A 132,640-nucleotide genomic window follows, 5' to 3' on the forward strand; every position below is an offset into this window, starting at 1 on the left:
TGGGGATCGGGGATGGGGATGGGTAATGTAAAAACCACCCCGTTGCCATTCCTATAATTGCCCCATCTGGTTTATGCTTTACCAAGAACATCCACACATACTATATCAATTACTAGGAGACATTTGCACCAATTGCCAAAATAAACTCCATTTGGGTTGTTTTGTCACTTGTAACTAATAGGTCTGCCACTTCATTAGATGGATGTTAAAATGGGCCTTCTTACATGGAGAGCTTAAGGGAAAAAGTTGTATATGACTATTCCACTTATACCTCATAATTACCCCATTTGGTTTATGCTTTACTAGGAACATCCACTTACACTATTAATTTCGTTCTTGCTATAAGACCAACCAAGATGTTTATTGATTAGGGATTTCATCTTCTCATCAATTGTTGGCCTATATGGACATTCTCTATAATACGGATATCAAAAATGGGATAAAAGGCCCAAAAAGGAGGGACATAAGGCACTATAGGACACATACTTGTCAATAGGATGACAAGTACAAGTACTTTTTTCATATGGAGGGCAACATCCAACCAAGAGTAGATAGAGACCATGTGTTACCTAAATCTAACAAGTCAAACTAAAGTGGTGCTTCAGCTACTGACTTTTTATTCTTTATATATTACTCTAGCTTTATCTTCTTTCTAAAGACTGTTTGAAGTAGCCACAAATAAAGAGGCTCTTGTATTAGATTATTTGCAAGTGCATAATGGAAGTCTAGTATGGGAACCTCGTTTTAGGAGAAATTTGAATGATTAGGAAGTGGATTTGTTGCATAAACTGTATAATACTCAAATAGATGCATGGAGAGAGGATAGAAGAACTTGGAAGTGGGAGAAGTATGGGGTTTTCTCTATCAAATCATTTTATAACTAGGTCAGAGGATGAGCCCATCCCAATTAACATTGTGTGGTGTAAGAGTGTGGCCACAAAGGTTTTTTTTTTGGCTTGCCTATCTTAGCAACATTTTTAACCAGGGATAAACCATTTGTGTTCTTGAATGACTGGTCAACAATGAGCATGGATTTCTATATGGGGGAAAACCTTGCCATTTATAGGGCCATAAACCGGGGAAGCCCACTAGTGAAAGGGTTCGGGCTTTTTTTGAAATTGTGCAGCACTAAGGCCCATTATATCTTGCTCAAATTGGACCCACAAATCATAAATCCCATTATTATAGTAATTTATGAAATTATTACTTATAGTAAAACCCATATCTAATATATAAACCCAAATAAAAGAAGCATTTATAATAGGAAAATCAAACTAACAAATCTAACAATCATCATCATCATCATCATCCATTCCTTATCCTAACTATACGGGGTCAGCAACATGGATCCTATTTAGTCAATCCATTCTATTTAAAGCCATATCCACTATTATAGTGCTAGTTCTTAACTCATTTCTCACTACTTCTACCCATGTCCTTTTTAGTTTACTCTAAGCTCTTTTATCCCCCCTCCATGTGTAACAAACCAGTTCTTCTAACTAGTGCAATTTGTGGTCTTCTATGCACATGCCAAAACCATCTTAGTCTATTCTCTCTCATTTTATCACTTATTGGAGCTACTTCTAGGTTCCTACAGATAACTTCATTCCTAATCATATCCTTTCTAGCTTTTTTGCTCATCCATCTTAGCATTCGCATTTCTACCAAATTCATTTTCTAGACAATGTTGTCGTTTGACTGCCCAACACTCTACTCCATACAACATACCAAGAGATTGATATGCTACAACATCTCATCAAAGAGTCAAGATTTATACATCAAGTTGCATTTATCTTGATGTAAATCATTTGTATGATACACCTCATAGATGCTCAATAAAACTGGACTCAGTCAACCTTAGAAAGCATAATCCTTTTGGGTTTGGTTCCTTGGCTTTCCTGAGCTTGAACATGCTATAAAAATTAATAAAATAACTTTGAAAGACAATGGAGAAGTTTCCAAACCTCTGGGAAAAATTTTCCAAGATATCTAAGTGTTTGGATTGTCTGCCATGCAAATTGGACCTGATTGTGAGTAGTAGTAACTATCTAGATTTGTGTGTCAACTAACTGTGATAATTGAAGCATGCATAGTCAGGACTATGAGAAGTAGTTGATTATCCAAATAGATTTGACTAACTATGATAGTCAAGGCTTGCAAAATGCCCAATCTGAGAAGATGTGTCGATTAGTCAATAAACATGAGTCAACTACTCAGATTGACTAAGATCACAAGCTTACTAGTAAATTATTAAGGAGGAACTAACCTACTGAAGTTAAAAATTCCTCCATCTATGTTGTAATCGACTATCAAAACAATGCAACTATCTACCATAAATAAATTTGATTGTTTGAAGGCTCCAACAGCTACTACTAAATCTGGAAAGCCTTCTAACATGTTAGGAGATATTTGAATCATTTCCTATAAGAGTAAAAGCCCTCCAATGGCAAGAAAACAATCATTAATAGAGGGTTTCAGCTTGATAAAAAAAAAAGCAAGAACTAAGTTTTCAATCAGAGCTTGTGAAAAACATGTGCTTTTACTTGAACATATTGTATATAGACGTTTTTCAGAGAGAGCAAGCTAGGAGCTAAAGTCTTTTAGAGAAGACCCCTAAGATTCATTAGTTTCAAAGGTGAACTTCGTTGAAGCCATTGAGCTTATTCTCACCCATCAACTAGGATCCTCCTCCCTAAGATGAGCATTTGTGAATACTCTAGCAATTGATTAGTTCGAGATATAATTGTTTATATCTAGCTATTGAGATGCTGCTCTTGTGTTATATTAGTGAAGGTTATTTTGAGCGGGAAGGTGTTCAACAAGTTAAGGTCTTGTTGGCACCTCTGTTAAGACCAACTTCAAGGTCTTGCAAGCATCGTGAAACACTACCAGTTTGGGTCGTGTTGGCACCTATGTAAGTCCAACTAGGGATGGTAATTTTCCCCATTTCCCCAAATCCCGCGATGACCCACCCCAAGTAGGGCAACAATGGGGATGATTTTCCCTCCACATGGATAGGGATTAAGAAATTTTCCTCCCCATTAGCAAGGATGGGGAGAGCATTCCCTGCCCCATGGGGATCCCCACTTATATGTATGCATGTTCTATATATGTATGTATATTAATATTTTAAAAATATGGTTGAATATGTTTAAAAATATTTGGATACTCTTAATATATTGCAAATTCTAACTATTTTATTTTTATTTTTAGACAAAATAAAAAACAAAAACAAAATGATTGATATCATAAAAAATTGTGAGTAGGGATCCCTACAGGAATGTGGATGGGGATAACCTTGTCCGCGAGGTTGGGGACGGGGATAGGGATTTTTGAAAGGACAGGGATGAGGAGTGGCTCCCCATCCTCGCTTTGCCCCGTTACCATTCCTATGTCCAACTAGGGAAGGTACTATAGGCACCATAAAGTCTTGTTGGTTATAAAGGCTTGGCTGGCACCTGTTAAGTCTTGTCAGTTAATGGAAATCCTTAGTAGTGGTCTAAGGTAGAGGACATAAAAAAGGTTGGCAGAACCTCTATAAAAATCTTGACATCTTGTGTGTCTTTTATTTTGTTTCTTTTTTATGTTTGTAGTTTATTTTTATTTGTGCAAATTTACTCAATTGCAATACTCGAAACCTCTTTTTATAAATAAAATTCATTAATTTTCATTAGAAGCAAAGGATGACATTTGTTACAAGCATCCCAGTGGGAGGTGTGTGGTGTAACCTCACTCTTCAACAAAGAAACAGAACAGATCTATAAATGGGCCCAATACATTTGATCCCTTGTTACCTCTTGCTTAGCTATAGAACCAGTCAATGCATTGGCCTCCCTTCCCAATCCATCTATTGTGTTAGCCATTTGAGCTTCTTCATTTCATTTTCGTAACACCAAATCACTAAATCTGGGCCTTTTAGCTAACCCGCCACCATCTTGGATTCTCTTTATCACCAATTTCTCCATGCCTAACTCTTTCGCAATCTAGGTGCCTTGTAGGGCTGCATAAAGTGCTGCTCTTAATGAGTCTCCATTTCCCATTGGTCCTAAAAAGATGACACTTAAATTTCCTTCCTTGTCTGTCACACCTGTGCCAGATAGACCTGGGTTACCTTGACTGCTCCCATCAAAGTTAGGTTTCAACCAATCCTCAATGGAAGTTGTCCAAACCATCCTTGCTAGCCTTTTGTACTGCACTAAAGGCTACCAAGCTCCAATTCCTCCAAATATCATCAAAGGAGAAAGATTTGAACAAGTCCAATGTTTGTGGACAATGTATAACTTTGGTCATTACACACTCCAAAATTTGTTGTTTACTTACTTCTTTCTCTTGGAAGATTCTTGCATTTCTTTCTTCTCATAATTTCCAAATCATTGCTACTCTAGTGTGCCTTCTCTTGGAAGATTGTTCCCTACTTTACCCTTGCTTGGCCAAGTTGTCAGCCATAGCATTAGATTATCTCCCCACCCATTGTATCCTTACACATATATTCCACATTATTCTTTCCCTTCTCTTTAGTAAACCAAAGGTAGATGGATCAAACAGCATTCTAATCTCTGTTGGCATATTCCACTTACACCTAGACAAAGAAAAAAACCAATCCCAAATTTCTTTAGCAAATGAGCAAGAAACTAGTAAGTAAAATAAGATTCACCATTGGATTTACATAGTGCACCAACTTGGTGAAATACATAGAGAAGGTCTTTTCTGTTGCAATGAATCCAAAGTGTTAATTTTCCCAAGAGTCATCACTTCCCAATAAAAAGCCTTACTTTTTGGAGGAATCAGCTGAAATCAAATTTTTTTCCAAGGAAAGAACAAAGATAATGGGACTATCAAAGAGCTTTAAAAAGGATTCAAAAGAAAAGTGACTTTTAAGACTTAGGCACCAAATTCTTCTATCTGCATTAGAAAGCTCTAAGCAAACTTTATCAAAGAGAAGTAGAAGTTTTGACAAACAAGTAGCTTCCTCATCTCTCAACCCCCACCAAAACCCAAGATCCCAGTTAAGACTAGGCAAAGAAGGACAAGAAAATTGGAAATCACCTCATTTTTATATAAAGAGATGGAATACAAAGAGGGGAACAACTCCTTTAAAGGCCAATTACCAAACCAAATGTCTTCCCAAAAATGAATTAAATTCCCTGAGCAAACATCATACTTGACTTAACTAAGGAATTGAGGGAGGAGGTTGTGGATTACCTTCCAAGGTGCTGCCAATGTAGCCCTTCGTGGTAAAACAACAATCTAGCCATTCCCCGATCTCCCATGTATGCTAGCCACTATCTCAACCCACAAATTTTCCCTCTCTAAAGGCCATATCCATAGCTATTTCCCTAAGAGCACTATATTCTTCTTTCTTACATTCCCAAGACCTAACCCGCCCTCTTCCTTGCTTCTACACATCACCTCCCAACTTACTAAGTGATTTTCTTCTTGGTCTCTCATGGCTCCCAAAGAAAATCTCGCATGGTTTTTTCCAATTTCTTTTCTTTCCTTGGTGGAACCTTAAAAACATAGAGGAAATAGATGGGTAGGCTAGCTAATGTTGATCTTATCAGAGTAATTCTACCTCCCAAAGAGAATTTCTCTTCCAAGCAGCCAGTTTCTTTTTATATCTTTCTACAACTGGGTTCCAAAAGTTGTTTTCCTTTGGGTTTGCACCTGGAGGTAGCCCTAGATAGGTCAAAGGCCAAGGGCTGATATGACATTCTAAGCAATTCGCTACCAAGTTCAGGTCATTCTCCTCCATATTAACCCTTGCAAGGCCAAGGGGTAGATTTTCGTATTTGATACTTTTTCAAACTGATTAATCAGGTCTTACAATCTCCTCACTATCCTAATGCCCCCCCCCCTTCCATAGAATATTATGATATTGTTTGCAAACCGGAGATGAGTAATTGGAACATTATATTTGCCCACTCTCCACCCCCCAAACTCATCTTCCATTTCTGCCTTAGAGAGGAGTCTACTAAAGACTTCCGCCACTAAAGTAAAAAGGAAAGGTGAGAGGGCATCGCCTTGTCTTAGCCCTCTACAAGCTAGGAAAAAGTCTTTCACCACTCCATTAACAGGGATAGAGAAACAACAAGACCATACATGACCAAACATTCAATTGCACCATCTTTATTTTATTTCTTTTGTTTTACATCTACAAGAAACAAGGAAGGCTAGTGTAGTTTTAGCTCTAATAATATTAACATTCTATTAGTTGCACTAACATGACAAATACTCTACATTTATTGTTATTGTTGTTTACATTAACTATTTATTTACATCCCAGCAATATTTACATTTTTGCACTTAGTTTTGTTTATTGGATAGTTGGTCCATATCTCAACTATCAATGTGTAGCAAGTCCATTTCTTTACTACTTGTTTGTGGTTCTCTCTCTCTCTCTCTCTCTTTCTCTCTCTAGCCATTAAGGCATACACCAGTAGGTGTGTTTAATTTATTTATCAACTGCTATCATCTTGTTAGTAGTCTTACTATTACTTTTGTGCTTGACTATTGACTACTAATCCTTATAGCTCCTGCTATTATATTTGTCTATTTGTTTTGTAGTTGCAAGTTATCTTATTCAACAATTTATTTAATTTAAGGGGAAGGGTCATGAGCTAGATTGTCGAGAGTGTAAGAATTCAAATTGAATTCCAAGACAATCAAAGTTTTTAAAGCTCTAATTAATTCACCCCCTAGGTAAGGCCATTGGTCCCAACAATGTTCTCAATATGAGCTTCTCTTGATTAACTTTTCCGCCTAAAATTATGGCATTTTGTGCAGAAAGGAGAAGTCATAATCAAACAAGCCTTTTGCATCCAAATGAGGGTCCACTTACAACCAAATAGAGAAAATAAGTTTCAATACCAGATAGAAAAGGACAGGAGAATAGTAGATTGTAAATAGATTTACAAGTTGCTCAAGGAAGAAAACAAGGGGAGATAAACACACACACACACACAAACTTTTTCTTTTGAATATATTGCTTATAGATATTTAATGTCACAGGAACCACCTTCCAGGAAAAAAAAGGCTTATACATTTAGAGAATGCCACAACCAATAGGGAATCTACTCCATAAAATAAGAGGAGAATGTCACAGCCAAGAAGCTTATTATTAGTTTTTAAATTAGAGATGAATAATAATAGAGAATAAGAAGATGAGAGGAATGGAGTGGCAACACTGTTCATAGTCCCTAATCTTATCATTTATATTAGGGTTACAATAAAGAGTACAAAAACAAATCTGCCCCTGATTATTAAGAAGGAAGAAATAAATAAAATACATGTTAGTGCAATAAGGGGCCATGCCCATTAAGTTCAAGAAAGAAACAAAACATAAAACATAACATAACATAACAAATATGGCCCAAGCCCACAAACTAGGTCTTACAACACTCCCCTCAAGTTAAGCATATATATCTTCCATGCCCAGCTTGCATAATAGTTTCATAAATCTTGTTTTGGTGAACCCCTTGGTAAGAACATCAACTAATAATTGTCTTGTAAGGGATGCAAAGGTCCCCATAAACAATTCTTTTTTGTATAAAGTGTCTATCAATCTCATTATGCTTTGTTTTACCGTGTTGGATTAGGTTGTTAGCAATGTTGATTGCAACCTGATTATTGCAATCAAACTTTAGAGATCTGATTACTTCTATCCCCAACCCATTTAAAAGAGTTTGAAGCCAAAGTAGTTTAGGAACTCTATGGACCATAGCCCTATATTTAGCCTCGACACTTGAAGGTACAATATCTAGATGTAGACCTTATAAATCATGGATGCTTTTGATAACAAGGTGTCATAGTCTGTTATAATCTAGGGGAAATATTAATAATCATTTATCCAATAAAGAGGTATTCCTAAGAAGTAGTTCATAGCTTTTCCAAACCTAGACATCCTTCCTTTTTTACTTTTATACACTATCACCCAACTAATCAAATGGTCTTTCCTAGATATATCCAATTCCCTCCCTTATGATCATTTCTACTTTTTTAGAAACTATGGTGGGGATTTTAAAAACAAATAGGTGATATATAGGCAGGCTATTAAGCATTTATCAAATCAATGTAATTCTTCTACCTAATTATATAACTTTTCTTCTAAGTTGCAAGTTGTATAGAGAATATATCCAAGACTAGATTCCAAAAAGCAAAACACTCAGGGTTCCTCCTAGAGGTAGATTTAGGTAATTAAGAGGTAAATGGCAATAAAGACTAAACACTTGAGCACTAACAACCCATTCAACGGATTTACCTTGCTGACCACATGAATTGCATATGCAATAGCATGTCTTGTGAGGGATAAGTAAAGGAATTTGTAGAGAAGATGGGCCGAATGACCCATAGGCAGTTTATACTTTCTTACTGTTTATGTTCCTTTCTGTAATGGGCATTATTCTGGGCCCATCCTTTCTATGTTATGATCTTTGTAATTTCTTGCCCAACTAAGGGCTTCCTTGTAATTATTCAAATTTAACTTAATAAAATAGTGTTAGGGTGTTAGAGAGGGAGAAACGGTTCGAAACTCTCATACTCTAAACCCTTATTGCCACCATCTCCTTCTTCACCTTCTACTCCATAGAAGAAGTATTTTCTGCTTTTTTTTATTTCTTTTGATTTCTACATCTATTCTAAACAGTCTCACACTCTCAAGGACTGTTTTTCTTCTTGGTATCAGAGCAGGCCTGAACTTGGTTTGGGCTCTCATGTGGGTGTAGTCTAGCCGACTACATAAGAGTGTTCAAGGACTAGAAGCTTCAGCTTGTGTCGCCCGATTCTTGGAGGTCATTGGAGGGTGCCCAAGACTCAAATCTCTTGGAGAGTGGTTCGGTGACCAGGAAGAATCAGAGAAAAAGAACAATTCGGTTTCTGATTTGGAGCTTAAGTCAAAGATTGTAAGTTGTGCTCAGTTATTTATGGGTTATTTTTCTGTTTTTTGGACTGTTGAAGTGTCCGAAGTTTCTTTGAAAACTGTACAACTATTCGACTGTTTTTAATCCGGTTTAACCCAGAGATTTCTAGGTTGTTTTCATTCCTTTTCTAGACTGTCAAACTGTCGAAACATCTTTGGATTCAGTGTTGCGAGTTATTGCTTCTATTTGGTTGTTTTCGGGCCTTGTACGGACTATTCCTGAGGTGTTTCTCACATTTGATAGTGGGGTCTTCTCTGCTGCCCACACTGTGTTTGTAAAAAGGCATATTCATCAATATAGACTGGTCTTTGCTCTTTTTGGGGTACTTTTTGGTGAGTACCTAGAATTTCTGATTAGAAAAGGAGCTTCAACTGGGTGCACAGTGCTTGGAGGTTTTCTGATTACTTCTTGAAGGCCAAATCAAGCTGTTTAGTGTCTCATGTAGACAACAAGGTGTTGCTTCAGACGTGGTTCTCACAGCTTCCAGGTGTGGTTTGGCTTTGTGTATTGCTGTTTTGAGGCTGGTTTAACACAGTCTTTGCTCCATCCTCATTCAGTACACTTGTAGAAGTTGGCTAAAATCCTATTTGAAGTGTTTAGATGATGGAATACTCTGAGATTGAAAACAAGAATGTTGCTGAATTTGGACAAGTTCAGGGGACTCCAGTTGATTTCTTTATTGACTGTACCACAGTCAAGCTAGATGGAACTAATTATTTGGCATGGTCACAATCGGTAAATATTTATATATGTAGTAGAGGAAAGTGGGCTTTATCTCCAGGAGCAAGAAGACTCCCCCTGATTAGCCAATGTTATTGGGTGGCTTGTGAACTCAATGCAGCCACAGATTAGCCGACACTATCTATGGATGAATTCTGCAAAGGAAATCTAGGACAGTGTTGCAGAAACCTATTCCCAAAAATTAAATGTGGCTAGAGCCTATAAATTGAGAAGTGATGTAAAGAATTTAAGGTAGGGGGAGAAACCTTTAGTTGTATACTTCTCAACCCTGAAGTCTTTGTGGCAAGAAATAGACCTAATAGAAGCTGTAACTTGAGACACCACCAATGATGCAGAGACCAACAGGAAACTGGTTGAAAGAAACAGTGTGCTTGAGTTGTTAACCGGACTAAACCCAGAATATGATATCACAAAACAGAATATTTTATCCAAGGAGAGTGTCTCATTATCACAAGCATATGCATTGGTGAGCAGTGAAGAGAGCAGAAGGATTGTCCAGGTTCAAGGGGCTGGTATTAGTGATCATTTTGCGAATATGGGGGTTAAACCCAAAGGAGTTGCACGGACTTCTAGTGGCTCTGGAAAGAAAGAGGTTGTATGTGAGTACTGCAAGAAGCCAAAGCACACCAAAAACAAGTGCTGGAAATTACATCCTAATCTTGGCATGATTGACATCTATGCTCAGCTTGAGGGGGAGTGTAGAGAAGATGGGCCGAATGGCCCATAGGCTGTTTATCCTTTCTTACTGTTTATGTTCATTTCTGTAATGGGCCTTCTTATTCTGGGCCCATCCTTTCTATGTTATGATCTTTGTAATTTCTTGCCCAACTAAGGGTCTCCTTGTAATTATTCAAATTTAACTTAATAAAATAGTGTTAGGGTGTTAGAGAGAGATAAAAGGTTTGAAACTCTCATACTCTAAACCCTTATTGCCACCATCTCCTTCTTCACCTTCTACTCCATAGAAAAAGTATTTTCTGTTTTTTTTTTCGATTTTTTTTATTTTTGCATCTATTCTAAACAGTCCCACACTCTCAAGGATTGTTTTTCTTCTGAATTTTTAACTAATTTTTGATATCTCTCTTTTTCAGGATACAATTCTCCATCATCTTCCTACAACCTATGATTTTGCTCTATAAAAGTGTTTGTTGGTTTAGCTCCTAGTTTCATTGTCTCTTTAGAAGGTTCAATGCATATTTCATTTGGCAAAAGTATATTCCCTCTCTAGATCTATCCACCACTATTCCCAAAAAAATATTTCAAAGGTCTCTGATCTCTGATTTCAAACACCAAGGCTAAAAAGTCTTTCATCTTTCGAATCTCATTCGAACCATTTTCTGTAACAACCATATCATCAATATAAACAAATCAATGTTGTTAGTTTTCTTTCATTTCTTTTATAGAACAATGTGTAATCAGCATTGTTCTGCTTATATACAACATTCATTTCCTTGCATAATCTTTCAAACCAAGCCATTAGAAATTGTTTGAGGCCATATAAGTTTCTCCTTAACTTGCATACATTTTCACTCATGTCATACCCTAGAAGAGGGTTCATGTAGATTTGTTCTTATAGATCTCCATTTAAGAAAGCATTCTTAACATCTAACTAATGTAATTCCTAGGAAAAAAATTGTTGCAAGAGAATGTAATACCCATATAGTATTCAATTTAGCAATTGGAGTAATCCCTTCCTTTTGGGTTAATCCTTTTGCAACTAATCTTACTTTATACCTCTTGATGAAGCCATCGGCCTTGTATTTGATTGTATATACCCACTTGCACCCTACAATGCTTTTCCTAGTCGATAGATCCAATAGCTCCCAAGTATTAGCTTTCAGGTAGGAGTAAATATTATTCGATTAAAACCAGAAATTTCAATTTTGTTTTTTCGATTTTTGTAAATTTTGGTTTTTTTGTTCCAGTTTTCAAAATAAAAAATTCGATTAAATGAACAAAACAAATTAACCAAAATTCATTTTATAATATATAATAAATAATATGCTATATATCTATATATATAAAAATATTATATATAGTATATTATAATGAAATTCGGTTTCATAATATATATTATATATTATACGTTATAATATACACTATTTTATGTATGATAGTGAACTTCGGTTTTAACCGAAATAACTAAAAACTGAATTGGAAATTTCGATTTTGGTTATTTCGGTTTTCTTGTAATTCGGTTTTGGTTTGGTTTTTATTTTTTATTTTGGTTTTTAAAATTTTTGTTTATTCGGTTTGGTTTTAAACTGAATGCTCACCCCTACTTTCAGCAAGGCTTTCATTTCCTTATCTATACCTTCCTTCCATTTGGGATCAACAATAGCCTATGAGTACTTGGAAAATGTAGAAGCGGAGGACAAGGCCAACACAAAAGAGTGATGGGCAAGAGACAAGTAAGAATATGAAACAAATATATTGATAGGATTAAGAATGCATAAACAAACCAGATTTCGGAAGGCAATAGGAAGATGTAAATCAGGACTAAAGGAAGTAATAGGAGGAGCAATACCTTGGCCGGAATCTAAAGTTCCCGATTGGGCGTAGTCATTCATAGGTAGGCTTATTTTTATCTTTCTTCAAAAAATACTTAGCTGCCTTTCATCATTAATGTCATCATCAAGGTTAGGACCAGTTGCCTCAGGGCAAGGAGTAGTACAACGATGAGGGTTTTCATCACTTGTAGTCTCCACTTGACAAGAGGAAAATCTTTAGCATGAAGAGGGTCTGAGGAAGAAGTAGGAGTTGAGACAAAAAGGGTTAGCCTTTGAGGAACTCTCTTCCCCTCACAAAAGGTGATATCCTTGATGATGAACTTCCTTCTAGTAGTTAGATCAAGACATATATATCCTTTTTGTAGGAAGTGGGGACCACAACACTCTTGTTGGGTCCCTTTTGAGCAGTTATTTTAATTGTTTTATGCTTTTTTATGTGTTAGTCGCCCTATAAAGGCATATTGTTCTTTGTATTCTGTATTATTTTAGACTATAAATAATAGTGAAGAGGGCGGCCAGCATGATTGCTCTCTTTTCTCTCTCAAATCTCTTCTCCTCCTCTTCTCCTTTCTTATCTTCTTCTTCTTCAAGAAATATTCTTTTCTTTTATAGATCTTTATTTCAACACCTTTCTACTTGGTATCAGAGCGCAGCTAGGGTTTCTTAAAGCTTTTTCCATGCAGTCCTAGATCAGCCAATTTCATGATGAGATAAAGGGTTGATCGATCTACTTTAGATTGCCTAATTCTTGGATTTTTTGGTGTGATCTAGTCATCATGAGGGTGATCTATGTTTTGGCATCAAAATCAGGAAGAACCAGAGTGTAGGGGTGTCCACGGATCGAGTTGGGTCGGTTTGATTCATTTTTTTCAACCAATCCGACCTAGTTGGTTTACTCATTGGCTAAACTGAAACCGACTAACCTTGAAGCAAAACCGACCCAAACATGAAGGGTCGGTTTGGGTCGATTTATCAGTTTAATCGGTTTTTATGTATATTTTAAACTAAAATATCTATATCTAAATATCTATTTATATTTAAGTTTATTTCTTTTTTGTTTTTATGCAAAACCAAAATATATATTTAAATCGATTAATATTTATACAAAATTGAATTAAACATTGTACCATTATATTATATTTGTATTGGTTTTACGTTTTTAGTTTTTATCATAAATAACCATTTTTTTAAGTTCAAACAAAACAAAAATAAAATATATCAACATTTAACATATAGGGTAGGGATTAATTAATAATTACTTGAAAATTGAAACTAAACCAACTTGTCGGTTTATTTTTTCATACAAACCGAAACCAACCAGTGATTTTGAAAAACTGACCAACTCGGGTTGGGTTGGGCCGATTTGATCGGATTGACATTTAATGTGAACACCCCTACTGGAGTGCGTGGAAAAGTCCTAGTCAAGTTGGACTCTTTAATTTTGATATGATCTTGGGTGCCCAGGTATTGTTATACTTCTCTAGGTATTCTATAGGGGGTGGTTAGGTTTTTGGAATTTTCTAGGCCTTTTGGACTAGCCGATCCATTTCTCTCCGATGGGAGATAGTGGGAGGATAGAGATTTCTATCCGAATAGGGTTTTCTTCTTTTGGAAAGGTTTGTTACCTTTGTGTATAAGATCGATTTGATCTTGGAGGCTTTATACCTAATTATTTTATACTTTTGAACTGTTTGAAGTAAAATGGAGAGTTGGAGTACCGAGAAGAAGTCTACCAGTAACATAGGTCTGGGTGTTCGAGGTAGTAGTGATATTTTTTGTTCTGGAATTAATACTACAGTGAAGTTTGATGATAGCAATTATCTATAATGGTCATAATCATCCAAGATGGCCATTGGTGCTCGTGGGAAACTAGGGTACATCATCGAGGAGGAGAAGAAACCTGACACATATCCCTCCTCCCAGTGGGTACATGAGAATTGCATGGTGATGACCTGGCTATGTAACTCTATGTTACCTCACATTGGTAAAATTTTTTGTAGGCTAATTTTGCAAAGGAGATTTAGGATTGAGTGATTGAAACCTATTCCTAGAAACAAAATGTAGCTAGAGCCTATCAATTAATGAATTAGGTGATTAGTACAAAACCAAGAGATAAGCCTCTTGCCACCTATTTTTGCATGCTAAAAACTCTTTGACAGGAGATCGACCCTTAGAAATTGTGGTTTGGGAGAATATGAAGGATGCAACAACCTATTAAGGGTTGGTAGAAAAAATATGACTTTTGGGTTCTTGGCTAAGCTAAACCCTATTTTCGACATTGCTAGACAACATCTCTTTTCTAGAGAAAGTGTGACTCTTTCTCAAGTTTATGCCTTTGTCTCTGGGGAGGAGAGCAAGATGAATGTCATGTTGAGACAACCTAGGATTGATTAGTCAATTATGGTTAGTACAGTTAAATCTAAGTCAAATGGAGATAGGGGGAGTAGTGAGGATAGGAAGGAGGACAAGAAGGACTTAGTGTGCGACTATTGCAAGAAGACTAGACTCTAGATTTCTTGCCCACAAGAACTCTACTCGCGTGTACCCACAACACACTACCTCCGTGTACCGAGAACATCTCCAAGTGCATAATAATATGTAGGAGGATGAGATGTTCCCATATGTGATTATAATATTATATGGGTAGACATGGGAAAAGTTCTTGTGGGCAGGAGATCCAGGCTCAGAAGACTAAACATACCAGAGACGTCTTCACCAAAGGGTGACAACTAGAGAAGTCTAGTTGCCTTATGTCTCCTTTGAACTACAATTGGTTGATGTCTTCACCAAAGGGGTTGCAAGAACAAGCTTGAATACAATCTACATAGGTTGGGAATGTGTAACATCCCAACTCCCAACTTGAGGGGGAGTGTTGAGGTTTTAGACAATTTGTGTAGTCTATAGTGAGAATTTTTTATTATTTATTGTTTAGATAGGAAGTGGGGACCACAACACTCTTGTTGGGTCCTTTTTGAACAATTAATTTTAATTGTTTTATGCTATTATGTGTTAGCTGCCCTATAAGGGCATATTGGTCTTTGTACTATTTATTATTTTAACTATAAATAATAGTGAAGGAGGCAAGCATGATTGCTCTCTTTTCTCTCTCAAATCTCTTCTCTTCCTTTTCTTTTTTCTTCTCTTCTTCTTCGATAAATATTTTTCCTTTTAAAGATCTTTATTTCAACTAGAGGAATCAAATTGGGTTCGGTTGTTAACAAATAAATACTTTAAATCCCAAAATTTCTTGGATTCTTCAATCGAGAGTAATGCCTCTTATGTGTGGAAAGGAGTTTGTAAGGTGAGAGGTTTATTGAAGTTAGGGTGCTGTTGAAAAGTGGGGGATGGTTGCAATATACGAGTATGGGACGACCTATGGGTTCCAGATATTAGTGGTTTTAAATTAGATAAACCACAAAATGGTGATGTACAAGGGGTGGAGATAGTTAAAGATTTGATAGGGGCAAATCACGATTGGAATACAAATTTGCTTTTGACACTATTTCTACAAGAAATTCAAAACACCATTTTGCACATTAGATTATCTTGGGCACATGTACAAGAAGATAGCTGAACGTGGGTTAAGGAACAAGTGGGAAGTTTTTGTGAAGTTTGTTTATGCTGGCCAAATAATGCAATATGTATATGGGGGAGTGACAAAAACAATATGGATTAAATTTTGGAAGTTGAGACTCTACCCATGAGTTCACCTCTTCTTGTGGAAGCTCTTGAATGGTTTTATTTTTACAAAAAAATTGTTGGTGGGGAGAAGGAGTTGATGGGAGCTCTGTGTTCTGTAACAATGATGTGGAGACGGTAGACCATTTGTTCTTGCAGTGTGAATTTGCATAGGCTTATGATTCGATGTTTTGGGGTGGAGAACGGAGGACATTCAAATTCATTCACTAAAATCTTGGCTTACAGGCTTACTTGACTCCATTAATTAAAAAAAAAAACTTGGTGAGCTTCAACTGTTGCAAATGCAGGTATTTGTGCTTTGATTCTTATGGATGTAACAGAATGCTTGCATTTTTCGAGGACAAAAACTAGATGTTATGAATACAGATAGTGGCATCCGAGTTTCGGCTAAGGAATTGTGTGACACAATTAGTTATCTAGAGCAACCCAATTTGGTGTTACATAACCAAATGAAATCACTAATGGTGATGCAGATGTTCTCATATTTTTTGATGGTGCATTCAAACAATGATCTAGTGTGGCAGTGGATTGGCAAGGACATTTCCTAATGGCAAAATCCAAATCAGTAGTGATGATGGATGTTGAGACAGTGGAGATGCAGGCATTACTTCGGGCTGTTGAGATTGCAAATTCGTTCCAAGGTAAATTAGTTTACATCAAGGGCGATTGTTAGGTGGTTATCTCTTGCAACAATAATCGGAATATGGTTGTGCCCTAGAGATGGATTGTTTATCTAATGGATGCCCAAATTTTAGCTCAAACACATGGGCATATGCTTTTTTTCCTTTATTAGGCAACAAGCAAGTGCCTCACATACATAGCAAGTTTGTTTAGCTCAAACACATGGGCATATGGTTTTTTTCCTTTATATAGTGTTCATATGCATTCACTCTTGCACACATACATAGCAAGTGCCTCACACTAATATGATATCGAGGAAAGAGGGAGGCCAAGAGTCCTCTCACCTCTTCATGTAGACCTCACCATTGTGTCTTAAATTAAATTACTAGAAATATAAGAAGTAAAAATAAAAACCTTATTGTGGCTTATAGAGAGAGAGAGAGAAAGAGAAGGAAGTCTAAGAATTTCCCCTTTCTTTAATTTTTTATTGATTTATTTCATGTCATTTTTTAATCAACCAATGAGATGCTCTCCTTCCCCATAAAAAAATATCTAAAATCTCTCCCTCTCTCTTTCTCTCTCCCTCTCATTGACACGTTCACAATAACCTAAATAATCTTCTCTCCTAAAATTTCTCCTAAACTGTCTCCTCACTACCCACACTTTCTCCTAATTTATCTCTAATTCATATTTATTTATCTTTATTTTACTAGAGAGTTTCTTTCCTAAATTATCTCTAATTCTTATTTATCTTTTCCTCCAATTTTTATCTATATCTATATCTATATATATATATATATATATATATATATATATCTAAAGCAAGTGTGAATTAAAAAAATTTAAGAATTATTTAAATATTCTAAGGCAGTTATATAATAACTTTAAAATATTTATTAAAAACACAAAAAAATAATTATAATAGATTTAATAATATTCATATTATTAAATATTTCAATAACCAAATATCTTAAATAACAAATACTAAAATAGCTAAATAATTATATAACAAAATATTTAATATTACTTTAAAATAAATAAAATTCAAATAATGAAAACTTTAAATATTTTATATATTATTTAAATAACTAAATATTCTAAATAATGAAATATTTAACATATCTATATTTTAAATAGTTAAAATAATGAAGTTATGTAATAAATTTAAAAATTTCTTAAAAGTAGAAAAATAATTCTAACATAATATTCAAAATTTAATATTTTATAAAATTAATAACGAAATTATGTAATTATAATCTTATGGATTATTAAATTCAATAAATAATTAAAATTTGAAAATTTAAATAATATAGTATAAATTATAATCTTATGGATTATCAAATTCAATAAATAATTAAAATTTTAAAATTTAAATAATATTATTATTTAAATAACTAAATAATATTGTAAATAACTAATTTCACTTATAACAAATAATAATTATAGAAGATCACTTTTAAAAGTTAATATTTATTAATAATAATTTTAAATATTAATTTATATTTATATATACTATAATTAATATTTATTGTATTTTCAATAATTATTGGATATTAAAATACTAGTATTTAACTTTTTTAGTCTAGTTGATTATGCTATTATTGCATTTTTTATATAATTTATTGATTAGTATTTGTTAGAGATTTAAGTATTATTTGATATTAACTATTTATTGACTAATTTAATATTTTTTAGTATTTATTGATTTTTTGTAATTATTGTATTTTCGTTATCAACATAATTTCAATAATTGTGTATTTTTCTATAAATTATCAATAACTATTGGAGATTAAACTATTGTTATTTATTAGAGATTAGACTATTAATTTAGATAAAATTATGAGTGTTCATGGGTTGGTTTGGTTCGGTTGTAGGCTGTTTAGTTAACCAAATCGACATGGTCAAATTGGGGAGTTGGTCACATGAAACCGAGTGACCATTAATAAAAACCAGCTAACTTAGGTTGTATAATTTTAGGTCGATTTTCAGTTTGGTGGGTCAAATCAAAAGATGTAAACTTAAAAAGTTAAATTTATAACATAAGTTTAAATTTTAAAAATTTATAGTGGCATTATCAAAAAATAAAGTTTAAAAATTAAATTAATGATATAATATTTTTGACTAAGAAATATGGGGATTTTCCCACTCAATTATATATATATATATATATATATATATATTTGTGGTCGAGTTGTTTGATTTTGGTCGGTTTACAAATGGACAAAGTGAAACTCACCAGAAGCCAACCGGAAATACTAGAAAACCGATCAATTTGGGTCGAGTTGGTTGGGTTCATCAATTTGACGAACAACCCTAGCTGAAATAAATTGTTGTTATTTTTGTAATGTAAAAAAATATTAAAAGTAGTATATAAAATATAAATAATTATTAGTAATTTAAAAAGTTAATAATATAAAACAATTATATATGCTTATGTGTTTTTATTTTTTAGCTTTCACTTGACAAAATGCATGGATCCCCTCTATTGTCTTGATAATATCCATCATTACTCTCTCCCCAAAGAAATCATTCATAGAATTCCCTCTTTCTTGCTCACTCATTGCCTCTATAATCATTTGTAGTATCATCTCCCTTCCCCATTAAATCCCTCTTTGTTTTTTCTTTATTTCTCCTGAACCCCTAACTCCTTTTGGTTCGTTCTAATAAAGTAGGGGTTATAAATTAAATGGATTCAGTTAGTTTTGAAGACCAACCCTATGTTAAACCCCAAAATATGCCTTTTGAACTCAATTGGATTTATATTTAATGCCATGCATGTCATATGTTTACTTTGCTATCATTCTATCATGTTTAATTTGTATCTAAGGCTCAGTTTGGAAGGAGTACAAATACAAATATGTACCATGCAAATGCATACAAAATAATACAAAATACAAAGATTTGCACTCTACATATTTGTATTTGTACTCCTTCCTAAGGCTTAGTTTGTAAGGAGTACAAATACAAATATGTAGAGTGCAAAACTTGGTATTTTGTATTATTTTATATGTATTTGTAATGTACATATTTGTATTTGCACTCTTTCCTAACTAAGCCTAAACAACCTACCGTATCCCTAATAATGGAACCAACACCCTTAACATCATGAATGCCTTCATGTTGTATTTTTTTCCACTCAAGAAACTAAATGTGATTGGATGCAAACATAATGAATTTTGGTGGGGTATATCTGAACTTGTTCTAACAAGAATATAAGAAATGTACATTCTGCTTATTTTGGAAAGAGTACAATGCAAATACATATACAATAATACAAAATATAAGTTTTTGCACTATATATACTTGTACTAGTAGGGGGCCGTGCGATGCACAAGATGGGGCACCCCTCATTTTCCCTTGCCCCCTTAAGTCAAGACACTCTACTCCATCCCCGTCCTAACCCCAGTGGCGGGGCGGGTTTAGGGTGAGGCACCCAATCTTTGTTGGGTTGGGGAATCCCTAAGTTTTCCCCACCTTGAGGCAACCACTTAAAAAATATAATTTATGGATATTTTATAAATAAGATTATAGGAATTTGGGAGAATTTTAAGAATTAGACTATGACAATTTGAGGGTACTTTATAAATGAAATTTTGAGATCCTAGGATTATAAGAATATGAGGAAAACTTAGAGATACTTTAAAAAGTAATATTAAATATATGGATATTTTACTAATTTACCATTGGGTTTGGGGATTTATATGCAAACCCCATCCCTAATTTGGAACAAAATTATTTTCCTTGTCCCCACCCCGTCTTTGCCCTGTTCCCATTTAAGATTTGAGAAAACTTGTCTCATTCGGAATGGGGTAGGGTAGGGCTCTGGTTTTACAAGAAAAATTGCCATCCCTCCAATTCTAATAATTTTCTATAACTAATTAACTACCAATAAATTAAATAGCAATATTTATGATAATTTCCAAAAAAATAATTGAAATTGCTATTGATTATGTATTTGTACTCCTTCCAAATTGAGCCTTCGGTTTATAACACAAATTCAAATTAGATCCATTCATATTCTCAAATACCATGCTGAATTTGATTCCATTCAAAGCTTAATAAACATGCATAAAACCAGCACAAATATTCAAAACCAAATATAAAATGAATGCATGTAAGTATGCATATTAAAAAGATTGTCTATCAAAATCATAAATCTATGCTATATTCTAAAATACACCCATTTACTACTCTCTTTTGCTTTTCAACCCTCTTCAAATTTTTAGTTCCCTTTATTTTTTTTTAAAATATATATTTCCATTTAAGCTCAATGAACTTAAAACCAAAATCTGGATTGGATGACAGTGAAGTAGCTCAATCAATATCCAAACTCAACACGATTAATACAGAGCACACCGTTTAAACGGTTTCGATCCGATTATGGCTAAATGGGTATACAACCAACGCAATCAAAATGGGTTTGAATTCAAATTGGATCATATCGGATCCATCTACAACCCCAATAAAAAAACATGGTCGAATCCCTTCTTTTAGATAAAAGTATAGGATATCAAATAATTTTGTTTTATAGTCAAAAATAGGAATGCCATTATCAACGAGGGAAAGAGTTCATCCCGAACCTAAGTAGTCGATTAAGGTTGATCCGATACTAACCGATAGAGTCGGCTCAATGCAGGTTTATCACTTTAACCCGACCCATAAAATAGCTGCATCAATCCATACATACGACCCTAGTTAGGGGTGCTTACGGTTGGGTTAACTGAATCATGATTTTTTTTTTTTTTTTTTTTGTAATTAGATAGATACTACTGGTTTTTTGAAAATTCAGTAATCAAAATTGAATTGAAGCCAATAACCGATTGATCGGTCATCGGTTTTTTAATTTTTACAATATATAATAAAAAATTATAAATATATGAAATATTGTATTTTAAACAATAAATAATATATCATATATTATAAATATATATATATATATATATAATATTTATTAATTTATAATATATAAAAATATAAAATATATATATATATATATCGATTGATTCAATTAATCGCCAGTTTTTTATATTAATTAACCAAAATCAAATTATTACATTCGATTTTTTAAAAACACCGAACCAAAACTAAACCGAATGATTCAATTAATCAATTTTTCGATTCGATTTTGATCAAATTTTAGGTCGGTTCGATTTTTCGATTTTTTTCTCACCCTAAGTCCCTAACTTGTTAAATGTTAAATATTAACCAAGCCCAAATCCATCAAACCCATCTGAAAGCATTATGGGCTCGAAGGTCCGGTTGCTGGAATCTACTCGGGTTGCAGCTTTGCTGAATGCTGGCTGACTCGTGCATCCTCGCTTAGGGCGGTGAGAGTGTTGTGTTGGTATCCCTCCAACTCTCCAAATTCATCCTCTTCCCTCCTTTCATTTTATTCTCCCTCTCTCTCTCTCATCTCTATTAAATCACTCTCTGCATCCATTTCCAAACGCTTCATTTGCTCGTCGGACAACCCAGGCCACTTCCTTGCGTTGGTTTTTCTCGGCGTTGTCCTTTTCTCCTGATCAGACCTCTAGGGTACACGATGCCGCTGTTCCTCTCGGAGGAGGAGTTCCAGCGATGTTCTCATGATGCTTCTCTCGTTGCTGAGAAGGCCGATTCCTTCATTAGAGATCTCCATCGCCAGCTGGAGACCGTAAAAGCTCAGGCAGACGCCGCTTCGATCACCGCCGAGCAGACCTGCGCCCTCCTCGAACAGAAATACATTTCTCTCTCTTCAGAGTTTGCTAAGCTTGAGTCCCAAAATGCCCAGCTCAATGCTACTCTCGAACAAAAGGTCTCAGAGCTTGCCGAAGTTCAGGCCGATAAACACCAGCTTCACCTGAAAGCTGTAAGAGCATATTTTACCATCACTTTTTTTGTTGGATAATAAGAATAAGAATTAAATTCTTTAAAAGAAAATAGGTGTTTATAATAATCACCTTTCATCTTTCCAAAATTTCTCCAATGTTGTTTTACTGCTTCATTTTCAGATTAGCAAAGATGCAGAGATTGAGAAGTTGTCCATTGAAGCTTCCGAGCTTCATAAGTCCAAGCGTCAGTTGCTTGAATTGCTGGAGCAGAAGGATTTAGAGATCGGCGAGAAAAATGCTACCATTAAGAGTTACCTGGACAAGATTGTAAGTTGGCGACTTGGCGTTGCTTATCCCTCTAATCATGAATTTTCTTTCTTCTTTATTTCTTTATAACCTGAGAAGCACAATGAACGTAAGCACGATAGCATCCTATAACAAGGATTGACTAAAATTTGTCCGTGTTGCTGGCATTTGATGAAACCAGTCCTTAAAAACATTTAACTTATCTTGGACAATCGAAAAATATTCAATAGTATCACTCTGTGTAACATTTTTATTGGAGGTGAGGGTGCACGGATACTTCATCAATGGATTTGGGCTCCAAATATATCCACAAAGACATTCTTATTCATGCGGTCGTTGATATTAAATGAGATAATCAGGATTGCTAGGGGACTGGATATCCACAATTAATCCGTCCATCCTCACTTGGCCGAGGAATTTGCAATTCATGCTTTATTTGCCCAATTTTTCATGAAGATATGGAATCATCTTGCAATGTGTGTGTTTTTGAAAAGGAATGGATTATCGTAGCTGTCATGGTGCTCCTCATTCAGTCATGGCCAATGAAAAAAAAGACGCCCATTACCCAATGTTGGTTCCAACTATCTGGGTCTGGGGAGGGGACTGGATAAAGACATAACTTTCAGTGTTTTTTTTTTTGGGCACAAGGTGTCTGTTTGGAACTTGAAATCTCCTTCCCATGCTTGTTAGTCTGAGATTTTAACATTATATCAACCATCATGGTTTCTAAAGGAGGCTTCTTATATGAACCTCTTGTTTGTAAGGGTGCACAAAGCAGCCAATGCATTACAATTCACAGGTTAGGGAAACAGCAACTGGATATGCTTTGTATTGGGGCATAAACCACAGTTTTTAAGGGTCACTTATCTCTTTCTTGTATCTGGGCTTCAGGTATCTTTGGGGGAAGAGTGTCAAGGTGGAGCTAACTTTTTCCCTCCTAATTGGGTTGCTTTTGTATGTTAACCTTTATACTCCTTTTCACTTTTTCATGATCCATAAAGGTTCTCTGATCAGTTACTGAACAAAAAAAGGGTGGCATCCTATGGAGCCTTGTGCTTTATACCATAAAAAGTAAGGGGTACAGAACAAGAAAAGGTAAATTGGCACCTCCAAGGAAGATAAAAGCTAGCTCCAAACCTCCCTCCTTTTTTTTGTAACTCCAAAAGAGTAATCCTGGTTTTACTCTTGGTGTCAGTCATGCTTTTTGCTGATCTTAGAACCCACTGAGGTGAGAATTGAGAGCTCTCGCCAAAGATTCAACCTCTTTGATTGTATATATATGTTGTCATGGACCCCGAATTGATACCATGCTGCCTGCCTACTACCACTTGTGGATCTCCTTGGAGATTAAGATCTTTAACCTAAGAGAGAATCCTGGACTTCCAGTCTCAACCATCCTCTAAGCAGGGAAGTAATTCAGTCTGAACGGAGTCCTCGTGCCCAATTGGTTTTGAGTTCTGAGAGCTAAATCATGTGGGGACACAAAGATCATGGTGTTCCAATTAATATAGAAATTGTTGAAACTCAAATCCCAAACAATGTTGTCAAGATCTTAAGATTTAGGATATGATTCACAATTTGAATTGTGAATCTCAAGGGTTTCAATTTGAATCTTATGTCTGGATAATTTTCTAGATTTTTATTTGAATCCTATGATTTGATTCATAAATTTTGTCATTTGCACGATTCTTGTGGTTCACTGTGATTCGAATAAATTCAATTAAGAATTAGTTCTTTACTTTGTCATTTTTTTGTTTATATTATAATTGGTTTTGTCAAAGGAGACTGTTTTAAAGCCCTTACTTGAAAATGATTTATTTATGCTATTTACGACCAAACATTAAGTTCCTTTTCCATCATTTGCAGGTTAAAGAGCAATTGTATATTTGTATATGAATTATGTGACTTTCAAGTTAGATTTGCTTGTATCGCCTTAGACTTCTATTGCAAGAGTGGTAAATTCTATTTTTTTTTTTGAGAAAAAGGTAAAGTATTTCATTAAAAGGAGAAAATAGGTAAATTCCATTGTTTTAGGTACATATATGGTAGATATAGATAAAAATAGGGTAAAATCACTTTATCCCAAAGCTCCTCTAAATGGAAAACAAAAAATGGGCATATCAACAACTTTGTGAACTGGATTTGCCTCCATTAATGATAATGCTGAGTTTCAATTGCATCAGCTTGAGAAGTCCCAGAAATTCAGGAATTGGAATATACAGAAATAATGAAGAAGACATTAGCATTTATTACTATTGTAGAGAGAGAGAGAGTGAAATGCAACATTTCAGTCTCACTATCAAATTGACTATTTCATTCTAAAACTCTGATTGTGTGTTATTCAATTGGTTCTATTTTTCCTTATTCTTTTTGGTCTCTTGTTGTGAAGGTTGGCATGACAGAGAATTCTTCCCAAAGAGAGGCTAGGTTGCAGGATAGTATGGCAGAGTTGGCACATTCTCGTGATGTGTGTTCTCGTCTCTCACAGGTTAATTGAGTGTCCTTCCACTTTTATGGTGTCACTTCTTAAATTTCTGTTTTACATTGAATGCTGATTTTAATTTTTTTTTTAAATGATGACAGATCTTTGATTTAGTTCACATTTGCGGGGTTCTGTTTTAGCATGTTGTTTGGGTGTATTTTGCTGAAGAATGCTTAGTTAGAAAAGTAAAAAGGCATATTTTGGTGATCCTACAATTTTCTAATACTGGAATTTTCTGTTACCTTGAAAGAGTTTCCATCACCATGTTTCTCTAAAGGTTTGCATGGGCTATGGATCATATTGCAATTGGGATTGTCAGGTTTAGCACTTAGCCAAATGTCATAGACACTTGAATAAGAAGCAATTCAGGTAATTGTAATCCCTTATTGTAGTTCCATTAATTGGTGTTGCTAACTGGATGCAAATTATGCCTACTAGATAAAAGGTCATTATCCAATGTTGGTCTCAGCTATCTGGGGTCTTGGGAGGGATTGACTGGATATTGTCCTAACCTTGGCCTTTTTCAAAAAAGTTTCTGCCCTCAGACTCGAACTCACATTCTCACATTTTATGCCTACAAGATGATTCTCATAAAATGTAGCTGATCCGAAATAGTTGGGACAATGCTTAGATGATGATGATCCAAGGGTAGCCCTGTAAAATTTTGGGCTGGGTTGATCTGGGCTTAGGTTGGGCCCACCCAAGTTGTGCCCCTATATTTTCCCTTGTCATCCAAACAAAAGAAAGCCGCTTTTCTTAATGATTTTCTCGTGTTTACTAGATAAAAGGTCATTACCCAATATTGGTCCCAGCTATCTGGGGTCTTGGGAGGGGTAGACTGGATATGGTCTTAGCCTTGGCCTTTTTCAGATGAAGCTGCTGCTCTCAGACTTGACCCTATGTTTCTCATAAATTATGCCTACTAGATGATGCTCAAAAAATGTAGCCAACCCCATATAGTTAGGACAATGCTTAGATGATGATGATCCAAGGATAGCCCTGTAAAATTTTGGGCTGGGTTGATCTGGGCTTAGGGCCCACTCAAGTTGCATCCCTATATTATTTTCCCTTGTAATCCAAACAAAGGAGAGTCACTTTTTTTAATGATTTTATTTTCCTTTCTTCTATTTTCTTTGCAACCAAATGCATTGTAATATGACTTCTGTTGTTGAGAAATAGAAGATAAAATAAGGCCATTACCAATTATTGTCCAACTATCTGGGGTCTTGGGTGGGTGCACTGGATACAGATTTAACATTTGGCGTTTTACTTATTATGCACAAAGTGGCCACTCTCGTACATGAACCGGCATTATGACATGTGTCAGCCCAAGAATTTACCATTACACCGGGCAATGACCCCTATGATACGAATATCTCCAATTCATTTTATATTTACTATTGAAACCAAACCCATCTGTCTTTTAAAATTTATAGTTTTTCTCAGTGAAATATTCATTTGGATGATCATGGCTAATGTCATAGTGTTTTTTTTTTTTTTTAATGTGACAGTACTGAATTTTATTAATTGATGTAAAAGTGAGTACAACATAGGGAACCCAAATAGGTAGACTAGCCTCGGATAAACTCCTTACAAAATGACAATAACCCCTAACTTAGTTGGCCACCGCATTGAGGGTGGCACATCGGGTAAAAAGCTTGAAGTTGATTTCAGCTTTTAAGGTCGAAGTCTTTTTTAGGGTTTGGGGACTTATTGCTGCCTCTTCATCTACGTGACAACAGTTTTTTGAGGCATGGTCTCCTCCAACAGATGGTTGGAAGAAGCTGAACTTTGATGGGAGTTGTGTGGGTAATCCAGGCCCTTCAGGCATTGGGGGGGGGGCATTAGAGATGAAAATGGAAACATTATTTCTTTGTACTCCGGTCCTGTGGAGCAGGGTGATGTGGCAAGGGCAGAGTTTCTAGCTGCAGCATATGGGGTTGAGAAGGCTAAAGAGTTGGGTATTAATAGACTGATCATCGAGGGAGACTCAAAAACTGTGATAAAATGGTTGCAGAAAGGGGAAGGGGTGACATGGCGGTTGAAGAATGATTTCCGAAGACTTAAATTGATGTCAAGGAACATGCCAATCCAGGTGGGATGGGTTAGGAAATCTGCCAACAGTTTGGCAGATAGTTTAGCAAAGCAAGGGGTTCAAAGAACACATATGTTTTGGGCACATTTGTAATTCTGTCCTGGGTCAGCTTACTAAAGCTGATTTCTTTCACAACTTCTTGTTGTATCCTAAAAGTTTTCTAATTAATGAAATCTTTTCAGAGTTATTGATAAAAAAAACAAAAAGCTTAGTTGGCTCCAATACAACTATTCCCTTGATATCCCTTGCTTTGTTAACTCATCTGCTCCCATTGGCAGCCCTTGGAACCCAATTCACTTTTCTTGCAGCTCCTATGCCATTCTTTGTAGTTCCCTGAAGATATATCTATGATGCCAAGTTATCTTCTGTTCATTCTTTAACCACCCAATGATTGTTTTTGAATTCCCTTCAATGTCAACTTCTTTCATATTCCTTGTATCCGCTCTTCTTAGGCCTGTAAGTGCTGCCCAAGTCTCTGCCTAAATTGAGGTTCCTGTTCCTGGAGGTCCAGAAAATAACTCTTATGTTTCCATTTTCATCCTTGAAAACTCCACCTATACCAGAAGGCCCAGGATTATCCATGCAAGAGCCATAAGAGTTTGCCACTTGCCCCCAATTTCTAAGGATGTCATCCACTGTGAAATCAGAGAATAAATCCAAGTTCTTCACCAAATGCACCACTTTGGTTGAGATGTTGTCAATGACTTCTTCTATACTTCTCTCCTTGTCTTTGAAGAGACTGGGCATTCCCTTCTTCCCTCAAACACTGAAGTGTAGCATCCCTAGTCCATCTCCAAAGCACCTTCTCTTTGTTTTCCTCGATTACCAAAAGAAGCACCTTCCCTTTTCTCTGAAGGAGAGGAAAATGAGTTGAGGAATAAGCTCTTCACATCTGCCGGAGGTTTCCACCTATTCGAAAAAAGGGATAGGAAAAAGCTCCAAATAGTGTCATTTTGCTTGTTCTTAGACTAATACTACTTAAAATGCATTTTTTGTCTTCTGATCTTTGTTTGTGCATTTTGAGTTTCTCCTTTATGTTCTATATATTTTTTTTTGGTTTTAATGTTGACTGTTTAAATTTTGGATGGGAGTAGGAGAAAGAACTCATTGAGAAGCATAATGCTTGGCTAAATGAGGAATTAACTGCCAAAGTTGGCAGTCTCATTGAGCTTCGTAAAACACATGCCGAGTATGAAGCAGATATGTCAGCTAAGCTGGCTGATGTAAGTTGGTATTTATAATTTCCTTCCAATACCAGCTTTGATGCAAGTGTCTAATTTATAATTCCCATTCCATCACCAGCTTTTTATGTGTTCCATTGTTTTTGTATCCATTTTCAGGTTGAGAGACAATTGAATGAATCTTCAAGCTCTTTAAAGTGGAATAAAGAAAGAGTGAGAGAGCTGGAAGCAAAACTGAAGTCTACACAGGAGGTATTATTTGCTTAATCAGTTTTTTTTTTTTTATGTAATTTCATTCTCTTTTATTCTTAAATGCTTTCTTACTTATTTATATTATGTAAATTTTTTGCATTTCTTATGAAGGAGTTGTGCTCAATCAAAGATGCTGCTGCAACAGATGAAGAGCGCTTGTCTGCTGAAATTTCAACTGTAAGCTCAGCATGATATTGAATGTATCAATATTGCATACATAAGTGGTGGTTTTTTTGACCCAATTATTTGAGAGATAGATAAGCATTTTTCTGTTTCATGCTTTGAAATTGGTAATGCTATACTGATGGTTTCTAGAAAGAACATAACTGGTTATGATGAAGCCTTTTATTTTTTCAAATTCCTTGGCATTAATTAAGGTGCATATTTGATTTGATGCATTATCTCTCTAACCCATTTTATATATTGCCTTTTAACTGTTTCTTTTGTTTTGACAGCTATAAATTATTGGCATTTTAGTTAAGTGGAATCTTTGAGTTTTACAACAACTATTTTTGTCTTTAGATTGGATTAGTGTTGATCTTCTCATTGTTATGTGGAATTCTGTCTTGTGAATGTGATTAGCATGTTGGTGTTCCTTTTCTGCTTTAAAATGGATGGTTGTTGCATTGCAGCTTGGTTACACACTTACACTGCATTTTTCTTGATAGTAAAATGGAAATGTATTATACAGGAAAAAGATGTTTACATGAAGTATATGGATCTAAGTCTTCAAAAGGAAAACTCAGAAAACGGTGATATATAAGGTCAGCCCTGCCCAAAAAGCACCGATGAACCAGTCACTATACCAAAACGACTCAATACTAGCCTGCCTAAGCAACTTCCAGTTAGCTTCAATACGTATGCTAATCCAAACAGAAGACCTACTCAAAGGCAGAGCACCACCTTTCCAAGGAAAGGCCACCACCTCTTCAATACAGATGCTATAAATTATTGAACATTAGCCAAATCTTCTACCCTGCATACACCGTTACGAAGGCTCAACCTGCTCGTTTTTCCTCTACTCTATCTTTTCTCTTCTCATTACTCTTCAGAAGGACTCTCACCACTTTCCTTTTGCCAGACTTTCTCAGTGCTAGGTTTTGCTACATTGTAATTGGCCTTCTGTTGACTTTACCTCTTTTGGTGGCTCAGTGCTAAGCTTCATTATGCAACTGGTGAGACTGGGCCATCTATAGCCCAAGGTTCAAAGTATTGATACGTATCGGCCGATACGTATCGTGCCGGTGGCTTCCCGATACGCCCCTACAGGGAGTGTATCGAGGTTCTGACCGGTTCAGGGGGTGGAGGAGCCTTAAACCGGCCCCCCTGAACCGGCTTTGAAAGAATAATAAAAAAAGGCAAAAAAACACTATTGATATTGCCCGATACGCCCCTACCGGCGTATTGGTTGTATCGATATTTTGAACCTTGCTATAGCCATCATAGAATATTATTGAACTTTATGTATCATGCATGTGTTGGAATGCATTACGTAAAAAAGCATATATTAGTGTGGTGTTAGCTGTAGATAATTGCTTCTTCTCTCATTGTTTCTCTTTTTCTAGGCTGTTGATGGTCTTGATAACAGAAGGGAAAGGAGAGTGGAAGGGTTACTTCTGATTCTTTGGTGGCTGACCTTTTTGTCCCCTCGGTTTAGAATGGGGTTTAGTGGTGGAGGCAGAAAGTGATGTGGAACATTTTGGATAGGATGGTGAAAATAAGGTTTTCCTCAAAACACCGACAGTTGTTCTTACCTGTGTGTCCTTATTTTTGCCCTGATTGTTTATCATATCAAGAAGAATAGAGGACAATTATTTTGGGTGGCTTAGTAAGATATTTTTTGTTTGTGGGCATTAGTTTTGGGATGATTGGTGTATTGTAATCTCCTTTAATTGTCACTGCTTCCGATTAAAAAAGCCATATCAAGAAGAATTTATCAATAGTGATGATGATGGAAATTGGAAATGCTATAATGTTTAATCCTGTTACAAGAGAGAGAGGATTTAAGAGAACTTGCCCTAGGGGAGGCAAACAAAAACAAGAGGTACGTTAAACATATAGTGGGTCACAATAAAACAAGCTATCTTGAGAGGGATGCTTCACAACACCTTAGGTAGGATAGCTACCTGTGCAAGGGTGATGGATTATTTTGGATACTTCAATTTTAGTATAAGTTTTGCATCTGATGCAATGCCCAGGTTTGTCCTTGACATATCTGGGTAACATATCACCTTAGATCTCTCTATACGGAACGGACCATACCAGCTAAATGATATGTTCACTCTGTTAGTTAGAGTTTTAGCCTCTTTGTTGAGATGATGATACTCCCATTAGCCTTTCTTTTTCTCACCATTGAAATAATATGTTCACTGTCCAAGATTCTGTTATGGTTCTTTGGTACAAGTTTCTTCCTTATGTTGAAATGCAGTGAGATGCTGCATTCTTGTTGGCCTCACCCAGTGTGCTGAGGATTGTAATCGTTTGTATGTTGTAGAGAAGGTTGAATTGTGAATTTTATTGTAAATTGTAAGATTTTTTTTTTGTTTCATAAAAAATTGTCAAAAAAGCTAAAAACATATATACTGTGTATGCAGGAAAGCAACAAAATACAAAGAAATGAATTTTTATATTTACCATTTATCAAAAAAACTTTCATATATATGCTAGAAAATGATATACATACATATATATATATATATATTAATTTAGGAGAGAGTGGGAGAAGAGAGAGTGATATTAGGATTAATTGAGGAGCTATGGTACAGGCGAGATTTTCATTGTCAAATTTCCAAGTGAACCCTATTTATTTGAAACTGGATATATTTTTCTTATCAGTTGATTGGGAGGGACATTAAGATGGGTTGACTAATAGAACTTTACTTAGATTCACATTTGACCATTTGCCAATTTGCCTTAGCCAAGAGTTTGCATGAGATGTCCTATACCTTTTAAATTTGAGATTATGTGGCTTACTCATTTAGGATTTGTTAATAAGGTGGGGGAGTCGTGGATGGTAGAATGTGGTAATGGTAAGTGGGAAGGGTTCATGTTTTGGGAGGTTAGAGGAAGAAAAGGAGGAACTAACCAACAAAACAGATGAATTAGATGAGAAAGAGGGTCAAGCTTTGGGAGGTTGAGATTGAATGAGGAAGGAATTTTAGTCAAGGAAGAGATTTCATGGAGACAAAAATCCAAATTCAAGTGAACTGACATAAATGTATACCTTTATTTCTGTTTTTAATGTAATTACGTTATCTCTTAAAAAAAAGGATTCAAGTGGATTAAGGAAGGAGATGGTAATGCAAATTTTTTTTTTGATCAGTAACAGAAAACTTTAGTAATTAATTTAAAAGTGGATAGGTACATCAAGGGTAGCCTCAGTTACCCCCTGTAAACAAAGGTTTGTGATCCCCATAACACTTTGCCCAATCTTCCGATTTACTTGTTGGTTTCTAGAGCCCCAGGGAAGGTAGTGCGAAGACAAGAGAAGTGAATGTGAAATTTCTTGTGGGATGTGGGGGGAGATAATGGGCATCTTATGAATTATGAGGATACATGTAGGCCTAAGTGGGCTGGAGGGTTGGGATTAGGGAGGTTGCAGGAGAAAAACAAGGCGTTGTTAGGAAAATGGCTTTGGTGGTTCTCTAAGGAGAGGGAGGTTTTGTTGCACTTGGTGATCGAGAGTATCTATGGGCTGCATCAAAATTGGTGGGACTCAGGCCCAGCCAGAAATCAGTCTTCAAGAAGCACATGGTCAATTTTGATTTTACTCCCCACCTTTCTGCAACACTTAAGATATGGTGTCAGATTAGGTCACAGGGTAAAATTCTGGGAAGACATTTGGTGGGGAGATCTTCCTTTGTCCTAACCCTTTCCTAGAATTTACCATTTGTCCAACTTAAGAAATAAATCAATTGCTGAACTTGCTACAATGGGTGTCTCGGGTGTGGATGGGATTTAGGCTTGAAGAGAGTTGTAAGGGATCATGAATTGGGTGAGTTAATTTCTTTACTTGGAACCCTTCAAGATGTGAGACTGCTACCCTCAGGTGGAGATGAGAGAGTTTGAGTTTCTGCTGTTAATGGAACCCTTTCCTAGAATTTACAATTTGTATCCTCTGCTTAAAGAATGGGGAGAGCACCAACCACCTCTTGCTCCACTGTCCCTTTGTTTCTCTTGTATGGCAGCTTTTTTTGTCCTTGGATGGTAGAACTTGGGTGTCCCTGGCTGCTGTTGTAGATCTCTTCAACCCAAGGTGGATGAGGTGTACTACTAGAAGGCAAAAGATTTTATGGCAATGTGTAAGAGGAGCTGTACTCTGGGGTTTGTGGAGTTAGAGGAATGCAAGAATTTTTGAAGAAAACTACAAGACAGTGGAGGATGTGTGTGAGCTTCTAACGGTAAGGGTGACCCATTGGATTTTAGTTTGTGAAGAATTCAGAGATCAGAGGTGTTTCAGTGAATTAAGAGAATGGCAGGTAGTTGCTAGCTTTCAAAGCATGAGATCACCGAGGCTTGCCGAGTGGTCCCCATCAGTGGCTGGAAGGCTTAAATCTAACTTTGATGGCTGTTGTTTGGGAAATCTAGGGGAATCAGGAGTTGGGGGTGTAGGGAGAGATGAAGCTGGTAATATTCTTCTTAGGGCTGAACTGTTGGCAGTTGTTCAAGGGTTAAAGTTGCTGTCATTAAAAGGGTGGAAAGAAGTGGATGTTGAAGGAGATTGCCAAACAGTTATCTTTTGGTTGAAGAACAGAGAAGAAATTCCTTGGGGAATGAGGCCTATGGTATGATAGTCACTCTTCCGAGATACCTAGAAGTGGCAATTCGATGGCTGACGCATTGGCTAGAGCGGGAGTGTTAAGGATCGGTTAGCGTGGGGTTGTCCAGGACTGAGCTGTAATTTGTAACTTGTTAGTCTTTCTTTTTGTTTAGATTTAGCATGAACTTTATATTTGGCCTCTTATTCCTTGGGGGCTTTTCTGTTGTATTATGGGATTTTTTTTCAGTTTCTTAATGAATGATTTTTACTTGGTACTTGTCAAAAAAAAAAAAAAAGGCTACCATGTTGCAAAACAGAATGGAATGGCGAAACAGGATTCATGTAGCCAATACCATATAGTTGGAACAAGGCTTAGATGATGCTGATGATGATCAACCAAGTATGTACTTAATATGGTTTGCCACTTTTATGCCAGAAGTCTTAGATGACATAGCCAAGTTTGACTTCAAAGACAATTATCCCATATATAGTGGCTCACTGGCTCTCACACATGATCGATAATGAACTAAACACAGTTGCTAAATAAGTCTTGAATAACCTACATGCGTTTGTTCTACAAAGGTTTTAAAAGAAGAGCCTATTGAAAAAATTTAAAGAAGAAAAGAAATTGGATCACAGTTGAATTGATTCAAATTGCCTGAATTGTATAAACCTTAGGGAGAATGACGGTTCAGCCCCGAGTCAGAATTTTTTAGGCCCAAAGTACAGTTGGGGTGAGTGCCAGCTCGGAATTGATGCCAATTCACGGGTGGGCATTGATGTGTAGAGTGGGGGTTTTTGACATTTTGAATGTTTATAGCTCTGCAGTGGATATCAGAAATCTGCATTGGGCCTGTCCGTACTTCTCCGTAAACCTTAAGATTCACGAATTGAACTATAAGCTGCCAATGGTAATATATTATAAATGATTCCGGTGTAAGGTTTGATTACAAATCTTGGGATTCACTATTTGGATTTTGCATTTGGATTGACATTAGTATTGATGATTTGAATTGTGAGCTGTGTAACAAATCATAGGATTTTCAAAACTATGCATCCATCTTATATAGACCTTTGAGTCGTCATATTACTTTTTCTTTGAAGTTTTGCTTGCATTTTTAGGTTGCACCATCTCTTTCTCTGTTTCATAACAGTTATGGAACATTATGCACATTATTATGCTATTAGCATAATGGTTGATTAATTGCATGTGGTTGCATACATTATTATTTATTATGAAGCATTATCTTATGTTTTCACAACATTACTATGCATCCATCTTATATTTTTATGAAACATTATCATAATATGCTAAACCATTATTAAACATTTATAAAAAAACTTGCATGTGGTTGCGTGCTAAACCATTATGTACATTACTATTGCTAAACCTTAAAGAAAAAACTGCACCATTTCCCCCACATGCTGTTAGCATCTGCAAATATTTCAATTTAACTTTGTGTATGCTGTTGAAGGTTACTAAGCTAGTTGAGCTCTACAAAGAGAGCTCTGAGGAGTGGTCTAGGAAGGCTGGTGAACTTGAGGGTGTGATCAAGGCACTGGAGGTAAGACTTCATTTGAATTGGTGCTTTATACTTGGTGCATACTGATCTAGTATGTAGTTTGCTGTGTCTTAATGCTTGTTGCATTCAACTTGCAGACACATTTGAGCCAAGTTGAAACTGATTACAAGGAGAAACTTGAAAAGGAAGAATCTGCAAGAAAAGAAGCTGAGAAGGTAAACTATCTATTGTATTTTCTCCATTCTGGTGGAATAGATGAGCAGAATTTCAAATGTTTGAATTGGTATCGCAGTAACAAGCATGTATGTTTTTTATGATATTCTCATTATCCTTCTGTCACTATTCGGAAAATAAAAAATGTTAAAAACATTTTTATTCCGGTAATTCTTTAATAAAATTCTGGCATTATGACCTATTGACCTTCTTGTGATGAAGGATTATGTGAGATATTGGCTTTGGTGAGATCATTGCCAATGGAACACATTCATATATACATTTGATTGGTATCCTCAATGGAGCATATCATTTTCATTATTTCTATCATCACCAACTGCCTTATCCTACCTAAGTGGGCAGTCATTGTTTCTTGATTGCCCTTGGTGGTTTAGAATTTTGATGTGTTAATTTTTAAATATATTGACTTGGACCGCCCTTCATTTGGTGGTTTATTTAGTCAAGCCTATGCTTGTTCTGTTAAGGTACCTTGTAGTTGTGTTTATTTTAATCTTGGAAACTAAATACAATTCCAATTTGGCAGGTTGTAATTTAATCTTTAACAGTTGAAGCTTTTATTAATTGATAAGAAAAATAAGTGTAATTACAAGTAAGTTAGAAAGGTAGCTAGCCTTGGTTAACTGCTTCTCAATTACAATTCCCCCATTGAGGTGCTCCAGAAGGTAAGAATCGCTGGAATTTTATAAGTATGACTGAGAGTGGTACTTGTGTTTTTGGCTTCCATATACTTCTCACTCATAATTTAACAATGGATATGACATTGGAATGGTGAATCAGGATTCATGTTGCCGACTCCATATAGGGGGGACATGGATTGGATGATGATGATGATGATATACTTCTCACCCATTTGATAACCAACTCTGCCTACTTGGATTCTTGAATCATCACAATACATGACTGTTGCTTATTTAAGGAACTCTTAATTACCCTGTGCTTCCTTGAGCTGCCCAACCCTCACATATTCCAGATATTCATATTGGTTATCTTATTAAATCCTTAACTCGGCCAACCCTCATTACTCTTATGCACCTCCTTATTGTACACTTTATCATACTGGATATTTTCTACTTCATTCCACTTCTATCTACTCTTTTTAGTCTTCTTCTGATTCCTTCTTCTATGGACTTTTCACCTCCTTCGTATCATCCCGTTTAAACCTCTCACCCTGTGTGTCAGTAAGGATAATCCTATTCCTAAGCTCTTTGCAAATTCACATAAGGGGTCTTCCTCTTCCAACATAGTTTTCTCCATTTTCTGTTGTCTCTCTTCTCTACCTGTGGGCACCCTGTCACTAGCATCTTCCAGTAATTCACTTTCCCTACCCATGATTCCTTCCTTCTCTTGCACCACCAAATTGTCAAGAAACCCCTGATCAATCTCCTAATATTTTCAACCTCATTCGAAGTATTTCCACCAGGGCTGCTTGGAGATTAAGACACTCAAGTCTTGCTTGTCTCCCCCTCTCCCACCATGATTTCTTGCTTGTTGTAGTGGAGACTTGGGATCAAGTCCCACTATCACCAGGGTTTGGGGGATTATGGGTATGGGGAATGGGCTACCCTCTCTGCTGTGTAGCACCATGAAGCCAAAAAAAAAGGCAAGCAGAAGGAGATGAAAAACTAGTTAAAAAGAAGGAACAACTAAACTCCTGTTGTGAGTTCAATGCAATTGTTGATTCTGGTGGTACCACTGAACCGATTGAACATTCAGCTTGAGAACAGTTCGAGTTTCTGATGAATAAATCTGCACCATCTCCTCTTAACTTCTTGTCCTTCTCTCCGGTTTTCTTCCTCCACTGCTATTGGTTACATATTTCATTCTCATTCATTTTTTTTCATTAATCAAAATAATAATAGCATAATCAACCATGTCCTACAAAACCAGTAATCATTCAGGCCCATGAAATTTCATCCTTATGGGTAAGATTCCTCTAAGCTCCCACATTTGGAGTGCATTGTGATAAGAACACTCCCAACATAAACATGGGAAATCAACCCAACTTTAAGAATGTAATAATGGATCTGTTTCCTAAGATATAAATGATCAACAATACTTAAAATACTACAACTACAAAATTCATCAGATCTCAGATCTCCTTGAATGATCATCCTAAATAATTCAATTGTCCTTCCTGGACTCTTTTTTGAGAACTGTAAGGTAAAGTATTTCATTACTAACAAAAGGGCAGAATACAAAAGGCCCCTGTACAATGAGAGACTGTAAAGCAGAAATAGACAGAAAAACTCGGAAAAGCCAGCCTCTGAAAAACAACCCAACAAAAAAACTATGATCTTCTTACAAAAAGGAAATCAGGCTCAAAAAAAGAACAAGTTTGCCTGTTTTTAAAGAGTGGATGGTTTGTCAGCCACGAAAACACCATCCCCATAATCCTGTTGAACACTTCTTCTTGTGATTTCTGCCTTCCTTCAAAAATTCTCAAATTTCTTTCACCCCATACTGCCCAGAAAACAGCAGAGGGGAGGATACTCCATGCTACTTTTCCAGTTCTGATCGAAAGCAGATATAATAGCTGCCCAAACACTCAAGTTGTTAGTATACCCAATATCACCAAATACCATCTCAGACAATTCAACTGCCATTTTTGCATACATATTAATCAAAAAGCCCCTCACTGTGGAATCTGAATGAAACCCAATTTTTATAATCAAGGAATGGATTTGGATGGCTTCTCTCATCATTCCAGGGTTGGCACAAGCAGTGACCATGCTTGTGATTGTGTAAGTATTAATTTCTTCCCCAACTACTCTCATTTCTCTAAAGAAATGTAATCCTCTTTTTGAACAAACCCAGTTATTATGGAGTCCAAGAAACTACATCATGAACTGGCATACATGAAAATTTATTCACAGCTTCATCAATATCATATCACCACACTTGGCATAGAGATCAACAATAGCAATTCCCACAAAGACATTTGCGCCACATTTGATCACCCACCCATGAATCCTTTGCCAATCCTTAGTTCTCCAAGTGCAGTACAAGTTGTCGAAATGCTTACAAATGTAAAACTGTTTGGCATTGAGAGCCCACATAATATTTGGTGAAAAATATGTTAAGCAATTATGTTCTCCCCATTCTTAACAGAACATGCCTCAGTTCAGCGTTATCAAATAAAAATTTCAGTTGAGCATTATCGCCCTACAGTTGAACTAGCTGCATTTCATCTCTGAAATGCACAAACATGAAACTTGCAGAAGTTTACTTAGAATTTGGAACCCAATATCTAATGTCTCTTTTTGTCTTTAAGCTTTTCTGTAGCTATTTATTTATTTTATTCTACTTTTTTGATTCTTGTATATTTTATTTTCTGGTTAATGCAGGAAGCTGCACAGTTGAAAGAGAAAGTTGAGAAGTGTGAAGCAGAAATTGAGAATGCTCGGAAAGCTAATGAATCAAGTCTTCTTCCACTAAGCAGTTTTGCAGAGGAAAAGTATGCTATTATGCATGCAGTTTAGCAGGAAGCTTGTTCAGTTTACTTGTGCTGTCTGAATGCTCTTTCTTATTGTTGCTTAATCCTCAAATGTTGCTTGTTTTGTTTGAGTTATTTCTTGGTATTGCCGCATGTTATAGTTAATTATTTCATTCTTGTTTAGTTGCCAAGAAAAGGAAAGAAAAAATCATTTTTTTGGTAATGAGAAATAAAGCAACAAATGTCTACTATAATGATTTCCACAAAAGGTAAAGAGATGTAACTAACATTTCAACAATCCTGATTTAGGAGGCATTCTGAAGGAACAACATGCCTTGAGGAAGAACATTACTTTTAACTCTTTTTTTTTGTCATTTTTGTATTCTAGTAGAATAAGCTAGCCCTGCAACTTGGAATCTCTTTCACTTTTATTTTAGCTATGGCAGGGGTGTCTTTTCTATGCTTCTTGTTTGTGTGTCTTCAATTTCTGGTTTGGATGCCTGTGAGAGACTTCTTGTATGGTGTCCTTACTTGCTTGTTGTGGGGGGCAATAATGAGTCTCTATGAACTGGACGAGGGTAAAATTTTGACTTCTGTGAATCTTGCACTTATATATTCAGTATTTAAGTATTAATAAATTATGAGATTACCAAGGATGTATTGCTAGGGGTGGTTTCGAGGTGTCTATTAGATTTTGGATGTGGTTTGCTTTCTGTTTACTCCTTGACTCTTGTATACATCTTCATGTATTGCTAATTTTGGCAATGCTCCTGTTGCTGATGTATTTACTTCTGTAATGAATTACTACTCTGCCTGGAAGTATGTTAGCAGCTCCATTTTTTAGGTGTTTTGATGAACGGTTTCTTGCATCAGGATCTATTAAGTATCAAAAGTTCACCATTTTCTTTGCTAACAAGTTATCCTTTTTCAGATGGGTTCTAGGAGTTGCAACTGATGACATGAATGGGGATAGTGACATACCTGTGCCCAGAATTCCTGTTGGTGTTTCAGGAACAGCATTAGCTGCCTCTCTTTTGCGTGATGGTTGGAGTGTAAGAAAATTCTTTTCTTTTCTTTTTTCTCGTTTGGTGGTATTTTTTATTTTTTTGCGTTTGTCAATTTATTTAAATCTGTTTGATTCTCTGGTTAGCTGGCAAAAATGTATGCAAAATATCAAGAGACTGTTGATGCACTGAGGCACGAGCAATTGGGAAGGAAGCAATCCGATGAGATTTTACGAAGGGTAATGCTTATACTGTGCTGTTTTGTGCAATTGTCTTTATTTTATGATGACACTCTCTTTATATAAATGGTAAGAATAAACTTGTGGAATTTTCCTTCTTGACTAAAATACCCCCATTTCTTGATTTGGTCCCTCTCTAATTGTGAGGGCAAAAAATGTAATTTGAACTATTACTTTTCACCTCATTTAATGCCCTCTCATTAAGTCTTATATTTAAGGTACTGCTATTCTCTCTCATTGAATTGTATATTTAAGGCATTTTTTCTCACAAATAAAACCCATAGTTTTTTTTTTAAACCGACTTATAACAATTTTTACTAATTAGATCTATATCCAATATTTTTGACAATATAAAATCCATATTTTTTAAAACTGTCCCAAAATGAAACTGTTCTTCCATCCATGTGGTGGGTAAAATCCAATTCTATGATGTCATAGTTAAATAATAAAATTTGAAAATAGAAATAAATACAGAAAATTATAAAAATATTTGTTCACATCTCTAATATTTTATGTTAATCATATTAAAGGTAAATAATTGTGATAAATAAGAATTATTTTTATACACATGGAAATATAAAAAATTATATAACAATTTAGACCAATGTTTAGAGAATCGGACCCAGCATAGAACCGGAAAAGGGAGGGGTTCACGGGTTAGAGTTTCAACCACAGTAAAATCGGGGGATTGAACTGTGATGATGTAGCATAAGCATATATATGTTTTATAATTCTTTGCGGTTATAGAGAAAAATGGTGAAATGCTTATGGAAGGTAACGAGGGCAGCTGTAGTTTGGACCATCTGGGAAGAAAGAAATCAAAGGATTTTCAATGAGAAGAGCAGATCTAAAGAGGAAGTAATTGAAACAATTAAAATCAGATCTGCACATTGGGTAAAAACTATTGACATATTCAAAGATATCTCAATAAATAATATAACGAGGAAATGGAATTAAGTGACAAAGATGGAAGCACATAATGAGATTATTAAGATGGATTGGAAACCTCCAGAACCACTTTAATTGAAGCTGAATTTTGATGGAAGCTCCCTTGGAAGCCCTGGGAGAGCAGGAATAGGAGTAGTATTTTGAAATCATAATGGGGAAGGTGTGGCTTTGTTCTTAGGACCAATTGGGTATGGGGACTTGGCGCAGGCAGTGGCAATGGCACTCTTACAAAGCCTGAAACTAGCAGAACAATTACAAGCTAGAGAATTGGAAGTGGAGGGGGACTCGCTTTTGGTCATTGCTTGGGGTAAGCAAGTCAGCACCATGGAAGTACAGATTTGCATTCAGGGAGATTGACTTTCTTGCTAAGAGGTTTAACTTTACTTTCAGATGGGTTAAAAGGACAGTGAATGGGCCAGCAAATACTCTAGCAAAACAGGGAGTTGATAGACCTACTCTATTTTGGGATAAATTGTAGCTGGCTGTATTACAACAGTGGGATGCTGATCTACATAATCTGGGTTTCTTTGTATATTGTAATACTCTGGAGTACGGAAAAACTTTGGCTGTTTTGGTAACATGCTGTGAATGACATCTAATAATGAATGCGGGTAAAACAGCATTTACACTCAACCTTCTTTTAATTAAAAAGACAAATGAGGACCTGAATTAGCTAAGGTGTCGTGTGCAGAGGCTCCCAAAACAGCCCAAGCTGTTTTTGCCAAACAGCCAAAGTGATCTCTTGGAGTACAGAGCAGATAAAAAACTGTAACCTGTTTTTCAGCTTAATAAAAAACTAAATTCTCTTTTGTTGATAAAAAAAGCATATATTTTGTAGGTCATATAAATACTGCATATAATATATTTTACAAATAATATTACACTTGCATGTGGTGGATAGATGGGTAGTTTTTAACTTCTTAAAATAAATGACTAGGTTTCAAGTCGCTTGACTCACAAATTCTTTAAAATACAAGTGTATTAAAGCAATATATACATTAAAGAGGCACAAATAAATGCAAATAAAGAGATGTATTAATGGTAACAAAACAATACACATACATAAGAGGTCTTGGTTTCAAGTCGTCATTACTATATTGAAGTTTCTTTTCATGTTGTGGCCTAGGTGGTTTCATAAAACCGGGGCTGGTCATTGGTTTCCCGGTTAAACTGCCAGGTTAGTTGGGTTTTTCATGAATAACAGTTTTTAGGGTATAACTGAACAAGCAGGGGCTTGGGTTCATATTTCAATCGGTCCAACTGGCTGGTCCGGTCCGTTTTCTAAACAATGATTTAGAGTTTTAGACTAATGAAGTAATATCCAAGAAGTATATTGGAATCATGTAATACGTATTTTTGTTTGTAGGTGGGGCTAGCAGTGGAGTGATGGCTGCCTCTCCATCACTCCATGTTTAGTCACCTTTTGTATGGAGGTTCTGCTCTTGTTTAAATTGGACTGATGGGAGGTGTGAATGATTCGATTAGCCCTAGTTCAGTTCTAGGTCTGAAGTAAGAAGAGAAGAAGAAGAGAAAGAAGAGAGTAGAAGGAGAAAGGGTTCGGTTTGAGAAGAAGAAAAGTCCCTCTCTCTCAGTCGACCCACTTTATATTTATACTCTTTGTATTAGATTACAAAAGACAGATTTGTCCCTTATTATGTATAGGACACACAACTTAAACCTAGACAAAATAGACAACTTAACTTTAATTACATAGACAAAAGACTTAAATACCCTTGTACTGTCGATTCTAAGACTCCCCCTCAAGCTGGAGAGTATATATCATATAGTCCCAGCTTGTCACATATGTAATCCACTCTTCCCTGACTCGACCCTTTTGTAAATAGATCTGCCCACTAGTTTCTTGAACTCACGAGTTGTATTTATCACTTCACTAATCACCTTTTCTCTTACAAAGTGGTATTCAACTTCAATATGCTTTTTTCCCTCGTGAAAGACTGGATTAGAAGAAATGTGGACAACAACTTTATTATCACATTACAACTTCATGGGTCTGTCAATTGAGAACCCAATTTCCTATAAAAGATTTTTCAGCCACACTAGTTTACATGTAGTATGAGCCATAGCCCTGTACTCAGTTTCAACATTTCTTCTTGCCACCACTATTTGTTTCTTGCTCTTCCAAGATACCAGATTGCTATCAAGGAAGGTACAATACCCTGTAGTGGATCTCCTGTTAGACGCAGATCCGACCCATTCAGCATTTGTATACCCTTTTATCTCAAGAGTTGAATAGTCCATGACTTGGAGCTCCCTTCAAGTACCTAACAATTCTTAGAACTGCTTCCTAATGTGGAACTTGAGGATGTTACATAAACTGACACGCCATGCTTACAACAAACGATATATCTAGTCGAGTAATAGTTAGGTAGTTTAATTTACCCACCAACCTCCTGTACCTTCTAGGATCAATTCTCAACATTCGGTTCCATGGGTGTTTCAGCTGGTTTGGCACCCAACAACCCTGTTTCTTTGAGTAAATCAAGGACATACTTCTTTTGGCACAAGATAGTGCCATACCTTGACCTTGCAACTTCTATCCCCAAGAAATATTTCAGCTTACCCAAATCTTTTGTGTGGAAGTGATCTTGTAGAAAGTTTTTCAACCTGCCAATCCCATTACTGTTACTACCAATTATGACAATATCATCCACATACACCACTAATAAGATTTTCCCAACTTTTGATTCATGGCTGAACACAGAATGGTCAATTTGGCACTATTTCATGCCAAAGTTCTTCACTACTTAACTAAATCTGCCAAACCACGCATGTGTATATTTTAGTCCATAAATCGCCTTCTTAAGTTTGCAAACTTTACCATCCTCCCTCTAAGCAACAAAAATTGGTGGTTGCTCCATATATACCTCCTTAACAAGATCACCATGTAAGAAAGCATTTTTGATGTCAAGTTGAATCATGGGCCAATCATATATTGCTGCTAAAGGAATCAACACCCGAACTGAACCAATTTTAGCCACAGGAGAAAATGTCTTCGTATAGTCAACACTATTTAACTGAGAATAGCCTTTGGCCACTAACCTGGCTTTCAACCATTCTACACTACCATCTGGAAGATATTTCACTGTGTAGATCCACTTACATCCAACAACATGCTTACTAGGAGGGAGAGTGGTAAGTTACCATGTGTGATTATGTGCCAGTGTAGACAATTCCTCTTCCATTGCTTGTCGTTACCCTGGAGAAGTGATGGCTTCTTGGACTGTCTTAGGAATGGAAATAGATGATAACAAGGATATAAACTGTCGATGAGAAGTGGAAAGGTGAGGAACAAAAACATAATGATAAATAGGATGAGATGTACAACTATGTTTACCTTTCTTCAATTCAATAGGAGGATCAAAGTCAGAAGGAGGAGGTGCAACTACAGGATCCGTCAATGAGGACTGAACTGGAGGAGGGGCTTGTGCTCTTCTGTGAGTATACACTTGTGTGATTGGTGGCCTCTCAGTATTAACCTTCACTAGAGAAGACGGTGACTGAGATAGAACATGAACCGTAGGAAGAGGGTCCTCAACTTGAACTGGAAGTGGAAACATAGCAGCAGGAGTAGGAACATCAACACTCGAGAAGAATGGTACCGACTCAAAGAAAGTGACATCAAAACACACAAAGGACCGATGAAAGCTAGGGTTATAACACTTATATCCTTTCTGGGTTTTGGAGTAGCCAAGAAAGATGCATTTTGTAGCACGTGCATCTAACTTGTCTAGTCTAGGCCCTAAATTCTGAACAAAACAAACACAACCAAAGACTCTGGGAGTAAGAGGGAATAGAGAAAGAGTAGGGAACAAAACTGAGAAGGGGGATTTAGTTCCAAGGATGGGCTTGGGCATCCGATTGATGAGAAAACATGATGTAAGGACAACATCACTCCAAAAATGCTTTGGAACATTCATATCAAGCATAATGGATTGAGTAATTTTAAGTAAGTGTCGGTTCTTTCGTTCAACCACGCCATTCTGTTGTGGGGTATAAGAACAGGAAGTTTGGTGAATTACCCCATGGTGCTCTAAGTATTGTTGAAATGGTGTTGATGTGTATTCTTTTGCATTATCCGAGCGAATAATTTTAATATGAACTCCAAATTGGGTACGGATTTCAGCATAAAACTTTTGAAAAATAGAGAACAATTTATTTATGTCTTTCATAAGATAGAGCCATGTCATCCTTGAATAGTCATCAATAAAAATTACAAAATACATATAATTATTGTATGACACTACTTTATTTGGACCCCAAACATCTGAATGGACTAAAGAGAAAGGACTCAAAACATGACTATCAACTCTAGGACTAAAAGAGACTCTATGGTGTTTCCCAAGCTGACATGACTCACAATCCAATGATGGAAGACGACTTAAAGACGAGACCAATAACTTCAAGGCCTTGAGTGACGGATGATCAACTTTGTAGTGCCATTAGAGAAGAGTAAGAGAGGACTGAAGGGCTACTTTCGGACCACCACCATCAAGATAATACAATCCACCTTTCTCATGCCGTCCACCTATCTTCATCCCTGTCTTGAGATCTTGAAATACACAAGAAGAAGGATAAAAGGTTATAGAACAATTGAGTGACTTGGTTAATCTACTTAAAAGGAAACTTGGGTACATATAAGACATAGGATAAAGATAAGGAGGTAAGATCAATATTATTAACACCACAAATGAGAGAGGTAAAACCATTAACAAGGGTAACTGTTTGGGATGTAGAAGACTGAGAAAGTGAAGTAAACACACCTGGAGTCTGTCATATGATCAGAGGCTCCAGAGTTAATAATCCAGTGTGAGGGTTTGGAAGCCAAACAAGCTATACTTGAATGTGCAAGAGTAGTTGTGTTCTGCTAAGAGGATGTCTAAAGAAACTTCTCATACTTCTCACGTGGGACACTCACCTTTTCCTTCCCAGAAGCACCAGTAGATGTAGAGGGAGTCTGATCAGCTTGTTGGTTCTCACTAACTGTACCACCATCACTAGTCACAACATGATTGGCCCAAGTGTTGGGTGGACTATGTAAGTTGTTAATAGTATGCCCCTCTAATCCATAATATGTGCACCTCCTAGTACCAGTACTTCTTTCTCTACCACGACCTCCATCGTGGCCACCAGTACGATTAGATGTGATTCAGACCAATAAAAAATAGTAAAAATATTTCAGATTATAGCAGAAGAGGAAGAGAAGAAGAAGAAGACAAGAAGAAGAAGAATGGAGAAGTGGGAAAGGAGGAGTTTGATAATCTCCTCTTTCTCCACTCTAATTTTTTATTAATCTTACTAAGGTTACATAATTTACAAGTCTGCCCTTAAGTGGGCGTCCACCTCATCAGCATACTTAGAAAACATAAAAATACTTAATGGCCCAAAAGAAAAGGCCCATTAAGAAATAACAAGAAAGAACTAATCAATAAGATAGTAATAGGCTAGGGCCCATTTAGCGTAGTCTCTCTACACTCATAACACTCCCCGTCAAGTTGAGCATAGATATCAATCATGCCCAACTTGCTTATATAGTGAACCAACTTTCCTTAAGGAACACCTTTTGTCAAAACATCAACCAATTGTTCTTCAGAAGCAATAATTGGCGGACAAACTTCTCTTGAAGCAACTTTCTCCTGTATAAAGTGCCTGTCACTTCTATGTGCTTTGTTCTGTCATGCTGAACACAAGGATCAAAGTATTGGTATCGGACAACTTGGATACGAATACGGATATGGATACACTTAGGAATCGCATGATACAGACGAAAAATATGGAAACGTTTTGATATGCTAGGAAAATGCACAAAAATTCCATAAATACATTAATAATATTAAGTTTAATGTCCAAATAATTATAAATAATATATAAATACATAGGAGCTTTATATTTTTATGATATATATGAAGAAATATATTACAACTTTTTTTTTTGAAAAGGTAAGGTAATTTATTACAACTAATATAGCGAGATGCATAGATATTATGCAATTTTATTGATAGTGCATCAATCAAGAATGTAAGACATATTATATAGATTCTTAGAAATTAATACATGCACAAAGCCATTATTATTTTATTTTCTATTAAAGTCCAAAGCACAAAACATATGTATCTATTCTATTTGAATTACTATTATCAATATTTCTATTTTACTATTTTTATTTTTTATCATTAACAAAAAATCAATTCTCAAATAAATGTTATTATAAAAAATAAATATGTTATTATAAAATGTAATGTATTAATTAATACTTTATAAAACTATATAATCTTAACTTAAGATAAATCGAATCTATTAGAAATTTAAAGATATATATCATATGAAAATTCATAAATTTTAATTACTAAAATAATTATTCCATTATTAATATTTTATTTTATAAAATTTCTAAAATACAAAATTATTTTATTTTTATATAAATGTAGATTAGTGGAATTGACCTATTCAATTAATGTTATATTCTCAAATATTTTGTAAATAATATTTCTATTTTTTAAATAGTAAAGACATTATTATTTAATGCAAATTAAAATATTAATTAATTATTTTTTAAATATTTGAATATACATATAATGTGCAAATTTACAAATTGTAAGTATAAAAATAATTATTCTATTAATAATACTTTTATTTGTATAATTTTCTTGAAATTAAAAATCAATTTTTGGTATATATGTAGATTTGATAAATTATTTATTCCATTGTTCATAAAATACTAATTTTAAAAATTATTCTTTTTAATTTATAGTTGGAGTTGTTGAATATTAGTATATATTATTTATTTGGGTTGTATGTAGACTACTCGACGTTAATGTTGATAAAGGTTAATGTATTTCTTTTATTATCAAAAAGTGGTAAGTGGCTTGGTGGTTGAACATGTTCTCGTCTTTGAGTAACTTTAGTTCTATGTTCGAATCATGCTAGCCTCAATTTTTTTAAGTGAGATGCGGTTTATAATTGTTAGACGAAAGCATGGACGCGGACGCGCGATACGCTGTTGTATCGGTGCGTATCGGATTGTATCGCTCGATACTATACGATACGTGTCGAAACAGTAGCATATCGGACCGGTACGCACGGCTGGCAGGAAAAGTATCTAGTCATGACGTATCCTGTGCCGGTCAGGTCCGATACCGATACGATACGCCCCGTATCGGGCATATCGTATCGATATTTTAATCCTTGGTTGAACATGATTTTGTGCAATGTTGATATCGGCCTGGTTGTCACAATATAACATCATTGGCTTCTTACAGTCTTTGCCCAATTCTTCTAAAAGTGATCTCAACCATTAAAGTTCTGAAACTCCATGGGCCATTGCTCTGTACTCTGTTTCAGTCGAGGATTTAGCCACTACAGACTACTTCTTACTCCTCCATGATACAATGTTCCCTGCCACCATAGCACAATAACCTGAAGTGGACCTCCTATCATCAATACATCCAACCCAGTTAGCATCAGTGTATGCTTCTAGCTTCATGTGTCCATGTTTAACAATCAAGATGCTTTTTTTGGAGTCTCTTTTAGATAGCACAGAACCCTCTCAGCAATTGCTAAATGTGTATCTCTGGGAGAATGCATGAACTGACTAATTGCACTAATTGCATAGGAAATATTTGGTCTAGTCATGCAAAGATATAATAACTTCCCAACCAGTCTCTGGAACACTACCCTATCAGTCAACAGTTTACCATCAGTAGCTGATAGCTTATGATTTAGGTTTATAGGAGTGGAAGCTAGTTGAGCACCTAGTTTGCCAGTCTTTGCAAGAAGATCAAGAACATACTTACGTTGAGAAATGAAGATACCATCCTTGGACTTGGCAACTTCAATTCCCAAGAAATATCTGAGTTCACCCAAGTCTTTAATCTCAAACTTAGTGTTAAGAAATCTTTTGAGATGAGTAACTTCCTGAGTATCATTACCAATAACCACAATATCATCAACATAGTCAATCAGAAGGGTCACTAAGGAATCTCTCCTCTTAACAAATAGGGTATGATTTCTGAGTTTGTGTGTACCCAAAAGTAACAAGGGCAGCCTGAAATCTGTTAAACTAGGCTCTAGGAGATTACTTAAGGTCATAAAGGGACTTCTTCAGTCATAGTTTTCAAGGCGTGTAGGCGACATTGGGGCGCCTAGTCGCCTAGGCAATAAAAATTTTATAATATGAAAAACTGACTTTTGGCTAGTTTCCTAGTTTTCTATACCATTCAACATGTATGTTGATTGAAAAATAGCAATTCTCTTTATTAAGAACATTAAATTTCCTTTAAAAATGTGGCAAATCATCACATCTAAAAGATAAAAATCTTTTACATATATTACTTTCATTATTTTCAAAAATAATACTACTATGATAAGTATTTAATAGAGCAAATTCATATTAATTAGCAGCTAAAGAAGGTTATTAACTTTATATGATAAATATTCAAGATGGAAAGTAAAATAGAAAAAAAACAAGTATTGAGTTTTTGTTTTATTTAATTAGAGGGAGAATAGAAAAAAAGAACTTTATTATTCTATTTCTTTTCTTTTCTTTTCTTTTCTTTCTTTCTTTCTTTTTTTTTTCTTCTCAAAACCCTTTGATCTTTTAAATTTCAATAGTAAAACATTAAAACAAAATATAATTGATATATATATACATGGTTCAAAGTATTGATACGATACGCTCGATACGATGTATCGTATCGTATCGTATCTTTTGAAAAAGATACGGTCCGAATTGCTTGTTTCCAGGTGTTTCGGACCCCCAATTTTTTTAAATAATAAAAAGCATGTTAAAAGCTTTCCAAAAATCCAAAATGTGAAGAAAAACTAAAAAAAAATAAAGTTTCGGCCGTTTCTAAGTACCGATACGATACGACCAAAACTCTAGCATATAATAAAATGTACTAACACATACAATAATAAGATACATCAATATAAATGATATTATAAAAGGCACCCGCCTTGTTAGTTTTGTCGCCTAGGCGGGCACTTAATCGCCTAGGTGGGCGCCTAGTCCCCTATAAGGGCACCTAGTTGCTAAAAGTCAAGGCGTTTGGGCGAGGCACTCAGCCAAGGGTGCCTAGTCGCCTAGGCGACGCCTTGACAACTCTGTCTTCAGTTTACAAACCTTCCCTTGCATCTCCTTCCTATACACCCTTGGAGGTAGAGACATATAGACCTCTTCTTGTAGGTCCCCATTCAAGAAACCATTTTTTAGCATCGAATTGATGAAATTGCTAATCAAAAGTAGCGTCTAAAGATAGCAAAACTCAAACTAAAGTCATTTTGGCCACTGGGAAAAAGTCTCCAGGTAATCGATACAATACATCTGAGTGTATCCTTTAGCAACCAAACGGGCCTTAAATCTTTCAATAGTACTATCTGAGTGATACTTGATAGTGAAAACCCACTTATTTTATTTGTTAAATAATATAAAATGAAGTTTTGAAAAGAAATAAAAAAATGTGGGGTAAAAAGTATCGATACATCCCTGCCGACACATTGGGGTGTCTCGGTACTTTAAACTAGAATTGGAAGTGCCTCAACTGAGGGTTTAAAGTTTCTGATTTGTGGGTTTGCAGGTCATTTTCAAAGTCCAAGTGTTGACCTTAGTGTATTGGTTCATTTGGACAATTATATGTGCCTCAACTGAAGGGTCAAAGGTTTCTGATTTGTGGGTTTGCAGGTCATTTTCAAAGTCCAAGGATTGACCACTAGATCATACTGGTTGTGTGGTCCAATGTAGTAGAGTGTATTGGTTCATATTTGGTCCATGATGTATCGGTAATTAGAGTTATAAAGGTTTCCTAGTTTAAATGACTTTTTATCAAGACTGTTGGGTGGTGCTAAAAGATGATTTGTGTGATGTCTTTCAGGAATTTGCAAAAAATTGCTTTGTAAGTCCTAGAGCATATCAGATTCTAATTGCGAATGAATGTGTGGAGGGATGAAAAAATCTAGGCAAAGAGGCTTTGTTTGCAAATTGGACCTTGAAAAGGCCTATGACTTGGTAGATTGGCAGTTCCTCTCAGAGATGTTGAGGAATTGTTCTTTTGGGGAGAGATGGTGTAGATGGATACTTGGGTGTGTTAATACCTGCCACTACTCAATCTTGGTTGATGGTGTAGTAAAGGATTTCTTTCTAGCTTGCAAGGGTATTAGGCAAGGGGATCCACTCTCTGCGTTTCTCTTTACTTTAGTAGCTGATGTGTTTGAGTAGAATCATTGCTAAGGCCGACAAGGAAGAGATCATTAGGGGTTGGAGAGTAGGAAGGAAAAAAATCCCAATCACCCATTTCAGTTTGCAAATGATTTGATGATTTTTTGTGAAGGAGGTCTTTGTGAGAAGGTATCAAATTTGAAGAATTTAATCAAAGGTTTTGAAAGAATCTCTAATCTGAAAATAAATTTGGAAAGAGATGCATGATGGGTATTAGTTTGGAGGATAGGGAGGTCAAGGCTATTGTGGGGTGTCTTGAGTGTTCCATCTCTTCTTGGCCTTTGTCCTATTTTGGGCTTCCTTTAGGGGGAAACCCTAGGGAGAGTATATTCTAGACCCCAATGCTAGAAAAGTTTGAGAAGAGATTAGCTTCTTGAAAGAAGAATTTCATTTCTTTGGGTGGTAGGATCACATTAATGAAAGCTACATTGGCAAACTTACCCACTTTCTATCTATCTTTAGGAAACCACCTAGGGAAGCTAGGAAGTTGGAGCAATTAATGAGAGGCTTTCTTTGGGAACCGGGACAAGGGAAAAATGATTATTTGATTAAATGGGATATTGTGTGTCGAAGGCTCGAAGCAAAGAGTAAGGGGGTTTGGGGATAGGGAGGGTGGTTCAAAAAAATAAGCATTGTTGGGGAAATGGCTTTGGCATTGGTCATTGGAGAGCGAGTTAGCATAAAGCGGTGTAGAGCATTCATGGCATCTCATAGGATGGGTGGGGTGCAGGTGTATCAAGGTGGGCTAATTTGGCAGCACTGTGGAAGGCCATCTACAACATCATTCCTTAGTTTCTCAGGTTTGTTAGGTACGAAGCTTGTTTTGGTTCTGTCCAGTTTTGGGAGGATATTCGGGTGGGAAATACCCCCTTAATGGACCTTTTCCCTGTGTTGTTCTCCATTTCATTGTTTAAAAAGAGGTTGTTTTAAAATTTGTCTCACCCTCGACAACACCCTTGGCTCCAAATTTGGATTTTGGTTTTCATAGGGTGTTAGGGGATGCTGAAATTGATTCTCTATGACTCTATCTAATTTGCTTTGCCTCCTTAATCAGGTTTGTTTGTATCCTTCCAAGCCAAACAAAAGGGTGTGGGTCCCTCATTCTTTAAGTCCATGTCTCAGTCTTCCATTTAGTAGATAATAGTTTTTAAAACTTCTAAATGTACAACCCAAAAACACAATTAATTAGACAATCTCAACCCTTGATGAGCTAGCTGACAGATATAGTTAAAATAAGAGCTGACTTTCCTTTTCTCAAACTATGGACCCTCATCTTGTTTGTTGCATTGGATTCTTAAATTCATTTTTGGTTTTGTACATGCAGGGTGTGGTTTGGGGTAGAGGTGTAAAGTGAGGCATGCTGGGCCGACACGGCACGGCCTGCACAAAGTGTGGGCCGTGCCGTGCTGGCCCGTGGGCCGTCACGGGCCGTGTCGCCCTCCCTAGTGAAAAGTTTGGGGGTTGGCCCAGCATGGCCCACGGCCCAAGCCCGTGGGCCAAGCCTTGGCCCAAGTCGGGCCATGGATCGGGCCAAAGCTATTTTTGCCTATTTATTTAAAAAAATTGAAAAAAAACTTAAAATGTTAATTTTATATGAATTTTGATGTATACAATTGCTTATATATACAATAATTAAATCAATTGGTATGATAAAATTGAAAACAATTGTTTATTTTATTAATATATTATATACTATATATTATTATATAATTATAATATATATATCGCTTGGTCGTGCTGGCTCGGCCCGGTCCGCGGACCTAAAACCGTAGGCCCAGCACGGCACAAACCATCGTGTTGGGCCTGGCATGGCCCGCGTGCCATCGTGCCAGGCTGGTCCAAAGTTAATTAAAAGGCAATGAAAGTTATAAAATCATTATTTTTTATGTGAGAAATAAGAATTTCAGACCCTAACATAGACTTGTTCGGGCTTGCCTCGAGGGGTGTGGTACAAAGGCAACTCATAGAATCAAGAATGCAATATGTTTTACATCACATTAGCTACTTGAAGCTATGCAATTAAGGAGAAAAAGAGATTGTGGGTTTTACATGCTTGAAAATGCTTTATATGTTTGCTTTTATTTTTAAATTTTCATTTGAATATGCTTTACATGTTATGTTTATGTATTTTAATTTTAGATAATAGGTTTTTTAAAACATTTATTTAAAATTTAAGTTTATATTTTTTATTAACATTATGTTTAATATTTTTTGCTTTAAAATTTTTTTTGGCATTTTTTTTGAAAATTCTCCCTTTTTTTTTGATTTTTTAGCCTTTTTTTGTAATTTTGTGCCTTTCTTAAAAAGGCGTACGCCTCGCCTTGCACCTCAGGCGCAAATTGGCCCTTGCGCTTTTAAAACACTGGTTCAAAGTCAGGCCATTTACACCTCTACTTTGCGGGGTGAAGGGGTAGTGGCAACATTATGCATTACTTGTTGGTTACATAATAGGAATTTCTTTTTATTAAGTTTTGTTTATCTCTTCCTAGCACTTTTTTTTTTTTTGATAAATCTCTTCCTAACACGTTTCACAGGTAATATTTTACCCTCTGATGTGCTTCAATGCACATTTTTTGCTGTTTTTACCATCTTCCCTTTTCATCAATAGTGGAGTTGTTTAATACAACTTCTGAGTTTCATTGATAAGGAACATCTTGCCCTATTTTCAGCCATGGTTTTTATGCACTTAATTGTTTAAATCTATCTCCATTGCTATGGTTTTTTAGTAGTATATTGTTTTATGGAGTCTACTCTTGCATGGTCCCCCTATAGCCTGAAAAGAATTTTAATATGGAATTGGTTATAGAGGATATATTATTTTTTTCTGTTGGCCAAGTGACTGATTTATTATAAAATTTCATTGGTCAGGTCCTATATGAAATAGAAGAGAAGGCTGCAGTGGTTTTGGATGAACGAGGTACATGATGGCATATTAAAGATAATTGGTGTTCTTTTTGCCTTGTGTATTTTGCATATTTTTATTTCCTTCTGTGTTTTGCATTCTGTTAGCGATGTGTGATATTCCTAGGATTCATTTCGTTTTTTGGGGTGGTACACAGGTTCAATTTTTAGTGTTGGAATGCAACAATTTTTGTTAGTATCTTTCATCTGGGTGCTAGTATGGTAAATTGTGAAATAGGTTATTTATTTAGGAGTTGCATTTTTCCTCAGGGTATTAAAAACGTATTGACTAATCTAGTCAGAACATCTTGGCATGTTTGGATTCTTAATGATAAATACAAATGTTACACCTCTGAATTTTTGGCTCTGTTGGCGGTATATATCCAAGCCAGATGCAAAATTTATACTTGGTTTAGATTCACAAGCTTTTTTTTTTGTAACTATGTTTTGCATCCCTTGATGCCATATTTGTATTTTCTCTCATTTGCATTCAATGGCAGTGCAAATTTTGCATTAAAATTTGTGCCATGTGCCTCTTAAACAAATGGCCTTTCACCTGTTTCATTTTTCCTTACATAGAGTGGGGATTACATTTCACTAACTAATTTTCTCATTAAAGGAACAATACAAAGTAAAACCGCAAACAGGTAAACTAGAATTTTCATTCAGTCCATTTTAATCCTCATACTTATGCACTATTGCAAATGAAATTTACACTACAAGAAAACACAACTTTAAGAATATAATGGATCTAGTGCAAAACTTGATCTTAACTGTTATATTTGGCCCTATAGGAGTTGGATACTCTTTGAGGTAGAATTATTTCATTATCAGATGGGTTTGTCGGGATCCATCTTTGGGTTATGGCAACCTTTCTGTAGATATATACTCTAAAAGTAATTATAAAATGGATGAGGTGGGAAATCGGTGGTCAATGGAAGCTAGGACACCACATTAAGGAGGTTAGATATCGTGCTACTTATATGGAATTATGGATACCTTATTCTGCCTTGTGTGAAGATCAGCTAATTCATTTGCTGGTAAAGTTGTAAATGATGGGGCAGATAGACAGGCTTTGTACTGGGGGTGCTTGTGCCTGGTGTGCTTTGCAACTCAGCCTAGGCGTGCACCTTTTTTATTTTTTGTGCTTTTTGTGTTTTTGAAGCATGGACCTGGCTTAATCGAGCTCCTTGAGGCAAAGCCCAAACAAACCCATGTTAGGGTCTTCAATTTTTAACTACTTGTACATAAATAATGATTTTATAATTTTATTTACAATTCCTTGCCTCTTAAAGATTGTCTTATATTAAGAAGAACGAATGAACAATGTTAGCGAAAATGGGGGATCTACTCATCTACTCTACTTTGGCGAGCGAGCAAAGCAAGCTCACCAGTGCAAGCTGAGGCAAGGTGGTGCACCTTTAAATAAGTTTTATATGTTATATATGTATTTTATTTTTAGTTAATATTCTTTTTAAAGCATTTAGTTTTTAATTTAAGCATGAATTTTTAATTAATATTTGCAAGCTTTTTGATTTTTATCAAAATTTTATACATTTTTGAAAATTTTGTGCCTCATTTCTAAAGGGCATGCACCTTGGGCCCAAAAAGACCCTTGTTCTTTTAAAAAACTAGGAGACTCCCATACACTAATAAATTGTTTGGTGACGTTTCATTAACATGGCAATGCTGTCATGTGTTGAGAGAAGTCAGGAAATTGGTAGAATATGTACAAGCTCAGTTCCAATTGATGGCAAGGGAAGAAGATAGACCATATCTATTGCTTAGCAAGAGGCCATCCGTATTGGGTGTAAACTTTGATACTGATGTTACATGGGTTTTAGATTGGTTAATAAGCGTGTAAGTCTGTAAAGTAACAGTATTTCAACTGCCATCTATTTGATAAACTATGACCATGTCTGTGTCCCTTTTTATTTACTGACAATGTACTAGAGTAATCTTGTTGTTAGATTTATTTGGTGTTACTGCATTTCGGATTTGATTTTCTTTTATTCTTTTTTTTTGTTAAAGTATATTTCTTTATACTTATCGCATTATTCACTTGTGCAGCGGAACATGAGAGAATGGTTGAAGCATATTTTCTCATGAATAAGAAATTGCAGGAGTCGCTTCCTATGCAGTCTAATCTAGAAAGAACCATCCAGGAATTAAAGGTATAAGATCCTTGCTGTTTTTCTTTTAAAGGTTTATAAGCCTCTTCTCTATAATTATGTTTAACAAAGTAATTTCTTAGGCTGACTTAAGGAGAAGGGAACGTGAGTATGGTGCAGCAGAGAAAGAGATTAGTGACCTTCAGAAACAGGTAAATGATTATGCATGCGTTTTCCTGATTTCTTGTGATATGTCTTTTGTTGATTCCTAATAAAATTGTTCTGGTTCTCTTGTCATTGTTGTTACAGGAGTGTTGCCTCATTTTATCACCCAGCTATTTTGTAATGGCACTATAATATATTTTTATTTTGTATTTTAGATATTATAGTAATATAGTAGACATAATTATACTAAATTATTCATTTTGTTGGCTTAAATTTTAGTTTTTTATTTGTTAGGGTTCAATCATCACACTTGTTAGTATATTCTGTGTTAAACCCTTGAGGAAACTTGAACCGATAAGCTAGGAAGAACTTGAAATTTTGTCCAATCAACACATTTTTCTTCTTTTTCTTCTTTATCGTTTCTTTTCTTCTTTTCTTAGGACAAAACAGGGGCTCAGCCCCTTTATTTATGATTTTTTTATTTCTTCATTTTTCTTCTTATGAATGTCTTGATTTTGTATGTTTTAAAATGAATTTTATACCTTTTTATGAAGATTATTGATAGCAACTAGTGCAAGATGATTGCTGGTAGCTTGCTGATTAAAAGAAAAGATGATTGCTGGTAGCTATGGAACCTAGGGAGCTAGTCTAGGATTCAGGGATTTTTATTTTGAGAAAACCCATTGCCCAGGTGAAAGGTGCCCTCTATTGCCTAGCCTGGTCTTGCATTGGCATCTTGAAAACTATGATTGCCATTCAATTTGGGAGCCTGTGGACTCTGAGAGAGGTTGCTTTGTGCAAAAAAATGCCATAGGTTAGGTCTGTATTCACTCCTCCCTCCCAAGACACATGATAAACTGGACCAATATTAAGTAATGGCCTTTTTTTTCCATTTTTGTTAAAGGAGGCATTGCCATCTATTTATAGGTGACTGCATTAAATCTGTTGTGAAATCCTTTCCATGTCAGCTCCAAGATTCTACATTCTTTACTACTTGATCCCCTCTTCTTTTATTACCTGCCAATTTTATATGCATGGATTCAATTTCATTCCCTTTTTCTATGGAAATGAAGTTAATACAGTGCTTTATATACATGTACATATGTTTAATGGATGTTTTGATTTGAAGGTGATATGAATTAGAGGTGTTTATTCACTGAGCAGTGCATGTAGCCTGAATATTCTATAATAAAACAGCTATGAATTCTGATTTGTTTAACTCTTTGCCTTTTGGAATTATGAATTTACTGTAGATTTTTTTGCAATACTTTGCAGCAAAATGCTTCTGACCTCTTGTATTTTCATTGGAATACTAGTATTTTATATGACTAGTCTCTCCAGATAATCATAATATATTTTTTCTTGGGAAAAATGTGGCTCTTCTCCTTATAATAAAAATATGTGGAGGTAATGGTGTCTGCATCATGGCTATATTGATATACAATTTGTTTACAGTGAGATGAGACAATTATCTAATTTAAACATCTAAGCTTATGTATATCACCTGTATCTGTGATAACATCAATGCGGGGACTTCACAATTATGATGATAGTAATGCCATGCCTTTACCACACAGCCTATAGTGGTCTTATTTGCCAAGTTCACTATTTCAGGTGACTGTTCTTCTCAAGGAATGCCATGATATTCAGCTCAGATGTGGATCTATTGGACAAGCTTATGCTGATGAAGTTGCTAATGCTCTAACTGTTGGAATGACTGATGAGTCGGATGCGGAGAAAGTCATTTCAGAGCGACTTGTGAGCAAGACATGATTTATTGTTTTGAATTTTATGTGATTCCCCTTGGATGAATAGATAATGTACCCTAAGACCTTACTTTTGGTGAAACTGTTGAAGCAGTTGACTTTTAAGGATATAAATGGATTAGTTGAGCAGAATGTCCAGCTTCGAACTCTTGTACGCACTCTTTCTGAAGAAAATGAGAAAATAGAAACAGAGTTACGGGTAACTCAACAGTCCTGTTCTACATCTAATTGTATCTTTAAGTTTATTGTTCTTGATCTAATTTCACCCGTAAATTATAGTTAATGTTTTGCTTGTTGCTGGTTGTGAACATAAAAGATCTTGTGCTTTTGGTTACATTAGTTTTTTATTGAAAACTTGATTAACCTGCATTATATAGTCATTGAATAAGCTGGGACTGCGTAATTGGGATTGTAGGGCAAATTTGAAATGGAGCTCCAAAAGCAAAATGACGAGGCTGCTTCTAAAGTTGAAACAGTGTTAAAGAGGGCAGAGGACCAAGGGCGTATGCTAGAATCACTTCATAGTTCTGTAAGTCTTTTGTGAACATTATCCTGTTTTTCCTTCTGTCGACTAAAATCAAGTAATCTACACAACTTGTTCCAACATTATGGGGTTGTCTTTATGACTTCTGTTTTCTCTATTCTATTCTATTCTATCAAGTGCCTTATCCATTGTTAAGTTGTGAGCCTGCAAATCATTTGTCACTACTACCCATGTCCTTTTATGCCTGCCCCTTACTATTTCAAGGTTTAACATGCAATGGGTCTTATCCTGTTTTTGTTTACTAATAACAAATCTTCTGGTTGTTGTTGGCTTGGTCCCCATTCTACTTCAATCAAAGTTCAATTTAAGATGGTTCGGTGTTGGAAGCTTCCATAAATAAGATGTTTTTGTTCTTGTTATGATGATTTTGCCCCACTTCTAATATCTTCTAGAGTGAATGAGGAAAAGAGAGTAGTCTTGAGTCTTGACACAATGAACCTCCAGTAACACCACATCTTCCATCACAGACTCCTTAGAGTGTGACTTTGTATGAAGAACACGTGCATTTTTTTGGGCTCTCAAACTGCTATCTTAGAACATTACCATATTAATGCCACAATTATCCATAACCCAATGAAGAAAAGGAGTGAAAACACAATAATCAAAATACAGGGCCATCCAAAGAATTAATTGAATCCCCATCCAAACGCTTATCAAAATCAGGTTTGGAATGAAAACCTGTGATATTCCTATAAAAAAAGGGAAACCTGTGATAGCTAAATGGGGGTTGGCTGAAGAATTTACCATCCTCATAACATCCTTTAGGCTCAGTTTGGAAGGAGTGCAAATGCAAATATGTAGAGTGCAAAATCTTATATTTTGTATGTATTTGCACTGTTCATATTTGTATTTGTACTCTTTCCAAACTGAGCATTAATAGCAGCACATTGCTCGATGGTGTTCAAGCTTCTTTGCACAAAACTAAAACTGACAGTTAATAGCTGCACATTTTAATTCTTTGAGGGTTTCCCTTTTTTTATAGGAAGAGGAAAATGTGCTGTTTAGGTAAAATTTTAAGTTCTTCCTTACTAATTAGTTCAGGTTTTAAGTCTTTGAGGGTTCAATACAGCATTTAGCAATGTTTGTGTTGATTAAACCCTAATAAATAAGAAAATAATAAAAAGAAATTAGTATATAAACACAAAATGATTATTTTAGTTTAATAATGTCTATTTTATAGTTATAATTTTAAAAAGTAATGAATAAAAAAATATTTTATAGTAGGAAGTAGAAAACTGCTTGGCAATTAGGCGAGGCGAGCCTCAAAGGGCGCCTTGTTGCCTAGGCGTCGCCTTGACAACTATGATTCTTTGTATTTCCAAATTACAGTTTCAGGTTCCTTCAACCACCCTATTACCAGCTTAGAGTCACCTTCAATTAACAGTCTATTATAATTTAAATCTATAGCAATTTTTACTCCTTGCAAGACAGCTTGGAACTCTGCAAAAACCGAGTTCCCTACACCAACTGGACCTGAGAACACAGCAAAGTTCAGTTTGATGAATCCTTCATCTGGTGGTTTCCAGCCCACAACAGGTTTAATCCTTGTAGCAGAACTTCTAGTTACAGCTTCCAAATTTCTCCACATATCGTCAGAGGAAAAATCAGAAATAACTTTATAGACTTGGCCCTCATTAAAGCTTTTGACAATCTTTAGCACAAACCATGTCTATGGGGCAAGTTGATATGAAGATCTTTTAAGCATTTCATGAATTGAAGACAGTTGCATTTGATCAATGCTTTCTTACCTCCAAACTAGTTTCCTCCGTAAAAGCTGAGGCTTCTATCTACAAAGGAGAGAAGGCTGAGCTTTGGCCAATGGTTTGAGATGGGTCTAGGTAGGTCCTTACATGAACTCCTGCCAGGATCTCCACGGTCCATAGAGGAGAGGATCTTGTCTAATTTGGAACAAATAGGATTTGCTTGAATATTGGACCAGGTGAAACGAGCCTGAAACATGTGAAATTCTTTAAGTTCACATGTATTGATGTACCAATTGCACATCTTCATGTGATCGGTGATTCTTTGGTTTGGATTATTTGTTTCATGAGAATATCTAATTACATGAAAGCCTCCCTTTGATCCCTAGGATTCTCCCATGGTTCTCTAATGGCGAACTTTTTCCCACAACCCCTTCCTTGTTATCATTTGATCCTAATCACTAGTCCTACTAATTACTCTACCACTTCATAGCACTTCAGTTTTACATTAAGATTAAACCTTCTGATGCTCAAAATAAACAGAAATCAAAAACCTTCCCCTCCCATCCTGTATATCCTTATACATCCTGTATAAGATGTATCTCTTACACATCCTGTATGTCCTTCCCCTTTTTTTGTTAATGAAAGTTAACCTTCCTTAAAAAAAAAAAAAGAAAAAAGAAAAATTAATCCTTCTGATGCTCCCCATGATGGAAACATTTTTTTTTTGATAAGTAAATAAATCCTTCTGATGCTCCCCATGATGAAACATTTTTTTTTTGATAAGTAAATAAATCCTTCTGATGCTCCCCATGCTGCCCCTTGCTTGGCTAGACAATCCGGCATAGAGTTTGCTGATCTCCTCACCCATTGTATTCTTACACATGTGTTTCTTGTCAGAATCTTAAACTTCTTAATTTCATTCCTGAAACACCAAACTACTGACTCTGGGTTCTGCAACCGGCTTATTACTACCTTGGAGTCACCTTCAACTATTAGCTGTTTCACCCCTAATTGAGCTGCAAACTGTACACCTTGCAGGGCAGCTAGTAATTTTGCTCTAGTAGAATCTCCCACTCCTAGAGGACCTGAGCAGAAAAGTACCATATTTTCAATTTCATTCATCAAAACCCCACCCAACCTAGAGGGGCCTGGGTTACCTTGACTGCTTCCATCAAAATTCAGCTTCAAGAAGTTTTCAGGAGGTGGTGTCCAGCTTGTTTTTACTCTAACCTTGGAAGAGTAATAACTTGCAACTTCTGCCCAATTCTTCCAAATTTCATTAAAGGAGAATTGGTGGAACAAGTCCAAAGATTTCAGCCAATGGATAACCCTATTCATGACACAGTCCTTAATCTCATGATGGTTTCTTTCCTTCTCTTGGAAAATTCTAGCATTCCTTTTTTCCCAAGTTGTGAAGCTATTGCACACCTCTACATAATTTTAACTCTTTTCTGTTGCCAAACAAATAGAAGGATAAAATAGCACCCAAACAGAGAAAGGAGCTAACCCCATAACTTTGAAGTAAAAGAACGAGAATTTACTAATTTTAACGGTCCTCACTCTTCTAAGATCTGCAAAGGATGCACGATGCACCAGTTAGGAGAAATACAAAGGTAAGGTCTTCTCTTTTGTAGATTATCCAAAGTTCTTACTTTCCCAAAGTACATGTCCAAACAAAAAACCATAACCTTAGGGGGAATAGGCTTGCACCAAGCTCCCTTAAAAGGGAAGACCAACTGATGGTTAAAGTGGCAAAGGGATTTGAAAAAGCAGAAGATGACCCTTTTGACCGAGGTGTCCAAATTCTTTTGTTTGGTTTAGAAGAGTTCAAACAAACTTTCTCAAGAAGGCTCAACAAACTAGCTAAACACCTGATTTCCTCATCCCTTAAACCTTTATGGACCCAAAATCCCAAGTTGGAGTCCAAGGAGTTTCAACGAGGAGAAAAATTTGGAAACACCTTCTTTTTTGTACTGAGAAACAGAGAATAAGGAGGGGAAGAAGATCTTCATGGTGACATCTCCAACCCAAGTATCCTCTCGAACAGAGTTGCCATCACAGATATCATACCTGATATAACTGAGGAACAAAGGAAGAATGCTGTGCACTGCCTTCCAAGGGGTTGCCATAGTTGCTCGGCTTGGTACACCAACATCCCTTCCATTCTTTGAGCATCCGTGAATGCTTCCAATCACCTCATGCCACAATCTCTCTCTCTCTCTCTATGGGCCACCTCCACAGCCTCTTCCCTAGTAGAGCTGTATTTTTCTGAATTAAGTTCTCTAAACCCAAGCCCCCTTCCTTTTTACTCCTACAGACCACCTCTCACTTAATTAAGTGATCTTTCCTACTTTACCCTTGTTCCCAAAGAAAGTCTCTCATTAATTTTTCCAACTTCTTAGCTTCCCTAGTTGGGATCCTAAAGACAAAGAGATAGTATGTTGGTTGGTTCACAAGTGTAGCACTAATTAAGGTGAGTCTATCCCCCAAAGAAATGTAGTTCTTTTTCCATGAGGCCAATCTCTTCTCAATTTTTTCTACAACTGGGCACCAAAACCTACTTTCCTAAGGATTTGCTCCTAAAGGAAGCCCCAAATAGGTTAATGGCCAACTTCAAAAAACACTCTAAGCACTCTGTGATAGCCTCCACTTCTCTTAGCTGCAAGTTGACCCCTGCCATGCAACTCTTTTCAAAATTGATTTTCAAGTTAAAGATACTTTTGAAGCTTCTAATCAACATCTTTAAACTTCTCGCCCTCTCAAGATCATCTCCCTAACAAAGGTTTAAGATATCATTTGCACATCAACGAGCTAAAGTGAAAGGAAAGGTGAGAGAGGGTCCCCTTGCCTATTACCCCTGCTACCTGAGAAAAAAGTCTTTCTTCTCAGAATTGAATAATATCTAATTTACACACAAGGCTTTGTGTGTAAACCTTGATTCGTAGACAACTCCTCCCACAATTCATTTCTTTCTCTATAATTGTTAGGGCCATATACATTAGTACCCAAATGAATCCAACCTTCACATTCTTGAATTTGATAGAAATCGAGAATCTACCTATCAGCTGCTCCATCAGTTCCACTACCTCATCCTTCCACACTGTGACAATACCCCTTGAAGTTCCCCATAATGGAGCCAAGGACCAGCTTACTACCCTTGATCTCCAAAAGCTTCTTACCCACCTTCCATCTATTTTAGGCAATTTTGTCTCTTGCAGCATTAGAATATCAGGTTTTCCCTCTTCAATAAATACTTAATTGCTCTCCTCTTCCTCGCACTCCCCAACTCTCTCACATTACAACTTATAATTTTCATAAATACACTTCAATCAGGATTTAGATCCTTCTTAAACCTAGTTTTTACCTAATACCTAGTGTTCTTCCTCCTCTCTCCCCTCCCACTAAACTCTAAGTCACCCTCAGTGTCAGAGATTAATCTCTCCACTTCAGATCTTTTATGGTTTTTTGTTTACTACCTCCCTATTTAAAATCCTCTTCCTTTTTACTAAGCAATTCTTCCCTCTGTTCATTCTTCTCCACATATCCTTCCCTCAATCCCTCCTCCTAGGCTCCTCCAGCACTTTACAATTCAACCTCCAAAATCTTTCCACTTCCTCTTCCTGCTCCTTACCTACTCTTGCTCCATCCTTTTCTTTTACCTCTTCAGTGCCCCCTCCATCCCTACCTCCCAATTCACCACTTCCCCTTCCGAGATGGGATTCTGGAGTATCTGCAACAGGTTTGGCACACAGGTCAGTACCAAAAACAAAAAGAACACTTATACCTGGAGTCGCAGGGGCTGATTGGGACATTTGAGTTTGTTGAGAAGTGGGATTCTGGTGGAGAAACCTGTCCCTGTATCTGCAACAAAAAGAACCTCCCTGGTGGAGAAACCTGTCCTTGACTGGGATTCTGGAGTATCTGCAACAAAAAGAACATTTGAGTTTGTTGAGAAGTGGGTATAGATAAGTAACCTCCCTTGGCTAGTCTATTTTGGTGGAGAAACCTGTCCCTGTATCCTCCTTTCTGGGCTATCCTTGCTGATCACCATTGCAAAGTCCTGATCCCCTCCTTGACAGAACTGAGAAGTTGGAATGACCTCCTCAAAGGAAGAAGTAGTTTGCGCAACATCGTAACCAGGCATTTCAATCCTTCGACCCACACTCTCTCCAACTCGAACCTCTTTTTCTTCTAAAAATAGGGTTTCTATATTGAAGCTTTCTTCTTCCATCTTGTTCACATTTCCTTGCAGATTGATACTGCCCAAACTGACTGTCATCCGTACCTGAGTCATTGCTAGCCTCTTCCTCAGACCAGTTGCCATCTTCTAGTGAGTCGAGATCATTGTGTTTAATACATCTTGGGTTGCATCTGTCAGGCAACAGTGACTTCAGTTTCTGCATCGAATTCCACTGTAGAGAGCCGAGCCGAGCAGAACCTGTGCCTGAACCTTTCGACCGAGAGGAAGATGATAGATGGTTCTTACCATCTATCGATGCAGCCCCCTGTCAGATGAATGAGTTTTAAGTGAATCACGTGTCTCTTGCTGAAGATTTGTCTTGCCTTCAGTCACATGACTTTTTAAACACTTACTGTCACCATTTGGGCTGTTTTAAGTCCGGTTAGCCTCAGTTCATTACTACTCATGGGCTTTGCTAGACTTAGCTGCCCATTGTGACCAGAAATGACCAGCACCAGCACATGACCACTTAATTTGTCACGCCCAGACCCAATTCAAGATGGTTCAGCTCCCTCCTTTCTTGGTTCTGGCCTTCCGTCTCCCCTTATTTTGATAACTTTTGATCCAAACAATTGCTGCCTTTGACCACCTGCACATTTGACCTGCTACATGCCAACTTGTTGCCTTGTTCACCGCTTTTTTGACCTTCCGCCTGCTTCAATCCTTCCAGCCTCTTACCCTTTTTGGTGAAATTTTTAGTCCCTTTTGAAATCTCCACTCCTCTTGAGGCACACAAGACTTCTTCTTCCACCCTGTTATCCTCCTCCTTACGAGCCTCCTTCCACAAGCCTGCTTCTATGGAGGAAGCCAGCCATATTTAGTAGAAGCATCCCTCCACTCTTAAATCTATTTTCCTCAGAAGATCTTCTGGCCTTACTCCACTTAATAGTATAGCATCCGAGCGGAGGTCCCCCAAGAAAGCACCAATGAGACACCCTCCACACAACCGGGCTATGGTTTCAGCCACTTCTTGCCTCCATAGGTGGAAAGGCAAATGTACCAGCACATCATCAACAGAAAACTCTTTGGAGTTGGACAGAGGACACCATCCGGATATTGTGAATATTCCAAGATCTGATTGAATGGTAATTGCAGATAGGTCTAAACTATCTTCAACCAAATCCAGCAACGCTTTACAGCTATCAAAAGGGGTTACAATAAAGTGCCTTTCAATTTCAAGCATTGTATCAGCAAGTCTTCAACTCTCCTCCAGTCACTGATCGGATTTTTAGCTTGGATTGCAAATTACTTTCCCATTCTTCCCTCCTGGAGAAGCCAACCGCCTGCAGTGCCCATTGCTTTTCGCCATTACCACTATCTCTTGTCCTAGATCTTCAGCTTTACTGCTGTTTTCGTCAATCTCTTTTATCTCTATTGGGATCTCTGCTTGTGCGTTAACCATCCATTCGGTGATTTAAAAGGCGTGCCTCAGGCGCATTTTGGGGTATGTGCCTTGCCTATGTCCTAGGCGCAGCACTTTCAACAGGCGCATGCCTGTTGCGGCTTGTGCCTCAGCCCAGGTGTGCACCTTCTTAAACTTTTACGCTTTTTTGTTAGTGTTGTTCATTCATTCATCCTAATAAAATATTTTCTTAAAAGACAATTAAAATTACAAAATCATTATTTTTTGTATGGGAATTAAGAATTTAAGACCTGTTTGGGCTTGCCTCGAGGGGCTTGGTACAATGGCGGCTCGTAAATCAGGAATGCAATATGTTTTACATCATATTAGCTACTTGAAGTAATGCAATTGAGGAAAAAAACAGATTGTGGGTTTTACATGCTTGAAAATGTTTTATTTGTTTAATTTTATTTTTATTTTTTCATTTGAATACACTTTACATGTTATGTTTATGTATTATAATTTTAGATAATAGTTTTTTTTAAAACATTAATTTTATAATTTTTATTAATATTATTTTTAATATTTTTTATTTTTTTGCATTTCTTTTTATTTTTTGGCTTTTTTTTTTATTTTTCTGACTTTTTTATTTTTTTGGCATTTGTTTTTTATTTTTTTTGTATTTTTTGCGCCTTGGTTCAAAAAGGCGTGCACCTCGCCTTGCGCCTTAGGTGCAAATTGCCCCTTGTGCCTTGTGCTTTGAAAATACTGTGGGCATTGCAAGAACTCATTGAGCATTCTAGTAACTTCCCTCCAACCATGACCCTGTCTTCCTTCAGGGAAATAGACAAGCTGCTTCTTACCCTTACCAAAATGTTCCAGTAAAATTATATACGATCCTTTAATGCATTCTAAGACATACCTCTTTCCTTCTTCAATGCCAAACTCTTTCCAGTTTTTTTGCTTCTCTTTGAGACTTGCTCCAGGTACGAAGTCCTTGAACTATTCAATCTCTCCAATACCTTCCAATATCACAGTAGCCTTCTTAGCTTCCCTGATATTCAGATTCAGCACTCCTCTAGATCTCCATTGTTGAAACAAAAACTCCTTAGCTTCCTCCTTCAGCGACCTGCCGTCATGATTCTCTCCTCTACAGCTGCCATTGTCTGATGTGTGGTCATCTTTAAGCTATGCTGTACCATCCCTTCTGGCTCTTTCTTTGTCAGAAGTGCCTTTCTGAATTTGAATGAAATGCGTTCTGTTATCCCCATGATGGAAACATTGTCCATTTAATATTATTTTTTTGTTTCCAAATGCTTCTAATCCATCTTGCATCAAGATTTGCAAATTTTGATTCTTGAATCTCACTCTTAATTATTCCCCAATACTCTTGGTAAAACTTGATTGGGAATCCATCCGGTAGAAGGGCTTTTGTCTTTTGCATTGAGGACATGCTGAATTGCTTGGGCCTTAATATCCTTGTTTCTATTCTTTTATTGTTGGGCCTTAGTGTAATGGGCCTACCACCTGCCTACTTATTTTATGTCTTATTTACAGCGACCACTTAGGAGGTATATTTGTAATGACACTTTTATTTGTTATATAGTCGAATATATCAATGAGAAGGGCTGATCAATTACTGCTGTCATGGTCGAATATTTCAATTAGAAGGCTTACGAACCAAAACTTTCTCTCTTTGTTTCTTTCCTGCCTCTCTTCTACTACTCTGAGCTATCTTTCTTCTTCTTTTTACCTTTCTTTTCTGATTAAATCCACACGATTACTGCTCTCAGGGACAATTACTTGGTATCAGAGCGGATTTCTTTTTCCCTTTTTTTTTGTTTTTTGATTCCATACTCCTAGGATCCGTTTCTTATGCTATTGTCTGGTTGGAAGAAATTCTAGGAGAGTAAATAGTGCTGTTTCATTGCCCGGAAGAAGACCTGGAGTGCTGTGCCGTAGATTTATCCAACCTGAGAGAAAGAGACCAGTTTATGTTTGCACCTTCTAGGGGAGGACTGAGATTGGAATTTGGGGGTCTCTAGGACTTTCTTAGGCCTCTATTGAGATTGATCTTAGAGGCAGACTGATCTGTGATTACTGGTAGGAGTGGGCCGAGTGGCTGCATCTTCTACAGTTTCTCCTGGGGTCCAGGGTTAGTGAAAATTTGGTTGGTGAATGCAAACTGATTGAAGGTCAGTTGATTTGAGGTTATTTTACCTCTTTTTTTATTACAATATTATTTCCAGTGAGTTTTTGGATTGATGGATCCATCTGGATCAGATTCAAAGTTACATTTGGAATCTGAAGGATGTCCAAGTGGGTTTGTACAGTGATTTAAAAGGTGCGTCTCAGGCGTACCTAGGCGCACAGGCGAGGCGCATTTTAGGGTATGCGCCTCGCCTAGGTCCTAGGCGCAGCCCTTTCAAAAGGCGTGCTCCTGATGCGCCTTGCGCCTCAGCCCAGGTGTGCGCCTTTTGAAAATTTGACGCCTTTTTGCTTTTTTTGAACATAGTGCCTTTTGAAAATTTGATGCTTCATTCATTCATTGTAATAAAATATCTTGTTAAAAAGCCGTTAAAACTATAAAATCACCATTTTTTGCCTGAGAACTAAGAATTTAAGACCTAACGTGGACTTGTTTGGGATTGCCTCGATGGGCGTGGCAGAAAGGCGGCTTGTAGAATCAGGAATGTAATGTTTTACATTACATTAGCTACTTGAAGTAATGCAATTGAGTGAAAAAGGAGATTAGAGGTTTTACATGCTTGAAAATGTTTTATATGTTTGATTTTATTTTTAAATTCTCATTTGGATATGCTTTACATCTTATGTTTATGTATTTTAATTTTAGATAATAGGTTTTTTAAAACATTTATTGTAAAATTTAAGTTTATATATATATATATATATATTTTGAAAAGGTAAGGTAATTTATTAAAACAAGAACCAGTACAAAGGAGCCTAGGCCATTAGAGGCTGCCTAGAGCCACCACAAATTACAGGTACAACCAGTTCTGAGATCTAAACAACAGACTCAAATTCTGAATTTTAAACACCTCCGTTGCCGACACCCAGGACAGAAGTTTACCCACAACTTTCTGCACCATTTCCTCTGAAGATTTAGCTTTGCCCTGAAAAATTCTGTTATTTCTTTCAATCCAGATAGTCCAAAGAACAGCAGCCGGGGTAGTCTTCCAAACCAAGATACCTTTCTTGCTGAGACCCTCAATCTGCCAACACAACAGCAGATCCTTCACAGAATTTGGCATTACCCAGCTGATTTCCAAAGCTTGAAGAAAATGCCTCCAGATATAATTCGAGACTGGGCAATGTAAGGCCAGATGTTCAGTAGTTTCTACTACCCTACCACATAATCCACATGACATGTCCGAAATCTGAATGCCACGTTTCACTAGATTAACTTTGGATAGACATTTATTTAAAGCCATTGTCCAGAGAAAAAACTTCACTATAGGACTGATTGGGCTCCAAATCTGCCTAGCCGGAAAGTTTTGCTGACCTGAACTTATCAACTTACTGAACATAGACTTAACAGAAAACATGCCATCAGCTTCCCATTTCCATCTCCAAGCATCCTCCATGTTTGGGTCAATCCTCTGGTTCTGGAGCAGGCCCAACAGAATTGCATACTCAATTTCCCAGTCAAAGAGGCGCCTCCTACAAGTTAGGTTCCAACTGAAAGAGTTACCATCCACATTGAAATTCTCAGCGAGAGGAAAGACATCTTTCAGACACACTTCAGAACACCAAGAGTCCTTCCAAAATTTGATTCTTTCCCCATTTCCCAAGTTGTAACCGATTCCTTCCTCAAATAAATTAGCGTTCTTCATTATACCTGTCCAAATGGAGCTTATCCCTCTTGAAATAGGAGAATTGGATCTCCAATCACCCCAGTCCACTCCATATTTGTCCACAGTCAGCTTTCTCCACCAAGCATTTCTTTCATTTGTAAATCTCCAAAGCCATTTACACAGGAGGGAGGAATTGAATTACTTCAATTTTCTTATTCCCAACCCTCCAACTTCCTTGGGAAGACACACTTGATCCCAGTTTACAACGTGAACCTTCTTCTCCTCCTCCCAACCTCTCCAGAGAAAGTTTTTCTGTAGTTGCTTCAATCTGTTAGCCACTTTGGAAGAAATAGGAAATAGGGAGAGGTAGTAAGTAGGTAAATTAGAAAGAGTACTCTTAATCAAAATCACTCTCCCCCCAAAAGAAAGGTATTTAGCTTTCTAGGAAGCCAATTTCTTCTCCATTCTTTCAACCACTGGATTCCAAATCTGAGAGGAAGTATATTTAGGTCCAAGAGGGAGCCCCAAGTACTTGACCGGAAGATGGGCAGTCCGACAAGCCATAACTTCTACACAAACTTCTAGATTTGCAACAAGACCTACAGGGATAATATGAGATTTACTCAAATTAACCTTGAGGCCAGACACCACCTCAAACTAACTCAAAATTCCAAGCACCACCTCCAGTTGATTAGGAGAAGCATTAACAAAGCATAAGGTGTCACCAACAAATTGAAGAATATTGACTTTTTCTTTTCCCAGAGCAATTGCAAAGCCCATTCTCAGCAGCCTTCTTGCTAAAGAGAGACAAAATTTCCATGACGCAAATGAAGAGTAGGGGAGAGAGAGGGTCACTTTGCCTCAAACCTCTTGAACTTCCAAAAAACCCCGTCGTTTGCCCGTTAACTAAGATGGAGAACTTAGGAGTCTTAACACAAACTATGATCCAGTTTCTCCAAAGCTGCCCAAAATTCATTTTTCTCCAAAACCAGATCCAAGCAGTGCCAATTAAGATGATCATAAGCTTTTTCAATATCCACTTTACACAGAACACCTGGGGTCCCCTCTCTTCTTCTAGACTCCAACAGTTCATTGGCAATGAGAACAAAGTCAACCATCTGTCTACTTGGGACAAAAGCACTTTGGTTACAAGAGATAACACTGCCTAACACACACTTCATTCTTTCAGCCAAAATCTTAGCCAAGATTTTGTAGAAACTGTGCAAGAGACTAATGGGCCTGAAGTCCTTTATATTGATAGCCCCCTCAATTTTTGGAATAAGAGTGATGAAAGTTGCATTCAGACTTCTCTGAAAGGAGGCATTAGTGTGAAATGCCTGAAACACCTGCATCAGATCACTCCTCACAATATCCCAACATTTTAAATAGAATAGATTAGAGAACCCATCAGGATCCGGTGATTTATCATTTTCTAGCTTCTTTACTGCACCCTTAATTTCCTCTTCTGAGAATGGTCTCTCTAACCAGATTTTCTGCTCTTCATTTAACTTATTAAATTGGAGCTCGGAGGGAAAAGGTCTCTAAACCCACTTCTCTTTATAAAGGTTCTTATAGAAAGAAGTAGCTACAGATTTAACTTCAGAGCTAGACTCACCACACCTGTCCTCCCACACCAGCTTGCTGATTGAAGAGAACCTAGCACGAGCCTTTGCCATTTTGTGAAAGAACTTTGTATTTTTATCCCCCTCTTTAAGCCAAATGGATTTAGCTCTTTGTCTCCACTTCCTCTCTTCCTCAACTACCATCTTATTAATATTATGTTTAAGATTTTTTTGAATTTTTTGGCATACTTTTGAATTTTCTGACATTTGTTTTTTATTTTTAGCATTTTTTTTGTATTTTACGCCTTGCATCAAAAAGGCGTGCGCCTCACCTTGCGCCTTGCGCCTTAGGCGCAAAATTGACCCCTGCGCCTTGCGCTTTTAAAACACTGGGTTTGTAGATCATTTTTTCAATACTGTCACCACAATAAGGCTAGATGGGACACATTTGTTAGAGTGGTCTCAATCTATATGTGTCTATGTATGCAGTAAGGGAAGATTGGTTTTTCTCATAGGGAATATTAAGAAGCCAGAGAAGAACTTAGAGGATGGTTGAGTACCAACATGATTTTCAAAGAGGACCTTTTGTCTAAATCTTTTTTGGCTGTTGATTTTTTGTGGGTGCTTAAGGGTGTTCATATGCATAGAAACTTTTGTATTGTGAATTGATACACTTGTATACTTTTTTTTTATGATTAATACAATTTTACCTTACATCTTAAAAAAAAAAATCTAAGTGAGACTTGAACTGGATCAAAGGATATCATTGCTGGACTTATGTTTCTGTTTCATATTTTCCTCTATTTCATTTTTATAGGTTTCAATGTACAAGAGATTACATGAAGAGGAGCTTAAAAGTCGGGCATCTTACCCTCATTGTGCTGATACAGTACCAGGTTTTGCTATTCTTAGCTTGAGTTATGAACAAGTCATTTTTTTTTCTATTGTTGTGTTATGTAATCGTCATTGTTTGTTATTCATGCATGCATTATTAGTGAATATGACCAGTTGTTTTGTTGACCATTGTAGAGAAGATGGGCCGAATGGCTCATAGGTTGTTTATTCTTTCTTGTTATTTATGTTTTTCTGTAATGGGCCTTATTTTGGGCCCATCCTGTCTATATTAAGTTCTTTGTAAATTCTTGCCCAACTAAGGGCTCCTTGTAATTATTCAAATATATCTTAATAAAATAGTGTTAGGGTGCTGAGAGAGAGCAGGTTCGAAACTCTCATTCTTAGACCCACATTGTCGAACTCTCAAGCTCTCCTCTCTTCAGTTTTCTTCATGGTATCAGAGCGTACCCAAACTTCAATATTCTAGGGCTGGAAGCTTAGGCTCGTATTGCCTGATTCTTGGAGGTCATTGGAAGTGCCCAAGACTAGAATCTCTTGGAGAAGTGGTTCGGTGGCCAGGAAGAATCAAAGAAAAAGAATAAAAAAGGAAGGGGAACAGCTCGGTTTTGTTTTGAAGCTCGAACTGTAAGTTGTGCTCAGTTTTCTGGTTGTTCTGTATTACTTTCGACTGTGTTTGGACTGTTGAAGTGTCCGAAAATCTCTGGTTGTTCTGTATTACTCTCGGCTGTGTTTGGACTATTGAAGTGTCCGAAAACTCTAGTTGTTCTGTACTACTTTCGGCTGCCATTGAATCTGGTTTAACCCAGAAATTTCTGGGCTGTTTTTTCACTCCTTGGACTGTCACAACTGCCGAAACATCCTTGTAACAAGGCTATGGATTGTTACTTATATTTGGCTGTTTTTGGGGGCTGTACGAACTGTTCTTGAGGCCTTTTTTCTTTTGGACAGTGGGGTTGTCTCTATTGCCCACACTGTGTTTGTAAAAAGGGCTATTTCAGCAATACCTAGTGGTATTTACCTTGAAGTCCAGATTTGAAAAGGTACTTTGGCTGAGTGCCTAGAAGTTTCTGTTTACTTCTTGAAGGCTGAACTCAGTGTATTGCCTTCTTGTGGTCGGCTGAACTCAGTGTGTTGCCTTCTTGTGGTCGGCTGAACTCTGTTCTTGCTTGTCCTCATTCAGTATACTTGTAGAAGTCATCTGAAATCATATTTGGAGTGTTTACATGATGTACTCCTCAGAGTTTGAAAACAAAAGTGGTGCTGAATATGGACTGGTTCAGGGGACTCCAAGTGATTCCTTATTTACTATGACCACAGTTAAACTAGATGGAACTAATTATCTGGCATGGTCACAATCAGTAAAGATTCATGTATGTAGTAGAGGAAAAGTGGGGGTTCATTTCTGGGAGTAAGAAGGCTCCCCCAGAAGATGATCCATCCTATGAGAAGTGGATGCAAGAAAATTACACTGTCATTGGGTGGCTTGTGAACTCAATGCAGCCACAAATCAGCCAACAGCAAAAGAAATTTGGGACAGTGTTGCAGAAACCTATTCCCAAAAACTCAATGTGGCCCGGGCATATAAATTGGGAAGTGATGTAAAGAATTTAAGGCAAGGGGAGAAACCTCTTGCTGTATATTTCTCAACCCTGAAGTCCCTATGGCAAGAGATTGACCTAATAGAAGCTATAACTTGGGACACCACCAATGATGCAGAGACCTACAGAAAATTGGTTGAAAGGATCATGGTATTTGAGTTCTTAACTGGACTAAACCCAGAATATGATATCACAAAACAAAATATTCTTTCCAAGGAGTGTGTTTCTTTGTCACAAGCTTATGCATTGGTGAGTAGTGAAGAGAGCAAAAGGGCTGTCCAGGTTCAAGGGGCTGATATTAATGATTACTTTGCCAATATGGGGATTAAACCTAAAGGGAATGCTGGAACTTCTGGTGGCATAGGAAAGAAAGAAGTTATATGTGAGTACTACAAGAAGCCGAAGCACACCAAAGACAAGTGCTGAAAATTACATCCTAATCTTGTTCCCATTCGGTTTCAGAAAAAACATGATAGTAAAAGATCAGGAAGTGCAAATGTAGCTGCCGGGCCAGATAGTGAAGAGATGTCTGCTTCTGCACAGTTGGCAGCCATGAGAGCAGAATATGAAAAGTTTGGGAAGATGATCAGTCAGTTGAGTGATGTGACCTCTCCTTCCAACCCTTCAAGAAATTCTGCTGCTTCAGCATTTGCTCATTCAGGTATAAGGGCTTCTGCCAATCATGCTACCACTTCAGGTAATCTCAAGATCTCTTGGATTATTGACTCAGGAGCTTCTGACCATATGACCAATCTGTCTACCTTGTTTGTTTCATATGACTTGCTTCCTGGACGTGATAAAATCACTTTAGCTGATGGTTCACTTGCCCCTATCTCTGGTAAGGGAACCATCAAGGCTACGGATTCCTTGTTCCTACCTTCTGCCCTCCATGTACCTAAACTAAATACAAATCTGTTGTCTGTGAGTAGTTTAACCAAGTCACTAAACTATTGTGTAACCTTTTTTCCTTCCTACTGTGTTTTTCAGGATCTGGAGTCTCAGAAGGTGATTGGGAGTGGCCATGAGGCGAACGGGATATACCTGCTTGATACTCCAGGACAATGCACTGATCATCTTGGGAATGTTGCTCTCGGATCTGTCTCTTCAGAGTTTGAGCAATAAAAGACCTTTTCCTTTTAATATTGTGGATTTTGATGTGTGGGGGCCTTACCACTTACCCTCCATGGGTGGCTACAAATATTTTATCCTGTTTATTGATGACTTTTCTCGGTTCACTTGGATATTCCTTATGAAATCCCATGATGAAGTTCCAAGACTTGTTAGACAATTCCATGAATTTGTTCTAACCCAGTTTGATACCAGGATTAAAATCTTTAGATCTGACAATGCAAAAGAATATTTTGAGAAAAACCTATCCTGCTATCTCTCTGACATGGGGGTTATTCATCAAAGCTCGTGCCAGGACCCCAGAACAGAATGGGGTTGCTGAGAGGAAAAATAGGCATATTGTTGAAGTTGCAAGAAGTATCTTATTTGCCTCACATGTTCCTACTAGGTTTTGGGGTGATGCTGTTCTTACTGCTACCTACCTTATAAATCATATGCCATCCAGGGTTTTGGGGTTTAAGTCTCCTTTCAATCTTCTTCATCCGGACAAGGTCCTTTTTCCTGTTCCAAGTGTCCAAAGGCATAAATTTGAACCCAAAGCTCAAAAGTGTATCTTCCTTGGTTATTCCCCCACACAAAAGGGTTATTGTTGTTTTGATCCAAAGTCTGCCAATCGGTATGTCTCTATGGATGTGACCTTTGATGAGCTTTCCCCCTTTTATGGTTCCTCTCCAGAAGGACATTGTCCACAGGGGGAGGATTTGTCACAGGTGTTTGCTCTTCCTCTTCCTGTCCCTGTTGAGTCTCTTGATGTGTCTGCTTCTCCTTCAAATGTATCAAGGGTGGATCAGTCGTTCCATTCTCCTTGTCCCAATACTCTACCTCCTCATCCTATCCTCAATCCCAAGGTGTATCAAAGGCAAAGATCCAGAAATGTGCAGGTTGTTTCTCCTACAACACATGAGCCTCTTACACTTCTAGTCACAGAAGAGACAACAGGTATTGTTTGAGCACCTTTAGAGTCATTCTTCCCTGACCTTGATATTCCCATTGCTGTTAGGAAAGGAAAACGGAAGTGCACTGCACACTGCATTTCCAAGCACCTTTCTTACAGTTTGCTTTTACCTTCATACTTTGCCTATCTCTCTTCTGTTGCTTCTCATCCTATTCCCAGGTTTGTGTCAGAAGCTCTTAAGATTCCAGAATGGAGGGATGCTATGAGATCTGAAATCAATGCCCTACACAAGAATGACACATGGGAAGTGGTGGATTTGCCTAAAGGGAAGGATCCAGTCGGTTGCAAGTGGGTCTTTACTATCAAATACCGTGCTGATGGCACCATTGAAAGGTACAAGGCCAGGCTGGTTGCAAAAGGCTATACACAAACATATGGGATTGATTATTTAGAGACCTTTGCACCTGTTGCCAAGATGACATCTGTGAGGGTTCTTTTATCTTTAGCTGCTCACTTTGACTGGGCCCTTTATCAATTGGATGTGAAGAATGTATTTCTGAATGGTGAATTACATGAGGAGGTTTATATGTCTCTTCCTCTAGGGATGTATGGAAGTGATATGAAAGGGAAGGTATGCAGGCTGAAGAAATCTCTTTATGGACTAAAACAATCCCTTAGAGCATGGTTTGAGAGATTTAGAACAACACTTGTTAACTTTGGTTATGTGCAGACACAGTCCGATCATACTTGTTTTGTGAAGAGTGGACCTCTGGCAGTATACCTCATTGTGTATGTAGATGATATTGTAGTGACTGGTAATGATGTTTCAGGAATTCATGATCTAAAATCTTTTCTCCATACAGAGTTTGAGATTAAAGATTTGGGGGAAATGAGATACTTTCTTGGCATGGAAGTGGTTCGATCCAAGGATGGGATTTTTATCTCCTAAAGGAAGTATGTTCTTGACTTGCTCTCTGAAACTGGAAAGATGGGTGCTAGACTAGTTGCTACTCCTATTGATATGAGTCATAAACTCTCAGCCTCAGAAGGGACATTGTTAGAAGACAAAGGAATATTTCAGACTTCTTGGGAAACTTTTGTACCTATGCATGACTCGGCCAGATATTGCATATGCAGTCAGTTGCATTAACCAATTCATGCATGCTCCCCGAGACACTCATATGGCAGCAATAGAGAGAATCCTATGTTATTTGAAGGGCTCCCCAGGAAAGGGTATTTTGTTTGCCAAGCATGGTCATATGAAACTTGAAGCCTACACCGATGCTGACTGGGCTGGAAACCTTGATGACAAAAGATCTACTTCTGGGTAGTGCAGCTTGGTGGCTGGTAACGTTGTTTCTTGGAGAAGCAAGAAACAATCGTTTGTTGCTCGGTCTTCTGCTGAAGCAGAATACAGGGCCTTGGCACATGGAGTTTCTAAATTATTATGGCTAAAATCATTGATGGAAGAACTTGGAGTTGAATATGACAAGCCAATGATGTTGTACTGTGATAATCAGGCTGCCATCAACATTGCTCACAACCCAGTGCAACATGATAGAACCAAGCATATTGAAGTTGATTGACACTTCATTAGGGAAAGGGTCTCTTCGGGTGAAGTGTGTCTTCCTTTCATCACATCTGAAGGACAGTTGGCAGATTTTCTCACCAAAGGCATTCCCAAGGCAAAACTTCAGCATGATACTAGCAAGCTTGGCATGATTGACATCTATGCTCAGCTTGAGGGGGACTATAGAGAAGATGGGCCGAATGGCCCATAGGTTGTTTATTCTTTATTGTTATTTATGTTTTTCTGTAATGGGCCTTATTCTGGGCCCATCTTGTCTATATTAAGTTCTTTGTAAATTCTTGCCCAAGTAAGGGCCTCCTTGTAATTATTCAAATATATCTTAATAAAATAGTGTTAGGGTACTGAGAGAGAGCAGGTTCGAAACTCTCATTCTCAGACCCTCATTGCCGAACTCTCAAGCTCTCCTCTCTTCAGTTTTCTTCAACCATGTTTTCGATTTATGCCTGTATGTCTTGTAGAACTTAGCCATGAATCCTAATTGTCCCAATGCATTTCTCATTTTTGTTATAGCGGCCGATGGAAGGAAGGACTTGATGCTATTGCTTGAGGGCTCTCAGGTATGGGTCATAGGCTCATAGGTCATTTAGATTTATAAGCCTGTATTGGCCTTTTCATTGATAATGCATATTACAGGAAGCTACAAAAAAGGCTCACGAACGGGCAGTTGAACGTGCTAAAACTCTGAAAGAGGAGTTGGAAAAGTCGAAGTATAACCTTCATCTTTTTGCCTTTCATGTTTGTTTAGTTTGAGACCCAATAGTATGCATTATTCTCCACTTTTTGACATTTTGGGTCAGGAGTGATGCTTTATCACTACGATTAGAACGTGATAAGTTTGCAATGGAAGCGAATTTTGCACGAGAGAGGCTTGATAGTTTTATGAAAGAATTTGAGCATCAGGTATTTGAACACATTTTCCTAAAATCCTGTTCCACCATCTCTCCATGCTTATATGCATGTGAGTACATGCAAAAAGATTTCTGTGTGTTGGTTGATGGATCCATGCTACATCTTACATGTTTAATGCGTGCTGTGGATATTATGCCAGAGAGATGAAGTCAACGGAGTTCTAGCTAGAAATGTAGAGTTTTCACAATTGATAGTTGAGTACCAGAGAAGACTACGCGAAAATTCTGATTCTGTGCATGCATCTGAAGAGCTTTCTCGAAAGTTAAGTATGAAGGTAAGAAACTTACAATATTGTTGATTCTCTAGTGCCACGATTTCTTTTTGATGGCTTTGACATTTGTTATTCTGCAATAGGTGTCTGTTTTAAAACATGAAAAAGAAATGCTGTTGAATTCTGAAAAAAGGGCTTGTGACGAGGTCAAAAGTTTATCAGAGAGAGTCCATCGTCTACAGGTGGGAAACTATGGTGAATAAAAATTCTTTGTTACATGTTCCTTGCACAATCTGATATTTTTCTGCTGCAGGCTAGTTTGGACACAATCCATAGTGCTGAGCAGGTTCGCGAGGTATGCGATCTGGTCTTTTTTTCTTTATTTGTTGTGTTCTAATTTAATTGCATCATCCATTTCATTATTTTGTCCTTTTGGTGGTGATGATAGGATGCCAGATCTATGGAGATGAGAAAACAAGAGGAGTATATTAAGAAACTTGAGGTCTCTCTCTCTCTCTCCCTCTTTCTCTCAGCCCCCTCCCTATGCAATACACACTGCACCCAAAAAAATGAAGGAACCACTGAACAAATACACACTAAGCAATGCTAAATGGGAAAAATGTTCAAACATGTGTTTGTGTATGAGTGTGGAAAATTTAGACTAGCTGGATGAGTTCTAGCTGTTTGATCATCGTTGAAGCTTGGGTTTCCCATAGCGAAATATTTAGGTTATTCCTATGATTAATCTGAATAATCATTATGCATTTGACATGCTAGAATTTTTTTTCTTGATGGGATAGTGAAAAATTCATCCCATCTGTTTTTGGGTGCTTTAGGGGTTCAAATTTCGTTTTTTTCCTGGATTTCTTGTGGGCTTATTGCGTGGGTCAGGATTGGGTGTTTATGTTTCTCTTTTCTTTAGTTTGGTTGGTTTATTGCATGGGGGTATTAAGATGTGAGGGGCTTTGGGTCCAGTGCTTCTTTTTCTTTTTTTTTGGGTGATTCCTTATCATCTTTCCTTTTCTTTAATAATTTTTTTCTTTGTTATTTATTTTAAAAAATCATCCTATCTGTTAGACAATGCTGTCTAATATTTCGTGCACCAAGGATGAGTCTAGAGATTTCATTGTTGATTATAATGGTGTGAGATAGTGTTGTGTTGCTAACTCATTCACATCCAGATTGATCGGCAAGTGGAGGTGGATTTCTGGACCTCCAAGGAGAGGTTGATCAGAACTTTGATGGCTGTATATTAATACTTGGGCCATCAGTGATGGTACGAGATTTTAAGGACTTGGCAGAAGATATTGTTCCAGCATTTTTGGGTTCTATTTGTTTTTGGAACTCATCACTGGTGTTTTAAAAGTGCAAGGTGCTTTAGGGGCTTTTTGCACCTGAGGTGCAACTTTGCAATGCGTAATGTGAGGCATGTGCGTTTTTGAAGCAAAGTGCATTTTTTTAAAAAATAAAAAATATTAACTCAGAAAATACATTCTTGAATTTAGAAAGAAACTGCATGTTTTAAAGGCTACTGGATCAAATTATAACACAGAAACATAACATATAAAACATATTTGAATTGAAAATGTAGAAATAAAATCAAATATAAAATATAAGAAATATTCATGCACTCAACAATTTAAGCATGTGAAACATTCAATCTATTTGTTTCTCCTCCAATTGTAGTACTTCAGTTAGCTAATGTGATGGTAAGCATCTTGCATTCCTAATTCTACAACATTGGACGTCTGCCTCTAACCATGTCCCCATGAAGCAAGCCCAAATAAGTCCATGCAAGGGTCCTAAATTTTGGCCTATATAAAGAGATTGATTTGGCCATTTTAGGATTAGGAATCAAATGTTATTTGGTGAAAAAGGTCTTGCATTAAGAAGGATGAGAACATTTGATTTCTAATTGCAAAATGACAAAAGCAATCTCTTTATATGTGAGCCAGAAATTTTGGGTCCTTCCATGAACTTCTTTGGGCTTGCCTCAAGGTTCTTGGTTGGGGGTCAGGGGGCGATCTCTTGGCCCAACTACTTTGCTTCATTGGGGCTCCACATATAGAAGCTCTACAAAGATTGGGTTTGTTGTGGTGCAGGTAGGAAGTTTTGTGACTAATTTAGGCTCTAATGGTGTGCAGGTAGGAAGTTTTGCGACTAATTTAGGCTCTAATGGTAGCATTGGTTGAGTCAGTAAGTGTTGGAGGTTAGTTTATTGGAGTTTCACTTTTTTAGGTGCCGTGGAATTGCCTAAAGAGAAGGGCTGTGGCATGTGGAGATGTATCTAAGGTCCCATATGCTGAAGAGTGGTTCATGTTACTAAAGCATTTTCTCATTAGAGCAGTCAGTTACATGGCCCAAGGCTGTCTAGGAATTTTATAAAGGTGTTCAAGAGAATGGTCAGTTTGGATATTAGTTGGTTAATTAGAGTAGGCATTTTGGGAGCTAGGTCATATTGTCCAAGGTTTGATAGCAGACGGCTCGAGTATCAAGAGGTGGCTTCAGTTGGGGTTAAATGGGACAAATGGAGTAGGCGTTGCCAACTTGTTTGGGTCAATGAAAGAAGAGTTAGGTGAGGAAGATTTTTTACTATTTTTTTATTAGCGATAGTGAGACAATATTTTGCAGAATAAGAGTAATTATTATTGATATAGAAGTTAAAATTAGTAATATTCTGGATCTTTTTTTCTTTGGTGGTGAAGAGTTTGCTCAAAATTGGTTTTATTAAATGTAATTGGTATAAAAAGGAATGGCAGGGAGGTTGAAAAATTTGAAGTGGTGAAATTGGTTTTATTAAATGTAATTGGTATATGTATGGATTGATCAAAATGATTAAGGATTGGGTGGATAGTTTTTCTATTTTTTCTGGGAGTTGGGCTATTGTGGTGTTGTAGTTGAATACTTGATTTATTGTGATGGGCAGTAAGAGGTTGTGTTTTGTTTGTGGTGAAGGTGTTTGTAGTTTTAATGTATTTGGTTTGGGGTGATTTCTAATCACCTTTTCCTTGTAGCACCTTCTCTTTCTCTTTTTATGAACTTTATTTTATTTTATTATAAAATGGAACATTTTTTTGTAAGGACTTCCTATGGTTGATAAGGTGCCTAACATGTGCAGATTGACTGTGGTACTCATGTAGTTATTGGTTGCTTGACAGGTGAAGGGATAAATGTTTAGATGTTTTATTAAATGTAGTTTGGGTTCTGGTATCCAAGTGAACACCTCATTTATTGGACTTAGAGCTCAGCAGACTCTCAAGCAGACATTCTAGCTTAATAAGAAGTGTGGAGAGTAAAGTTTTGAGGATATTTGCTTGAGAGGGCAACACATCATGTTATACAAAAGGCCATCAAAAAAAGAATTCAAAAGATATTATGAGGCCAGGGAGTTCTCAAGCAGACGTTCTTAATTCTTATGGCATATTCTTTGTCTTCCAAAGTTGACATCCTATTCAGATCATCGGATGGGTTCCATGATCAGCCAATTCACTAACTGATGATCTGGCTAGTAGATGTCTTGGGAGGAGTCTGTTGTATCCGATATCTTCTCTCTTAGAATAATCTGTTATTCAGATAATCAGGTTGCATGTTTTATTTTCAGTAATTGAATTTGGATTGATTGATTGGTGTTTTTTCTTCTTTCTTTACTTAATTTTCCTTCAGTTTCGTGTAAAAGGTAGTTGTAACTTTGTCTGGTGCATCTGTGTTGCACTTTAGAATCTATGACCTGCAAATTTTTGTTTTCCTAGTGTTATGTGGTTAAAAATATTAATTAATTAATTAATTATTGCAGCGAGAATGGGCTGAAGCTAAGAAGGAGCTGCAAGAAGAACGGGATAATGTTCGAACTCTTACACGTGATAGGGAAAACACTCTAAAAAATGCCATGAAGCAGGTGGAACAAATGGGAAAGGAGTTAGCAGATGCTTTGCATGCTGTTGCTGCAGCTGAGGCTAGGGCAGCAGTTGCTGAGGTACTTATTCATTGTAGAAACCTGTTACCTTTTGATAATTGATTTAGTTCTTTTCTTGTACAAGGGTAGTTCAATGTCAGTAATGTTACATAGCCTTTTTTCCTTTTCTACACATCTAAAGAATTATAATCGTAATCATTTGTCTTGAACTTTAGGCTCGATGCTCTGATATGGAGGGAAAGATTAAATCTTCTGAGAAAAAGGTATAGTTTGCCAGTGATTTTATTTTTTTTTAGAGATGATGATTTCCATGTTGTAACGGTTGTGGTGGTATTTCTTTATGTCCATCTCTTTGTTTTTTGTGATGCATAGCTTAATAGAGAAATTTTATTAAGTACATAAACTGAGTAAATTACAAAGAAAAGAAAATCATGTTTTGCGTGCATTTTTTGTCTCTATTTATTCTGCTTTTTTGTGGTTTTCCAGTCTTTATCTTATTTTTTTGCATGATTGCAGTTTACTGGTGTTGATAGTGGAAATGGCTCTTCCATTGCCTCAACTAATGAGGTCTGTATATTTTCACCTTCCTTGAAGTTGTAATTACTCTCAATAAGGGAACTAATTTTAAAATTATGAAGGTTGTGGGGATGAAAAATGTGATTGTAATGGACTTGTTTTCTTCTTTGACTGATAACAAAAGAAATATTTTAGATTGGAGTAGAAGGAACTTCAAAGAATAGTAAATGCTTACATCATGAAAATATGGATGTCTTTTGGCTTCTTCTGGTGGAACATTCTTGATAAAATTGTATGTTGGGATTTTGTTTGTCAAGATGTCATGGTAGAATGCTGAACAAGATTTTCTCCTTTGTTGTTTCCTAATAGATGGTGAAGATCCTATTGGGAGGGTGAGGGAAAGAGTAGACTGATACTATTTGGTGATGTTTGGTCTTTAGGTAGTTGATATGTTTACAATAAAATTGCAAAAATAACTCATGGGAAATGTTCATGTACAATTTAGTGCAAAGAACAAAAATACCGCAAAAAATTTTAGTCAGTAAAGATGACGTGTTTTAATATCAGCTAATTATTTGTTTTCAATATAACATATTCATTCAATAAATTTGGAATGAAAATTTTGACAGACATTACTTGTTAATATCTGTAGAATACATAAAAGATGTGCATGTTTATTAAAAAGTATTAAAAATATGTAGAAAACCTATATGTTTGAGATTGTATTTTTAAATTTATATTTTCTTATTATACATCTGTCATTGGTTATTTGCATATTTTTTAAAAAAGGCATAATTCGGGTGTCTTCACAAAAAAATTTAGTACATTTATAGTATGCGAATTTGCTATAGTAGCCATTAAAAATGCCTTATCTATCTAGTTTCTTAGATTTAGTATTTTCAGAGAAATCATATCCTTCTTTTCTGTGGTCTGTTTTTATAGGACATGTGGACAAAACTCTGTTTTTGCAAGCAGAATGTGTTAATGATTAATAAAATGTAGTAATGGTGTTATTGAATCATCAATTGCTCATAATAAATAATAGGGAAACCCAGTGCATGAGGCTCCCACCAATTTTCTGATATAGCATAAGTTTCATTGCTAACTTCTATTGTAGCCAGACCTCTTCATGGATGTGTTTGATATGATTAGCAAATTCTCACATTCTGCACTCTCCTTTGCTTTATTTGGTAAGGGAAGAAGGCTTAAAATGTCTTGCGGTTTGTATCCATAAGCTGCTTCAAAAGGTGTCCTTTTGATAGATTATTTATATAATTGTTGTAGGCAAACTCGACTTGGGGTATAATAAAATCCCTAGTCTTTACTTGGTCGCCCACAGGATATCCTAAACCTCCTCAATATGGGCATCCACTTGCTCCTGTTGTTGCAAGGCTTGCATAACCCGCAACAAGTCTTCAATCATACATCTTATCTCCAACATTTCCCCTTGTTGAACCTGGTTTCCTCTACCTCCACATCCCCTACCATGAGCTGCCATGGTTCATATTTGGTTTCCTAAGCTCTAATACCAAATCTGATGCAGCAAAAAGTATAAAACCATTAGAAAACAACAAGAAGTGATAAATCTTGAGGAAAAAAATATGTCTTTAGCATTTGAAAACCCCATTTTAAGGTTGAAATTTCCACTTCAGTGGATAGTATATGTGATATGTCTTTAGGGTTTGAAACAGCAAAAAGATCATGTATACTTTGAGGCGTGTATTGTATATACACATTTACACTCTTTACATTTAATAATATGTATATTTTGAGGCTTGTTTCTCCCCCATCTGATCTGACACCTAAACTAACTTGCCTCCATATTTAGCCTTTTAAATCCTTGGACTTGTGATGAGTTATTCAATTTCTGAAGAGTAAGATGATTTAAACCAATGCATTGAATCAGGCATAATATATAATCAGTCTGCTCTAAATGGATGCGTATTTTTTTTTTCTGTTGGTCATGTATAAGTATGTTTTGTAGTCAATTTTTAATAATTTGCTTCTCATTTACCTGTAAGATATATGCCCTGATTGAGTTCTAATCTTTTCCCATCAAAACTTAATTAGGTTATGCTGGACATAAACAAGGCTAAAGAAGAGATAGAAAAACTGAAAGATGAAGCCCAAGCTAACAAGGATCACATGCTACAGGTGGTGCACAATTTCAAATAAGATTGCAATTTAATGTTTTGAAAAGTTCATATCATTATTCTGAATTTTTATTTACAGTACAAAAACATTGCACAAGTGAATGAAGCTGCATTAAAACAAATGGAATCAGCACATGAAGAATTTAAGGCTGAGGTACTTCTTCTGCTGTCACTGACCTGCTGCTCGTTGAAAACTAATTTTGACACATGCCTGGATCTTTTATCTTGGCAACATTTTCAATACATTTAAGATGCTATAATTTTATAGGCGGATAAGTTGAAGAAGTCACTAGAAGCTGAAATTGTTTCACTGAGGGAAAGGATTTCGGAACTTGAAAGTGATTCTATATTGAAGTCAAAAGAAGCTGCATCTACAGTTGCAGGGAAAGAAGAGGCTCTGGATTCTGCATTAGCAGAAATGACCAGTCTCAAGGAAGAGATGTCTGTGAAAATGTAAGATTATGTTATTTCCTTTTGTTGTGTTATTGCAGCATATTCTTGTTTTTGATTGTTGTATTTAGTATTTATTTCCCTATTTTTTTCTTATATGGTAGGTCCCAAATTGTGGGGATGGAAATTCAAATTTCTTCATTGAAGGAAGATTTGGAAAAGGAACATCAGCGTTGGCGCACTGCTCAGAACAATTATGAGAGACAGGTTCATTCTGTGCAATAAATCTTCTCGTGGCGTGTGGTGATCCTTTAGTTTTTTTTTTTTTTGATCAATAACTGTGGATTGAATTAATATTAAGAATATGAGAAAATTACAGGGCAAGGGGGCTAAACAATCTTAGCTCCCAAGAACAACCATTAAGCATCAAAAGAACAAAAATTACAAGACAGCCCAAAAAATAGAATGTCTGTTCACCCCTTGTCTAGCTAGTCCATCTGCCAAAGAGTTCGCACTTCTTTTTACCCATTTGTATTGGATTTCCATGTCCTTAGTCAGCCACTTGAATTTCCTCTTTTCGTTACTGTAATTCCAAAGTCTAAGACTATCCTCTTTCAGCCAGTTTACCACCACTTCAGAATCTCCTTCTATGATCAACTTATTAATATGCATATCTTTGATTCTTTGTACCCCTTCAAATGCTACAAGAATCTCAGCTCTCAAAGAATCTCCCACCCCAACTGGTTCAGAATACATAGCTAACAGCTTCCCTTGTTCATCTCTTATTACTCCTATTCCGGATGGCCCTGGATTGCCCAAGATGCTAACATCAAAGTTCAGTTTTGCAAAGTCATGGGGTGGGGGGATCCAACAAACATTTGAGGCCTTCCTCATTGGAACAAGTTCTGCTCTCACCTTCCACTCTCTTTGCAGTTCATCAACTGAGAATTCTGCGAACAGAGCCAAGGTTTTCAGCCAGTGTATAATCCTAATGTGGATGACCTCCAGCATTGCTTTCCACATTGCTAATTTCTTTTCAAACCTCTCCACAATCGGAACCCAAAACTCACCTTTCTGAGGGTTATCACCCAATGGAAAACCAAGGTATTTAAGGGGCCAGTTTGCTATTGCACATTCTAAGATGTCTGCAGCCTCAGAGATCTCCCCCTCGGCCATATTTACCCCAACTATACAACTCTTCTCAAAATTCACTTTAAGGTTTGACATTTGCTCAAAAAGTCGTATAGTGAGCTTCAAATTTCTAACCCTGTTAGGGTCCCCTGCTTCACAAAAGAGTATGGTGTCATTTGCAAATTGCAAATGTGTGAGTGGCACAATCTCCCTCCCAACTCTCCAACCTTTGATTAAGCCCATGGAATTTGCTCTATAAATTAGTCTTCCCAGAACAGCTACCAAAGTAAATAAGAAGGGGGAGAGGGGGTCTCATTGCCTAATCCCTTTCAAGGATGGGAAGAAACGACCGCTGTCCCATTTACCAGTATGGAGTAATGGCAGTTCCTGATACAACCCAAGACCCATCTACACCAATTATCCCCAAAACCAAAATTGGTCATCACCTCCATCAGGAAAGACCAATCCACCAAATCATAAGCCTTTTCTAAATCCAATTTACAAATCAACCCTTTTTTCTTGGATCTTTTAAACTCCTCCAAGCTCTCATTTGCTATCAGAATTTGATCTGTTATCTGTCTCCCCTTCACAAAGGCTCCTTGATTATCAGCTATAATTGTTGGGAACACTTTCCTTATTCTGATGGACAGTACTTTGGTGATAATCTTATAAAGGTTGTTGACTAGGCTGATCAGCCTGAAATCCTTTGGGTGACATGCATTCCTCTTCTTAGGAACCAGTGCAATAAAAGTGGAGTTCAGCCCTAGGTTGATCACCCCTCTAGAGTGGAATTCATCAAACACAGTCCATAGATCTTCCTTTAATATCTCCCAGCAATCTTGATAAAAAGCCATCGTAAAACCATCTGGGCCTGGTGCCTTTGATCTATTCATAGAGAACACTGCCTCCCTTATCTCTTCCACTTCAAATTTCCTTTCCAACCAATCCCTATCCTCTATCTGCAAAGTTGGCCATTCCATACCCTACTATTTAGGGGTTTTCTAAAGATGACCTAAAGTGATTTGCAAAAGCCCCTGCTATTTCTCTTTGGGTGGATATTGTAACCCCTTCAATCTCCAGACTTGATACAAAATTCCTTCTTCTTCTTCCACTTGCCATCGCATGAAAAAATTTGGTATTCCTATCCCCCTCCTTCATCCATTTACACCTTGATTTTTGTCTCCAACTTATTTCCTCCTGAAGAAGATAATCCTCTAACTATTTACGCAAATTCCATCTTAGCTCCTTATCTTCTTCTGTAAGACAATCCTTTTCTTCCTTACCATCCAGGTCCTCAATTTGTGTAGTCACTACTTGCTTTCTTTCCTCTAATCTCCCAAACTCTAACAGATTCCACTCCTTGATTTTTCCTTTCAGATATTGGAGCTTCTTATGAAACCTCATTCCACGCCATTTCACTGTTGGATTGCTTTCTAGCCACCACTCTTTAACTTTCTTTATGAACCCTGGGTGTCCTAGCCACATGTTGTCAAACCAATGGTCTGAAGTCACCCTTGGATATGCTCTAGAGTTTAGATTCCCCCAATGTTCTTCCCAATCATTTGAGAATAGAAATCTATTCAGCTTAGAGCAAATCGGGTTCACTCGGAGATTGGACCAAGTAAAACAGTTGTGTGATAGTGGGATCTCTTTAAGCTTGTAAACATCCACAAATTGATTGAATTTCCTCATACTCAAGGTCGATTTCCGCCTCGGACTATTTTTCTCTTCCAGGAATCTTATAACATTAAAGTCACCTCCAAGACACCAAAGCCCTTCCCATAGTCCCCTTATATCAGCCAGTTCTTCTCACAACTTCCTTCTCTCTCTGTAATCATTTGGACCATATACTGCCTGAGATCACCTACAGCGCCCCCGTCCAAAATTTTCGAAGAAGAAGATAGACGATGTCTATCGTCTATAGTCCTCAACCATCTCCCCCGACCCACGTGCTCACTTAAACAATCACGTGGGTAGGGATTCCCCCTTCTGGTTGAGCCAATCGGTCCACCCACCGGTTCAGATGACCCGGCCCGCAGAAATCTCCCTTTCTTAACCACGTCAGCGAAGGTGTCTTGTCCCTTCGAATTACCAGCTAATTCAAAAAATTTTGAATTTATTTCTTTTAATAGATTTCGTGGCATTTGGTTCTCTCCCACCGACTTTTCAGCTTCCTTTCTAAGCTGCCCCCTATGTTCAGTCTTACCCTCTAGCTGTAGGCCCCTAGTAATCCAACCCTCCATGTCAGCATCGTCTTCTACCTTGGGTCTTCGTCCCCACAGCTCTGCCTCCACCTCTGAAACCAACCATACTTTAAACGATGTACCTTCAGCAAGAACCTCTATTGTTCTTGGGAGCGATTCCGGTCTCACCCTGACCATCATAACCACAGCGGCATGAAAATCTTGCAGATGGACTTCCTCCATTTCTCTGCCTAGCAGCTTCACAATATTTCCCAGATTTGCTTCACTGCAGAGATGGAAGGGAAGACCTACTAATTTGAGCAGGAAACCTCCACAGACATGTTCCATCTCATTACACAATGATTTCCAGTTTTGAATCTGAATCAAACCTTCTTCACATTCAATAGATGTAAATCCCCTGATTTTTTCATCGTCAATTCTCAACACTGCCTTCCTGTCTGAGAATGGTTTCAGAGCAACCTCGGACTCCAGCTTCAAGTTGTGCACCACTGAGTTTAGGACCTTCCTCCAATCTTGTATTGCTTTGCTCGCTGAGATCACCATTCTCCACTCCCAGTCTTCTTTCTCACCCTCAAACCACAGCTTCACCCCTGTATTAGAGCTCGAAATAAGTTCACCATCACTGCATGGGCTCTTCTTCAACGGCTTCTCCAGGTTTTAATGGGTGCTGAACTTTATTCTTGCTCCAACACCACATCGACAGAGACAAGAAACTGTTGCAACCCCTCCGCAAAGGCCATCCAACCTTGTTCCTTCTTCCCTTCTGGTAAGCAAAGCAATTGTCTTCTTGCGTTGAAATATTCTGTGACCCTGATGAACCAGCCTTTACCAATGCATCTCAGTTCCACTTCATACCTCTTCTTTCCCAGTTCGAAGACATTTTTCCATCCTATTGTCCTAACCGATTGTATAACACCACCAATAAAGCCCTTTAACCATGCCACTGCTTCCTCAAACAATAGTATCGTGGCCTTCCTATCCTCCCTAATTTTTAACAGGTTCTTTCCTCTGGCCCTTCCGCTCTCAAATAAAAATTTCTTCGCTTCAATAATCAGTTCAGACTTCCATCTACTCACCAAATGAAAAACTTCTTCGGCTTCCCATCAGTTCAAACTTCCTTTTCATTTTTCCAACTTGGCTTATTCATGACTCATCTAATCCAAGCATGAACACCAAATTGTTTGTTTGCCTACATGAACCCAAGACCACCAAAGTTTATCTTGGCCTGTTATTGGTAATATAACTTAATATCAATGAGGTCATATTATCCTCGACCCATGAGATCCTTTGTCACTAGATCTTGCTCAATCTAGTGAGGTCACATTTTTTCTCCTACTAACTAGTGTGGTGATCCTTTACTTTTCTCATTCTGTCTTAGATCTATCTTTTGCTTTCATGATTTGCTTTTGTTCATTGACTATGCATGCTATTATAGCATTTGGGCTGGTCCTGGACACAAAACCCGGTTCCAAGCCCAGCAATTTCCATGTTGGCTATAAATGATCACTCCTAATTGTTGGGTTACCCATGCAAACATAAGATTCACATATGAGCTACATGTTTAGATTTGCTGGCTTGGTGGGCAAGGAAGAGTTTCTAGAGGCCTTAACTGATCCTGCGTAACCTCTTTGTTTCTAGTCTGTGATATGCCTTGATCAAAATTTTCTAGATCTTTTGGATTTAAATCTTAGTTTTCTATGGTTTTAGATGTTTTTTTTTTCAAATATTTTGAACATTTTTTTTAATTGAATTTGGTCAATATTCAATGATTTTGGTTCCTATATTTGAGTCTTTAGTTCTGTTAATTTCTCGACTCAATTTTTTGATTCCAAATTGTATTGTTTTTTATCTAGTGCTTTGCATCTTCATTTTTCTTAATATAAAAGATTTTTATTAAAAATAAAGAAAATTGATATTTTTCTTCCTCCTTCCTTCTCATCACCCTCCTCTTAAGCAGTCTTACGCCTCTTACATTCTGAGTTATACCTCACGCCTCCAGGTAGTGGAACGCCTCGCATCACGCCTCAGCATTTTAAAACATTGATGAATAGTAGGAGATTAAGTAGCATATGAGACAAAGTGATCAATAGGATGAGAGGTGCAACTACACTTTCTAAGGAACAATCGAGAGATCAGGATTAGTAGGAGCCACCTCTATGTTAGGACCAAGGTTCAAAATCACAATGAATCGAGGTGTATTGGGCATATCGTATTGTTTCGGATACTACGAAACTTGGTTTGGAAAATCAATTGTTGAAGCATATGAAGATTGAACAAGTGAGCTTATGTGATGTTTTTACAAGCAAGCCTGAAGAGATATTATAAAAAATCCGAAAGGGTAGAGGTATACTAGATGAATGGTTACATGCAGAGTTGGCAAAATATGGAATTGTTGATGGCGATGTGATAGAGGATTAAAACATTTATAACCTTCTTGTGTCCTTGAATATCCAAGAAAAACAAACTTCGTATGTTGCATATCAAGATTGTTAATCTTTGAGTTTAGGAGGTCAGCAAAGTAGGCATACCAAATGTTCCGTGAAGTAAGATAAGGGACTGTTAGGGAAAGGATTTTTTTTTGTCTAATAATTAGGGTAAGGAATAAAGTGATGTATTTTTCCAACCAAACTGGTAGAAGGCTTATGGTTTACAAGATGCCATACAAAGAGCTTTATATCATTTTGGTAAGGTTTTGGAACATGTATTTAAAGAAATTGAAAGATGTCATTTTTCATGGGTTATGTATATATGATGTTGTTGCCAAAGTTGAGGTTGAGGGCAACAAGGGAATTTTGTTGGTGTCCGAGGCCAGTGGGTCCGACCTGTAAGCAGGAGAAGAGTACATGTCAGAGGCCCCGGGTGTTATCCCTGGGACGAAGACTTCGACGGTCAAGTTAGCCAAGTGCCAAAGAGGGGTCGGACCAGGCTTGAGACGAGGGCTTAGAGCTTAGTCCTTAATAGCTAAGGAGAGATCTCTTGGGATTCTGAGTGCAAGAGAGAAAAAGTGAGTTTACCTTGGGGATGGGAACCCCCTTTAATAGCTGAGCTTGCCTTTGAGTGGTTGGAAGCAGTTAGAGATGTGCGGCCAGAATTGCATCTGGCCGATGCCACGTGGCGTGATCTGAGACCTGCCAAGTATACCCACATCAGATGTCATGTACCATGATTAGCAAAAAGAATCATAGAATAGACATTGAATGTGGTGCAAAAATAGTATAATCAAGTTGAGCTTTTATTTCCATAAGAAGTATTGGAAAATGCATACATTTTACATTTGTCTTTAACTAAATTATAGCCATGCCATTTGAGAACTATAATATCTAGACCACAAATAAGGCCAAGATGGCAAGGAGTCCATGCATGAAAATGGACTAGCTAAATGGATGTGATGTGATACACAATTCTTTGTGGTGATTATTGACCACAGTTTTCAAGGTGCCAAGGCGAGGCTAGGTGACAGAGGGGCGCCTTGTTGCCTAGTCGCCTAGGCGATGGATTTTTTTAAGTAAAAATCACATATCCTAGGGTAGTTCCCTAGGTTCCATAACCAATTTTCTTTAATAACTATCCAAAATTTTCATAAGAAAATTATAAACTTCATGTTTATGTCTAGAAAAGCAACATATTTATGAGAAGAAAAAGAAGAAAGGAAAGAAAATTCAAAAAAATATAGGGGCTGAACCCCTATTTTTCTTATGGGAAAAGAAGAAGATTTTGAAGTTATTGGTTCAGATTTTGAAGTCATTACTGGGCATGGCGAGCCTCCAAGGGCGCCTTGTCACCTAGGCGTTGCCTTGACAACTATGTTATTGACCTGACTAGAAAGAGAGGAACAGTAGCATGCTTTGTGAGAAATGATACCTCAAATGACAATGTAGCTGGAATCAGTTTCGCAATATTGTCAGGATTTGGAAAATTTTCCTTGAAGTCTCTCCATTTTTCTAGGGATGATAAGAACTTTTTCAAGAATTATTTTTTTCCTGATATTTCTGGTATATTGTCAATATGTCAGTGGTTTCACAAATTTCATTGATTGGTAGTTTATACATTAAAGGTTCAAGGTGCTAGAATATCATCGCAAACTTTCCCATATTTCATTAAAATCATCATAATTTTTTTTTTTTTTTTTAAATTTGTACATGGTGATAGTATACTTGAGTCAATTCCGACAATCTGCTTCTTTGTCTATATATGTTGAAATACACAATGCGTTTGATCAATAATGAGGAAAAGGAGGCCCCATATAGTGGGGATAAGTTTTGGATGATGATGATGCTTGAGCTGTAACACAAGAATTAAGGGATTTTGTCATATTTGTTGGTTTTAAATTCATATTTTGCTGTGCTGGTCTGTCCTAGTGTGCTTTGGCTTCTTACTATCTCGGAAGATATGGTCTTTCAGTTGAAAATTTTGTTGATTTAGTTATGCTTTCCATATTCTTCAGGTTATACTTCAGTCTGAGACAATTCAAGAGTTGACAAAAGCTTCTCAAGCATTGGCAGTCCTGCAGGAAGAAGCTGCAGAGCTACGCAAATTTGCTGATTCTCAGAAAAGTGAAAATGTAATTTGTGTTTATATGCCAATTGTATTATGACCTGCTTAGAATGTGCTAATGTTTTGATCTTTTTTTAATGTATTTTATGTGCTTAGTTGGGGAAAATAAGTTTGAGTTATCTTTAGTCACAAGTGAAAGGATATATCATGTTTGTCAACACTAGTATTGGTTGAGTGTCAGTTTTATATCTTTAGGGAAGTTTTGCATCCCTAAGACTTAAGTTGAAGATTAAGATTACAATGTTAAAAATAAGTAACCACTTCATATAAAGAGACAACTGTGTCTTAACAAGTGCAGTTATCATCCAGCGGTTCCATTTAGTTGGCATGGTTGATGTCTCAGCAGAAATTGGAGTTTGTCTGTTTTATTGTGTGACCTCCTAGTTTCCAAATGGTTTTGAGGTAATGGGATGGTGTGGAATCTATTTATTGTGTTTTTTCTTAAATAAGATAATCGTACTTGGATTCTATTGATATATAATGCCTGTAACTTTGCTCTAGGAGAAGGTATGACTAGACTACTCAAAATGGTAGTTTATTTTTAATGGTTATGTTAAAATGAGAAATAAAGGTAAGAGAAAACATGTGCTTATGTATTGGGTGGTGGAATTTAGAAGGTGAAATGTCAGTATAATTTAATGTTAATTAATAGTAGAAGAAAAAAGAATTAGATGGGGAAACTAATGATATGTAGCAAATAATTGCATTAGAGGATGCAACTTGAGAAGATTATTCAGCATTTAACTAAAACCTTGGTGAGTTGTCAAGGCACAGGTGCACAGCCCAGAAGAGAACCAAGCCTTGGATCAAAAGCAGAATCAGTCCATAGCCCATAGGGCTTCCATTGCAGTAACTCACCACATGCATACCTGATGTTGATTGAGTAGGATTTTGAGAAAACTTTTATGATTAACAAGAACCAAGCCTTGGATCAACAGCAGAATCAGTCCATAGCCCATGGGGCTTCCATTGCAGTAACTCACCACATGCACGCCTGATGTTCATTGAGCAGGATTTCGAGCAAACTTTAATGATTAATAACACATGGTTGAATATTCCTAATTATCATCATAGTGGGACTCCTTGCATTTACTGTGGATGAAGTTTCAGGCTTTGCTTTATTATTTAAACAGATTGAATTTGCTTTTATGTCATTGCTGATGGTTTGGGTATCATGCAGGACATACTAAAAGCAAAATGGGAAGGAGAGAAGTCATTGTTGGAAAAATCGAAGAATGAAGCTGAGAGAAAGTACAATGAAATTAATGAACAGGTTGCTCAACATTGCTGATATACTGGTTTGATGATGCTGTTCTGTTTAGTCCATCCATTTTTACCTGTTACATATGGTTAAATAGCTTTGTTTAGGTAGTCCCTCGCCTGATCCATTCCCCAAATCATGAGAAAATAATTGCATACTAAAATTTTTGCATGCTTTGGCGTGGTAATACAACTTCCTTGGCAGGCGATTAGGGGCCAACTGTTGAGAAACTGAAATAATAGTTTTTATATTTATTTCTACTTCACTGAGAAAAAATGTGAGCTGCTCAAGTTAAAAAAGCTATCTAGTATTTCCTGTTTGTCCCTCCTTAATCTGCATGACCATTCTGTTGTTGCTTGAGTAGATAATCAATGTTAAAGCACTACTATGATAACCAAAACTAATGCTGTAATGATAGCATTGGGCCTTCAGAACATTTATGGTAGTCCCAAGGTTAATCTTTTTTGTTTTTTTTGATGATACAACTGAAATTTGGTAAACAAATATATGCAGTATGCAAACTAGTGATGCTACGTAAGCAAACAGAGAAAGGAAACAAAGCCTTCATCACAAAGAGAGGCAATATATGTAGGCAAACTCTGCCAACCCCAAACCTTTACATTTCACACTAAAGGCAATCCACCTGAAACTATTTCCTTGCCACAAGTAGTTAGAGAGTAAGACCTATCTGAAGCCCCACCACTTTGATCGCACAAGTGAAAAACTACCAATAAATGATTCCCTTCTTGACTGCCATCCCTATTCCTGACACATCTACTCCAGCCACCAACAGATCCAATAATTTCATACCTCTCCCCAATCCCCTCAAAATGCTAGTCTTCTCCTTCTCCACCTTTGTTCCTGATACCTCCATCTTGCCATTCACACCCTTCTCCACCTTATCATAATGGATCCACTCTACATTCTGCTTATCAACCATCTCAATATTCATTCTCACGTTATGGAGTTGTTTCTCTTTACCAACCATCTTCAAACCAATGTTTTTCTTTCCCTTCCCTTCCCTTTCTTTTCCTTTCCTTTTTTTCTTTCCTTTTTTCCTTTTTTTTCCTTTTTTTTGTCTTTTTGTATGAGGTCTGCGTGAGGCACATGTGGCATACACTCTAGAATGCCTCATGAAAAAAGTGCATGAGGTGTGTGCCTCTTGCACTTGAGGTGTATGCCTCAGAGGTGTCAATGACTGGCATATTTCTCAGGGTGTTTTTGAGGTGCCTCGTCTGGATGGGTGCCATGCCTCAGAGGTGTCAATGCCTCTGGCATATGCCTCAGGATGTTTTGGAGGTGCCTTGCCTGGAGGAGCACCACACCTCAGAGGTGTCAATGCCGGTGCCATGTCTCAGGTGTCAATGTCTCGGGGCGTTTTGGGGGTGCCTTGCCTGTAGGCGCATCTCCAGGCATGAGCCTCCCATGCCTTTTAAAACACTGCTCATAACCTTAGTCTATTTTCACAACTCTAGTTTCTCTATCTCTTTTTTCCAACTCAGTGAACATGGACTTTGCAATCATGTTTAAAAGAATTTGCTTCATTATCAAAAGCTTGTTGATTTCATGCACTTATTACAGTTGAGTTCCTTCCTCAAATGTGAATCTTCTGTCAAATCTTTTTTCAATTAATACACAGTCCCATTGGCCTTCCCTATTCTCATGTGGATCTTTGTATTTTCTCCAGGTCACTCCTTATTGGTTATTGTTCTTCTTTGCTTGTGGGCAGATCTTCTCATTTATCTCATCTTTTTATCTATAAGTGCTACTTATAAATGATGGCTGGATTCATTTCAAGATCTATCCTTCCTAGTAGCGTCACTAATCCATTTTTATATGCGCATTTTGACCTTATTGTTTTCTCAATATTTCTGTTTCCTGAGGGTGGGCCTTGGCGCAATTGTTTGGTTGCTCCATTGCAACCTGGGTTATTAGGGTTCAAATCTTGGAAACAACCTCTCTGTGTATCTGCAGGCAGGGGTAAGGCTGCATGCATCTTTCCCTCCCCTGAACCTGCATTGGTGGGAGCCTTGTGCATTTGGCTATGCTTTTTACATGTCTTATAAAATTTCCTTTTGATTCTGCTTCTATGTTTTTATTGTAGTGTTTTGTTTTGTTTTTTCATTTCAATCAATGAGGGTGGGCCTTGCCGCAACGGTTGGGTTGCTTCATTGCGACCTGGGTGACCGGGGTTCAAATCTCGGAAACAGTGTCTCTGTATGTGCAGCAGGGGTAAGGCTGTGTACATCTTTCCCTCCCCAGATCCTGCATTGGTGGGAGCCTCATACTCTGGGTTGCCCTTTTGTCTAATACTATGAGCAACATCCTTGACGTCTCTCCTACCAGACCTTTTTGTCTATTGCAAAACATTTTGTTAGAGTTTATATAGTTCCTTCTTGTGCTTTTGAAGGATTTTATTTTTATTTTTAATTGGTTTCTGTCTGCTTCTTTAGAACAATATATTGCATGGTCGCTTGGAGGCCTTGCATATTAAATCGGCTGAGAAGGAGCGTGGTTCTATTAGTGTTCCATCTGGAAGCACAAGAGAAGATTCAAAAGCTGATGGTGATCTGCAAAATGTGATTCATTATCTTCGGCGATCCAAAGAAATTGTGAGTTTACCCTTTCACTATAATTGTATAAAGTTACTTTGTAAAGAATACAGTCTAATTTTTAATGTTCTACAGGCAGAGACAGAGATTTCATTGCTCAAGCAGGAGAAACTGCGCTTACAGTCACAGGTATGCTATTTTTTCATTTGATTTTAAGGGTATTTTATGTTCTATGTAATTCACATCTAATTAGTCCAGGAGCTATTCTGTAGGTAGAAAATATTGCCCTAAAATCTTCCTTGATATCTTACAATGCTAATTTATCTAAATGTGTTAATTACTCAACATTGATTGGGATCTATTCCAGTTTCCTATTGATCAAGATTGTGGACAATGTGCATCTCTTGGGAATATGAAAATCCTTGTCAATCTTTAAGATAACTCAAGTCTAAGCGTGAATGCAGTCCCTTGTTCAGAAGCATCCCGCTGATTATAATTATGAACTTGTGATAATACTTCAATATATTATCTTTGTTTATTTGAAATTGATTAAACACACATGGTGTAATTTTGTAGTGGTCATTGTTTTGCTGTAAATCCCTTAATTTACTTTTTGTTTACTGAAACCTGATGTAATGTCTCTGTAGCTTGAGACTGCTATGAAGGCATCTGAGACAGCTCAAGCATTGCTTCATGCAGAACGTACAAATTCTAGAGCGCTACTGTTCACAGATGAAGAATTTAAATCCTTACAGATGCAGGTGATTTTATAGGCCTGTTTTTTTGTTTGCATGGGGATCTTTTTTGTTTGTTCATATACATATGTTAATGAAATGCAGGTTAAAAATAACTTCTTTTGAGAACTTCATTGATTCTTAGCATGGCTTATATTTTTGGACTTTTTAATTTTGTAGGTCAGAGAAATGAACTTGCTTCGTGAAAGCAACATGCAACTTCGGGAGGAAAACAAACACAATTTCGAGGAATGCCAGGTTTGGCTTGTGCAAATCCTTGTGGTTGGACTTATTTATTATGTCTAAATGTATAGTATGGTTACTTTGATTTGATTTCTTAATAGAAGAGGCAAGTTTCATGAAGGTTAGGGATACTTAAGGGATCTTTGGTTCTCTTTGTAGAAATTGCGTGAAGTAGCTCAGAAGGGGCGGAGTGAGATAGATCATCTAGAAACTCTTTTAAGGGAGAAACAGATTGAGGTGGATGCTTGTCAGAAAGAAATTATGATGCAAAAGATGGAGAAAGAACACTTGGAAAATAGGATTGCAGAGGTATTGGCTAGTGAATATGCACTTTATTCCATGCTTTAATCATTTTAGCAATCTGACTTTGGTGTGTGAAGTTGCTTGAAAGGTGCAAAAATATTGATCCAGAGGAATATGATCGCATGAAAGATGTTTCTCAGCAGATGCAGGTAATTTTAGTTTCTCATCCTGCACCGTTTTCTTATTTTTATGAAGTTTAAAAAATAGATAATAATAGTTCCTAATTAAACATGATATTTTGTTTTATGCTGGATTTCTGAAGATCTAGCCTTTGGATGTGGAATGGTTTGGACAAGGATGAAAGGTTTCAGTGGAGCTTTTGGTAATGTTGTTAAAAGCCTCAGGACTCCTGAGAAAGGAATAATAATGAAAGCCTAAGTTACTCAGATACCCATACAAGGGTGTAGTATTGTGTCAGATGCTTAACTTTTTAGTTGAAATTCTGTATCCGATACTATGTCCAGCTTTGTCCTTGTTGTGTGTGGGTAGCATAAGTGAAAGTTGTATGAAACAGACGGAGACCTGAGTTAGCAATTCTACAAGAAATGGAAAAGGCAACTTGGGATCAAATTTGACTGTTGAGATGTGGGTAGACAGCAGGGGCGATTGGATTTTCAAGCCATCAGAAGGATTCTCAGGGTATATACCCATCTTCTAGGACAAAGATGTGCTCAAAGTGGTTGATAATCATGTTGGATGATTACTTGGTGTTTATGATTTGACTATCCATCCTTAGGATTTTAGGCCCATAACCCTTGTTAGAAGGCTGTACAAAATTATTTCCAATGTCCTGCCGTTCAGTATGAAGTCGATTATGCCCTTCCTTTATCTTTTTAAACCAGGGCACCTTTTTCCATGGAAAGAAAATAGTGGACTGAATTGTTTTTACCAATGAAAACCTCTAAGATTTGAAAAGGAATGGGAAAGGTTGTGTTTCCTTCTCTCTAACTTTAAAGATAAACCCTTGTCTGATTTTGTTATACCTTCTTCACACCTTTGGTTTTGTAGTTTGCGTGTGAGATTGTTACGATCCCTTTGTCCCACGTTGGTAGTATGGGATGCTAATGTGAGATATCCCACATCAGTAGTATCTGGTACTGTTGTGTCATGTGTGGTATATATGTGCTTGGGTTCCCTCCCTCTAACAACTAGCTTTTAGGGGTGAGTTCTCCTAAGACACATGTCAAATGGTATCAGAGCCTACACCATGCCTCCCAGTTTCAATCGTGCGGTGCAGGTGGTGATGTCGGTATTTGCAGTGTTCGGCCGAGACTAGGTGGACTAGTGCAAAGCTAGCCTGCGTGGGCGCCAGGACTGCAGAGCGTGGTGGAATGTTTCGATCCCTTTGTCCCACGTTGGTAGTATGGGATGCTAATGTGAGATATCCCACATCGGTAGTATGGGATACTGTTGTGTGGTATATATGTGCTTGGGTTCCCTCCCTCTAACAGCTTGCTTTTAGGGATGAGTTCTCCTAAGATGCATATCAGAGATCGACCTGCAAGGAAAAAGAAGAGAAAGAGAGGGAAGAGAGTAACGAGACATAGGTTTGAGAGAAAATGAATGAGTGTGCTGGTTGCCAACTCACATTGTTTTGTTTAGGTGTTGACATAAAAAAAGGTATTATTCATTAGACATTTTGTGCCCACACCCCTCAGCAAAATGGGGTGGCTGAGAGGTAGAACGGACATCTACTTGAAACAGCTCGGTCTCTTCTTCATCATATGAATGTTCCTAAACGTTTCTGGAGTGGTGCAGTCCCTACTGCTTGTTTTCTCATTAATCGCTTGCCCTCATTCATTCTTGATGGTTGTTCTCCATTCTCTATCTTATTTCCCATTTTGTCTCCATATCCCCTAACTCCCATGATCTTCGGGTGTGTGCTTTGTTCAGAATCTTGGTCCTGGGCTAGACAAGTTGGATGCTCACTCCATTAAATGTATTTTCCTTCTACTCTAGGACCCAGAAAGGGTATAAATGCTACAACCCTATTACTTGGAAATCCTTTGTTTGTCTTGATGTTACTTTTTTTGAGTCGGTGCCATACTTCTCTGCTTCTGATATCCCTCCTTCTCCTACAGAGGTTCCTCTTCCTCTTCCGGTTGCTAATTCCATCCCGGTACTAACAGAGGCCAGCACCTCCCCCTTCTACTTCGACGGCTGATCTAGCTCCGTCCACAATCGAATTGCCTTTTGATCTTGACCTTCCTATTGCATTGTGGAAAGGTAAATGTAGTTGCATGTTACACCTCATATTCAATTATGTTTTTGTATCTCACCTTCCTGCTTCCCATCGTGAGTTTATTACCCTGTTGTCCTCTGTATCCACACGTAAGGATGTTCAGGAGGCTCTTACCTCGCCAGGGTTGCGAAAAGCTATGGAAGAGGAACTCTTTGCTCTTCATCACAATCATACATGGGAACTCACCAATCTTTCCCCAGGTAAGCATGTTGTTGGTTGTATGTGGGTGTATACTGTTAAGTATTTACTAGATGGGAGAGTTGAACGCCTGAAAGCCTGTTTAGTTGCAAAAGGGTACTCTCAACTTTATGGTGTAGACTATGTTGAAACCTTTTCTCTAGTTACAAAGATTGGCTCAGTACGTGTGTTGATTTCCTTAGATGTCATGCATGATTGGGCTCTATTTCAGCTTGATATTAAAAATGCCTTTCTCCATGGTGATCTTCTAGAGGAAGTGTACATGGAGCAACCACCAGGGTTTGTTGCTCAGGGGGAGGATAATATGGTGTGTAACCTCAAGAAGGCGACCTATGGGCTTAAACAATCTCCCCGTGCTTGGTTTGGCAAATTTAGTGAAGTGGTGAAGGAGTTTGGAATGAGACAATGTCAAGTTGACCATTCAGTATTTAGCTATGACTCTGTGGTTGGGAAGATCTTGCTAGTAGTGAATGTGGATGACATAGTCATAACTAGCAGTGATAGAGTTGGGATTGATAGATTGAAGACATTCCTACAAGATCACTTTTAGACAAAAGATCTTGGGAAGTTGAAATATTTCCTGGGTATAGAAGTTGCTAGGTCAAAGCAAGGCATAAACCTCTGTTAGCGGAAATATGTTCTTGACCTGTTGGAAGAAACAAGGTTACTAGGTGCTAAACCAGCTGAAACTCCCATGGAACTTAATGTGAAGTTGGGAAGTGACACAGGTGAATTGTTTGATAACCCTGGAAGGTATAGAAGGCTAGTGAGAAAACTGAATTATCTAACTATCACTAGGCCTGATATCTCATTTGCTGTCAGTGTGGTAAGCCAGTTTATGCAAAGTCCTTGGGTGCCTCACTGGGATGTAGTTCTTAGGATTGTGCGGTATTTGAAGGGGGCTCCAGGTCGTGGGTTACTATACAAGCCAGGAGGTGATCTTGAAATAGTTGGATACATCGGCGCAGTCTGGGTTGGCTTTGTATTAGACAGAAGATCCACTACAGGTTATTGCACCTTTCTTGGAGGAAATCTAGTGACATGGAAGAGAAAGAAGCAGACTGTTGTAGCAAGGAGCAATGCAGAAGCAAAATACAGGGCCATGGCACACACTACATGTGAACTAGTGTGGTTGAAGAATCTATTGCAGGAAATCGGGTTCTCAATAAGCAAACCCATGAAACTATACTTTGACAACCAGGCTACAATTCACATCTCATCTAACCCAGTTTTTCACGAGAGAACTAAACACATAGAGGTAGATTGCCATTTTGTAAGGGAAAAGGTCATCAATGGTGAGATAAGCATTGAGCATGTGAGAACAGGTGATCAATGGGCAGATCTGTTCACAAAAGGGTTGAGTTCGGGAAGAGTGAGCTATATATGTAACAAGCTGGGATTATATGATATATACTCTCCAGCTTGAGGGGGAGTGTTAGAGTCGACTAAAGAAGGGTATTTTAGTCTTTTCCATCTGAGTAATGTGTTAGTTGTATGCCTCCTACATATGCAGGGGCATTTCTGTCTTTGTATAATTATTTGTCAATTTTAAGTATAAGGTCGACTGGGTTAGACTCTGTCTTCTCAGTTCGACACTATTCTTCTTCTTCTTCTTCTTCTTCTTCTTCTCTCTTTTCTTTCTCTTTTCTCAGTTTGACTGAATAGCACTAACATTTTTTTTTATCAATAAATAGCACTAACATTTACCATGGTAAGATTAAATACTTTGCATAACTTGCAATAAAAGAAACCTTATATGTGTTTGTCCCCAAACTGGTGCACTCTTTGTGAAATGCAGAGCGAGAACTGTTACCATCTGATGATATCTTGCTCCTTTGCTGCAGCTATTTGGATTTGGCTTTTCTTGTTGTTTGGATGCATGCAGAACTTGCCATCCAATGTGAATATGCTCTTTGATCCGTCTATCTTTGGTTGGCCCACGAAGAGGGGGAAAATAATGTGGAAATGTGCTAGAGCCAGCTCTGTTATGGGCTATTTGGAATAAAAGAAATGCCAGAATTTTTCAAGGAAAGGAAAGAGGTATCTCTGAAGTAAAAGAGTGTATCTTGACAAGGGCAACCCTTTGGATGAAAACTTCAGCGCTTTTTGAGAATTATTCCCAGGATGATCTCAGGAGAAACTGGGCAGCAGTGGCTTCCACATCTTCTCAAAAGATTAGAATACAAGCTAGCTGGCTACCCCCTCTGGAGGGTGTTGTAAAATTGAACTTTGATGGGAGTAGTCAAGGGAACCTAGGACCCTCGGGCTTAGGAGGGGTTTTGAGAGATAAGGATAGAAATATTCTTTCCTTATACTCAGGACTAGTGGGAGATGGAGATTCTACAAGGGCAGAGATACTGGCAGCAGTACAAGGAATACAGCTTGCCAACCAACTCCGAGTGGAGAATTTGGTAATTGAGGGAGACCCAAAGATGGTTGTGGGTTGGTTGGCAAACCCAGGTACTGTTAATTGGGTTTATAGGGATGTCCTAAGAGGGGTTAAATGGCTTACAAGAAACATGGCAGTTAACTTTCAGTGGGTTAGCAGATCAGCAAATGTTTTGGCTGATTTTCTTGCTAAAGAAGGGGTCTCAAGGGTTTCTTTGTTCTGGGCTACTTTGTAATCTGATTTTTATTTTAGTGTGAGTTTTTGGCTTTCAACTTTAAAGAGGAGGTTGCATCTCATGCCTCTTCTTAGGCTGTTGGTAAGCTCACTGATTCTCTATTAATAACAACTTTATTCATTTATCAAAAAAAAAAGGTAGAGTAATGTGGAAATGTACAAAAATTGTGGTGGTGTAGACGTGGAAGGACAGTATTATTGGAATGCAATAATATTTGCAGAAAAAGAAAGAAGTGGCTTTAATTGATATCATTATTACAAGTGTCATATTGTGTCCAATACTTCAATTTTAGTGTAAAATAGAGATGTATATGTTGAGATTTAGAATTGGTTGGGAAACAAAAAGCTATCTCCAATGAACTGATACAGGAATCATTCATTCTCCTATTGATAAGTTCATTCAAATGCAACTTGACAGCATAAATGGAGGATTTGTTAATAATTTGGCTTATTTTTTGTTTGGTTGGTTTTCCATTTTTCTTTTTTTTTTAAATATTTAATGCATGTTCTGTACCAGATAAAATTGAGAGAGAAAGAAGCTGAGATGGCAGAAACTAAGACACTTGTTTCTGAGAAGCAAGATATGATATCTCGTTTGGAGCAGGACCTTGCAAACTGTCAGTTGGAGCTAAGTAAAATGGAGAAAAGGCTAAATGATGCTCGTCAAGTTGAGGTATTTGATGCATTTTTTTCTTTTTCCACTTTTTTATTATTTATGTTTCAGTTTGCGAAATTTAACTTCTGTGCATTCTTTAGATGATCTCATAATTGTGCATCATATGTAGGATACACTCAAAGCAGATGTAGATAAGCAAAAGAAGCTAGTACTTCTCCATAAGGTTGTGAAATTCCATATCTATTTCCTTCTTAATTAATTTCTATGTTCTTTTTGTTGGATGATGTAAAGATTTTACTGATCTTGTAGCTATTCTAATAATTTTTTCTGATTTCTTGTGAAACAATGATATTGCTTATCCATTGGATAGATGTACATTCACTTAGACTTTTCATTTCCTTGCTGCAGAAGAAAATTGAGAGCGTGGCAAAGGAAAAAGATGACCTGAGCAAAGAGAAACTAGCTCTTTCCAAACAGTTAGAAGATTCTAGATCAGGTTACATTTTCTGCTTTTAGTTGCGTGGTAAACAGATTTTAAATCTGGTAATTCTTTAATTGGTAGGTTTTACATTACAGGAAAGAGGCCAATAGGGGATGCTACAAATGAACAAGCCTTGAAAGAAAAGGAGAAGGAGAAGGACACTCGGATACAGGTTTGTCCTTTGATCTCTCCCCTTCCCACCATAAATGGACTATAATATGAAGACAAGAAACAAAAGAAAACAAAAAAAATGGAGTCAACTACTCCCTTTCACCTGTGGTAAAACTTTTTCACAGATACTGGAGAAAACTCTTGAGAGGGAACGAGAGGAGTTGCGGAAGGAGAGGGAAGACAACCGGAAAGAAAAAGTAAGACGTTTGAAGAATGAGAAGGCAATGTCTGATCTTGCTCAGAGAGTTGAGATGGTAATTTATCTTCATTTGATCTGGCTTTTCTTTATTCTTATTCTTTTGATCTATTTGTAGAAAGGATACAAGGGCTAACATTACAATGCCTGCACGTTAGGTACTTCTATGCTTTTTGTATCCTTGCACAATCAATGCTAGCATTTGTGTGTATGTATTTATAATTGATCCCTAGTTACCCCTTGCTTAGCTAATGAATCAGCCATAGCATAGGCCTCCCTCCTCACCCATTGTATATATGTATTTATAATTTATATATATATTTTTAATTAAATCAATGTGTGTTATAAAATAATTGGACTTGGGTTTTAATTACATTGGATGGGGTTAAATCCAAACATGATCCAATTATGTAAATGGGATCATCTGGATCCAAGATAACTGCATTGGCTTTTGGACGTTCGGTGTCTGTTGATGGCCCTACTTGTTAGATGGATCTATAAGATGATACACCAAATTTTTTGTATTTTCTATAAGATGGATCTATCAGTGATCTATTATGCTCATTGATCTAACAATAATTTGTCAAAAATGATTTTTTTTTTTATTTTTTAGCAAAAATCCAAAAATTAGAAATAAATATTCTATATCTTCTAAATGATTTTAATGTTAGGAAGAACTAGAATATGGATCTATCAAACTCATTGATCCAACAACTATTTAATGTGTCTTGTAATGAATTTGTATTAGATTGGAAACTGAAACATTGTTTGATGTTTGGCAACAATGTAGGGATAAAAGTTAATCCTCCATCCCCGATCCCCGACGGAGAGTTGGAGACAAGTTCCCCATGGGACCTGAATCCCCATATTCTTTTATCAACATTAAATAAATTTACTTAAAATAGAGAAAATTTTAAAATATAAAAAATATTTTAAATATATTTTGATATATATATATATATTATAATATAAATAATATCATATATATAATATATATTTAATATGAATAAAATAATATATTTATATATATAATATAAAAAATATTTTAAATATTTTAATTGGGGTCAAGGCGGGGTGGGGACTTTACTCCCCATCCCCAACCCCGTCCCTGGTTGGGGATCCCTATTAATTTCCATCTCCGTCTCTGCCCCACCAAGGCAATCCCTATATCCGACCTGATGGGGTTGGGGGCGTGTTAAATTGCCATCCCTACCTGTGGTGATTTTTTAGCATAAACTCCCTAGTGTAGGATAATCCCCTTTTCTAGACATTAGTTCAAGTATTGGGGCTTTGAATGGCTCCAACTATTCAGGGATAATTTCAATTCAATATGTGATGTGGACCTAATGTTGATCAGGGAAGCAAGTAGGTACTGATCCAATTAATGCTTTGGATCTTCTGGTTTATCACCCCACATAATGGATACACAGATACAGAAAAGACACAATGGATGAGTTATTGAACACTGAATCTAGATTGAAATAGATGTGGCTGTTCTGTAGGAGTATGAAGGTATCATGGGGTGTGAGCAAGTTGGATTGGATCGATGGTGATACTTCCCTATCAACCTCCAGTTCCACCATGGTTCTAATCCCTAGGAAAGATAACTTACCCCCTCCCTTTTGCTTTCCCTCCCCTTTTTGGAGGTGGGCATTTGGGGTCAGTGCCTTTGATTGTTCAGTGGGAGAGCATTGGTTCAGATCCGTGGATTGATGTCCAAGGACTTTTTATAAATCATTTTCTTTTGCGTTTAGTATATATATATATATATATATTTCTGTCAATATAGTGTATTTAACATCAGGTTTTGTCAAATATAGGAGAAAAAGAAGCTGGTTGATGAATTTGAGAGGATTAAGCAGGCCAAAGGGAGCCTTCAAGAGGTATATTCACTACATACATGTGTCTGGGCTTTTAGGAATAGGCCTCGTTTTCTTTCTTTCAGTGATGTACATGTGCACTTTAAATGTTTATCTTCTTCTACTTTCTTTCATTTAATATTTTCCCTACTGCACATTACAAAGTTTTTTAGGTTAAATTTTGAAATTACAACATTTTGTAGCTGATCGAATGTCGTATAGCTATCTTTAGAAATGCATTTTCCACTACTTTCCTGACATCTTTTATTTTTCCACTTACTAACCCTCAGAGCGGTGGAGCATCAGTGGCTGAGCTTCCTTCTGAGATTGCTTTGGAAGACCAGTGTGCTGCCTTTGTTCGGGCTGTTGAAAGTTTACATGAGGCAGCAAATCCAACTATCAATGATGTAGCTGGAGCTCGTCCACTTCCTGTAGAGATTTCTCCAGTTGTGGATATGGCACCTACTTCAGCTGCTGGTATTTGTCCGTCCTTTGCCCTTCCATGTTTTTCTCTTTTAGGCAACTCAGTTTAAAGAAGTTTTCCATTCTCCTTTCTGCAGGTCGTCATCTTACTGCTCCAGCTCAAGGTACCCAAATTTCAATGGGGACTATAGCAAGCCATTTACAATCTAAAACAACAGAGGAAAGAGAGAAAAGGTCAAACTTGCCAAAAAGTGGTATTGAAACCCGCAAAACAGGAAGGAAGTTAATTCGACCTCGCCTTGGACGGCCGGAGGAGCCTACAGGCGATACTGAGATGCCTGAACTGGAAGGGCCATCCAACAGTGAGGGGAAGCTTGGAGCATCTCATGACATTGAGCATTTGGGAGACCTATCTATATCTGTTCAAACGTCTGTTCGCAAACGTGTAGCTTCTACCTCGGCTTCTGAGTTACAAGAAGAGTCAGTTGCTCAACAAGAGACCAGCTCAGATATGGCAGCACCTGCACTTAAGAAGTCTAGGGGTTCGGATTTTCCTCAAGAGGATGCTGAAAGGCAGCCTTCTGTGCCTCCTGAGTGCATTGAAACACTACCAGCTTCAGAAGAGACACTTGAAGCTGTCGGTGCACTACTTCATGCCTCAAATGATGAGTCCATTGATGTTGAAAAGGACGAGGATGCAGATAATACAAAGGAGCCTGTTGAAGAGCCAAGGGGATCACCACTTGATGGCATGAATCAAGATGAACAGCAGGATGATATTAATGCTCTTTCTGAAGAGACCTTGGGCAAGGCAAAAGAAACAGAGGAGGATTTTGATGAGGGATCAAAGGACAGTGAAGGGCAAGATGCGCAGCAGCCAGCTATGGATGTTGAAGGTGAGAGGGAAGAGGGAGAGTTGATACCAGATATGATGGATCAGGAGGGTGGTGATGTGGCAGTTACTATGACCAGCCCAGAGTCGGGGGAAGGTCAACCTGAGTCTGCAATGGTTCCTGTTGCTAGTTCAGCTTGTAATGAAGAGGAGGTTGTTACTGCCACAGAAGTCGATGTGACTGAGACTGCTATTTCTGAGGTTCTACATGAAGACAAAACCGATGGAGCTGATGTAAAAGAAGAAATTACTGAAGGCTCTGATAAATCTACTAATGATAATGACCAGGCAACCATGGAAACTGAGCAAAGTCCAAAGGCTGCTTTTGGTTCTGCTGAGAGTTCATTGTCAAGTATGGCTATGGACAGTACTGTTTCAAAACCAGTCAGTCCCAGTGTCGGGGCAGATGTTGAGCAGCCGAAAGATGTGGCAGCTGGAAAAAGTCCGACCACCATAAATTTGAATGAGAGAGCTAGACAAAGAGCCTTGCTGCGACAAGCTGGAGTTGTCTCTCCTATGACTAGAGGGCGTGGCAGATCTGGCGTTGCAATTAGGGTGACTAAAATATTCTAATCCACTAAATGCTTTTAGTTATTGCTGAGTTCGTCTGTTCCTGAAAGATTATTGGTTGTTGACTTGTTCTTTTATTTCATTGTAAATGAATACTGACACATTGGTTTTGATTTCCAGAAAGAAGGCACTCGTGGTGGTCGTGGACGTGGAAGGGGTCGTGGACAAGGTTCTGGTGATAAAGAACAGAATTGAGGGTCCAATGATCAAGAGCTGTGGATATGAGTTTTTTTGGCCACTTTTATGTTATATTATACCTGTAATTGTTCGGCAATGAAAGATGTACTTTGCGGAATCTTGCATGATAGCCTCTAAAATATCCGAGGGCACTGGAAATGCAATTTCAAAATGGTAGTCACAATATGCTTTAAAATTCATGGATATGGTGGAATGATTGCAATTGGTATGGCTTCGCTGAAAGCTGAATACATACACTGATAACAAACTAACAATAATTTGAAGGGTTAAATATGCAGATGATATATATTACAGATTTGCCAAAATGCATTTATGTCTCAACATTTAGTCCTATGATGATGATAAAACAATAGAATTAGAGGGTTGATGAGGGTACGTCCCAATTTTGATATATTGGTTACAAGTGACATTTCAAAGTATATCCCTTGTAGCCTTTTTCATTTTTTTTTTTTTTACATAACAAAAAAAGGGGAACATTTCCATTTCTTTTCCATGCTTGGCCCAGCGGCCCCAGCCTGAGCCTGTATCATGTAGATGTGACAATGACACTTGAAACTTTGGCACCTGGAATGCTTTAACCAATCCGAAACCTACGTTAATCTGAATCATTGGTTTTACAGTAGTTCAGTAGTTGATTGTATATTTGTAAGCTAATGATATTAAAAGTGAGCAAGCTTGCATATTCAATGTGCACTGGACTGAGCCTGACAATGAGTATATATTATCAGGACAGGAAGCATAAAACGCTGATCAAGGTTCAAAATATCAATATTGCAAAAATGTCAATATCGTATATTGTATCAGTGAGCTTGTATATTGATATGTATTGTGATACGTTTTGATTTATGCATTGATAAAGTTGAATGATATGAATATTCTTGGATATATGGAGGAAATTTTTACAAATACAACAATAACATTGAATTTAAGGTTGGTATAATACAAATGTTTGAGCTTTCAATCAACTAAAAATTCAGTGCAATACTTTAAATTGTTGTTGGACCAAGCAGTTTAATAGATAAAAATATTATATGATGTATAATGCTATTATTGTTAACTTATCATACATTCTAATTAGCATCATTAATTGTTGCATTTACATGTATTAACTGAATTTGTTGTTTTTATTTTATTTTTTAGCAACCATAATATATCAATTAAGAATATTAAAATATTCATAAACTCAACTATCCAATTCACAATATAATTGCAAATAGAGCTTTAAAAGTCAAGTTATCTATTATATTTCTGTTTTTTAAAGGACCATAAAACCAAGTCAAATAATAAAGTATGTAATTTAAATATGCAAACTATTAATTTGGTGTGATCTATTTTGATTTTAATTTGTAATAAGTAATGATTATTTATAATATTAAATACATAGAATGCATAGAAGGTAGAGTAATATAGGATGCATAAATTTAAGAGAACTCATTCATTTTTTGAAATTTCTAATCTAACTATTTATTTAACATACTTGAAAAACATTATACACGAAATTCATTTTTATTTACACAATTTCACAAAAAAGTAAGCCACAAGGTCAACTTGATCTTAAAATGTTTTCTAAAAACCTTACAAATGACCATGTGTTAAAAACTTGGTGAAAAAGGAAGAATGGAAAGATGTTAAAGGAGAGACAGACTGGGAAGAGAGGAGAGAAGAAAGGAGATCAAATGGGAGGAAAGAGATCGTGAGGAGAAAGGAGAAATAAGAGAGTTGGTGGATAGAAAGATAGGCAGAGGAGAAATATTGGGAGAAGAAAAATAGGAGAGATTTTAGGATATTGAGAAAGAAACAAGAGAGAAAATGGGAGATCTTGGAGGAGGGAAATTGTGAGAGTGAGAGATGACAGAGATGGGGAGGAGAGGGAAAGACGAGACAATATAGAAAGAGAGAGGGAGAAGAGACATATGGTAGAGAATACCAAGAGATAAAAGAGCGGATCATGAGATAAGAGAGTAGGGAGAAGTGGGATAAATTGCCAACATGGGAGAGAGAGAGAGAGAGAGAGATCCACTTATTCAAGCTAAATTGTTATGATTTAACAAGAGAATATCCATGCATTTTAAGCATCCAATGTAAATATACTATTATAGGATATAAAATGGAATAAGAAAAATGCATGGTATAGTGGTGGATTTACTTTCTTTTTTAATTTAATGACCAAGGCCCAAGTCCTTGTTCTTGAAATTTTTATATGGCTTATATTAATCAAGGAATTTAATAGCATGCTAAGAAATATTAGACAATTTTTTTATAAAACAATTATTATTATTAAGGTAAATTTCTTAAACTATCCCTATTATTTAGTTAATTGACTAAGTGTACCTTTACTGTTTGAAAATTGACTAACAATACCCCTACTGTTTCTAGCAATTGACTAATACTTTCCTCACCCTTCATCCTCTTTCTTCTTCAAGAATGCAGTGCTCTGTTGAAGAAACAGAGAACGAGTGAACAGAATAAGGGTGGCGGCAGTGGCAACCCCCTATGGAACCCCTCTCTTGGAACTGTATTTGTGTTGTGCCTAGGAAACCTGAAAACGAAAGTCGACAGACCGGAGGACCCTTCTTTGCTTCTTCATCAGAGCCTGTGAAACCTCTTGTTCGGTTCACTTGTTCTCTCTCTTTGACGCAGCGTGACACACTCGACCGGGCGAACAAGCATCGGACGATCGAGTCGGTTCGGTCTTGAAGCCTCACGAAAGAAAGAACTAGGCATAGCCTTAGTAGAGAGAGAAAAAGGTGATAAGAAATTCTTGTGTGTACCATTGAGCTCAGAAACTGAAGTATTTATAATACATACGGGTAGACTTGTAGACTAAAATAACTAGGTAATTTAGGCTTGTAAAACAACTAGGAACTTGACTTCTAAAACATCTTTGAATTCTTCTTCAGTATGCTTTTGACATCCACTGTTCGATAGCCACCATCATCCGATGCATGTTGGATGTCATAAGGAGTCCTCTCTAGACGTGAGCTGTCGCCATTATCCTATGCATGTTGGATGACATAAGGTCTCTCTAGACATGAGTTGTCGCCGGTTGGTTCGGTGGGTCTTGAGCTGGCCCTCCATCATTCTCCCCCACTTGGAAAAAACTCGACCTCGAGTCAAGATCGGGGTATGCAAGTGTCGCTTTTGGTAAATAACGATGAAGATCAGCAACATTAAATGTTTTGGAAATACCCATGTGATCTGGCAAGTCCACTACGTAAGCATTGTCATTGATCTTCTTAATAATCTTGTATGGACCGTACTTCCGAGGCTGTAGCTTGCTATGCTTCCCAACGGGTATGCGTTCTTTCCCTAAGAACACCATGACTTCATCACCGACGTCAAACACCCGGTACCTGCGATGCCTGTCAGCTGCGAGTTTATACTTTGCATTGGTCCTTTGAAGTTTCTGCTGTACTTCTTCCTGTACTGACTGAATCTGACTTGCCAACTGCTCTGCTGAGGTACTAAGGCCTAGTACCCTAGGTAGCTTCACCAAGTCCAACGCATGGTTAGGGACCTTCATATAAACAATAGAAAATGGGGATCTACTTGTAGAGCTATGAATTGCATTGTTGTAGGCAAACTCTGCTTGAGCAATGGCAAAGACCCACTGCTTCAGCCTCTCTCTGCAAATACTGCGGATCAGGTTACCTAGAGTTCGATTTACCACTTCTGTCTGCCCATCAGTCTGCGGATGAGTTGTACTGCTGAAATTCAATGACGAGTCAAATAGCCTCCACAAGATCATCCAGAAGTGACTTAGGAACCTCGTATCTCGGTCCGATGTAATGGTCTTAGGAACCCCATGTAAACGGACAATCTCCCTGAAGAATAGTTTGGTTGTTGTTGTTGCATCAGCGGTCTTCTTGCATGGGAGGAAATGTGCCATCTTGGAATACCGGTCGACAACCACAAAGACGGAGTCCATGTTTCTTGGAGTCTTCGGCAAGCCCAGCACGAAATCCATAGACAAGTCTTCCCAAATATCAGTAGGAACTGGTAAAGGCATGTAAAGACCAGTATTCTGGGTCTGTCCCTTAGCTGTCTGACATATATAGCTCCTACTCACGATAGTGGTCACATCTCTTCTCAGTTTAGGCCAGTAGTAACGCCCCTTGACAGCCTCAATCATCTTGTCCCTCTCGAGGTGTCCTGCTAAGCCACCACCATGCAAGTCCCTAATGACTTTCTCGCGAAGGAATATGCAAGGAATACACAATTGGTCTCCCTTCATAAGAAATCCATCATGTACATAGAAATCACCCGCTGGCTACCTGTTCATGCATTTCTCCCAAACTTGCTTGAAGTCTTCATCTTGGGCGTACAGATCTTTCAAACATTCAAAGCCCACAATTTCGATACTGAGAGTCTTAATCAGGGCCACACGTATGCTCAAAGCATCTACCACTGTATTCTGTTGTCCAGCCTTATACACAATTTTGTATGGGAATTTATCAATAAAAGTAGACCACCTAGCATGCAGATCACTCCTCAACTGTTTTTTCTCACTTAAATACTTAAGAGCTTGGTGGTCGGTGTAGAGGACAAATTCTTTAGCAATCAAATAGTGTTCCCAAGTCTTCAATGCTCTTACAACAGCATAAAATTCTTTATCATAAGTGGACCACTTCTTCCTGGCTTCGCATAGTTTTTCACTAAAGAAGGCAACTTGTCTCCTTTCTTTTGATAACACAACCCCTATGCCCACTCCACTAGCATCACACTCAACCTCAAATAATTTGTCAAAGCTTGGCAGTGCTAAGACAGGAGCGGTGCATAACTTTTCTTTTATGAGAGCAAAACTTTGCTCTTGTTCATCTCCCCACTGAAACTTACCTTTTTTCAAACACTTAGTGATAGGAGCTACAATACTACTAAAGTGTTTGATAAACCGCCTATAGAAAGTTGCTAACCCATGGAAACGCCTTACGTCGGTGACGTTCGTTGGGGTTGGCCACTCCCTAATGGCTCGCACTTTCTCCTCATCCACTTTAATTCCATCATTACTTATAATAAAACCCAAGAACAATAAACTATCGCTCATAAAAGTACACTTCTTCAAATTAGCATATAGTTTATTTTCCCTTAACGCACTCAATACCCCTCGGATAAGTCCTATGTGCTCATCAACAGACTTGCTATAAATCAAGATATCATCAAAATATACCACCACAAATTTACCAATGAAATGGCGTAGTACCTGATTCATTAGTCTCATGAAAGTGCTTGGTGCGTTAGTTAGTCCAAAAGGCATGGCTAACCACTCAAACAATCAATCTCTTGTCTTGAAAGTGGTTTTCCATTCGTTTCCGGGACGGATTCTAATTTGATGATAACCACTCTTGAGATCGATCTTGGAAAAGACCACAGCCCCATCAAATTGATCAAGAATGTCATCTAGCCTAGGAATGGGAAACTTGTAGCCAATAGTGATCTTGTTGATTGCTCTGATGTCAACACACATCCTCCAACTCCCATCTTTCTTCGGTGTTAATAATGCTAGTACCGCACAAGGACTCATGCTAACTTGGATGTGCCCCTTTTTCAACAGTTCCTCTACCTTCTCTCGTAAAATCTCATTCTCTTTAGGACTCATTCTGTAGTGTAGCAAATTAGGTAGGCTAGCACCAGGAACAAAATCAATGTGGTTCTGAATGTCTCGCATGGGTGGAAGTTCATTGGGTAACTCGTCAGGAACTACATCATGAAACTCATCGAGCAGTCCCTGCATTTCCATTGGAATTTTGTTCTCCGCTAGTGGTTCACTCATGCTCTCCCCTTTTATAACCAGTAAGTGGACCTCGTGGGTATCCTTACATTCCCTTACAAATTCAGAGTGGCGATGTGTTATGGTAAGAAAATTCCTCTCATCTACTTTTGAAGCCTTGGTTTGGTTCTTTTCTGCCATAGGTAATAGTGTATAGCGCACACCCTCTTTCTCGAGCTGGTATGTGTTCTTCCTACCCAGGTGTTTGGCATCTACATCAAACTGCCACGGCCTACCAAGCAAAATATGGCAAGCATCCATATCCACAATATCAAAATAAACCTCATCAGTATACTTACCAATAGAGAATGGAACCTTGCAGTGTTCCTCCACACGTATGCCCCCGACCTCCTTGATCCAACCAATCGTGTAAGGGTTTGGGTGTTTCTCAGGAATTAGTTGCAGTTTCTGTACCACATCCCTGCTGATAATATTTTCCTGACTGCCGCTATCAATAATTAATTCAAATAACTGACCTTGTACCATACACCTAGCGCGAAACTGCCGGTGTCGTTGTGTGTCATCTTTACTTCTCTGAGATAGCATTAGCTTCCTCACAACACACGTGTACTCTTCATGCTCATAAGTACCTTCTTCGTCCTCTCCATCGGATCTACAATATACTTCGTCGTCACCAAAACTGGATTTTCTATAAAAACCGTTGATTTTGGTCAGAAAACCGCTGACCCGGGTGATTAACCATTTGAACGGTTTTGACCGGTTTTTATTTTTTTATTTTTTTCTATTTTTTTTTTATTTTTTATCAGAACGGGCCGACTGTTCGGATCGACATGATAACTGAACCCCTGACCAGATCGGTTTTAAAAATCATGGGACCAGGTATAAATAACTCTATGACTATCAGGATAAACAAAAGCACGTAAATTCCAAGTTTCCAACCATTGGGGATGTTCCAAGTTCCAACATATACCAATCTTTGAAAACCCTCCTCGCCTGAAGTATAAAACCTCCTCTCTTGCTAGAAAGCCAATAAGACGAACCATTGGGAACATATTTGAGACGTACCACATTCACCCATGCACCGTTAGAGGAAGTAAGAAACTTTTACAAACTAACTTCATGACTTAGACCCATATTTTTCAAATATAATACACCTGGAATAGCCAGACCACCTGTATCTTTTAGACTAGTTATAATCATGTCTCACCTTCTAAGATATAAGGGTCTTTTTGATTCACAGTTGGAGTTAAAATCAGAAGAGGAATTGAAATGGTCTATTCTCATAATCTGTTTGGTTCATATAGGAATGGAAATGAAAATGAAAGTAAGTAGGAATTGGATTTCATTCTCAAAGGAGGGATAGGGAATGACCATTTCCTCAATAAAGTTGAGTATGGAAGAAGTTAGTTGACCAAAATACACACTCTAAGAAACTTTTATAAAATGGAAATTGTAACAGAAAAATAAACCAAAAAACTCCTATGAAAACTTGGAATTGCAACAACTACAACATGCAATTAATTATATCAATTATATTAGTAATAAATGAAAATAAAATAACGCTAAAATATTATTAGAGAAAAGGGTTATTTTGAAGTTTAAAAAATTTAAACAAAGAATTTTTTTTTCAAAGTTAATTGACAGAATCTTTTTCAGTCTGGATCACCTACCAATAAAACACATTTTAACCCTCTACCAACATGATCTCACACTGGACATTTGATATATAGCGGGTCAATTTTATGATGATGAGATATACGGCATTAGATCAAGTTGATAGAGGGTTGGAACGTGTTTTATTGACAAATTCAATGATAATTGCCACTACGGTATTGGACAATAATATGTAATTTACCCTAAAAAAGTCATAAAATAATTTGGAATGGCAACCACCGTGCTTTTCAACATATATAAAAGCTCGATCAACATGGGCCAAGAATTTAGATTTTCAAATCTGCAGAAGAATCTTGAAATTAGACATTATGGAGGAGAGAATAAGCTATGAGGAAGAATTAATTTTCAAAGCATTTATAAAACTTAGAATTTTGTCAACGAGGAGCCTTTCTTTCTTGGGTAGGCTGTACTTGGAGTAATTAATTATCACCGGCCGACAAGTCATCAGTAAAACAAGAAACCAATAATTCATAATCTATGTGCTTACGTTTGGAGCTGCTTTAATTGCGTATTAGTCTCACTCACCATCATAGCCAAGCTTCACAGATTAGTTCAATATAAAAGAAAGAAGGAAAATAATGAAAAGAACTACTCTGGGTGAATCTGCTTTGAAATTAGGGTTTAGCTGAAAATGGGTGGATCCACCTCTTAAATTGAATCAACATGGATAGCACAACTACTGAAAGCTGAATAGCTTGCTTTCTTTATGTTTTGATCCTTACCAATAGCCGGCTTTTCAGCTTAGCCCATGATCTCAAACCTTCATTAGCTAATAGCTAACCTCCGCTGAACTGCACTGAAAGCAACATAAACTAAAAACTACAATGTGGATCCATTGAAAGGAACATAAACTAGGCCTATCTGACCATGCATTAATAAAACATTTCTTACCAAAAACAAGTGATTATTACACTGTCCCCTAGGGTCTAGTGTCCTTGGGCCTTGGGCTCTGGGCCTTGCTGTCCTCTCCAAGGAAACTCAAAACGCGTTGTGGTCTGGCCGTGTTTCAAGGGAACCGAAACTCAGGCTCTTCTGCCCACATGGAGGTCTCATCTCATACTCTCATAACTAGCCATGATTAAATAAGTATAGAATTAATATTTTTTTAAATGTCTTCAGACACAAGCAATAGGTAAGGGAAATAAACATTCTTGCCACATGGCAATTGAGACATAATATGAGGGAGAGAGAAATATCCAAAAAACAAGTTGAACTTTTTGGGTTAATTGCTACCTACCGATGTATGAAAATAATAAGCCAAACTTGTTTTATCTAAACAGGACATGTGGTATTCACCCTTCACGTTGTCATATATACGATGTATCTATTCTCTCTATTCTTTCCTCGATTTATAGGAAAATGGTCAAACCAAAGAACATTCTACAACTTATATACGGTCGTCTTCTTTCTTTAACAGCCTTACCTACTTAATAAATGAGTTAAAACACAGTATTTATTTAAAAATTTTAATTTAAATACATTCCTGATATAGCTAAATTACAGACGTCAGCATCACTAATCCAGGCAGTAGGATATTGGAGCAGGATCGTTCCTGGTGAAATTCCTATTGTGTCCCCGTTGGTTCACGTGCTTTACAGTAATCATTGCCACCGTTCAAAAATAAAAATAAGTCCGGATTTTTCTTTTTCTGGGCGGTTGAAACTTGAAACTTGAAATGAATGGGATTGGGATGGCTAAAGAAAAGCCTAATCTCCATCTTACTCCATCGATTTTTGATACGTGGGGTCTGAGAGTGGATCCACGTAAAACTGGGCTCTGGTTGTGAATCGTGATGTGCTTGATGCTAGATTTGGCAAGGGGACAATAAAATCGGCGTCGGCGTTGCTCTTCTTGGTTTTGGTCTCGGCTAATTGGCTTGGTGGGGGGATCAACGTAGGAATATCAGGACCGTCCACCAATCATTTGATAGGAACAACGCAAGGTGGGTCCCACACGAAGGGAATTTCTAATTAGGCCACGACACACACGTTACGCGGATCGATCCTCTCTCTCTCTCTCTCTCTCTTTCTTTCGTTCCTCTTTCCAATTTTTCCACGCACCGAATTTTAAGGCATGGTTTGCATAGGGTCTGGAATCAGAATCTGCCATTCCGTTTGGTTGGGCGAATCTAAATTCCATTTTCATTTCTGGTGGTGGCATTTCCATTTTAGCTAATTCTATTCCAATTCCTGTGTAAACCAAGCAGATTATGAAAATAGATCACTCCGATTCCGATTCAATGAAATTGTGATTCTGATTCCAACTTCTATTATGATTTATGAATCAAACGGAGGAGCCTAAGAAAATTCTTATTCCTTTGATGCATAATTCATTCATTTTCCCGTGAAAGGAAGAAATTTCGATTACAATCTGTTTTCCAGTCAAATAATGGAAAACGAGAACAACTCTTCGTCATCAATCAGACGGTTCGAGGCTTTTACTTTACTTTTTGCATGGACTCCTAACGCCAATGATGGAAAGCCAAAGTCCACTCCGGATCCCCAGTGGCCAGTGGCAGTGCGTTCGCGTTTGGACTCGAACGGATTGTTCCTCCGAGTCCCCTCGTTTGTCGACGCGTTGTTAAATCCCTGCGATTATACACGTGTCACAAAATCTAGGAACTTGAAAGGAGTTTTCCTTCGAGTCCAAATGCACTGGATCCGGGCTGTCCAAGGTCCCCCTCATTACCCAGCCCAACCTTTTCATTTCCAGAAGGGCAAAGCAAAATTTGGAGAGTAGCCATCGGGTCTGGCGATTCTGGAGCCTGCACCACTTTCCACGTGGCCCTCTCTCATACGCAGATACACTATTGTCTATTGCTTCCTCTCTCCCTCTCTCTCTAGTCTCTAGTCTCTAGTCTCTACTTCTCCTTACTTTCCCATTAACAAATTTTCAGCATTACTGCTTTTACTCTTTAACCCATGATTTCTCACTATATTTAATTCTCATTACCTTTGTCTTTTGAGTCACCCCCTCTCTCTCTCTCTCTCTCTCTCTCTTTATCTTTCTCTCTGCTTTTCCAGTTGTTGAAGCTTGAAAGGAGAAAGCAAACGGAAGAAAGAAAGACAAAGCAACACAGAAAGAAAGCAAGGGAGAAAGAGAGCATTTGTTCTTCTTCCCCTTCTTGTTCTTCCACAACCGGCGTAGTAATCTTTAGATGGCTAAAGAGAAAGAGAGAGAGAAGGAGAGGAACATGTTCGTAGGGGTCGTTTGGAGCTGTGCTGCTGAGCTTAAAATTCTTCTAACGGCTCTTCTCTTTCTCTGTTCTTTAGCCACTGTTCTTCAATTCCTTCCTTCCCGCCTCTCCATCTCTCCTTCCGATTTCCGTCTCTGCCTTTCCAAGCTCTCCTCTGAGGCCCCACCACCCCCTTCTCTTCCCCCTCCGCCTGTTCCATCACCGCCGTCCCTTGAACAGGATCAGATCCTCGATGGGGGCATCGTCAAGCGAGCTTTCAACCCATACGGCGCTGCTGCTTACGCCTTCATCCAGATGGGTACTTACAGGGGTGGCCTCGACACTTTCGCTGTTGTCGGTCTTGCCTCCAAGCCTCTCCATGTCTACGGTAAGCCCCAGTATCAATGCGAGTGGGTCCCAGATTCCGGTAACCAATCATTGTTCACCGACGGTTACAAGATTTATCCCGATTGGGGATACGGACGAGTATACACCGTCGTTGTTGTCAATTGCACGTTCCCGGAGCCGGTCGGTGCCGACGGCTCAGGTGGTAAGCTAATCCTCCATTCCTGGACCAACGGCGGCTTCGATCGAGATGTTAATGCAACGGAAAAGATCGAGGCTTTGAGAGAAGCTCCGGGGAGCTTGAACGTTTCGGTCTTTAAATCGCCGCCTCAGTTCGATTACTTGTACTGTGGCTCATCGTTATACGGCAATCTCAGTCCGCAGAGGGTGAGAGAGTGGATTGCCTACCATGTGAGGCTGTTCGGACCAAAATCCCATTTCGTGATACACGACGCCGGTGGGATCCATCCGGGTGTTCTGGAGGTTCTGAAGCCATGGATGGAGAAAGGGTATGTGACATTGCAGGACATCAGAGAGCAGGAACGGTTTGATGGCTACTATCACAACCAGTTTCTCGTGGTGAATGACTGCTTACATCGGTATCGCTTCATGGCCAAGTGGATGTTCTTCTTCGATGTGGATGAATACGTTTATGTCCCGCCAAAAAGCACCATTAAATCGGTTCTGGATTCTCTATCGGATTATACCCAGTTCACCATTGAACAGATGCCCATGTCCAATAAGCTCTGCCTAGCAGAGGACGCCGGAAAAACTTACAGGTACCTCTTCGCAACCTAAGCACCTTCTCACTCTGTTTTCCAATTTCACTTAAAACTGAAAACTCAAGAATTTCGTATAATTAGAAACTTCAACATTTTAGAGCAGGGTGAGAAATTAAAAGCACTGATTTGATGATTTTTGCTGTGCATTTACAGTTATGTTTGGGATTGAACAACTGGATTTTGAGTTTCAACATCACTAATCAATGTCAAATGTCCATTAAATATCCGTTTTAGTCGTAATCTAGGATGGTCTGGAGTTTAACCATACTGTTGTGAAGTTGTTAGCGTGTCAAAGGTTGTGATTATGATACAGATGGGACACCTTGGCTTGAACAATTAGACATGAATATAGGCAATTTGGACTGTTTATATATTTAACACCTTGTCCGATCTTGATTGTCTTAAGCGAGAAAATCTTGTTAAGAGTTGTTATGATCTCAATGAGAGTGATAATAGGCACCTTCGCTTTTTTGGATGGAGTGGTTGAGTGATTGCAATGCTTTTGTGCTTTGTTCTGGTTCTCTTTTTCTGGGTAGAATATTATTAGGCTTCGAGTGCTTTGTCTTAAAAATTATTAGCCTTATAGCCATGAATATGATGTTTAGTTGCTTTATTTCTAGATTAGATTGTCTTTATTTCTAGATTAGATTCTATTTGGGTAGGCGAGGAATGGGGGAGCTGAATACTGAAATTTGAACTAAAGAATAAACCATTGGACCAATGATGATTTCCCCACCAAACAAGCTCCTTTAGGAATCAATAAAAAAACTTCCATTCTTGACCACATGATTGAAAGTAAAGGTTTTCCTGAGTGAGGTGGTTGGGTAAGATTGGCTGCAGAATATTCTTGCATGCAAATATCGGACCAATTTACAAAATTACTTAATTATAAGCTTTCTTCACTGTATTAATTCTGAACTGGTCGTTTGATTTTGATATTCTTTGATTGATAATTATACAACCCATTACTGCTTTTCAGCTGCTGCTTACTTTGCTTTTGTTGTTTTGTTTCGGTGGTATGAACAACAGAAAATGGGGGTTTGAAAAGCTAGTATTCAAGGATGTAAAGAAAGGAATAAGGAGGGATCGCAAGTACGCGGTCCAGCCGCGTAATGTGTTTGCGACCGGAGTTCATATGTCGCAGAACGTCGCCGGCAAGACCACACACAAGACGGAAGGCCGGATTAAGTACTTCCATTATCACGGAACCATCGCCGATCGGCGGGAGCCATGCCGGCAGCTTGTGAATGTAACCCACCTGACGGTGGAAGGCATACCATACGAGCTAGACAGTACCTTACGGGACGCGGCTCAATCTGTAAAGAGGTTCGAACTCAAGACTATAGGGAGCAGGTTACAAAGAACGCGGCAATGACGGATTTGACGGCTTTGTTTTGTTTGCTTGAAATTCTTTCTTTTATCTCTTTTTTTATCTCCTCCTTCGGCTTCATGGTTTCTGTAGAACAGAAATTCAATTCAGTTCTTTTTTTTTTTTGTAAGATATATTTATACACAGATAACAGATGGATGGTTATTGTGTAGAATAGGTCGATTCTTTTTTACAGGTTTAATCTATTCTTCCTTGATTTAAGGGTAGCTTTTTCCTCCTTTTCTTTTTTTTTTTTTTTCCTTATGAGTTCGATTCATGGAGATGTTGGGGAGTGGGGACCACCAGCACTAATTGTTGTGGACCCTTCCGCTTTCGCGGCATGGGTTGCTTGCTGCCACACTGTCCCCACCATTGCTGGCTGTAGCAAGAATCTTGCTCACAGGTCACAAGTGTTTGTCTTACGATGGCTGTCTACGTATCGGGTCGGATCACAGTATAACCAATTTGATCCGATTATTAATCGGAACAAAATCTTAGACCATGAATCAATCATACCGAAAATTATATTTATTTATTTAAATAACGATTTAAAATTTAAATATTGATAATATAATTTTAACAAAAATGATAGAAAAATACTAAATTATTTATAGGTTAATAAATTAATATTTTTAAATAACGTTATTTTATTTATAATATATCAAATTTTCCATTTCAAGTTTAAAATATAATAAAAATTATAAGAAAAAAACATTATATATATTCAATAAAATAATCAGTTCTATGTCTGAATTGATTTGAGACAGGCGAGAATCGAAACATAATCGTTTTTGGTTGGTTCGGGTCAATCGTGTAAACCCGACCCATTGACAGGAAGAGATCAACATGGAACGTTTGATTGGAATAAACAATTAGTGGGTCGCAGACACTGACACATCCCCACTGATTCCGGTCCGGGTTTGATTCCAGCAGCAAAGATTCGTTTGGGATCTGTAACTTCCGTAACCCTAAATTAAAAAAAAAAAATTCACTGTACTTCACCTCAGAATTCTGAACTTAACTGTAAATTAACTTAAAATTTTTGGGATGAACTGAACAGTAAAATTATTGGCACCTATCAATAAATTTTAGGGTTAATGAATGGGAGAGATGTGGGTGTGAATTGATGTGATGCCTCGTGCCCGGCCCGAGACTACTGTGCGGGGGATCCGATCGGGAGGCGGAGTGAGTGAGTGATAGCGAAGTGTACCAGACTGGCAGTAGTAATGGGAATACGTTAAAAACAAAAAAACGGTCCAAAGCGGTTGGTATCGGGGAACAAACAACAAGACACGCGTCAACACATCTGGCTCTTTGTCGCGTTTCTTTCTGGTCCATCTCTGCTTACGCTGTGATGTTCCCTATTGTCAATTGTGGGCCCCTTGTTAAATCATCAAGCATCCAATCGTTTGGACGGTGATGGAGACCGTCTTTTGCTATTGAACGGTGACCGACACTGCCACGACCGCCCGTGGGTCTCATCGGGGTTTGTCTCAGAGCCCTCAAGTCTCATTTGGTGCCACATGTATGCACGTGGTGAGGTTGGCTCGGTGGCCGCCTGCCCGGAGTCTGTCTGTGCGTGCAGGCTGTGCACTTGACAGGGGTATTCTCGTCATTTGAGATCGAATCCGGGGTCTCTTTTGTCGGCCAAAGGAAGCTTCTGCTTACTCTTCTTTCTTCATTACTTATTTATTCAGGTGTTCCGCAACCTAGAAAGAAAGAAATCAATAAGTTGTTGTCTCGAGGGTTCCTCGTAATCTGAGACGTCGAATTTTCATATTATTCCTGGACACTCGGTCTCCGTGGTCCGTGCCAAATTTCATTGGGATACTATCTAAAATTAAAATTTCACCGTCATGTTTTCGCATTTTTCTTCAGCTCGTCGTGAGTTTTCAAAACCTCCATAATAATGTTTTAAAAAACAATTCGGAATCAAAATCGTTCTGACCATCGATTTTTAGTTTAAATAGATGATTCTATCTAATAAAATAAATAAAAATAATAATTAAAATTTAAAAATAACTAAAATCAATGGTTCAATCGCTTGAATTAATGAATCATTGATTGATTCAATGATTTTTTATTAAGGACCGGATTTAAAGTAAAACAGAATTGATTGTCTAGACGACCGAACAGTCCAACCCATCCAGTTAACGATGGTTGGAAAAGCATACTCCAGCCCGCTGTCATGGAATTTTAGTGTCTAAAATTCATTTTCTGTTTACATAATAAGTATTTTATATGATCAAACTATCTCTCAATCATCCATCAATCTTATTAAATATATTTATAATAGAATTACCCTTCATTAGTGGGAGCCTAGTAGAGATGGCAACTTTCCCTCGGCCAGAGATGGGAAGAGAATTCTTCACCCTGTTCCATCAGGATTATATATTAAATATATACATATATAATATTATTTATATCAAAATATTTTTATATTTTGAAAATATTTAAATCTATTTTTTAAATTAAAAATTTTAGGAATTGGAGTCTACAATAATGGACCTATCTCCATCAAGCATTAGGGATGGAGAGCTATTTTTATCTCTAGCAGGGATTAGGGTCAAGGATGAAAATTTATTTTAAATTCAAGGTTGAAGATGGGGAATTTGATCCTCACCCATTGCCATTCTTAAAGCCTAACCGCCTAATGTCAGCTCGAATTTGGGTCAGGGTTAATTTTGTTATGAAAAAGTATTTAATAAATTTGATTAACTATTCAGGGGTAATTTGGCAAGGAAGGAACCTGCTGAGTCAAGAAAGAATGGTATTATACGCTTATTATGCTTATTTTGACAAGTTATTCTACATTTATACTTGAGAGAAAGTTTCAACGGGTTGACCGAGTTCAGTGAGAAGATCCGGGTTATAATTGGAATAATTTTCAACTACTTAGATTCATTCTCTTTCTTTCTTTGCTTTGTTGTGAAAATAAATAGAAAACCCGTCTTTGGATCCAAATGGCTGAATGTTCATGGAATCCAAAATTGGCATTGGAAGGAAACTCAAAATAAACTGAAAAAGGGTCCACTAGTTGGTTCAACTGTTCAAGTAAAGAACTTCTCAACACAAATCAACCGATTCCTGCCACGTGGATGGATTTTGTAGTTGATCAAGATCGTTAATTCCAACAATAGTAACGTATAAAAATGGGGTTATAAATTTTGTACACGTGGCAACACAAGTAAATATGATCGATTGAATTGCAGCCTTATCTATTAAAGTTAAAATTGCATTTATATCTCTTCTTCATGCGAAACGAAAAGAAGAAGGGCAAATGGGTGTTAGGAAATGGGAATGTTATTTCACATGAGCTTTCCTCTTTAATTCTCATCTTGTTGCGTGTGTGAGTGTGTGGAAAAGATTCAATTTATTGTCCAGTTGAGGAAAAGCTCAAAAGTATGAAGGACAATAATGTATACGAGAGAGATAGAACGCACATGTCAATATGGAATTACACATGGGAAAAGAAATCATGCATCATGCATCATCATCATCATCATCATTATCATCTAAGTATTATCCCAATTAAATTAAATGGATAAGGATCGGCTACACAATTCCTGTTTTACTATTCTATTCTGTTTGATGTAATATTCATTCTTAAATTAGGATCCTCCATTTCATCTATTTAATGATGAAGAGAACCAATTAACATAATGCAATGGCTGTGTAACCAATCCTGGAACCAATGGTAATGCCACATGTCAATCATATAATTAATGTAACCCACAACCACTTATTACTTACGCTCCGTTCCTTTTTACTTACAGACAGAGGTGAGAGAGGGAGAGAGCACTTACCGCTTCACCAAACTGGCGGATAAATTTTTTATCCATTTATCCACCTCCCAGGTAAACTCTCAAGTATCCTAAATTATCATACCAACCAATATAAGCAAATGATCGCTGGTATTGTAGAGCTGTAAAGCGGGCCGTGCTGGGCCGGCACGGCATGGCCCATGTGCGGCCTCCTCAAATTATGGGCTATGCCATGCTGGCCTGCGGGCCCTCTCCAGCCGTGCCTCTTCTTGGGGGTCAGCCTGGTACAACCCACGGCCCAAGTCTGCACGAACTTAGCCATGTCGTGCCACAGGCTAGGTTGGTCTGTAGAACAAACCTTAGTCAAGTCAGGCTATGGACCAGACCAAAGCTATTTATTTATGAAAATGAAAAAAAAAATCTTAAATTTTTTATTTTATATGAATTATGATGTATACAATTGTTTATATATAATAATTAAATAAAAAGTATATCAAAATTAAAAATAATTGTTTATTTTATTAATATTTTATATATTATATATTATTATATAATTATAATTTATATAATATATTATATATATAAATATATATTGGCCATGTGGGGCCGTGCCGAGCCAGGCCACAGGCAGCACGGCCTGTTCGGTCATGTCGTGCCAGTCTAGCCCATGGACCTAAAACCCCAAGCTTGACATGATCCATACAATCGTGTCGGGCCATGGGCAGCACGACCCGATTTACACATCTATGGTATTGTGGTCAACTTACCCTTGCTAAAAATCAACAAATGGGGCCAATGTTGAGCATTACTATTGGTTCCACAGCCAGCTACACAACCATCACATTCAATTGATCCAAATTACCTAAGCATGCGACAACATCATTGGTGAATACGCACACAATATGATATGGGATACATTCATGAATATTTTTGGACTCAAGAGTTTATTTGATTCGCAAGAATAGAAGTTTAGAATTGAAATCAAAATGGTCTATTCCATTTTCAACTGTCTGGTTGGGTGGTGATGGAGGGTGATTTGGCACGACCTAGTAAGTAGAGGTCACGTGGACGTGATATGCCCCGAGGAATGACAACTCAACAAAAAGAACCCAGTCAGCAGTAATTAGAGCTCGGGTACCTCGGCACAAAACCACCATGCCATTGAGTCACTTTGGTATAAAGGCATCTCGACGCCTAATCCAGTTCGGGGCTCAAGACCCGGAGTGACACATCAACGACTCCAGAAGCTGCCTAGTGAACTCTGAACCTCATGAGATCACGCCGCATAAGGGCAGGCCTTATCCTCTCCCCACCTGGATCGGGCGAAGATGATAGACTTCCTTAACTGATATGTTACTCCCCGACTAAAGCGGAAACAGATCTCATCTACCCAAGCCGAAGATCTTGGGACTGTTTCGTAAGACCCACAGCAACTCAGCTATATAAGGGTAGCAACCCTACCAGGGCCCAGGTATGTGCAATTGTTTACATTTAAGCTCTTTAGCATTCAAAATTTTAGCTCGCAACAACAACATGTTACTGACTTAAGCATCAGAGCGACCTCCCTAGGTCTTCCACCTCGATCTCTCTGATCTCTGTTTCACAGATTGATCCAGCTCGTCACGCAAAGCATGTCCAGACAACCCTCCAGCTAGGAGCTTCCAAACAGCGCATCATCAATTGGCGTCGTCTGTGGGAACGATCGAAAGGTCATCCCAATCCTAGTTACAGTTTCAACCTCAATGGCACCATCCAGTCATAATGGAAAGAGTGACATAAACATTACTGGGGGACAAGAGCAGCAAATAATCGCTCCCCAAGGTGACTATTGGCCAATTCACCATTCCCCTGACTACCTCTAGGGTCCTATCACTGTCTGTGTTGCACACTACCCAACAGGTGAGTGTACCGCTCCCCCAGGTGAGCGCCACATTCTCGAAGCCTTCTGTGATTCCCCCGAGTGTACCGCTCCATTAGTTCAGTACTACTTTTATCAACAATATCATCAGTAGTTTCCACCACTGCAACCAAGCCAGCCGGCAAACCATCATCAAGGGCAAACCCAGAACCAGAGTCAGCATCGGGCTCACCAGAATGTCCAATCTCCTCCCCACGATGAGAGAACTTTGCAGGTACCAGTCCCTTCCTTGGGATGGACCCCGCCATGGGGCACAGTAGGCAACCGGCATACTCCCCCTACTTCCCGAAGGGAGAGCTCGAGAGGTAGGCTCGAACCCAGTCAGCCCGTGAGGCCCCGTCAGCAAAATCCACATATGGATCGTCAGCTTGGGAACCAAGGTGCGGGCTCGAGAAGAGACCTCGGCTCCTTGCGACAGCCAAAACCGAACGCGTGACGAAGAAGAGGCGATGAGGAAAACCCTTGAACCACCTCACCCCACCATTCGGAGTAAGATCGAAGTACCTAACAATACTGAAGCTTGCAGTACAAATGCGGCACCACCAAAGAAGCAACAGCAACGACGCTGCAAGACTCGCATCTCATCAGCAAAGAACGATCCACCAGCGGAGCAAGGTTAAGAAAGAGAGGAGGTGAGCTCGATGGCCACAAGAACAGCGCTTGCTCTCTTGAGTTGGCCATCCCCCTTGTCACTTGAGCTCCTAGCGGCCCCAATGCCGAAAGATTTCAAGGTACCGCCGCTAGAAAAGTATGATGGGTCTTTTGATCCTAACAATCATGTGGACGCATTCCAGTCCCAGATGCATCTCGCCGGGGCCAACAAGGCTTGTATGTGCGTGGCTTTCTCTACCACATTTAAAGGAGTAGTTCGGACCTGGTATAGAAACCTTACGCCGGGTTCCATCAAAAGTTGGGCGCAGTTTGCGGACATGTTTATGGCCCACTTCATCCCTAGTAAAAAGTGCCCGAAGTCACATGAGAGCCTTTTGAATGTGGTGCAGAGGGAAGGAGAGTCAATTCGAAGCTACATCAAGCGCTTCAACGAGACATGCCTGTAGATTCCGGACCTTGACCCAGTAGTACGTCTCACCGCAGCATGGAAAGGAATCACTCACAAAGAGTTCAAATGGCACGTCATGGCCAACAAGACGAAGAACATCACCGAGTTCCTCAAGTTGGCCAATCAGTTTATCAGCACAGAAGAAGAGATAAACCAGAAAACCGACAACCAGCTAGGAGAAAAGAGGAAGAGAGAAGAAGAAGGAACAAGCAAAAAAAAAAAAGAAAAAAGAGCAAGTCCCCGAGCTCGAGGGGTAAATCCCCCTCGCAAAGCTACAGGTCAGGTTGGCATTCCAAGAGCCCGCCCATGGAGAGAACCAACCATACTCCCCTGAACGCGAAGAGGGAAGAGATCCTAATGGCCATGAAAGACTCCTCCATCGTCAGATGGCCACCCAGGCTAAGGGGAGACCAAACAACCAGGAACCCAAATGTCAATTGTCACTTTCATCGGGACCATGGCCACAATACGTAAAACTGTAGAAATCTCTGTGATGAGATTGAGGAACTAATCCGCCATGGATACTTGAAGAAGTACATTTTGCATGAGGAAAAAGGATAGGGGGACCGATAGGGAGATCGGAAAAAAGATGCCCTAGAAAGCAGTAGACAAAACGAGCAACCACCTCGGCAGTTATCAGAGGAGAGTCCAATCCGCTGCGTGATCAATATGATCACCGGCAGATCCATTATTGCGGGGTGCACCTCGGCAACAATTGGAGAACGAAGGCAAAAACCCGCCAAAGCGACCTCGGCTCGAAGAACCTATCTACTTCACCGAAGACGACGCGCACGGGATTCAATATCTGCATGATGATGCCTTAGTCATGAAGCTCAGAATCAGCGACTTTGAAGAGAAGCGGATCCTAGTAGACTTTGGCAGCTTGGCAGATATCCTCTTCAAAGAGGCCTTCGATAAACTGCAGTTACAACGAAGTGACCTAAAGCCAGCAGATGCACCCTTGGTAGGGTTTAGCAGAGAAGAGGACAGACCCCTTGGTCGGGTCACAGTACCAGTGGAGGCAAGCACATGGCCGAACATTGTACGATTTGAGCACACTTTCCTAGTAGTTGGGACTCCATCCCCCTACAACGCATTTATAGGTCGGCCTATCACACACGTTCTACGTGCGATAGTGTCCGCCTTGAAAGAAAAGGCAAAACTGGTGAAGGATATTGGGCTCGAACAACCAGCGGAACATACAGAGGAGCGGGCTGCCCCGACAGAAGAAATGGTCCACATACCGGTTTCTGAGACCGAGCCAACCAAAACTCTTCAAATCGGTGCCTTGATCAATGAATCGCTCCGAACTCAACTAATAGGTTTTTTACTTAAAAATTTAGATATTTTTGGTCCGCGGCAGAGATGCTCAGGATTGACCCTAAAATAATAACTCACAAGCTTAATGTCAACCCTTTAGTCAAACCAGTAAGACAAAAGAAATGCAACCTCGCCCTAGAACAATGGAGGGTAGTCGATGAGGAGGTCGGGAAGCTCCTTGCGGTAGACTTCATCAGGGAAGTCCATTACTCGAGCTAGGTTGCCAACCCGGTTCTGGTGAAGAAGGCCAACGGAAAGTGGCGCATGTGCGTCAACTACACCGACCTGAACACAGCCTGCCCAAAAGACTGCTTCCCACTGCCCAAGATTGACCGCCTAGAAGACGCAACCTCGAGGCACGAGTTGTTGAGTTTTCTAGACTCCTACTCCGATTACAACCAGATTAGGATGGACCTTGCTAACCAGGACAAGACCGCATTTATAACTGAGCTCGGGCTATACTGTTATAAGGTTATGCCCTTTGGGTTGAAAAACACTAGGGCAACATTCCAACGCCTTGTAAATAAAGTTTTTGAACCATTAATCGGCAATAAAATTGAGTGTTATGTTGATGACATGGCCATGAAGACCCAATTTTCGAACTCTTTATTAAATGATTTAAATGATGCCTTTCAAGTCTTAAGGATGTATAATATGAAATTAAACCCGAACAAGTGTGTCTTCCGGGTTACGTCAGGTAAATTCCTATGTTACATAGTGAACCAACGTGGCATCGAAGCCAACCCCGAAAAAATTAAGGCTATCTTGGATATGAAACCACCTCAGAAAATAAAGGAAGTCTAGAGACTGATTGGTCGAGTAGTAGCCCTGAGCCGGTTCATGTCTAAATCGGCGGGTCAATGCCTGCCTTTTTTAAGGCAATAAAAAAGAACGAGCACTTCGAATGGATTGAGGAGTGTCAACTCGCGTTTGACGAGCTGAAAAAATATTTAAGTACTGCTCTAGGTACCCCGAGATCCAACGACCCGTTTACTATGTTAGTAAAGTTTTGCAGGATGCCGAAACCAGGTACCCCGAGATCGAGAAACTAGCGTGCGCACTGGTCATAGCAGCCCGAAAACTACCCCTGTACTTCCAGGCCCACACTATTGTTGTCCTCACCAACATGCTTCTGAGGCTGATTTTACTCAAGCCCGAGGTGTCTGGAAGATTAACAAAATGGTCCATCGAACTAAGCGAATACGACATCCAATTTGAGCCCCGTCCAATGATCAAAGCCCAAGTCTTGGCGGATTTCATTGTAGAATGCATGTTCAGCATGCCAAACCCATAACTGACTGAGCCTACCAATATGTCGAAGGAATCGACCAATGCCGCACCAGTCCCCACCAGGGTTAGGCCGACATGGGACGAGGAGCCTTGGATCCTCCACGTAGATGGATCGTCGAATCTATGAGGAAGTGTTGTTGAGCTGATACTGTACGGGCCAAGCGAGGTGAAGCTGGAGTATGCCCTCCGGTTCGAATTTGAAGCATTGATCAACGAGGCAAAGTACGAGGCACTAATCTCCGGACTTAATCTAGCGAAGGAGATGGGAGCCAAACACCTCATCGTATGCAACAATTCCTAGTTGGTGGTCAACCAGGTTCACAGTGCTTACGAGGCTTGCGACTAGACCATGGCAGCATACTTAGTCAAAGTCAGAGTGATTCTACCGAACTTCCACTCTTGCTTCCTCAGGCAGATATCGGGATCCGAGAATGTTGAGGCCGATGCACTATCTCGATTGGCCAGTACCAACGACACCACGAAGCGGATAGTGTATATGGAAGACCTGCCTCACCCTAGCACTGTCAGGGGGGGGGCAGAAGAGGTCGCTCCCATGTTAGTAGTAGAACCGAGTTGGATTGACCCACTCGTTGATTATCTGCTCCATTGGACCCTTCTAGCAGAACGCAATGCAGCTCAAAGGGTAGAGCGACAGCCAAGCCGATATGTTCTAATCAATGAGCGGCTGTATAGGAGATCCTTCACGCTCCCCTACCTACGTTGCTTGCGGCCTTTAGAAGCGAATCAAGTACTATGTGACATCCACGAGGGGCTTTGCAGAGGACACCTGGGGGCAGGGCACTTGCCCAGTAGGCACTGAGGCAAGGATATTACTGGCCTACCATGAAGGCAAATGCCCTTGAGCTCGTCAAGAAGTGCAATAACTGCCAAAGGCATGCCACCATCCCCCGACTACCTGCTGCCGATCTGAAATACCTCACCAGCCCGTGGCCTTTTGCTTAATGGGGGATAGACATTCTCAGACCTTTCCCCCCAGGAACCGGGCAGAGGAGGTTCCTAGTCGTGGCAGTAGATTACTTTACGAAGTGGGTAGAGACCGAGCCCTTGGTAACCATTACAGCCTGCAATGGGCAAAACTTCTTCTAGAAAAACATAGTGTCTCGTTTCAGACTACCTCACATGTTGATATCCGATAACAGCAAGCATTAAAGACATCAAGTTCCAGAACTGGTGTGCCAAGATGGGAATCCAGCAAAATTTCACCTCGGTAGCGCACCCGTAAGCGAACGGACAAGCTAAAGTAACAAACAGGGTGATCCTCTACGGACTAAACCACCATCAAGACTGTGGGCATACCAAACCACCATCAAGACTACCACGGGATTATGGGTGGAGGAGTTACCCAAGGTCCTGTGGGCATACCAAACCACCATCAAGACTACCATGGGTGAAACACCCTTCAACCTCACGTACGGTACAAAGGCAGTGATCCCAACAGAGATCGAAGTGCCA

At 38.0% G+C, this 132,640-nt stretch overlaps 2 protein-coding genes across 5 annotated transcripts; both read left to right on the top strand.

The window, feature by feature from the left end:
* Positions 1-21,708: 21,708 nt before the first annotated feature.
* On the top strand, positions 21,709-109,047 carry NUA (nuclear pore anchor). 4 transcript variants are annotated; one of them, XM_010262511.3, is made up of 49 exons: positions 21,709-22,334; positions 22,477-22,623; positions 24,992-25,090; positions 28,274-28,402; positions 28,520-28,612; positions 28,724-28,789; positions 34,847-34,936; positions 35,032-35,109; positions 38,473-38,582; positions 39,493-39,613; positions 39,712-39,804; positions 53,852-53,900; positions 55,955-56,058; positions 56,139-56,207; positions 57,775-57,918; positions 58,018-58,125; positions 58,342-58,455; positions 71,950-72,028; positions 77,710-77,756; positions 77,833-77,906; positions 77,997-78,099; positions 78,248-78,382; positions 78,463-78,561; positions 78,633-78,674; positions 78,768-78,821; positions 82,113-82,292; positions 82,448-82,495; positions 82,749-82,799; positions 84,819-84,902; positions 84,981-85,055; positions 85,170-85,354; positions 85,456-85,558; positions 93,071-93,187; positions 94,361-94,453; positions 96,895-97,053; positions 97,129-97,182; positions 97,641-97,754; positions 97,908-97,985; positions 98,130-98,279; positions 98,351-98,422; positions 103,854-104,009; positions 104,122-104,175; positions 104,361-104,448; positions 104,529-104,605; positions 104,730-104,858; positions 106,621-106,683; positions 106,950-107,136; positions 107,220-108,529; positions 108,665-109,047. In XM_010262511.3, the coding sequence occupies exons 1-49, from the start codon at positions 22,029-22,031 to the stop codon at positions 108,737-108,739; spliced, it is 6,255 nt and encodes a 2,084-aa protein (XP_010260813.1). In that variant the 5' UTR covers positions 21,709-22,028; the 3' UTR covers positions 108,740-109,047. The 4 variants fall into 4 exon arrangements, with proteins under 4 accessions (XP_010260813.1, XP_010260814.1, XP_010260815.1 ...); XM_010262512.3 differs by having other exon boundaries at positions 58,021-58,125; XM_088892038.1 differs by having other exon boundaries at positions 21,935-22,334; positions 24,469-25,090.
* Positions 109,048-119,188: 10,141 nt separating this feature from the next.
* On the top strand, positions 119,189-122,037 carry LOC104599797 (galactan beta-1,4-galactosyltransferase GALS3). The gene is made up of 2 exons (XM_010262514.3): positions 119,189-120,443; positions 121,476-122,037. The coding sequence occupies exons 1-2, from the start codon at positions 119,302-119,304 to the stop codon at positions 121,819-121,821; spliced, it is 1,488 nt and encodes a 495-aa protein (XP_010260816.1). The 5' UTR covers positions 119,189-119,301; the 3' UTR covers positions 121,822-122,037.
* The last annotated feature ends 10,603 nt before the right edge of the window (positions 122,038-132,640 follow it).

The sequence above is a fragment of the Nelumbo nucifera genome, chromosome 7, assembly GCF_055504915.1.
Source record: "Nelumbo nucifera cultivar China Antique chromosome 7, China Antique-T2T, whole genome shotgun sequence".
Classification (NCBI taxonomy): Eukaryota; Viridiplantae; Streptophyta; class Magnoliopsida; order Proteales; family Nelumbonaceae; genus Nelumbo; species Nelumbo nucifera.

What these genes read in the sequence shown, in the direction of transcription:
- NUA (XM_010262511.3), top strand. Translation starts at nt 22,029, where the DNA reads ATGCCGCTGTTCCTCTCGGAGGAGGAGTTCCAGCGATGTTCTCATGAT. An exon ending in ACCAGCTTCACCTGAAAGCT is followed by an intron (nt 22,335 to 22,476) that starts GTAAGAGCATAT and finishes CTTCATTTTCAG; the next exon opens with ATTAGCAAAGATGCAGAGAT. An exon ending in GAACCATCCAGGAATTAAAG is followed by an intron (nt 56,059 to 56,138) that starts GTATAAGATCCT and finishes GTAATTTCTTAG; the next exon opens with GCTGACTTAAGGAGAAGGGA.
- LOC104599797 (XM_010262514.3), top strand. Translation starts at nt 119,302, where the DNA reads ATGGCTAAAGAGAAAGAGAGAGAGAAGGAGAGGAACATGTTCGTAGGG. An exon ending in GACGCCGGAAAAACTTACAG is followed by an intron (nt 120,444 to 121,475) that starts GTACCTCTTCGC and finishes TATGAACAACAG; the next exon opens with AAAATGGGGGTTTGAAAAGC.